At 39.4% G+C, this 144,179-nt stretch overlaps 2 protein-coding genes across 5 annotated transcripts; one reads left to right on the plus strand and one right to left on the minus strand.

Moving 5' to 3' along the window:
• Positions 1–7,794: 7,794 nt before the first annotated feature.
• LOC135477934 (histamine H3 receptor-like) lies at positions 7,795–109,555 on the minus strand. Of its 4 annotated transcripts, none has more exons than XM_064758159.1 (3): positions 52,030–52,069; positions 38,065–38,135; positions 7,795–9,625 (listed from the first exon to the last, which is right to left on the minus strand). In XM_064758159.1, exon 3 carries the CDS (start codon positions 9,541–9,543, stop codon positions 8,320–8,322), a length of 1,224 nt encoding a protein of 407 aa, XP_064614229.1. In that variant the 5' UTR covers positions 9,544–9,625; positions 38,065–38,135; positions 52,030–52,069; the 3' UTR covers positions 7,795–8,319. The 4 variants fall into 4 exon arrangements, with proteins under 4 accessions (XP_064614229.1, XP_064614228.1, XP_064614227.1 ...); XM_064758158.1 differs by lacking the exon at positions 52,030–52,069 and adding an exon at positions 39,320–39,371; XM_064758157.1 differs by lacking the exons at positions 38,065–38,135; positions 52,030–52,069 and adding an exon at positions 109,495–109,555.
• Positions 109,556–122,042: 12,487 nt separating this feature from the next.
• Positions 122,043–141,720, plus strand: LOC135477985 (uncharacterized GMC-type oxidoreductase Mb1310-like). The gene is made up of 12 exons (XM_064758220.1): positions 122,043–122,105; positions 126,305–126,361; positions 126,751–126,959; positions 127,185–127,374; positions 127,636–127,764; positions 129,136–129,257; positions 131,051–131,218; positions 132,326–132,479; positions 133,973–134,136; positions 135,386–135,563; positions 140,501–140,723; positions 140,956–141,720. The coding sequence occupies exons 2-12, from the start codon at positions 126,310–126,312 to the stop codon at positions 141,110–141,112; spliced, it is 1,746 nt and encodes a 581-aa protein (XP_064614290.1). The 5' UTR covers positions 122,043–122,105; positions 126,305–126,309; the 3' UTR covers positions 141,113–141,720.
• The last annotated feature ends 2,459 nt before the right edge of the window (positions 141,721–144,179 follow it).

Consider the following 144,179-nt stretch of genomic DNA (forward strand, 5'->3'; position numbering starts at 1 on the left):
TATGCCGTCTTCCTTGAAATCTGCAAAAATTACCCCCATCTTTAAATGTGGCAATGACATCACAAACTACCACCCTATCTCGGTATTACCTAGCCGGAGCAAAATAATGGAAAAAGTAGTTGTAAACATGATGAATGATTTTCTGACAGCCAATGATATCATTTCGCCCAACCAATTTGGTTTTAGAACTGGACACTCTACTACCCACACGGCGTGCACTCTATACAACTACATTATAGTTGCCAAAGACTCCAAACAACGTTCTGTCGTGTCATTCCTTGACCTGTCAAGAACTTTTGACACCGTCAACCACAAAATCCTTCTATAAAAGCTCGAATACTATGGTTTTCGAGCTCACAGCGCTCAATGGTTGGAGAGCTATCCATCAGGTCGATCTCAATCAGTTCACTTTGAGGGGAATATGTCAAAAGACCGTAAGGTAAATTGTAGTGTTCCCCAGGGCTCCATTCTCGGTCCTGTATTGTTTTCATTGTACATTAATGACATCACAGCATCATCAGATATTCTGGATTTTACATTATTTGCTGATAATACAAGTGTCTGCACTTATACGCCTACAAGCGCCGAGGCTGTATCCACTATGTCTGTAGAGTTGCATAAAATTTCCCATTGGCTGAGAGGTAACCGCTTGCCCCTTAATATTAGTAAAACAAAATGCATGCACATAAATGTATCCAAAATTAAGGCACTTCCGCCACCGTTATATTTGCATGGCGTTGAAATAGCCAGCCTTCAAGAACACAAGTTCTTGGGAGTATATTTTAATTCAAGGCTGTCTTAGGTATCTATCATTAACTTTATTAGTAAGAAGGTATCCAGAAATATTAGCACCATCAAACACATTGGAGCAAATATTAACAAAGAAACACTGCTTATTTTGTACTGCTCTCTGATATTCCCTTATCATTCCTATGCAAATGTTTTATGGGATAGCACATACATGAGTCATCTTCATCCCTTAGTAATTCTTCAGAAACGCATCATCCGCCTCATCACCTTCTCACAAAGACTGGATCATATATTTAAGAACCTCAAAATCCTCCCACTGCATAAATACACAGATACTCATTCTTTCTACTCGCACATAAATTCACTCACCAATCATCCTCTCTTCCTCACAAATTTCAACAGCTGTTCAAAAGACAATCTGACGTTCACAATTACCCAACCAGATCCTATTCTTTCAATCCCCATGTACCTTTTGTAACTTCAAATCTATCCACACATTTCATCAGATCATCAGCCCCAAGGGAGTGGAATAGGCTTCCTCCAAACCTCAAAGTAATCAATGTCAGGTCTTCATTCAAATCCGGGTTAAAAGATTTTTTAATTAACAATATTTGATCCACATTAGTCATGCAATCTACGAGACAGGTGTCACACAAAATATTATTCACACTATTGTATAGTTAACTTAGGTTTTTGTAGTGTTACATTTCTATGTGAGTTTTTTTCTAAAGTAAACTTGTTTTTTGTTATTACAATTGTTCAATAATTATTGCGTCTCACCCAGCATATATACTATCCAAAGAAAGAAAGGCATAGGTGTTTTGGTTTATTTTAAAATGAAATAAATACATTTTGTCTTCATTTCATGAGCAAAATGTGTTTTAATATTGTTAATAGTCACAGTTAGCACACATTTTATTCCTCAAAACATTTCTTGGTTGAAAATGTTGAGTTTGGAGGCCGTTTTTGGAAGAAGTAAAAATACAGCACCACACTGCATCACGTGCAGTCTTACACGCCGAACTTACGCATGGAAAGCATGCAGTGTGTGACTATAAAACCGCAACTTCGGGTCGGAAATCGGCGTCTTTCAAGTGGTGTTTTCAAGCTGATTCAACATGCCACGTCTTGACACTGTCACAAGAAATATTGCCATTGGAAGACTTCAAGCTGGAGAGTCCCAATCGTTCATTTCTAGGCGTCTACACGTCAGCCAGAGCACGATTTCATGGCTTGCTGCCCGCTACAACAATACTGGGACAACAAATGACCGTCGGCGTTCAGGTCGACCACGTGTCACTACAGCAGCCCAAGATCGCTACATAAGGGTCCTCCATTTGCGTGACCGTTGTGCTACAGCTGAAAGCACAGCAGCCAGCATACCGGGACTGAGGAGGATATCAGGTCAGATAGTGCGGAACAGGCTGAGGGAACATGGACTGAGAGCCAGGAGGCCCTATGTTGGGATCGTGCTGCGTCCTCACCATCGCGCCAATCGCCTCCGATGGTGTAACAACGTGACTGCATGGAATCTACGCAACTGGCGACGCATTTGGTTCAGTGATGAGTCCAGATTCCTATTGCAGAGACGTGATGGTAGAAACCGGGTTTACAGACGTGCTCACGAACGTTATGCCCCTAACTGCGTACGCCAAGTGGACAGATTTGGTGGAGAGAGTGTGATGATGTGGGCAGCAATATCGTATACTGGTCGTACAAATCTTGTCCACGTTCAGGGAAATCTTACGGCCGTACGCTACCGAGACACCATCCTGCAGGCACACCTCTTACCTGTCATTGACGTTCAGCGGGAGTTGTTCCAGCAGGACAACGCCAGACCGCACACGGCACGTGTCACAGGGGACTTCCTCGCCGAAAACAATGTAAAGGTGCTACCCTGGCCGTCCCGTTCCCCGGATCTTAACCCAATTGAGCATCTGTGAGATGAACTTGATCGACGTCTACGCCAACGTCAACCTCAAGCCCAAACGCTTCAAGAGCAAGTTGCATGTTTGCAGGAGGAGTGGCAGAACATTCCCCAGGCCTCTATCCAGCGTCTCATCCAGTCCATGACAAGGCGTGTCAGAACTGTTATTCGTGCCCGTGGTGGTCACAACAGATACTGACATTCCACTCAAGTGGGAGACTCATTGTGAGTGTCTTACCTCAAGTTGATGGCCTTGTTGTCTAGATATGGACCCTTCCTTAATCTGTGTAAAAATATTTGCAGAATAGCAATTCTTATTTAGTTATGCATAATTGAAAAGACTGCATCACCTCCGCAATAAACCGGGTTATGCGTTTCTTTTTTTTGGATAGTATATTATTATTATTTCATAATAATGAGTCAGGGATAGAACATGTCCCTCGGACTTTATTCCCGCCATTTACGAGATATGTAATTATACATATATTTACGTATGGTGAATAAACATTCAGTTCAATTCAATTCAATTCTTAAAACAAGCCAAAAATTTTACTGATAGCTACAATTAAAATGTTTTGCCCTGGAAAGTTTTAAATTTAAATACTGATCCATTTTGGACCAGGCTCTTGGAGTCACTGTCATCACCGATATTCAACCATCACAACTAAACAAATACTTCGGAATTTTAAGGTAAAGAATCTCCCTGGTGTATATTGCTGCAAAAGCGTGATGCGTAACCAATCATTCATATTCATTGGCCTTACAATTTAACGGGACGCAGTTTATGGCGTAGGTGTTGAGCTGTTTTTTTTAGACCAGTAACATATATTAAATTCAATTCAACATCATTGCAAATTTTCCTAAGTCTGTTTCCCATATAGTGTATGCTGCCATTATACAATGTCTGCCGTAAGAAGTAAGGCGAAGTCTTCATGGCAGGTACTGTAGAATACGTTCTTTTGAATAGCGCTGGAAAACTGGGTGAAGTCATTCTTTGAGAAAATACTCCCTTGTGCAGTTTAAGTCGGGAGATTCCTGTAATCCCGGATTGAAAGTCTAGCCATCCTTTCAGGTTTATTTGAAATGTTCCATTAATTTTATTTGTGTTTTCCAATTTTCTTAGTACTCGGGGCTATTGTGTGAATGTCCCCCGGGATTCTAGCTTAACAGACGTCAGCTGATACTTAACATGCAGCTTCAAAACGGAAGTGTTTTTCCCCGAGGTATCACTTATCATTCAAACTAAACTCATCTCCGAGAGAGGAATTCATCACTGCTAAGAAAAGAAAAAAATATTCCTCAACGTTGAATGCCAGGCCTCATAATATCACCGTCACAAGCAGTTGCTAGATTATTTTCTTTCATTAACGATATCGACCCAATGTTCCACTGGGCCTACTTTTTGTGCCACTTTTTGTCCAATTTGCTGATTTGTTCAACACAATATCCTACATGTGCTTGCACCTTGACACTTCTCAAATTGACAAAACTGTTTTCACACTGCATTCCTTGAACCACTATCGTGGACATTTCTAGCTTGTTATAAATTGTTCAGAAATCTTTCCGTATATTAGTTCACATGATCATTAACAGATTATTGCCATTCTTTACGACATGTGCTTATTGGTTAGAAATACTGAGAATGTTTCTGAAACACTTTAACGTATGTTAATTGTTAAAATTGTTTCAAGTGCTCCTGTAAATTTTACTTACAGATATTACGTATTTTCCCATCAGAGCACAGCTTGAGTGTAGGCCTACACTTGTCCCTTATTTGCTCATTTTCCGCTTTACAAATAGGAGTGAAATCTAGGCGTCAAAACGGACATTCGTACACCAATCGTTAACCAAAACGATCTTTTAAGGTCAATAATGGCAAGGCCATTTCCAAAACAACATTCAACATGTTGGTTTTCCACGGTAAAACACTCCGGATATGAGTGTTTACGTGGATATAACAAATGGTTTTATCTTTTCGGATAAATACCTTATTCTGCATAGACTAATACGTCAATTTGCTTGTTAAGGACAGATTTGATATTTATATTAAAAAGGTACTTAATATCCATACAATTTTATGATAGAGAAAGAGGTCGGTAACTCCCATCATTTAATTCCCAACTGAAGCTTTTAAAATCCCGCCAATTAAGATTAAACGTATTTGCCCAAAATAACATTGAAGATACGTCGGTTTGTTAACAGCAATATTTTTTTTTGTCGAACTCGGCATTATGGGTTAAATCAGCGTAGTAGCGGTAATCTGATAATGGACGATTGATCGGACAAGGCAGGCTAACCACGCCACTTGACCTTTTTAGATTATCCAGGATTTCCCCTTGGCTGCTCATGATATATTGAGGATGCTCTTTTGTAAAACTGCTGTAACGGTGCTCGGAAAAAATAAATTCTGGACTCATAAAAACGTGGACCGACCTTGAAATTTGTTTACATGCAGTCTGAATATCATCCAGGTAGTTGGCGTCATCGTCAGAAGTGATGGCGGTACATTGTATCAAAACATTTTTCAGTGCAAAATTCACAAGCGCTCATACGAAGCAAGAAATTGGCACTTTTGGAAATAATACTGCTGATGCACGTCAACCATGCAATTTACCGCTGATCAGTGTTGAACGTCGCATAAAGAATTTTTCACTTATATGACGTCGGTCTGGTTTATGTGTGGTGGAAAACTAACCGAGCACCTGGAGTAAACAACCAACCTTTCGCCAAGTACCTGAAAAAAAAAACGGCGACCAACAAAGCCGTATGGTCACAAGGAGCTACTGCCTTATCCATTGCAGCTACCAGTGAAACTTACCATAAGGTTATATATAATTTTGATCTATTTGTAATAATCCTTTGTCAGCTTGAGCGTGCAAGCAAGTGTTTTATTAGATAACGATGGCAGTCTGTTAATTCTGGTAGGAAGATTTTCGAAGAGGCAGAAAAGGAAGTAGCAATGTACACAACACTACTAAAGGTAGATTACGGCTGTTGTACTTCCGAATTCCTCTCGAAATCCCATATTTTGTGGCCAGATAGTGGGTTTAACTGCTTGCCTGTTATACATAACAGTTCTGTCAATGCATGTGACCCGACACTTCGTCTAAAAGGCTAGATGGCTCAACATTCCCCGTCGAAACAGGTCTGTTCCAAGCTGTGTAAAAACACATCGTTATCTCGTGTTACGCTACAGAACTATACGAGAACAGCTATACCAAAACAGTTACGCATTACACAAAGGAAGAGTTTACCGTTTACACCGACGTATTTAAGGCGGGCTATGTTTCGCATGATACCACGAAGGGAGCCTGTGGTATACGGCGATCCATTCCACCGTAATTCAACTCCAAGAACTATTCTGCTGTTTGGCATCGTTTAGGAGGATTTCGTCCTATCCACCCAACAGACAAACTGCCTTCCTTATTGACGTGGTCGATAAGAGAGTCCAGTCCTTCTCATGCAGTTCCTGAACAATATTGCCTTGCTATACCTCCAAGCATTTAGGACGGAAAACCACCACTAATGAATCCTGTAAAGAGCGCATATGGTCCTCCGAAACAGTCCAATCGATGAACAGAGAACCGAATTTGTAATGCGCAAATTTGGTTCTTTCGATATGCACGTCTTTAGTCTTGCCTTAGGATGAGATTGGAATATATATAATTAAAGACGTTCACCATAGAGATTAAAATCAGAACAGCAACGAAAGTGTGATAGCTGGCGAATGGTCACACGTAACCGGTGAAATACCGCCTCTTGTCAATTTACCTCAGTTAGGGTTTTATTCTAACTGTTCATGTAAATGTATAAATAGTAGCAATTTAAGAATTACGATTGACTTGACCTTTAGAGGATTTTATAAATATAAATTACCGTTTTCAGTCATATGGAGACAAGGAGTCATTAAGTGTGTGTACATAATTGTCTTCTTGTGGCACGGCAAACCCATGCCGCTAAAGTGTGGCAGCCACTAAAGTTTCATGCCAAAGACACCAGACACTGCACCTCATCCAGTCACATTTCACTGACACAGGGCCAACCAGTCATGTTTCTTTGCTCTAATCTCTGAGTGCCGAGCGCCACGCGAGGCAACAGCATGGTCTCTTCGCCATGATCTTCTAAATATGGATCAGTATAAATATGTCGGCATTCGAACATACGCCAGCTATGTCGTACTCATATGACCTGAGTTATGTTAAACCCCCCTTAATAAATTTATTATGACTGCGACACATTGACCAAAGGTTTGCGACGTGACACTGGAACTATCTTGGATTATTGAGGCAGGGCTGTTTTAGATACCCGTAGCTTATGGGCAACATTTCGCGTCAGATGTCTACGGGCAAGACGTTCAGGTGCGTGGCACGAAAGAGCAAAACACTTTTCTGGAACAGCCGACTTTTTGGTGACAACTGACAGTAATCGCTGACGATTGTGACGCTTGTTCGTAATTCCGTGTCAATTGTAAATACCTTCCTCGCACGGAGTCTTCCGGAAGAGAGCTTCCTTTCCACCTCAGTCTGTATTTGATTGAAAACGAGACTCGGTATACAAAATCAGATACGGAAATAACTGCATGAGAAAGGCCTGCTAGTTGCGATACTTAATCTCGAAAATATAGAATACTTTTTAAAGGTATTGCACCATTCTTGAAATGTCCACTTTGCACTTAGATTATTCTATAAAACAGTATTGACCTGCAATACATTGTGTATTTCAATCCAGAGATGGTCATCTTGTACAAAATACAACATAAACAGGCGATTTTTCTCCGATTAACATCAATGAAATACTGTAATGTAATACAGTTTTCTGTATACGCCTAAAATATGAACAATTTGTAAAACACCCGTTTAACATATTTGCTTATACTTAGATTTGGTAGCTCGGCTGCTAAAGAGCTCGCCTGTAAGAGGCACATACATGCAGAACTTTAGCTCAGTACGTGAAGTATTAAATTTTGGTAATTCTGGGTCATTAATATGCACATAGAGCATCAGCGATTGAACATCCCCTCATGTCACTGTGCTTTATATGCATATAAAACTCCAGGTCAACATATGCAGTATGTTTTGAGATACCACCCCCTTACATTTTGACCTTACAAGTCATGAATTTTGTAATTCACGGTATTTAATATTTAATAAATACGTGCAAAACCTGAGCTGGATACATACAACATTTGTTAAGGGACTACCCTCAACATTGCCTTCCCTGTTTTTCGATGCCAATGCTCGGGGTAGAACATAAACTACGCCTGTACTTTGTAAGCGGGCTGAACATTTGAACAACTCAAATCATTTTCCGAATAGTACATTCCGTCAGATCCACATGTATAATTGTTAAAGCAATTACCTTATTTATGTTTCATCTAACATCCACATAGACAAAACTGAAATGGCCGACGCTAAATCTTGTACAAAACAACAGTTTCATATCAGTGACAAACGTTTCAAAATGACAGACTGACGTACAAAGGTAATGACAAAAAATATGTATATTTAAAAAAAAAAAATTCACATTCATATGGCCCCAGGTGAATTGTGAAAAAAATATTCATTTTTGGTGAGTCGTTTTTGTAGTTCTGTAGCTGTCTCTGAGGGTAAGTAGATATGTTGTCATCTAGGCTATCACCCACGTTAACAGCTGCTGACAGACGTTCTCGCTGGTGGCGGCTCCTCCCGACGTTTTGACACACGACGGACTTGCAACCTCTTAAGATGGAGCAAACGAACGTAATTTTCGCGGAATCGAGGAGTCGTGAAGGCGTACAGGAATGGATTGACAACCGAGTTAGCCCACTGAAGCCAAATTAGTGCTTCGTAGAGATGATCGTCAACGCAGTTGCCACAGGCAGCAATCACGATTGTGGTGATGGTGTAAGGTGTCCAACAAATGACAAATACTCCAACTAAAACTGCCAGACGCTGTGCGGCTTTTTGGTTCCTTCGTAAAATCCGCTTCTCAAGATCACCGGTTTTCTTCTTCTTGCTTCCGCTCAGCCTTTCTTTCAAACTGGACAGCGCAGAGTTACTCTCGGATTCTTTTCCCTCAGGTTCTTTTATCTCCACCCTCTCCGGTTTTCCGTCCAGTTCTTTACAAATTGTGTGAAAAGAGGCTTGACTTCGCGCCGAACTGTTAGTCCAGATGCGAGTGTTCAAAGCTACCCGGCTCTTCCTAATGATCGTTACGTATAGGTAAATACTGAGGACAGTGATTGACACGAAAGGCAGAACAAATTCTAAAATGGCCGTGGAGAGCGTGAAAGGGAAATTAATTACAAACTCCACGTCACACACGCCATTGGGAACAATACTCTGACCTGTCCACACATCCCACAGGAACACAGCAGGCACATAGATCAAGAAGGACAAGCACCAAGACATAACAATGCGAAGCGTCGCAGACTTTTTAGTTTGACGTACGGCGTATGCAGCACCTTGCCACACCATGAGTGATCGGTCAACACTAATCAACACCACAGCGTACGCGCCAGCAAGGCACGCCAGAAAGTCCAGGGCGTTCCAGATTTTGCAGAAAAGCCTTCCAAATATCCACTGGTAATCCAATATGGTGGTCACGAAATAGAAAGGCATGCTCACACACCCTACGAGAAAGTCCGCAATCGCTAAGTTCAACAGGTACATATTTTGAACGGTCTGTAATTTGGGATCCCTGATATAGGCAATGATGGTTAAGGCGTTACCCACAACACAAACAATAATCATGGGACACAAAATTGTCGTGTAAAAAACTTTCCATCCAAATGCCAAGGTAGCCTGTGGTGGCCACGACTCTATCGTCGAGTTGGTGATAGAGTCGTTCGCGGAACCACTCATATCAAATAATTTAAATTTTCCCATGTTTGTGAGCCTGGTATTCTCATCAGCATAACGTCTACGGCAACCCGATATATTACCTCCGCCTCACTCCTGTCTACACAATCTGGAAAAAAAAAACAATGGAAAATTGTAAGATTAAAGGCGACATTGCTTGCGCTATGGTAGACGACAATGACTTCCAAGCATGCAAAACTTTCCATTGTGCTACATGTATACACTAATATAAAAGACTGTATAGGTTAGAAGATAAAACCAGTGCAGCGACAAGAGTGTGATAGTACAAATTAATCACAAGTAACCAGCGAAATCCGGCCGGTATTTCCACCTACACATTGATATCATCCCCTGCTACATGTGCTTATTTTAGACCCTTATCAAAACATCAGACATGATAACTTAGAAAATAGCATTACACTAATCATGAACTAAACACTACTTTCATAGCTTTTCCTAGGACGTTAAGCGTTATGTGTTAGTGTAATTAAGCCCACCCTATCCCGGAAGACGGTTTAATTAAATAACAAGTAAATGTAAGCTGATATGTTACGTGAGGGCTATTGCAATTGTATTGTATAAGATTATTTATTTTGGTAGCCCAGTGGCAGAATATCCCGAATAAAGGAGCTCTAACACCCTCCTGTTCGATGGATAATGAGCACTTATCTTATTACATATATGACAAGGATCGACAATACAGCAACCACAAGAACCTTCAAACGCAACGTGATAAATAATGTCAGTTACACAGGTGTGAGATGAGAAGGGAGCCAAATGAGTAAGTTGAATATGCATCATGGTACATCTTCCACGTTTCTTGTTGCACGTCGCCATTAGCAACGTTCTTAATGCACGTCAGCTTTATCAACGAGGTGTTACTGTGAGACGCCGTGTATTTTCTCTCTTCAAAAATTCAAATAAGTAATACTACGAATTTTAGTATGTCAAATTTTTGTGTTAAATTTTCATTTTCGGCGACTAAATTTTGTTCTCGAGTTAAAATGATTGATGTTTGTGTATAATAAATAGTTTAGTGAATGAATGCTAGATGATGTGGACGAGTTCTATCTGTGCGTGGCAGAAGCGTGAACTCACAAATTCGTTCACGCTGCCGCGCCACCCAAAAATAGAACGAGTCCACATCAGTCCGTTTTCATTCACAACAAACATGTGCATAAATATCCACTTTTTTAACCATGAATATAATCGCAGCAATATATGGCCTTCCGACGTTTCTGCACTCCGACATAAATCACTTCATCGTGCCTTTGAAGGAATATGGAGGATGCTTCCATTAATGCCTGTTAATCTCAGACTTTCACGATATACACCGGCGCAGAGCGGTCCTCAGTTTAGCACTCAGGTTCGCTCACAAATATTCGGCTTTGAACGGTGACTGTATTTCATCAATTGACGCCCGATTTAATGCGCACTGTCCATATTGTGTTTGAACCAGCCTGTAAATTGTTTCGTTCTGGACACGAATGTGTTGTGAACAAAATGATTTGACAATATTTGCCACCTGAAAGTTGCTATATGCGTGTGCTCAATTAGAAACATTACAGATGTGCCTTGTGGACATTATCCTAGAAAACAGTCTCTGAGGGATGGAACGATTCCTACTCGATGTGTCATTCCTATCTGCCTAATGGTGACCCCCGATTTGGATCAGATTTGTCATTAATGGTCAATTTCCCTTGACGCGCGTCCTCGCTGAATGTTTAGGCCACTCAGTCTGGACAACATCATGTCTGTAAAACTCGGCGACTAGGCCAGATGATGCCCTGATTTCCACCTCCAGAGTGGGGGAGATAGAGGTTTGATTCAGACGAGCCCTTGATAATTAGAGCAATCCATAATCCGCTGTGCCTACCCACATCAGGGTCTGCCAACCCAACGCATTAATAAATGGCTTTATTCGCCTTGACTAATTATGGCATTTAGTACTGCTGTGTTTCATCAAATGTAGGGCAGTTCTACGCTTGGAGAACCACAGCAGATTTCAACCACGCTGCCGAAACGATTATTAATGACAATATATTTCATCAAGATTTAGAAGAAAAATTCAAGGTCCTATAAATCTAATTTCAGTTTACATCACACAGAGAATTTATATAGACCCAATCACTCATGGATCTCCATAAAATGTATTTCATTGATGTCTGGTAAAACATTGTGTATGAACTCCGGCAAACTGGGACAAATAATGCCGAGTATATATTTGGTGAATATACAAAACGACTGATATAATAAGAGGCAAATGACGGTTGGGAAACTAGGGAGATATATCGCAAATAATTACAGTTTGAACATACTCCATTAAGAAAATAGAATCGATAGAAATTGTCTAAAAAAGCTAAACTCATGTTGGCTGCTTCTCGGGTCGTGCCTGGCAAGGCGTGTCAGCAACCTGCGGTCAGCCGTGGGTTTTCCCCTTGGTCTGCCCGGTTTCCTCCCACCAAAATGCTGTCTGCCTTCCTATAGGTGAGTAATGCGTTAAATTCCACACAAAGGAGTAAAAAGAAAAGCTAAAACATAAACCACTGTAGAGATGAAACTTATACAAATATACATGATCGAATACCAGTAATTCTCTTTAGATCTCTCTCTTATCGATACAACTAAACAGTAACCTGTTAATTGCGTTCCTGGTACTTCATGTATTTCGGTCACGGTGTATCCTATGATTTAATCAAGGCGTGCAGCATGGAGACAAATGCCAGAGTAGCAACGACAGTCTGATAGCTGGCTAATGGTCACATGTAAGTGGTGAAATACGGTGTCTTGTCAGTTTACCGCCGTTAAGTTTTTAGTGTGCATGCAAATGCTTAAGGAGTAGCAAATTACACGCTCTCTAGCAACATGGCTTAAGCAGAATTGAGGTAAAATAATACAGTGATGTTGATTGTAATTTATTAGACGTCACTGGTTTAGAATCCTTCAAAATCTTGTGTTGTCATCACATTTAACATACAGTACAATTAATACAACGCAAAGGGACCAGGCATCGGGGATGCTTAGTACAGCAGCAGAATCCTGGGTTGTGCATGAATACAATTTAAACAGTTTAAATGCAGATAACACCTTTAACGGGAATGACCCTAACGGGAGCTTTACATCCAACAAATGTTTCCATTAAACTTTTTTAATGGGTTTTACATTTCAGACTAAAAGCAAACTGAGGATGTTGAATTTAGTCTAGTTCCCGGTATAGCTTCTTATTTTATTGTTGGCTCAGCAGGAAATGAGGTGTCTTTCATAACGGGGACAAATGTCAGGGTAAACGCTCTCTACATGGTCATTCCGGTAACGAGCAGGTAAGCTGGTATTGGCTGATTGTGGGAATGGGACGTTTGCTGGTTTGCAGAAAGTTGTAATATCTGGTCACCTCAGGCATAGACTGCTGCCTTTCTCTTTCACCCATGGCAGATGATAATAAACTGTTAGATGCCAGCTAAGAGTGGACTAACGGCGAGTCTGTGACGTGTCACCTAGAACCTTCATATTAATCTGTTGAGCAAACGTGTCACGAGGTGGACCGTTTTATAGCGGCTATACGTGAGGTTTTTGGGCGAAAAATCCATATTCGCTAATCAAATCACATTTTCTGATTTTAGCATGAAAAGACAAAAAATTGAAAGACTCGTACCCGCCTTACTTGTAGTGTGGAAATAATTTTAAAGTTTATACTTTAATGTATTTTGAACGTAACACAGTCGAGGCTGATATTGTGTACAAGGTGATTGTTGGGGCTATTCTTCAATTCTCCTTTGTTGTGTGCCCTGATGGTTTTTTTTTTAAATTCTCCGGTACAGTCTCATTAATCTACTCAGCCGTTTCTATAAACATAGCTTGAAGGCTGTATACTCCTTTAGTCTGCTTAGTTATTAGCATTATTTTACGAACTTCTCAATTTATCAGCTTCATACAAAATGATATCTACCTATACGGACATCCGGGTAAATCTCTCACTGTATGTGATTCGGTTAATCTGTCGTTCAGTAAAATTTTTAACGTCCTTTTCTACCGTGAGTTAATTTGAACGATGAAAACGAAGCAATGGTATATGCCTTCATCTTATAAATGTAAATATCCGAAAGATTCACTAGCAGATCACGTGATCACGGCTGCAAGTTCGACATGTTAAAAAATGAGAAGATTAATGTCACGGAATTGCCATCAGCCATGTATCGCTTCTCTCAAGGGTACATTCACGCGATTTTTTCTTGGTATCCTTTAGACAAAAGATCATTAAAATTTAATACGCCAATACATACGCAGTGTTGTTTTTCTTCGTTACTTTGACATTATCTTAGTGAGTTATGTGATCGATAAAAGAGGCATCCATTAATGGGCGTTGAAGGTTAAGAAATATGATTTCATCTTATCTGTCACTCTTAATATTCACACGTCTTCTGCGTATCAGGTCGCATAAGTTATCCGAAGTCGTATCGGATAAGGAAAGAAGCGATCATCGGATCAGTGCTACAGATTGCGATGTACTGAAAAGGAGGAGGGTAGGCTGAAAGTCAGGCCTTCAGATTTTTGTTTGTGATGCTCTTATCCTCTTAAGGAATATGTGCTTGTTATCTCGGTATATGCACGTGTTCATTTCAGGGCAGTCCTTCCCGCCCAATGCGTCAGTGGAATGACTTGGAGCTAGTATGGCACGTTTTCACCGTTTGTCATTTACGTTTAAACAGTAGCGAATAGTTATGCTATTGATATCATTCAGGAAGGTCAACGGTGAAAAGGGGCTCTCAGTACGACCCCTTCCTTGAATTCGCTTGCATTGAGTTAGAAAGTTAGTCAAGAACTGGGGGAAGAGTGGTGTTTTTTCCACGGACCTTTGTCCGAATTCCTTCACTCATAATGCAAACCGCCGTCATGTACCTGAAATATTCCCAAGAACGTCCTTAAACCCAAATCAAATCAAACGAACGCTATACAACTGAAAATCTAGGATAAGTAAGCAATAGAGCGTACTCTGTTGAAAGTCATTACTACCTGTTCGTTCACTTCTTATTGTGTAGTGCACCAACAACGAGAAATCATGTTGAGAACCACGTGATTTTTTTTTATTTTCAAGTAGAGCATCTCCAAAGAGAAGGGTGACTGAAAAGGGAATCCTGCATGGAAAAGCATGGACTCCGTTTTTCTTTTCAGTGAATATGGTTTGAAGACATTTGCCCTTTATACAGACAATCGTGTAAGTCTCTCACTGTATGTCGTTCGGTCAAATTTTTAACGTCCTTTTTTTTAACGTGAATTACTTTTAACACTTAACGAGGACTAGTCTTGACACTTTACAAGAACTAGTTTTATCACTTAACGAATGGCCTGAGTACAAGACATCAACATGTTGCAGGACGCAATACCGTATAGATGCTTGTTAATTACATTACTGGAGAGCCGGTGAGTTTTGTTTATCCGTGTGTCAAGCAGAAATGTCAATTTTTGTCACGCTCAAGCGGATACAACAATAACAAAGTGGTTCTGTGAAACCATGAAGACCCTCTAACTGAGACATCAAAATCTTGATGTCGTTAGAGACTGCATTTCGAGGATCGATACTCTTAACAACTGATTGCAGATGAGAACTGAACTTTTTTTGTTACCATTTACATTCCGCCATGAGAAGAAACGGTGAAGAATTCTAGATGGTTTCTGCAAGCAGACTCCGCGAGACATTGACAAACGCTAAGCTCTGTGAGCGCAGCTGTCATTTTGTTAAGAAAGTCCCGATGACTGGAAGAAAAAGCTCCTCCCCAAGGACGTGTGGCCTGTTGTATGGGCGTCTTAGTTTTAAGGAAATCTATCATAAGGTTTCGCCAAGGCCATTCGCTTCATCAACTAGGCGATAGCCTAGTGCCTGTTACACAGCTGTAATGACAAGCCATAGTAAAGTTCATAACCCCTCCCCCCCTCCATCACACACACCGTTTACACCGTTTTCATAACACCAAATGAGCAGTAACTCACGGACTGTACCACAGGCATGACACTCGATGAACAGTAAATCGTGCATGGTAATGCATGGGCTAAAACGTACAGAACGGAAAGTAACCAAAGCAGGTTAATAAATGTAAAACAAAACAAACATGTTATTGCATATTAGATTAATTTAAGCTCCGTCCTAAATGGGAACCAACTCAAGCATGGTGTGAAATGAAGAGCAATGCAAGAACATTGGATGGAGTAATGCAGGCAAACACAGCACTGAATGCGCAGTGACACAATCGTGACTGTGAATGACCAGTGACCCAACTGTAACACGGAATGGACGGTGGACTCATGAATAACACCGAATTGACACTGACCCAAGCGTAACACCGAATGGACAGTGGACCCAAGCATACCGCCGAATGAGCATTGACCCAAGCGTAACACCGAATGAGCAGTGACTCACGGACTGTACCACAGGCATGACACTCGATGAACAGTAAATCGTACATGGTATTGAATGGGTTAAAACGAACAGAATGGAAAGTAAACAAAGCAGCTTAATAAATGGAAAGCAAAACGAACATATTATTGAACACTAGGGTAAGTTAAGCTCTGTCCTAAATGGAAAGCAACTCAGGTACGGTGATAAATGAAGAGCAATGCAAGAACGATATGGGATGGAGTAATACAGGCAAGCACAGCACTGAATACGGAGTGACACAATCGTGACTGTGAGTGGCCAGTGACCCAAGCGTAACACGGAATGGACAGTGGACCCATGCATACCACCGAATGGACACTGATTCAAGCGTAACACCGAATGGACACTCACCCGAGCATAACACCTAATGATCAGTGACCCGAGTACGCAGTGGAGTTAAATTCTGACAGGTGTTTGAACTGAATACCACAATGTAATACATTTCAAAAAGACAAATATTCAGGACATGTGTTACCGGGTATCGTGCGATTGGCCTAAGGTCAGGTCAAACGTAATATTCAAGTCCATCAGTACAAACGCTCCCAAATCCTGTTCTATGTCAATCAGTCGTTCAGAAACATATTGCGAGATCCTTCTAAATAAATCAGCTTCACGACTGAAAGCTCAAACGAATGTTGAAACATTTACATTCGCACAAGTGTAACAAAACATTGTCATGTTGTACATGGTAAAATAATCTAAAATTCGTCTGGCATATGCCGTATGTCTGTGTTATAACAGCGCCTTTCCCAGGTCGCCTTCTCAAATAATTTCACGCCTGGACACATGTGTAAGTGTCGCTCAGATGGTCGAGTTTCTCCGATGGCCTAACTAATAAACTGGTTGTTCAGTGCAGACGCGATTTTCTACCCTCTGCTGAAAGTGACTTTGGTCAACAAACCTTCTAAGCATGTCTTCATGTATTCCTATAGGAGAGAACAGAAACTCGCCAATGATAGTGTTTATGTCCTGTCAAGATCTGATTATGTTCTGCCAAATTTTATCGCATCCAGTCAGAAAGATTTTGGATATAACCGTGGAATGTAGTTTCTTGAGAGAATCCTGTGGTAAATAGAGGACTTGCCCACGTTTTTGGTTGACTTTTAGCTATATAGTGTGAACTAAAACGAAGAGTTAAGAGCTCTCCAAGAAGTGATTGTGTTAACGTTTACAGTTTCGTTAAATGGAACCATGATTCAGTTACATGTTGAGTGTTACTTTGTTGTCAGTACATGTTGGAGAGTATTTTAATTTCTGATATCTCCCATTTTACATTATTTAGATTATTAAAAGTATCACAAAGTTTTGATCGATGCAGGCCAATTGACACTCTGCTGGAAATTTCAACATATTTATTTAAGTTTATTTTATTTATTTAAGTGGTGTTTTACGCCCTACTCGAGATTATTTCACTTATACAACGGCGACCAGCATTATGGTAGGAGGAAACCGGGAACAGCCCGGGAAAAACACGACCATTCCCAATTGCTGGCAGACTTTTCCACGTACGTATTTATTTAAAGCAGCAGACAGAGACAAACAAAACATCGAATAGCCATTGGCTATGATGTTTTCATTTAATCAGATTATTTCCCCATCACAATCTATATAAACTGTTTTATTAGTTGTTTTAAATCTTAAGTTACATATACTAATACACGAATAGAATGCACAAAAATGGAATTTGGGTTGCAAGAAATGCCTTTTGGTTATTCTGAAATATATATCATGTGATCTGATTTTGGGCGCTACGAACGATAATAACTCACACTGGAAAAGCGTTTGGTCGTTCTGTTATTAAGTAATTTCTCAGTGTGTCTTTGTAATGACAAAGATACAACGGTAGTACCCTCCAGGATAACGCCAGAGCAGAGCTTTGGTAAGCTAACTTAAAGTGAATCATAGATTTGATGAATGGAGTAGATGGTCTAATGCCGCATATCTGATTTTAGGTTCATAACTAAGGTCTTGGTATTTTTATCTGGCCATCTTATCACTACTTATATACCGGTGGCTTGAGCATGGCGTGTAAATGTTATCAAAACGCCATTAATGAAATCGACGACATGGACTATAAATTACTTTAAAGCCAATATATCACATAAGCTTCATTGTTACAGCGCACACGAAAATATTCCTGCGATTTGTAATGGTAATCGAAAAGAGAAAAGATGGGATATCTGTATTATGTTAGAAAGACACAGACCCGCACACACATACATGTATAAATACTAGCCAGTGGATCTTATTAATGATATTGTCCCTATTAGATGTTAATTTAGTGTCTCATTTACTGTTTCTCTTGACATTGTCATTACCATTCACTGAGTCTATTATTAATCTTCCCAGTATCCTTTGAGCAAAATGCAGCTTCATTTGGGCATCGTAGTCATACTAGCAAGTAAGCAATGATTAATTATCATTCTGAACCATGATAAAAAAAGTGCTTTTTTTTGGACCACCGATGTATTTTACCTCTAATACAAAGAGATGCTTTCAATGTCTATCACATCTCATCTAATATCGATACCATGGTAGGATTAAATGAAGAACGCAGGTGTGTTTTCAACATCGATCGACACCATTCTGTCGTCTTACACTTGTTATAATTAGTATTGAACAAATTCTTATTAAAACAGGGATAAGTGGAAAAGAACATGCCCAGAAGATAATTATCTTTATCTTGATCCAGTATTTCCTTTACCAGTGCATGCTGGGTGTTAGTAGCCTCAGATTATTACCGGGCGTCTCAGGTGTTGTCAATTAAACGGCAAGAGTATGGAGCTCATTGGGATCCATGCTTCGCTCATAAGCATGCTTTACGTACAATTTAAAAAGCTGGGTATTACCAGAAATGAGAAAAAGAATGAGGCTTAAGCAAACCGATATCCAGTAAGCTTCATTCACGACGACAGTCCGCTCGTCGTTGGTCAAAATATGAAATTTTCTCACCTTTTTGCATTGTGGAAGAAAGGTGTTGATTGGCACTAATGCCTTTGCCCCTTTAACCAAAGATGGGTGACCGGGCGAGCTTCAGGCAATTTAATCCAGTGGTTGACTGCTTGATACGGTTTTAGATTGAAAGCAAGCGCGAGCGTGATCCATGGACGTACCGTACGTTTATACACTGCATTATTCTATCTAATTCTACATGAGCGTTGGTGCTAGGGAGAGCAAGTTAGTTACTATTTAATGCTTTATTTGAACAGAATAAAACTCCAATGGAGGTTAACTGAAAAGAGGCCTGATTTCAGCTGTTACTCAGTGTGACCATTTTCCAACTATCACTCTATAAAATTACCTTACAAACATTTTAACATACTAAAAGGGTCTCGGGTCTTCGCAGTTCAGCACAGCGACATCTGAAGGAACCGTCTATAGGTTAAGTAACTTCCACTGTCACACTACTGGATCACGTCGGAATTTATTAAAGTAAATCTTGCGCCTGAGTCTATCACCAAGCGGGGAAATCTCCAGACAAAATTTCCTACTTGGCCAACTAAACATGACATGGGTCAATGGCCTCTTCACGCCTCCGCGGACTACAGGGGGCTTGTCCTATCATGGACAGCTCTCGTTCTGCAAGGAACAGCTCTTGCTCTTGAGTTCACGGAAGGACTGGGTATACCGTCTGTAAACCCAGGAGATTATTGTTGTCTGAAGACTGAGAGTGCTCGTTTGGTAAACGAGCGAAAACCACGGACCACAGGCTAAAATGAGTATATGAAGAGGGCTAGAACTCGTGAATAAAGAAATAGTACCAAAATAATAAATTTTAAATGCTACATGAGCACTCTACATACAGGCAACCAGCCAGCGATGTTTTAAAAAAGTGTTTTCAGGACTGTCTTAGTTCTAATGTTTGCAATAGGTGCAACATATTAACTGATGATTATGTATGAATGCATATAGTGTTTGCCTTAAAGCGTCTTATAGGCGATGGTCATAATATGGCTGAAATATTGCCGACCTGTCGTTAAGCCCTAATCATTCATTCATTCTTATAGGCGAAGTGGCGTCAAATCAAGATCATTCACTTTGCACCCGGGGTTTTCTCGACTTACTTATTGTTATGAAACCTCACCTGACCGGCACCCACGAGCCAGCGTAACGATAATAAGAGAAAGTGTTAACTACCTGGAGGTAAATTGACAAGGTGCTATGTTTCACGAGTTATACGTGATCATTTGCCAACTACGAAAGAACAGCCTGTTGAAGTCCGTATTTTTTTATATATGATATGTATAGAGCACGTGCGCCTTAGTCCGTTTAACCCTACGCTCGAGACTGTATCCACGATGAATTAAATCGCCACGATGGATATATGAACAGTTGCAATCAAAGCGCAACTGAGATACAAATTTACCTTTCAAATCTCATTTAATAGCATGGTATACGACTTCGACACTAATTTCAATCGTTCATACTCTGGAACATTCCTTGCATCTTTCCAACATCATTGAAAACGTCTGACTGCTTTTCTCTGCAAGATTTCGTGAAATTTGTACGTATATAATTTCTTAGTTCTTTGGTGGTAAACATTGTTTTGGGGAATTGGTTTTGCGATTATTGACTCGGTTTGTTTATCTCGGCTGATAACGTCTGTTTCGACGCATAGATGTGTCATTCAGGACTCCGAGGTTTGGTCCCTTTCCATTGCTTTTCTATTATTGTTTGTTAAATGTGACAACACATTATTTCAGTAATTCCAAGCCAGTTATGTTTAGTACATGGCTATCAATTGCTGCTTTGTTTTATTTAATTCTGCTCAAGCCAATGTGCTAGCCAATTATAAGTTTTGTAATATTATATTATTTACAGGAGATGTTCAAATAAAGCCCTAAATGAGATAAAATTGCCAAGATGCCAAATTTCACCTGTCATGGTTACAGGAGAATGTATTTTACCGGTTAACATTTGCCAAGTACAAACTGTCGCTACTGCTCCGGTTTTACTCTCTGTGTAGTAATTCTTATAAAAAAAAAACAACGGATTGTGTACTCTAGTGTAATCCAAAAAAATCCTGACATTTGAATGTGATTTAAAACGAACTCAAAGTTCGAACACAGGCGTCGTAATGAAATATGAATGGAAGTTAAAAATATGCCACTTCTAAATTCGTGAACAACAATTTAAATGAGTTTTCGGATTTTCTAGCTATTGGAGGAGAAAATTGATTTTATGAATCTTTCCCAAATAATCACAAAGAACTGTTAACCATGATACATGCATTTAATGGTATAAACATCCTATTGATGTTTAGGGGTAAAAGCTGCACCATGATTAAATCTGACATATAGACGCCGGTTTTTCAAATTAGTTTGCAAACAACTGTGCAAGTGATAATTAGGCCACCAAAATCTAAAGCCAAGAGATGTCGAAATAACAAATGCAGAGCAATGGTATGAAAAAAGGTGGGGAATCTCACACCAGTAAATTAAAGTTATGAGTCTTACAGCCTAACTTTAATATGTTTATTTGATTTTCATCTTCTTATACTAAGCACGACTTTCCTTAGATGTTAGTTTTTCTCAGAAGAATTGCTGTAGAAAGAATTTAGAAAAGGTAATTCAATGTGGAATCAAAGGAAAAGTCGAGGAGATTACATGGAATTTACGTTCTAGTGTTGAGATCAAACGCTAATAAGATTCTGTGCGACATAGAGTCTGCTGACACCGGCTTCACAGGTGAAGGGAAAGAGGTGGGTTTGTCTGTTTGGGTTTACTGCCGACGTGTTTCAGATTTCGACATTCCTGAACACGTGATGTCCTACTGATACCACGTGATTATTAGATCATATAAACGGGTTCCCTATCATTATTCAAATCGTATAATCCTCTAGTCAATATTGCCATAAGTCCATGATATAATCATTCGTGACACTGCAACTATGAAATTCTTCTCAACAAGAACTCAACTTCAAGAGATGTTACAAGCGTCTTAATGGGCCAATAGGTTGTAATTCAGTTCTGAAGGCAATATTCATTTCATTTATGTTTAATGGCACACTCAATCATTTTCCACTTGTATGAAGATTTTATGGGCGGATGAAATTGGATTGCTCGGCGTGAACTAACAGCGTTCGGCAAGTTATTGTCGAACTTTCCTTCGTATGATGTACTGAAATGCACACCATATTGGTGGAAGACAAGTGGACTTCCCTCATCATCTTCACTTTTACGATGGTGGTCATTTTTGTCGATAACTGAAGGCTGGGAATGCCTTTGACTGCTTTGCTGGTCAGCTGGAGTGACTAATATCGCGTGTGGAACAAATGGTTTAACTCTCGTCTCCTTGCCAAGTCAAACCACTTCAAAGTTAGGAGGATGAAATTTGTGTGTCCATTTTAACCACTGACAAATGGTCATAGCGACAAGCGATAAAGGTCTGGCCCGTAGACTAAAGGTCCCAAGTAATGCGTCGCTTTCATTCTAATGCTACTATAAACATAAAAAAGATCCATCTGCCATCAAAAAACACATCACACGAACTATATTCGATAAATATACCCACTGCAAACTTTGCATTAAGATGGTAACCGACGGATATAAATTGTCACAGGTTACCGCGTTATTTCTTACACATTTTCCGTACGATAGCACAGATAAAGTAACCCAGTATGACCCATTTAACCCCTTGACAGCAACCGGGCATTGAGCTCAGAGAAAACGGATCTAGCAAGCCACACTAAAACTTTTACTGGGTAGTTTTAAACTCAACACTGTGAAATGTACAAAATGTGACCATTGTTCTCTGATAAGACACGTAAATATGTATCAGAATGAGCCCATTCCATATCTGTAAATATGCTAGAAATATAAGATACAGTGTTTCAAGTATGTTTGATTTATTTACTTATTTATTTGATTGGTGTTTTACGCCATACTCAATACTACGGCGGCCAGCGTTATGGTGGGAGGAAACCGGACAGGGCCCGGGGGAAACTCACGACCATCCGCAGGTTGCTGACAGACCGTCCCACGTGCGGCCGGAGAGGAAGACAGCATGAACTGTTGGGTATGTTTGGCATGTATGCTCACATCTACACTCATCAGGAGTCCAACCTAATGTGGAATATTGTGTGCCGTATGTTAGCACGCTGGCTTTATATCTCTGCGGTATCAAGTTGTGGACGATTAGTACAATAAGACTGATAAAATCATGTCTTACAGATATGTGTACTTTTTCATAACAAGTTGGAAATAGTCTCAAAGGCGCCCAGTTTATCCAGACGTTTAAGGATTGTCACTGATTGTGTGTTTTGTGGCTAGAGACTATAGCCAAGGAGTTAGCAAACAACTGGAGGTGTCGAATAGACATTCAGGACAACGCTTTTTCAAAATTGTTGAATGCTGTACAGTATTTAAACAGTGCTGGATATACCCTTTATGTTGTAACACTGAGGTTTACGTCATCAAAACGGCAGAAGTAATGCCATCATTCAGCTGCTTATGTACCTTAGGGATAGGTCTAGTGACATTCATTACAATTGTCTTTATCTGGTGAGTAATGTCCAATTAATGACAATTATTAAAGGTTCCCCGAATTGAATTTGTAGAGGAATTGTCTCTCGTTGACCGAAAGATATATCCCATAGCCCTACATTCACGGCTGAGGATAAATATGAATTACATGGTATTTATTTATTTGATTGGTGTTCAAAAATATTTCACTTTTACGAAGGCGGTCAGCATTATGGTGGAAGGGAACCGGGCAGAGCCCAGGGGAAACACACGACCATCCGCAGCTTTATGGCAGACCTTCCCACGTACCGCCGGAGAGGACGCCAGCATCAGCTGGACTTGAATCCACAGCGACCACATTGGTGAAAGGCTCCTGGGTCATTGCACCGTGCTGGCGTGTTAATCCCCTCGGTCACGGGGGGCCCAAATTGCTTGGTAGCATGTAGACAAATTACCATAGAATCAGTAGGATGAGATATATTCAGTAACATGGAATGCCTCGAAATATCGTCTTTGATATATCGTGTGATAAAACTTGATCGTGTAACCCTCAGTCATGTACATGGAATACAGACATGAGATTATGAGGGTCAATATGTTAGGCGTGGGGACGCATTTCAACCTCTTAGATAGGAGGATTTCGTGCATATCGTTTCCAGCAACGTAAAATTCAGTACTTTCCACAAATACTACTCGGCAGTTTCTAGAGCTATGGTTAATACTGGGGATGTATGTGGAATTGCGTAGAGTAAATTTGACATAAGGGCATAATATTCTTGACTTAGAAGAAAATCTTCTAGCAGCTGTGATGGACAGAGCATGTTATCATCGGCTATTCAGGCTGCCCAAGCCTTTTCTGCCCCGGGGCAAAATATATCATATATATCTTTTGATATGCACTGTTATCTTTTGATATGCACACTCTGATACACAGTCTGACGAGCTAGTCTTTATGTATGGCAGATATAGATAATGTTGGGTTAATATTAGAGGAGTGTGGACCTCAGGGAGAGCATGCAAACTTTAAGCTCTTGGAAAAGATTACTGCAAAAGCTATGCTTTTGTAAAGTAATCCGAGCACAGTATCTTCAGCACAGTTCTTTGTGTAGCGATAGTTCAAGGTAAGTGTTGCAGAGGTCTGCACATTGTGCTAGCAAATTAGACATGTCAGACGAGTAATCTCTGAGATATCAGTCGTCAAATCGCATTTATGCGAGGTAACTGAGTCGCTCCGCTCAACTACCGCGTAATACAGAGCGGTGGAAACTGCCTTCTTTATATGCGTATTCATTTGGCAGGTAGCTATATAGTGTAGTCGTATTGAATCAGAGTGCATGTGTGAAGCATGGAAAATAAATTATATCCCACTACACTAGTACCATAGATAGCACGGGCAAATATTATACATGACTTGTTAATCTATCAGACATCTCCAGTTGTTTTCTCATTGATGCCTATACTCTCTATCCATAAAACACAAAATCAAGAAGAATCTTTACACATTGGATACGATCAATCCAGCGCAACCCATTGCTAAACATTCCTTCGCGATTGCCCATTTCTTGTTGTGGGGCATCAAGTTAATAAACTGTGCTCCTCTGAGATTATTTCGAACTGTCACGTGTTGGAAAAACTACACATATCTGTCAGACGTATAACTTGTCGGTCATATTGTACCAACCGTCCTCAAATGTGTTATCCTACACACATGATACTGGTAGCATGTAGCAGACACTATTCCACTTCAGTATTGATTCCTGATGATGGTAGACCTGAGCATACATGCCAAATATATCAAAAACACTGAATTTTATATTACTAACATATTTACATATATTCGAATAGTATATTCTGATACATACATATACATGTATCATATACATATACAATGGCATTTCATGTATTGGACAGAGTCTATCACAGGTGAACTTTGGTTCCAGTGTTAACTTTCATTTGACATAGATGGATCTTGGCTCTTGTGGAAATACGCAATTTGTTCCAGTTCAGTTGTTAGCGAAACTTTAAAACACCTTATAATGGAAGTCAACCAGTGATGTTAGGGACGTTATATGTCTTATTCCGTTGGCATTTCGTTATCTCCCCGACGAACAGTGTAAGTGCAAGGATAAAGGGATACATAGTGACATAACTTAAAGATTTGATTGGTGCTTTATGTCGGACTCTGGTGGTGACAGGTATTTGGTGGGCTAAATGATGAGAATATGAACGTCAAGTGTAAACATCAGGGGAAATTGGTAAATTTGACGTGTAAGGCTATACAAATATAATGGGAGTGGTAAGGCTACGACAACGGAAATGTGATGGGGATGGTATGAATGCCGTGGAATAGAATATAAGGAATAATTGCATTACGGGATAAATATGAAGGATATGTGCTTGGATATTTTGAATAAATGAAATGGAATTGAAAGGAATATCGCGGGGAAAGAATGTGAGGCAGTGGAATGAACGTACCCTTGACCTGTTGGTGCCCAACTACCCCGTTCTTAGACACTGTGGATGCTTTTAGAGTGGTGGTAGTATATGGGTCACAATAAATCGATTAAATACGTACGTACTGCCTACACTATCAAGGGATATAATTATCTTGGTAGCAAACAATTTCCCTCTCTTCTTCCGGGATCCCAATACTCAAACAGTTCTACAGTAGCCTTCGGTAATAAACGTATACTATGACCCATAGCGTTTTGGGCTGTATTATTTGCTCCATCAAACACAATAACCGTGGGAGAATAAACTGTTAACCTCCATCGTTGGCAAGATGAATTATTTATCAATACCATCAAAAACTAATGTAGCGGCACCGTGGATTTCATGACAACAATGGCTTTTGCTGTGTGTGTGAGTGCTACTAGTACTTAAAAATTATGTTTTCCGTTGCATTTCTGTTCCAGTGTGCGTGTTTCAGTATGTTTGTTCCAGTATAACTGAATATAAGTCAGTACTGGGTCTGAAATAAACAGGACTTAAAATATACAGGATAACCGCATGTCAAGTAGAGGAGGGCGGTTTCCTTTAGACTTGCCTTCTCCAATAGAAAGACTTTTCGCATGATCTTTTTCGCATGCTCTATTGGACTATAACTTAATGTTCTGAAAGATATAAAACCAGTGTATTTTACTAACCAGTGGTTCTGCAAAAACCATCATCTTTATTTGTAGCCATTTACTTAACATGTTCAATTCCAGTCGCGTGTTGCACCGCACTTCAAAACCTAAGCATTTGTTCTGGACAAATCTCTACATCGCCTGTCTTACAAAGTCGTTCAATGCATTTGTATTGATTGCCTTATATCGGGTCGTGTTACACGCACACATCTTATAAGCTCACGTTATTTATTAAAAAGGTGTCAGATGATGGTGACTGCGGGTCGTGAACTAAATGCAATAGCAGAGAATGCCAAACGCTACATTGAGCGTTTCCAACATATATTCCAGCATGGTATATGTCCCCGCTTTTGATTTATTCACCAAGGATATTTCCTGCGTCTTCACGTAACCACTCCTTGCGTCTTCTCGTGACGGTTTTTCTTTGTAAATTGGTCTTGCGATTATTAACCTTTTGGTTGACGGCTTGTACACACGTCTACTTTGACGCCTAATCTAGCCACATAGCACAGAAGAAAAGTTTTTGTTTTACTGATACAAAAGAGACCCATGCCCGTGTTTATCAAGTGACTTAAGACTACAGTAATAAACTGTAAGCCCTTAAAAAGCCAAATTCATACCAGGAAAGAACTCAAATTGTGGGTAGCACATTCTTCTGATGTAAGGAATCCGTGTACACAGTCTAAACTTCCCAGAGTGAAACATTTTAGTTGTACCTATGTTTGGATTTTTGACTTAAGCCTTAAGACGTTTGATAAATGTGGGCCCTCACCAGTTTCAAATTGGCCAGCCGGATTTGGTCTGTTGTCTTCGTCTCTTATTTATTAAAGCTTCAGGAAATTTATAGGAAATTTTTTTAGAATGTTACTGTATTCTCCCTGCCCCGTGCATTGTTCGATGCTCATGCACACACTTAACTCTGACTTAGATATAATCTGTTATACGCCCGACCTGAATTGCTCTGTCCAAAAAGCCGCCATCGACTGAAATGGCTATCGTTATCCTCGTTATGATGGGATATGACGCATTGGTCACACATATTCACTCCTATAATGTGTTTTCAACCATCCTCTGCAAATCACCGTGTTTTTGGCATCTAAACTAGATATATTTCAGATATTAATATATTAAGATCTTGTCCACATTTGCGCTGTGGACCTTGGTTTTAATAACTGCTACATTTAATCAAAACCTTTGCATATTATAGTTATTTTACGGTTATATGTATAAGCTTCCATTGCCGGTAACAAACAAGGCGGCTGAATATTACACTGATATAATTATTTCCGCTGCTGTACTTTTAAATGCCAGAGGAAAATATCCATTATCCCTTACCGATGCCGGAGAGGATCGTAGTTTCACAGATCGTCTTGGCAGTCTCTCAGTGTGGCATTTGTAGAACTCAGGGAATTTTTTTTTCAAAACTGTTTATCTTATTGAATTTAAACTTGATACGTGGTCTCATCATGGCAAATTTGAAATCAAGTCGGACTTTCAAGCGACAAAATCATGGCCGTTTTTGTTCTGTTCTGGTCTTTGACAGTTTTCTTGACTTTCAAAACAGTAGATTATTCTGAATTGAATCTTGGCACATAAATTTACCTAGACAAGTTACGGCTCAAGTTTTGGTTATGCTGTGCACTTTAAAACCGTATTTATGCTGACGGCTCAATCGTGTAAGATGCATGTGTTGGCAATGTTTCCAAAAGACCTTTACACAACTGATGCATTCCTACCCGGCGGATTTTATAAAGTAAGTGTTAAGTTTAACGGATATATGCTGTAAATGCCTTTTAGACCTCAGTAGCTTCAGTGCAAACAAATATATAATGCTACACGGTAATGGTGAGATGGAGGACGTATATTGCTGCTGATTTAGATTGATACACTTCACAGTGAAAAAAAAATAAAAAAATATTTAATTCCAGTCGACTGATTTATCGCGTTAGTTGCTTTACTTCAGCGCCTGTCAGAATAACGATAAAGATATATTCTTTTGTCAAGAAACTCCCCTAAAACTGCATCGTGGCATGCCTAATAGGGAATATAGAGTAAAGTGTGTCTGGTGTGAAAAAGGATAGAATGACTTAAGGCTCTATCCAAACCATTTGATGTGGGATAAGACTCTCTCCACATAAAATGCATCTCACCGCTTTGTGAGGTAGGCGGAAAGCTTCCTAACCTAAGACGGTTTCTACGTCAAACATTTACATAAAACCTTACAGTTTAGCTCAAAAAGTAATACACTGACACTGTACAGTCAACAGTGTGTCTGTTTAAAGAAGTGGGATCACGCCTTATGTCACAGCTGAGGTATGTGACGAAAGAATTTGGCTTAGAAACACGCTTAATAATATCTTGGTGACTTATCCAACATGTCCTGTGACAGTACTGACCTGTTCATGTTCATGCCCGGGTGGATTGTCATAACTTCATTCACCATGGCAACCGAAAACGCATATCCACAAAGCTAAGTAACAAACCGTTGTTAACATGATGGCGGTGTCAAGGAAGGGATGAAGTCAGTGGTTACCTGTGGGGGTGGTGTCAGCGGAAATAAGCTTTTGGAGATGTCTGTCTATGATAACAATATTCTCAGCATTTCCTCAACGTATGAAAACCTTACTTTGAATTCTAATTTAAAGGTAAACCGTTTTTACACAATCCCGTAAATTATTTCAGTTACAGGAGAACAGGCGGAAATCCAAGCTCTTATTATTTGCTTAGGGTTAAGACTGGAACGCTGAAATAAAAGTGTTAAATGCAAGAAATAAGTTGTGTGCCAAAAACAAGTATGTAGTCAAGATAACCGTAGGTTGCCATTCTCCGATATTCACAAGAGAAGTAGGCCATGGCTTGTAAGCAAAGTACCAAATCACTGTCCGGGTAGACTGTCAGTAAAAGAATACCCGAAGTCAATTTCCCAAATAGCAGTTGCACTCATAAGAATAGCATTACAATTTCTAAAAATGTACATAATCTTAACGACCAACTATGATGGACCGGTTGGGACGAATGTCAGTTGGATTGTCAAGTATTTGCTGCAAAACAATAAGCTAAACCGTAGTCACACTTGTTGTGGTCACTCCGGTTTAAAGGAAACTGGAGTGCGCAATGTGAAAAGTCGACCTTGGCCTTGTACCGCAGCGATTCTCTTGATTTAAAGCCGCATCCACACCAGGATTCGATCCTGCAACTTTACTGGCAGGTCCGTTGTGGCCAAAACAACACGAAAAGAGCCAGAAAGGCTCTCTAAACGAACCGGGCCCGATGGCTCAGTTGGTAGAGCGTCCTCTTCGTGGGCGGTATACCCAGAGTCAATCCTGGGTCGGGACACACCTAAGACCTTAAAAGAGGAAGTCGTAGCTTCCACGCTTGTCGTTGAGCATTAAAGGGAAGGACAACGACTGGTTGACCCGTATCAGTATAATTGCTCGGGTGGGGCAGCTTAAGTGCCATGAGTAAGTCCTCTCAGTGAAGCAGCACTAGATAGAAGTGCCGTGGAAATCCGTCCTGCAACAAGGAGACACATTACATGCACTGTAAGGACTCTTTCCTTGTCATATGACTGAAAAATTGTGAAGTACCACGTTAACCCTCAAGCACTCACTCACTCAATCTCTAAATGTGCACGAAAGCATCGAATAAGTTTTAACAGGTTAAGTAAATAAATAGGTTTGACAAACTTCATAACCAAACACGCTTGCTTGAAATTTAAACGTCCGTCGTCCACAACGGCTACAATATAACGAAATTGCCTTGTCTAGTCAAATAAATGTATTATTCTATTTGTCATACTCTGTATATACAATGTCATCGGTCCTATGTTTTGTTCCATGGAAACGGAAAGTGAGCTTAAAAAGAATAAAGCTAAGCGGTTGCCGACAGGTCACGACAGCCCTTGCGACTTATACTGTATCTGGTTTGATTCACAATCCACTTTTAATTGGCAGCCACTCCACACGTTACTCTAGAGGCATCCCCCTAGGCGCCACTATCAATCACACCCAAAAATTGGGGTAGGTTTATTGGCCCGTGATCATAAATGAAGCAGAAACTCTCTGGTGACTGACGCATGCAACATGAGACTCAATGACCCACATACATATTAACTACATATAACACGAGATGTGGGGCAACTCCTGTCCCCACACACGGGATGTATAAATTGAGGCCTCTGCGTGTTATCCAGCGTAAATTGGCTAAAGCTAAGGGGAAGCACTCGCCCCAGTCAGAGTTACGTTTTCTCGCGCGTTGTTCACTGAACAACCCTTAAGCTTCATAAAATGCCAAAGTCTTTGACACCAAGGAATGTGCCTGCAATGACATCAAACGTATAGCGTTGGTTGCTTTGTCTAATATTGTCTTCATTATGATCTACATTACAGTCCCAAACGTTTGTTGTTCACATCACAGGCACATGTAAACGCGAGAGATTCATGTGGGCGTTCAATTTGAAGTTCATGCCGTATTTTAAATCAATCACAGCCATTCCCGAGCTATTTCCTGTTCTGAGTGAGTCGGATGAGTCGTGATCATCGCTGGCGATATACTCTTTGAATGATAACTTAACGCCACTTCGACTTTATTCCAGGTATATCGTGACGGGGCGCTTTTCGAAGAAGCTGATTTGGAACTGCAGACAAGGCACGGCCTGGCCTCAGTTTTAACTGCTATTTTCTGTCCATTTTGCTTTAAGAGGCCGCTTACATGTTAAGTAGAATGTCCAGCGCACTACGTCTTCTTTTAAACTATTTTCTTTGGCTTTGACATAAGCACTGGTACAACACAACGTATTGTGACACACTAACAATTTTTTTTTTCAGTTTACATTGTCTTCCTCATATTCAGAGGACAGAGTTCAAGCTGTCACTCGGCAAAACAATATACAAAAAGAGTGAAAAATATAGAAGAGTGAGGCAAATTCAAAAAGTAAACATGAAGAATTTCTGCACCTTTAATGGGAGACCATTTGTAGCAATACGGAAACATCAGCACTATCCTGGGTGTTTACATGATTTATTTGTGTGATTGGTGTTTTACGTCTTACTCAAGAATATTTTCTAAATGTTTACGATCCAGACACTCCTCAGTGGCGGATAATAGAGGCATGTATCAAATGGTACATGAATCAGTGGTTATTATCACTATGCCAATTTTCGTTCATAATTTAACACAGTCTTAAGGCTCTGGACATAAAAAAGACTTTAATGCTACACAGATTAAGTCATCCAATCTGTTAATTAATTGAGGGTGTGGCAATTGAAGAAAATCTACCCCGATTAATCAGGGCAGAAAATCGGCTGCCGCAAAGTGTCTCAAGTTTTCCTCCCTGTGTTCTAATTAAAAAAGGCCATCTTATTTTAAGAAATGAACTAGTTTCAGAAAGGTAAAACACAATTTTAGACCACTGTAATGAATCACTGGAAGAGGGAACCCTACTAAAGTAATTCAATAATACAGCATAGAGAGTGAAAACCAGAGCAACAACGGCACTGTGAAAACTAGCATTTGTCACATAAAATACGGATTGTACTCATTAAAAAGTAAATTCTGTGTTTCAGATGATCCTAAATATAGGATAGTTACGCCCCTTTGTGATGAGGCGTTACAAACGTGTCCATAACTCAACACAGGAGTCGGTGCAATTAAAAAAGACACTGAAATTTCATTACGTCCTCTCTCTCCCAAGCCAACAAGGGATATAATTCAAGACATAACCTGATCTTTTTTGGACAGATTCGCTTTTCATTTTTTCATTTTCGAGAGAAAATGTTAAGGGACCATATTGCGATAACATATTGCACTGAAACACAGTTAATGTCCCCATTGCCCACATTTAGCTGAACATTGCGGAAAACAAATATGAAATGTATATACCGCTGGCCAAAACCATACAACAGAACCAAGGCAACACTTTTTATTTGTCTATGGCGCCCATTACTGACGCTCCAGCAGATATATTCACTGTTTAATAGCTTTGCTTGGAGACAAATTACTCAACTGTATTGTCCACAATAGCCACATAGATGCTATCTGTGATAGCATACCTCAAGACCTGTCCTCAATGGTTGGAGCGACATTACATTCAGGAGGTCCAATATTTCTTCAAATGTTGCATTTTCAATTTACATGCTGTGTAAAAATTTACGTGTAAAAATGTGCATGGTAGTCAAAGTGGAATTTTAATATTTTTCAGTCATGATTGAAAACTGTTGGTTGCTTCTCTTTGCATGATTCCGTCTTCATTTCGTACTTTATATACGTTCTTATTCTTTCGTGGTTGTTAAATGTCGTTTTGGGAATTGGCCTTGCAATTATTGACATGGAACGTCCATTCTGTCACGGTGATCACCGGGGAGATTTTATAGTAAACTGAATGGACAAAGGGTTTTAAAGATTTAATTTGAACCATGATATGGCTAAAATCTGTTTATGATAAATTTTAAAAACATAACACTTCACCATACACCCGAACAGATTAACACAAATATGTCTTATGTGTCTAATAAATTGTAAAAAGTGATTCTGAATGGCAAAAGAGGGTTGGTGCTATTGCCTAGACACATACATTCAAATCTATGCAGATCACTGTTTTTGCAAAACACTGTACATTACATATGGCACTCCTTAGTATATTAGTTATGCAAAACAAGGGAGGACTACAAGTCGTACTGGTGATGTTAACAATGCATTACTTACCGAGACACATCGGAAGAACTACAGAGAGAGTTGCCTTCACTGTGAGCTAAACATGTGAACTACGGCGTACAGCACATTAGTATCAGTGCGTGGTTTCAAGCCCACGATTTCTTCACAATACTCAGTAAGACCCTTCCAGTTCTCAATACCTCCTGTACGTATGGAAATCGGCTTTCAGATATCAATACACTTGAAGAACGAGGGCAACTTTGACGCTGCACAAAGATGCTAGTGTAACACAAACGTCAGGCTCCAACGAAGCTGTTGAAGATCTTCAACAAGGAAGAACTAATGAACAGCTTGCCTTTGTCGCGTTCGCCCTTCATCCGGAATCAGCTTCACGATAGAAACATTAGCTAATCGTACAAGGAACACCGGCTGTTTCTAGAGGATCTGAGGCGGAAACACGGATCAGTTGCCCAGCACGAACACGGCACTTCCTGCCTGCAGCAAGGAAAACCAGCTCCAACTGAACAGCGCCCCTACCCAGTGCACTCGTCGAGGCGTTAAGCGTGTGTGGCGCTAGCATGGAGGGGTAGCCAGGTTATCGATGCGTTAGATCAGATGTTATAACGCAAAGCTCGACAACCGTTCAATAAAAACCTTCAGCCGGCGAACAACCACCTGTTCACCCAGATTTAAAGCTCAGCCATTGGTTGACTTGTTTTTATTGACTGTCTGTAGCATCGGTATCAAAGGGACGAAAACAATAGACGGACCAATCGTTTCTCTGTGTGTGTTTGATATATTGACAGGCGTTGGGACATTTGGGATAAAGATGTTGGTAAAGCAATGTATGTACGTAGTAGTACATGGATGTCAATAGTCGCCCAGAAATGATCATTACAGGCAACTGGGATCACGAGCTCACATTCCAGTGTAACAAATAGAGGTATGTAGTACTGTATCACACAAATAGCACTTCGGAAGCTTCCAGCGTAACATACAGCCCTCGCGTTCGTATACCCTTCGTAATTCATAAACTCTCGTTTCAAGCCATTAAGCTCGCATTTATCACCGCTAAACGATACACCAATTCGCATGTAACAGAGAAGCGGTAATTACTTTTGAATGATACCGGGAAGATGCATTCGCTATTTCCAGGGGCGAAAACGAATTTAGACATCATTCTCTAAGTTGATAACTGAAATGTAAGATTTATTTAGAAAATTGTCCGTACAAGCACCGAAGCACTCTAACAAACATATGGAGCGCTAGGGATCACTTAACTGCCCATTATATAATAGCCATAAATCTTAACCATTTTTGCCGCAGTGTACATAAATCTGGCGAATTATACTCTGACATCTGTCCCCAGTTATGAATCGTCTACACAAATACTCATATATACATGTATAAATGTCGAAATTATTAACTCCAGCTGTCTGAATCCATTACATGGCGAGCAATGCATTTTTAAAATGTGGTTATGCTCGAATTTCTGCAAATTTATGTCACTGACTGTTCATATATAGTTAAAGACAAGTTGTAAGATAATTTAAAAATGATCTATCTATAAATATAATATAATAGCTGTCGTAAGTTTCCGTGTAGCATGCTTATGGATCCTGCATAGATACATGTCTAAATTACACGCTAATGAGATTCCTGAAACCTTTTAATCAAAACTGGCAACACCTTCAGGCGATAGAAAACCCCAGCACGTAAGTAGGAAGACGTTTGGAAATAAAAATGTAGTTAAAGCTAGAATCAGGTGGGTTTATTTCGCGCGTTCAATGGCTTTCCGGAAAACGTTAAAAAAAACCCACCATCGTTGTATAAATGTAAACTTATTGGCGTAAGATCTTAATCAGACAATGAAATCACAGGAACGGTTTCAGGTACTGAGAGAAAAACAAATGGAATGTAGATGTCTGGTTTACATTTTGTTCCGGTAAATACCTGAGTGAGAGTGAGCATGTGCTGAACATTCAGTTTGTTACATCTGGTAGGTTCATTAATGTATGACCAGAGGTCCATTCCTAAAAGTGTGTAACTTCCCACGGCAATTTACACTTCTTTTCGATCTTTAACATATTATGTGACGTATCTGCGCAGCCATGTATTTTCCCTGCTCTCTATTGCACAGCAAACGTTTGAGAAACGGCTGATGCATGATGGGTTCCAAACGCGGTTCTGTTGAAATAGGCTTAAAAAAATCACGGAAAATTTCGTAAATGGACAACAGTGTCGTTGATAGAAGTTGTTTTACAGTTACTTGGAAATATAAAAGTAGTCAATCGGTTCTTAACTGTATAACAACAATGATCAGCGAAATCGTTGTTTTTAAATACAGAGTTTCGGTTTCAAGGTGTGGCCAGTTCTTATAGCGGCCGTTTGCAATTAGACTTCCCATGATTCAGTTCACAATTTCCACCCAAGATGTTGGCATATTTCTCCACCAAGTGGCTCAAGCTTCCACAGATGACTTAACATGGGTACTGTGCCGTGGAGAAAAGCTATAAAGAAGTTGCATACTTCTAGGTAATGGACTTCTGGTATGACGTTTTAGGTCATCCTACCTAGTATATATTGTAAAACGATTTTCATGTCACCTCTATCGTTTAAAATGGTTTACTAATATCTCTTAGACATGGTGAATACACAACACCACAAAGTTATTGAGTAAGGCGTGAAACAACAATGAAAGAGATAAAAAGCACAACGTCTTCAACGGAATAATAAAGGGTTTTATTAAAGTTTACTCTGACCGGAAACCGAAACTCAGTTATTTACCTCGACGTATTTGTTGCCTTCCATAAACTCGGTTTTTCGAAAGAAATTGTAAACTGCACACTAAAGTGGTGTGACAACAGAAAAAAGGCATAAAGATGTGAAAGCTCAAACCGCTTTGTCGTGAGCTAATACTTGCGCCACTCTGTATCTCATAACAGTGTTAGCGGTTGAAAATGTGTCATGTCGAATGCAATTTACAGTTTTATGTCCACAGATAATGGATGGTGACATTCCGGAAAAGAAGGAATGGGAGACCACGGAAACTTGACTAGCGTTGTTCCAGAACCAGTCCTTGAGGATTTGCTTACAGCATATGGATAATACCCATCATCACTTCTCGTGAAGAAAATCATTCTCCACTTTTTTGTTTTATAAATTTCTTTCAAGTTTGTAATATCCCATGAATATGGAAAGCAGATCCTCAAACCAACAAAGAAAAACCGATAAAGCTGTAATGGCATGTTGTGATAATCATGATAAGGGTTGCACAGACATCTGCCCAGTTATGCACGTATTATTACAAAAACCATTAGTGATCAGTAAAATTTTGAAAAAGTGCAAAGTTGCTAGTACAATCAGCATGACATTTCTTTGCCCTATATTGTCAGCTACAAGTCAACATGATTGTGATTACAGTGTAACATTTGCAGTACCCCAGCGGTGCAATGCTTGCACATTCAGAATGCATGTAATTCATGAATGTGGCTTGAATGTATTCTTAAATAAGAGCAGAACGTATTAATTACACTAAATCGAAAACATAGTTTACTCTCAAGCGATTTTGCATTGATTTACGTATAACAATAAATATGAGACCTCAACCTATTTAGATAATTAAAATTGAGTTTTTTTTCTTGTTTCGCGTTAAACTATATGGCAAAAACGGGGAAAAACATGCCTAAATAACATAAGAAATTGGGCAGTTTACTTTGTATTCCATGAGCAAATATTAATTTAAGTATACATGCGTGACTCCATTAGGCAGCAGAGATTTGACGCTGAGATGTTGGTGCTGCAAATGACACCAGAGTTAAGTCAGACCACAGTCCTTTTATTCACACTGTAAGCAACCCGAAGCTGTCAAGCAATAGCATCTGATGCCCGCTGCCCCGTAGGGAGGCGCTTCCGTCCCTTCGAACAACGACTTGTCCGGATGTTGGAATCTGGAAATTATTGGTTGGGACGGAAGATAGCGGACTACAAGAGCCATTGATATAAATAATTCAAGATTTTACTATGTCTTAAGTTTTCCGTATAACTCAGCGGATTACCGAAGTTTAATGTCTCCGTTGGATGTCCTTCAGAAGAAATACCGAAGGCAAATAGACCAAAACGTGAATGACGCGGTTGCGCCAACAAACAACTTATTATACATCATTAGCTTCTAGACCCAAGGCACATCCTGTTATTCTTGTGTGCGATATTAAACATCGTTTTTCAACGACATTATAAAAGAACTTAGAGGTAGGGAAGTGTCTTTTTTCCGGATGCTCCACGGGTACAAAATTATACACGATTGATATTACTTCAGCTTTAATCAAGACATCAGAAGACGGAAAACTTAAATTACCTTCTGGGTGAAGTTCTGCTCAATCCAAGAGACAGCATCTGAATATATACTCTTTTACTTAGGGTGGTAGCCAAGGGTTAGTGTTTTAATTGCTTTCTACGAATTCCTTCGTAAGCCAGGATTCTACTAGTGAACTAAGGATCACTGAGGTCTGTCTCTGTTGCACTGTTTTAATGTGATTGTGTGTTAAATGTGATGACAGCACAGCATTTTGCATAATGCTACATAAGCGACATCTGATAACTTGTAATAAGCATCACTGCCTTTTTGCTGCTTAAACCATTGTGCTACAGGACGAGTAATTCGGTACTTGTTAAGCATTTACGTGGACCGAACAGAAAACCCTTACTAAGGTAAGCTTAGGAGGCCGTATTTCACCAGCTACATGTGAAATCTGCCATCTATCGCACTGTCGTCACTGCTCTGGTTTTTCTCTCTATGATGTATTTTATTATATACCACCTGTTTCTGCTTCCCTTTAAGAAATGGCTTAACAAAGACGAGAACAAAGTAACTTACCGATTCTATGACAAATAGCACCGAGAAACCATCCTTGTGCAGACGTAAAAATGAATCAAAACACTGGAGTGCTGTAAAAGTTAAAACATTTAAGACCTTTAAATCACATGTATTCGTATATGTTAGTTATTATGTAAAATTGCTGTGAGTTCAGGTCTACCTCTTGCTGACTTCATCTACTCTCTCCTATGGGAAGGTCACACCCCCCCCCCCCTCCGCACACACACCCGCCCCACCCTGCCCCAGTCTGCGGATGGTCTTGGGTTCTACCCACCACACTGTTGTCTGAAGTCGTATAAACGGACTATCCTTGAGCACGGTGTAAACTAAATAAATACAAATCTTATTATATAAAAAGTCAATGGTCTTGAATGATTTGAAACCACACAATCACAGTGCTAATAAAAATAATTAGAAAAGAACTAAAATAGTACATGAAAAAAATATCTAATCATGGCCGTAAGCAATTGCACGACAGATATCCGGCTAATCGGATAGCGTTTCTCTTAAAAAGACTCTTGAGACGGCGTAAATGGCATTTCCTTCCTTCCTGGTTTTGTAAACCAATTGGGCATCGTGTTCCACGTTTTTGCGTATTCACTCAACACTCCCTTGCTGTCATTAAAACTCCATTCTTCATTTCTTGCTCGACGTTATTATAAGCTCAGTGGATACCGTCCAGACTGCCAAAGATAAACGTGGCCCGGAACGATCGGATCGTGGTGCCATGAATTACTAGTGTAACCAGCGGACACTGTTGTTACGCTTTCCCTGCAGGAGCATGAGGGTGGATTATGTAACTCAACAGTAACACCGAGCAGTTAGCCCGGTTTGCCGCCAACGGGTCGATCGTATAGCTAAACATTGACTTTGTTATAGTTATTCGGTTCCACGGTGATGCAAATCCAGTTAATTGTTCCTTACGGAATTGAAGTGAAATAATTAGTCTATTTGAATGCGTATATGGTGATTGTCTCCTAAACAACCGAAGTATAGGGACCCTGTGTTCTCAAGCCGCGCTGTTTCTGAATGAGTTTAACGAATATAAAGTCTTACGACAAATATTTCAGTGTGTAAAATATACAGATAATTTAGACTAGCCACGCTAAATACATTTGCTCTAGAATGTTTATTTGGCACAAATTGTCCAGAATTATTTCACGAACAGATTTCATATGGGATGAAACTCCAGTGTGTGAAGCGTGTTATTTTGAGCCTGCCTATTAAAAGCCCTCAGCTGTGTTGTAAATCTTACCTTTGTTTCACGAAACATAATGCAGTGCTTGTTAAGCTGGCTTGCGTCATTTTTGGACGCATTAAGGAAATGACCTTGGTGCCAATGAGTCCATTTTGCTGTTTCCTCTTCAAAAAACACCAGTATGTAAATAACATCTTGTAGCACTATACATCCACAAATGTGATTAGCTGAAATTGTAGCTAATTTAGTCTTTGAATCCATATGGACCATATAGACCTTTTATGAAGAGCAATAAGGTAATTCCACAAAAAAATTGCAATCAGGTTGATATTTTTGAAGCAAACACCATTATGAAGACATGATACTGGACTTATGTCTGCACAGTGAACTGTGTGAACAACAAGGGAAAAGGGCCGAAGCGAAAACAAGAATGGCAAGAAATATACGTACATGCACCACCTAGACAGACACTAAAGGAATGGGAAGAGGTACGCTGCTCAGAACTGATGCTGCCAATATATGGGGGAGAAATACTTGGCATAGTATGGCATATGGCTAAATATCAGCATACCTGCTGGAGTGAGGTGAATGCCGCGAAATTTGACGCGCTGAGTTTACCGTGTATAGGATTCTACCAACCTTCATGTTTCCTATTTACATGGCCGAGGTGGTTAGCTTTCCAGCGCCGTGTAATGACCCAGGGGCTTCTCATCAATACCGTCGCTGTGAGTCTAGCTTATTCTGGCATTTTCTCCGGCGGTACGTGGGAAGGTACGTGAAATGCCCTTGAGTACGACGTAAACACCCAATGAAATAAATATTTATATGCAGCTGGCAGTAAGGAAATATCACAAGTCGAAGTATACAAATACGGGTAGGAGTATGTATCAGCTTTTTTCGTACTCGGAGGAAAAAAAATGCTGTTTCGAGGTAGTAATTTGATGTGCTAACAGTGCAGCTTCCCAGACAAGCATTAACGGTGACTAAAACAGGAAGATCAGGACCCAGTTTCATGAAGCGGCGAGAGACATTTTTTATCATACATTTGTTGCACGATGTTTTGTTCGTCACTATCACCATACCTTTGTCCTATTTGTGCGATTATCGTACATATACGACATCTTTGTGAAACTGGGCCCTGGACTCTCAGAATAATCAACACGAAGATCCATTAACTAACAATAGCTTACTTTTGGGCTCATTCAGACTTTAGCTGTGTCCAGTGCTGCGGAAGGACTATAGAATATACACTGTTGAGTGTCACAAAGAGAGTCCCAAACAATGGTGCAGGAAGTTTTAAAGTAATTTTCACACAACCACTTGTATGTTGTACATATATCAACTGCCAATTTGCCGTGGAGTTTTATTCTAGCTGATTATAATATTTATATACTAGCAAGTAGCACGGCCGCAAACACCATCGTTTAAACAGAGTTCGGTAAAGATATGCAGTGATGTTTACGCCGATTTATTACGTCACTGGTCTAGTTTTACTTAAAATCCTGTATTGTCATCACATTTAATATACAAACACATCCAAACGATGCAAGGGCCAGACTTAATGTCTGCCTTGTCCACCAGTACAATCCCGGTTTATGCAGTAATACAATATCAAAGCGGAGTGCAATAAATTTACTTGGCGAATGGTGTAACGGCTGAAATACGGACTAGCTCAGGGCTTCGTTCTAAATATTCGTGTAAATGCTTAAATATTATCGCTTTGCATGCCCCGTAACACCATGGCTTAAGCAGAATTGGGTAAAATTTGGTGGTGGTAATTCCTACATATTAGACATCACTGGTCTAGAATTACTTAAAAAGGGTGTACTTTCAACACTTTTAACATACAAACACATCCATGTAGTGCAAAGGGACCAGACCTCGGAGATGCTTGGTCTGCTAGCTCCACGACTAAAAGCAACAGCAACTGCGGCACTGTAGTAATAATCATGTATTCTATTTGTGCGATTGCGTATAACAGGGGTAGTAACGGCACATTTATAACTCAGCCGTTACTCAGCTATGTCAATGCTGTTAAAGGTTCGGGCCAGTCAGTTCTAACTCGAGAGATGAGCTTGGACAAGGAACGTGTAGGTTCTCCCGCTGTCGCTGTTCGTGGAACCTTGGTAAGAATGACTGGTTGACGATGCCTGTGTTAATGCTGCAGTATAAAGATCAATTATTTCTACAAGAACGTCTGTACCGTGCACGTGGGAAAGTTTGTCAATAAGTTAACAAGTCAGTGGTTTACTCAAAATATGCGAGTAATCATATAAGCGTAAATTCTTGATTTTGGCGTTAAGCAATCAATTTCGCGGAAGCCTTGGGGTCAACAACTAATGTAACATTGCTCATACAGTACCACTGGACGACGTTAACTGTTTATTGTCACAAATTTACCCCGAGGAATGAGAGCAGAAGAAACTAACCTTGAATCTTACTTGGCTTGTTTCATAGTTATACATTGTGCACGATACTACTACGTCATGCCTCGCTCAGTCATTATAGTGTAGCCTACTGCAGTGGTTCCTAATGATGCGTAACGTAGCAGTCCTTCACCTTCATGTTTGAATTAAGCACAAAGCAAAATGTCAGACATTGGAAATCTTTGTGCGTTTTTCATGCTTTACTCGGATTAGAAAACCGAGATGGGAATTAATGAAAAAATGACACGGTTGTTTTGCACATTTGTGAATGTTTTGGGAATACCACAAGGAAAATATAACAAGAACTACTCAACCAAGCATCCGGCATATTATAAACAATGATTACTGATTTCAACCAAACATATAGCACTTTGTAAGAATGGGTATTGATTTCAACCGAAGCATATGTAAACAAACAAACTGTCACATAATCTATTACTTTTCTGGCTACCGATTCCCTTCGGTTCAGCCGTACTTGAGAATAGAATATTCTTTTAAAGTTTTCCAGAGGCACGTTTAAAACGGCTTCACCAGGATAGTAATTTAATTCGTTTTTTGCCAAGAACATTCCCTGCGCCTTTCCGTCATCAGTGGAAAATGTTTACGCCTTTTCTTTGCATAAGTCCACACTAATCTCTAACTTAATGTATTTTATTAGTTCTTCAGTGTGCTGTGTTGAACGTAATTTGAAACAATCTTGCAATTATTGACCCGGGACGTCCATATTGGTTGGTATACATATAGATTGAGGAAATATATACGCTTATGAGAGAATATGCAATCATTGCAAATGTGTGATAAGTCAATATTACACAAACGCCCAGAACAGCTTTGTAGATGAATCCACAAAACACTGGTTAATGCATTAGGTGAATTCATTGTACTGTAACAATGAAGCACTCAGTTCATGATTTGTGTGTGTCCAAAGCCGTAATAACATTCCAGTCGGCTTTAAATTGAATTGTAAATATTAAACTGATTTTTAACAGGTGTCATTATACACACAATTAAAGATCGTTTAGAGTGCGTGACGGGTGTACAAACTGTGGACAGTGATATCCGTGCGTGTGAGACTCCACAGTACGACTAACCATTGTGTTTCTAAATGATCTGTACGCTGGAACATGTGCTGCATACAAAACTATAACTGTGGAGCGTAAATAAATAACGGCGTTCATAGTTAGGAGCATTGCTGAATGAAACAGAGAGAACAGTTGATAAAAAGTGCATTTGCTTGACACAGTATCATAGATGTGTACAACAGCAGAACTTGGTGTCAGTAAACATTATTCTTTTGCTGGCAGCCAAAACAATGTGTATAGCACGCTGGGGGAATTTACAGCTGTAATGTGTAACTAGAAACGTTTCGTCAGGTGTATGCCACGAAACTCAGGTGTAGCACACTTGATTTGGTGTTTCATTTCACACCGGTGTTTAACCACTGGCACAGCGGATGCCTTGGGGGAAGGATATATTAATGGGGAACCTATCCCGCCGATTGCACTTTAAACCTAGGTTGTGTAGGCGGTTGTTCTTTGCTGTCTTTCCGAGCATGTTTTAAGGGGATAACTGTTAAGTATTACTAATGACGATTTATCAGCTTGGACCCGATTTGTCTTTGTGAGGGGAAACTGTACCCCCATTTATATATGACAGGTGGAAGCGTTGAATTTGTGCGTGTGTCTGCATCGTATTGTTTCTAACAGCATGAGTGACACCGCGGTGAGAGTGGTTGTTGCGTTTAGAGTTGGGGATACAGAGCACAGTCAGGGAGTAGAAACACTCGCTCCTCATTAAGTATTTGTCGAGCTATCTGCTGCTAAGTTCCAACAGGAACAGGACCGTGGTGCAATGACCACAGTGTGAAACACGAATCAAATAAATAAATAAAATCTTTAAATCGTCTCCATGTAAGACACCCGTTAGTTGTTTGACAGTGCCCAAATCACAGTTCAGGTCGTAAATCAATGGCATATTATCCCAAGACCCAAGATAATCTGTGAAAACTATATACATGATTTTTTATGAATAACAGTTACCTGGTATTAGAAGTAGTCAGCAGTTTTCAACATATAACATATGGTATTATTATACCTCACGTGAATATATCGTTCCCCCATTGGACAATATCACGTCACGTGGGGTTCAGCATTTTGTTATACGCTGTGACGTCATTAAAGAAACAAATGGCGCGCTAAACGTGCTACATCGCATTTATCTTTGGTCGCGCCTTAGGTAGTCTCCCTTTTGTGTTGTATTACATCACATCTGCCGTCGGCTTTGAGAGTCGCTGTTTTGACAGCCCTACTTCCCTACCCTAACCCGTTCAAGTTTGGAAAGGTTTATAAAATCTCGAGTGATAGGATATTCGGTAAAATAAAACAATTATTACATGTTTCATAGTGGAACATGCAAACACTCTATAATATCCAATGTGTAAAATCAAGTATGTAGTCCACAAAATTGTATGCACATCAGTGCTATTCTCTTCAGCTTGTTTTAGCTAAGTTAACAGCCTCAAATAAACTATTCCTATAGGCTATTCAAACTATTTGGATTACGTTTGGCGGTTGGTGATTTTTTACATTGTAAGTGATAAAACGTATTAGTTTTAAAGCAAACGTATCATTTCTTGCACATGTGTAAAGCCGTTAGGTAAGACTATCACTTCTACTTATAGAAAGATGTCACATTGACATCAAAGCCTTGAATGCTTCTCTGAAGAAACTGTCTGACGAAATGATGTTCATTTCACCTCCACGTCAACCAAATCTAATCTAATATCCAGCAGAGGAAGGTACAGTACATGAAAACAAATCTGGAGTGGTAATTTTAGCCAAGCGGGACTGCATGCTTACCACATACATGTGTTTACGTAATACGTGTAAAATCTGAAGGGAGGTACATATGGTTGAGCACTTGTTCAACACATTTGCTGGAAATGCCACTACGTGTATATGAGGCGAAGTTCCCTCAATAACATTAGCTAGTGTTGCAGATAATTTCTCTCAATCACACAAGATACCATCTTTCAGCAGAGCAAAATCATCCTTCAAGAATGAATAAGAGAACGAATGAATATGGTTTAACGTCAGTGTAGCAGGGCCATATCTAGACTACAATAAAGTAAATAGTTTTCGATGCGATAATGAATACATCCAAGTTCAAATCTGATAGATGGAAATATTTAAAAGCAGTTGAAAACATAAATCTCAGTTAATCTCGAAAACAAGTTTAACCTTTTTAAAACATATAATCGTGACAACAGTTTATGTAAGAAGTATATTTTACGGTATAAAACCAATACCCCTAAAAGGTAGGTAATTGTCGCACGTTCATGTTATTGAACAGTTTGCGTATTTTTGTTGATACGTAGTTTGCAGACCACGATATTCCTGGGAAATCATTATTCCAGCAATGATTGCTTCATTTCAATGACGATTAATCAGCCTACATCATCTAGATATTTCTGCCTGACATTGTCTGGAATTTAGATACATTTCGTAGCAATAAAGATCCACGTGATGCAGAGACAAAGAGTGGTCTGCACAAGATAAAATATCTTCGTAGAGAAGCCTGAAGTAATTGTGCAAGCAGAGAAACTCTTGAAAAAGTACGTGCTGTGTCTAGATAGCTTTACAATGAGTGGAGCTCATTTTATTGGAATTGTCATAGCAGTGCCACCTGGGTACAGATAAGGCGCGTTGTAGACATAGGGCGCTTCATTGCATTGTGTATTATAGACGGACTTAAAGTTGCCATGCCAGAAGTGTTCTTGTGAGGTTTAATAATATACTGGGGGCGTGGACAAATGACATTGGCATGGTTCCTAAATCCATCCAAATTATGTGAAGGTGTGCAAAAAATAAGTAGGTCAGGTCGTCTGGAACAGTACTACTGGCGCAGTATCAAAAAACAAAAATGTTTGAATTGGATTTGGTCTTTGACCCTGAAATATATCACCCCCATCTCCGTTTTTCTTGGCAGGAAGGGAAGAATAATTGAGTTGGATCTTTCTCTTTTCATCTGGTATATTGCTGGTGGATTGGATGCCTAAATTAAATGCATGGTTTAAGTAAAACATTACACTGGATCCGTAGACAGTCCTGCATGTAGTAATACTGCACTGTGCGGATCCCTTTGCTTCTTTACGTCCGATGGTTTGTCAGGTACTTTGAAGTGTGCAGTTCTTTCATGTACAACGCCTGCCCAGTTTCTTACTTCATTATGTTTACCGCCGACTTATAAATCAGGCCAAAACTTGGCAATTTTTGTATTTGTTGCCGTCAATATCGTCAGTAAACTGACTGGTGCAAGTTTTATATTTGAGTTAATGAACACTGTTTTTATAAGGAAATGTGACAAAACGCATCAAAGTGAAGCCTATTGTCTTTTGTTATTATTATTACTTTTTTTTGGATTAAATGAGTTTTCTGAAATGAAATAACTATCGTGTAGGACAAGCTATGGAAATTGCATTATATAACTCTATGCTCTTGGAGACAAAAAACCGTTGTGTCGCTGTGGTGTAGCATAACTAATTGAGATTATTAGAAGGGCGATATTGTGGCATATACTGCTTGGCGCGATTGGTTGCGTGTATTATGTCATCAGCGATTGGATTGGTTGCCAATAACCATCAGTACACAGGCTATGTACAATCGAATGATAAAGACAAGCTTAAATTCATTAGGTGAAATCAACCTGGAATGCATGTAGATAATAATTATCTTTGTTTATTTATTTGATTTATTTGATTAGTGTTTTACGTCGTACGCAAGAATATTTCACTTATACGACGGCGACCAGCATTATGGTGGAAGGAAACCTGGCACTGCCCAGGGTTAACCCACGACCATCCGCAGGTTGCTGGAGGACCTTTCCACGTACGGCCGGGGAGGAAGCCAGCATGAGCTGGACTTGAACCCTCAACGACCGCATTGGTGAGAGACTCCTTGGTCATTACGCTGCGCTAGAGTGCTAACCAACTGAGCCACGAAAATAATTACTTACATTTATCTGGATTGTTTCAATAGTTCTGATAATGGCTATAAATATTCTGAAATACGCGAGGTAGAAGTACATTGATATGTACGCTTGCTAAAGAAAAAATCATAAGTTTTTTATATTTTAAAATTAAAAAATCTATTTGGCAAACACATGTACCTATATGACGAGGAGTATGGGACGAAAGTCAAAGTTTTACCTTATATCGCGGATGGACCGCGCTATTGGGACAAGAATCGATCACATTTGACAGCTGTCAGGTGACAATATTCTTGCAGTGCGACATACATGTCGCATCTATCAGCATCTCACCCAGAGATTTCTGTCGCTGATTGTCTGTTTAAACACGGCAACGTATTTATGTTAACATCAGCGGTTCAGGACGCCACTAGCTCAAAATAAAGGAAATTACACTACCTTCATAAATTAGATGTAATAGGTTGAGACAACAGAATACTTTCCGTGCCCCAAAAGGAATTTTTCCATCGTATAAATAAGAATATATCACACATACAGGCTGTTATATACCCGCGTATCTGTGCCGCAAATTGAATAACGGGATACGAATTCCTAAATGATTGATGGTTTTAGTGAATAGTTCGGATGACGAGGAAAGCCAGATTTATACCATCAAACCATATAAGGATGCTCAAAGTGGAACCATTATAAATAAAGACGTCACTAAATTCGCGGACAGAAAAAGAGAAATCGTTTCACACCAGGCAACTCCATGGCAACAGCGTGCCTTAAATATGTTGAAGAAAAACTGCTTTAAGCGCAGAGGCAGTAAGCGAAGTAAAACGGATTAAAATTTAATCAGAATATTACGAACAAATCAGCCTTTGTTGTTGCATTCCGTGACAGTGGCTATTGATTGGATAACAATACCTGTTCTTCATCAGACAGAAGATAATTAACTCTCGTGGAATGGCCATGGAATTCTAGGTCATAGAATATGGAGAATGTTACATGTGTATGAATGACATTTGGTTGGTATTTTCTTTGATAAAAATGTTGATAAGTGAGGTAATGAATAAGCCTTCCACAATTCCGCTTTTGGATTTTTCTATTACACGGTGGCTGTAAGGAGAAGACCTCGAAAGAGCGTCTAAGATGGACGTTTTGACTCCATTGTTAATTACAAAATGGGTGCCGAGCTTAATGGATAAGCCAAGTACTTATGTCAGCCCGCGATAACAGGGTGATCCAGTATGGTTTCAACTGCATGGCAGTTCAGTGGGGCAGCAATATTCACATTGGGAACATATTACAAGTGATGTAAAACCATACCAAAACAAAGGAGGCAAAAAAACCCCTCAAAAACAACAGAACAAAAATCGATTACATCTTGGTAAATTATAACTATAGAGAGAGGTTTCCTGTTTGGAACTGGAATAGACAAGGGGCAAATAGACAGTGGCCAAACCTAATTTGTACTAAACATTTGTTTATACCGTCAGGAGAAGTAACTTAAAGTGAACGTAGTCTGCCACCATATATACACAGAAAAAATGATATAGGACACAGAAAACTATGTAAAAAAAACTCTATAAAGCTTGGAAAGCCTAGAAGATGAATTTCAGCATTGGGGATATGGCACAGACGGACAATTGACAGTCAAGATGATCTTAGGCTACAAAATGAATGAATGAGTTTGGCTTAGCGCCACCTCGGCAATATTTCAGCCTTATCTTGGCAAACTTCATGATCTTGGGCTAAGTAAGTTGTGTGTTGGTGTTAATGCTAAAGGATACACTAATGTTGTTCCTTGAGCTCAACAACCCAACAATGACCATCCATACTAAGGAAGCTAGATGTATTTCTGGCCTAATTTGGTACCCACTTTCTTTGGGTGGCTCTCAGCACATTCCTATAACATTTTTCACCCTTTTCTGTATAGAGAAACTATAAATGTGTAGACCTAATATTATAAATATTTATATACCCAGCTACAATGTAAGTGTGCCCCAAGACTGTATAAACACTTCTATTTAATCACCAAGTATCTTTGCTCAGCCCTACATTGAACGTTAGGTAAATATCGAGTTGGTAATACGAGGTGAGGTATTCTCGTTCTCAAACGTAAAAGTTGTATTTTGTTATTCAAAAAGAATGAATGCAGTTGCTTACGAGTTCAACGAGCTATATGCATACTACATGGATGATTCATTCCATAAAGGAAATATTGATTCAATTTGACGTTTGCGATCAGAACCTCAACTACATCAGATATAATTCCTGCCGTATATAACATTATTTCATCTTGCGATCAGCTTAGCGAATTAACGCAAAGCAAATGTTGTCTACCTAAAAGAGAACATTCACCACATCAGATAGAATTCAAGTAAATGTTGTCTTGTACATAAAAGAGTACAGTCACTACATCAGACGTAATTCTTGCAGTCTTAAGTAATATTTCAACTTGCAAGCAGCTTAGCAAATTGACGCAAAGTAAATGTTGTTTTGTACATAAAAGAGAACAGTCACTACATCAGACGTAATTTTTGCAACCTTAAGCAATATTTCAACTTGCAAGCAGCTTAGCGAATTGACGCAAAGTAAATGTTGTCTTGTACATAAAAGAGAACATTCACTACATCAGACATAATTCTCGGGGGAGTTTTAACAATATTTCAACTTGCTAGCAGGTTAGCCAATTGACGCAAAGTAAATGTAGTTGTGTACATGGACAATAAAACAAATCTTGGGGTACACAATATCACGCTGTAGATGCCGCCACAGACAAATCTTTAACACGGGCAAACTGATGTAAAAACACAGAAATTTTCCATCACGCAGGCGTAATGAATGAAGATTTTATGCTGACCATTGTCAGCCTGTTTGCTTAGCATTGCTATTATAACCGCGTGGCTGTGGATACTACATAAGACTTAGGCATTTTCTTTGATGCTCGCATTAAGTGTCACAGGAGTAGAAGATAGCCTATTCAATCGGTTACTATTGATATGTCTTCGTTAAGCACTATCAAGTGTATTCAGGAAGCAAGATTTCCTTTATTTCACTGAACAGGTTTGTGATTAAGGCAGTGATAGCTACGCAAATGGTTGACAACAAATGCCCTCGATGCATTTTGTTCATACAAATCAACGTCTTGGCTTCGTGGTTGATGAAATCAACAGCGTAAACCGAAACCCTATTGATCTGCTTTGGTTGTCTCTTGTTTGGATTCCGTTTGGCTGTTGTTCATTTATTTTTCATGCTACACTTGTCAGAAGCTGTCTCTTGTGGCAAAACCACGTTCGATAACAGCACTCATTGTGTAGCTTCTGTTCTTGGGTTGTCAACTATATTTTTGTGACAGATTTATCATTCATCTAAGCTTTCTTAGTTGTATTTATGCCTAGCTCTGCTAATTAATGCGTACACTGTTAGAAGTAACAGTTCCACAGGTGGCTTCATATTTGGTAGAACTGTGCAAACTACCAAACTACAAAGTGGCTGGAATGGTAACACTGTGTACCACTGAGAGTATCGCTGCATAATTATCAGTCTGAAAAAAGGATATTTGCGGGAAAATTTCGTCAACGGAGTAAAATGATGTGTTTTAGTCTTCCCAGTGACTAATACTAATGTGTGATGGACACCGTTACGTTCCCTTTTCATCAAGGCATACTCTCACTATGAATAAATTCATATGTGGTAGCTGAAAGGTAAACGATAACACATTTGAACATACTGCTATAAGACTCAATAACGAACTAGCATTATGCCAATAACACTCACCCTCATTCTGAGAATGTCAGTGAAAGGGATGAATCTTGTTTTATCTATATCCTATACATCGTTTCTATTATATCCAAATGACATTAATTAATATGGATTCTGCGACCCCCTAGTTGTTAATGTGATATAACCATAGTTAAGACGCCAGAGAGCACGGTGTTTGCATATACCGCTTTATTATCGGTAAGGTGGATGCTTAGGTATGTGTGCATAGTTGTAGTACCAAATAGAGCACACTTTATAATGTAAAGAGTACACAGTTCCGAAGAAAGGAACAAATAAATGCATATCGTAGGTGTCAGACATACGCTGTACAGTTAACCATCCTACAAGCTATAAAATACACGGGCTTTCGATATTCCGATTTCAAAGTTGATCGCCAGGTTAGAAAAGGTTACTCCTTGTAGCTCTGCCTGTTCAAGAGGTATGTTAATATCAAACCATAAATAGCTGCGTGCAACAGCTTTGAAGCAGAATCCAGTTTTCTATTAATTTTCTTACTGTGGTGGTAAATGTTTCCTATGTTTATGTGTCAAGTTCACAGCTGGTCTATTGATGGATGGGTAGTTTGGTAGACCGTGGACATTTAGTCGATTGTGGGGCCATAAAATCAAAATAGTATACACCTTGCATCTTTAAATCGATTTACATCTGGTCCGAATGTTCAACAAATAGGGATTAGAATCAATATCCAACCCGAGCCACAGGCGGTGATGAGTAAATACGATAATAACTTATTGATTCACATTGCATTGTAAACTATATGGCTCTTTTACTTTCAAGTACATCAGCAAAACATTAAATATGGAAGCAAGTGGTGAAAAAAGATGCTGCCATATAGTGCCTTTCAGGTTGTCTCGCGCGTTGTCTTGAAAAAGTAGCTTCCATAATTATCCCTTGGCTTTGAAGTTTTTCCCCAACGTTTTCGTGCCGCTTTCAAGCGTTTTAAATGTTATCTCTTACCGGTGACACACCTGCTGAAAAATTCAAGACAAAATGAGATGAATAACAAGATTCGCTTTCATTTGTCGTATTGGTTGTCTGGAGATTATAAAATGTGCACTATATATAGCAGGGTCATTCAGGGTCACAATGCAACCTCCAGCCATGCATAGCTTGAGTGGACTTTTATTGAGGAACAGTCAAGAATATCTCACTATCTCTGAAATTTTAACTATTATGTCATGGGCTCTTCTTAACAACGTGGAAAGAATTTCATACGACGGTCAATTTCTTTCTGTTCGAGCATGATGTAGGCTACTCGCTGATGTCATTCAGTATCAAAAAATTTGCGTGTTCCGTAAACCTAGCCATATGTTGCCTCAAGAGATACTGTGAATGATTCTTCAATGTTAAAGACCGATGATTGGAATCCACGATATTTATCAAGATGGCAGCCAGCATCCGGTGAAGTGTTTGAGATACATAAAATCTTCTATGAACTCTCCATGAAAGCTTAAGAGGTATGCGAGAAAACGCCACAGTTATATAGGAACCTGACTGAAATAAGAATTTATGATATATTTCACTTTAAGGAAATAAAATGTATTTCGTGTTAAAGAGTGATAGGAAATAATTACGTGCACTCACAAGATATAGATGTCTCCTGTCGAAATCGGCTTCACTGATGTTGCAGGAAAGTCCTTGAATTCCTGACAGGGCATAAGCTGAAACTTTTTGATGCCAGGCGCAAGTCCGCATTGTCTAAACCCCAGTAGAACTCCTTATTTGATATAGCTCAAAAAGACAGCATGTACTTTCAGCATTAACAAATTCACATTAAAGAACTAGGTGAACTGCAGCATATTCAGAAGTGAAAATGGTAAAAGGTGATTTCCAACGTATCCGGGCAAAAGGCAACTGCCGGCTTACCACAACACCAGTGCAAATAGATAAAGGCAACTGTTAAGATGTCAGGCTGAAGGGATCATTGCCAGTTGTTATTCTCCCAGTGCAAACGGTAAAATGTGATCTACAACGTTGCAGTTCTATGAACTTGACACCGCTACACGAGATGAGCAAATGTCACGCCTGTATACAGCTTCAAAACAAGCACAGATGTGCAAGACGATATGAACATTACAATTCCACCGAAATCATGTTTCCCGGAGTCTCGTAGGTAGACCACATGTGGATTATTATGCAAGCTGTTCCAGAAATGCGAACTGACGTCCTCTACCAATGTTTTGCCATTTGCAATTGAAAACGATAAAGTGCGCTGATGTGTTGTGAAAACGCATGTGGCGCATATTTCTACCTCCTATCAACTACATTCCGCTTAGCGTGTGTTTTCCACATGACGGGAAAAAGATATCGTATACGTGTAGCTACACGGACAACATACAACTGCCTATACCAGCTTGATTGTTTATACTACGTCTGCCTGCTGATACAATGTCTCTATGGATGAAATAACGGAGAACTCTGCATAAACAGCAAAAAGTGCCCCTTGTAGAAATGGGATTTCAAAAAGATCCACTGACAAATGCAATATTTATTTATTTGGTTGTTGCTTAATGAAATGCTTAATGAAGTAATTTTTGTCTTACCCGATCACGAGTAGTCTTCTTGATAGGGCAAACTGGAGTTCAGTTTAAACTTAATTTTTTTTTAGTCATATGACGACGGAGCCCTTGGAATGCATTCATTGTGCTTACTTGTTGCCTCAGTGCTGCTTCACTAAAACGACTTACCGAAGGCAAGTATGTCACAGAACCCTAGCCATTGTACTGATACGGGTCAACCAGTCGTTGCTCTTCCCGTATAAGCTGAACGCCAAGCGAGGAAGCTACAACCTCCTCTTTTAAAGAGCCGACCCAGGATTGACTCGGGATCTCCTACCCCCGAAGCGGACGCTCTATCAACTGAGCCGTCGGGAGGCAGGAAGGTGGACAGCATGATATCTATTGCGAAATCACGCATGAAATCTATTGCACTTAACCTCACTGGCCAAAGAGCGTTTGTCCTAACCACTGTTCGCAGTCGTTTTAAACAATCGATCATCGACATGATTAAGAAAAATCAATTATGCACCGAAGAAGTGTAGGCCCTCTATTCACTATGTATGTGATAACAAATGTGTATTGGAACAAAAGCTTGGAATAAAGTCATGTTGTGTTTGTATCGCCCCAGATGAATCACACTGCCAATCCCAGGCGTGGATAACATGTTAAGCGATATCGTCCGATCGGTCTAACACTAGTTCCCATCCCTAGAGGTGGATTCGGGTACAAGTATGAGTAGAATACGTCAGCCGATAAAGTATACTGACTCTACCTAGGTAATGTTAGATGACTTCTACTTCAATGGTTTCAATTTTGATATCTCACATCAGAGATACAAATGTATATATAAGTAGGGAGATTCTAAAGGAAATCAATGTGGTGGATAAAATTGGCCGCGCTTGTTGAAGGCCAACGTTTTCCCAGAAGAGGAGCCATCTCAAAATATGATTAGATAAGATCTTTACCATGGAATAAAACTGTTTGCATGTTCTAGTTGGGATATTTCTATGAAGGGTTATGTATCAAATCGCAACAAGAACACTTGATCAGTATGGTGTAATCCAAAGAACTCTAAGGCTAGAAATCTTGTCCGCTCACTCCATTTACTCAGCATATAGCCGGACATGACCAATGTGTCAGGTTTGTATAACTGGAAAAAAAGATTGAAAAATACCGCCAAATGGCTGTATTTCAACGACTACGACAAGGAGACGGGCTTGTGGCAAGAGTGACGTAAGACAAATGTAACGATGAAAGCAAATAAAAAAGGATTAAATATTTGGATTTGTTAAATTCATTTTCATATTGTATTCCTGAAACAGTGATAACTGAGTTCTGGTAATAACCTGTAATATTAAAAGCGCGAAAATAGAACACAAAACGCCTGAACAGAAAATTCAAATTTTGTTCTCAGGAGTTATTATGTGTTTTAAACAAACAGTCCAGTAAACATATATTCTGTATTAACTGATGGAGGAATATGAGAAAGCCCCGGATACAGCATAAAGTAACAGTTAAACCAACAGGAGCTAGATTCAAGGAAGGCAAATTCTTCAGCAGCAATTTATCGCGGCGCTTGGATCGTTGACTATGACCGCTTCTTAATAATGGGAAACCAATGGGAAATGAAAGATGGACCTTTTGAAAAGCCAAATTGCTTTTGAGACAATAATATGTACATTTTACATTTATTGCTAACTGCTTATTATTTCTATGGGAATGAGATTGAAATAGTGACTGTAGAGCAGGATGCTTCTTCTTTGGTTGATAAGCGGTATACAAATGTTGGAATATAACTGTTGTTGACAAATTTGCCAAGTTCAATTCACAGCACAGTATAAATGACAAAACCGCAAAAACAACCAGCAAGAGGCGGTCGTGTTTACGATGTGAGGTTGTCCCCCATGTAACTCCATTCAGAATATGAAATCTGGTAAGTGTCATGAACTGGAACCTCGACGTTATCTACTACTGGTTAAAATTGATTCGGCGGTACATTTGCATCCGTACAGCTAGATTTCCAAACCCTTCTGCCAAAAGACAGCTCTGGCGTCACTACTGAGGCACTAGGCGGTGGGGTGTATAGGGATGGGCTATTCCTTTTAGTGGACATAATGTCATTATTACGTTTCTCAGAAGCCCTTCCGATAACACGCGGTAATTTTGTAATCACTACCGGTGGCTAAATCTGGGGACTAATTCTTTCATTCAATTTTCTCGATCGAGAGCAGAGACTTTAAGACAGCTGCAAAGTTTGCACCATTTATCGTGAAGAGACATACTAGCGTTTATGCATGTGTATTCGTATATCCTGGGGCCTCTGTGGCTCAGTTACTTAGCGCGCTAGCGCAGCGTAATGACCCAGGAGTCTCTCACCAATGCGGTCGTTGTGAGTTCAAGTCCAGCTCATGCTGGCTTCCTCTCCGGCCGTACGTGGAAAGGTCTGCCAGCAGCCTGCGGATGGTTGTGGGATTCCCCCGGGCTCTGGCCGGTTTCCACCCACCATAATGCTTGCCACCGTCGTATAAGTGAAATATTCTTGAGTACGGCGTAAAACACCAATCAAATCAAATCAATAAATAAATCTTATATCCTGGAGAGTACATTCATCGCGTCGGAAAAGTCTAAGCAACTGCTACCAGATAAGGCAAATGTGAAACAAAATTTTACATTTATTTATATTTAGTTTTTTAATTATTTATTTGATTGGTGTTTTACTCAAAAATGTACTAAAAAAATTGCACTTATACGACAGGCGAGCTGTGGAAACCACAACCATCGGCAGGTTTCTGACAGACCGTCCTACGTGCAACGGAAGAGGAAGTCAACATTAGCTGAGCTTAACATATATGTAGGCGTCATATCCTTTATAGCTATATTCCGTTTCGTTGAAAGTAAATTATGGCCGAATTAAAGAGATGTGAACAGAAACAGTTGTACGTCTTTGCAATACCTTATCAGAAAGTGAGATACCTGGGTGAATCATAAGCTGATCGTGCGCCACCGGAAGTGGGTATTCGTATCCACGGCCTCATCGCTGATTTGAGATATCGGTATAGGCCTGAACGCGTGATGGCTTCGCCATTCTAGCGCAACCATATGTGAACACATTGATTTTTATTTTGTCTCACATCAGTGCCACCGTTTATTGCCCAATTGGCCCTCGTGTTATCTAAGCATGCATCGGCTACCTACACTGTTAAAATTCTGTGTAAAGGTTTAAATATTTCCGTACAACCTTTATGAATTTTTGTGTAATCGTGTATATAATTCACTAAACGTTTCACTGATTTCTAGAATGTAATCAATGGTGCCCAGATTTACTGAGATATGGGAAAATATTCACGTCGGTTCTTTAAACTCAGTAATAATCTTGGTTTTGAAACAATACTTCGGCGATTACATTAACTTTATAAGTCTAGCAGATTCCAACGGATATAATCTGTTCTGAACTGTTTTTGGAGATGACATATACGACGAATATTGGGCTATACTCGTTGGAGTATAGCAGTATATGCCAACATATACTTCAAACTCTGTAAAAGTGTGTCTTAAAATACCGATACCAATACCTTACCAATATCATGGAGGTAGAATTATGTAGTCTACCTCCAATGCTTACACAGTTAACATCAGCCTGGCTAAGCCCAGTTTACTTTATATTGAGTCTAGGTGTACTGAAATTATTACCTATACCAATACACGTATACTTAAACAAAATGTTACTGAAATCGACGCAGCCCAGCTGGAAATTTTCAGTACAAATTTACCACATTATTTTTACAGGGTAGCATCTAGAACCAAGTGTTTCTCGTCAGCCAATATATTATGAAGTGATATCGTGCAGTAAGTCTCACGCACGTCGTTATCTTCTGAGTGCTGTCTTCTTATCAGTAGGGCGGAACACTCACTAAAGCATATTGACGCTGCATATATAACGATATGGTATGCACGAAAAGCTCACATCGCGATAACGCAGATTTCTGACACACAAAACACATAGAATCTGCAAAGATCACCGGATTATAGCACACGCTTACAGTATTGGCAGGATGTAACACATGACAGATTATCGATCCAAACTAAACTAGGTCATTGTTTGACTTTCAGGGGGAAAAGTATTCTTTGTCACGCCATAAAACGTGTGTACATCTGTCTCATACAACAGGATAAAAACAAGCACATTTATATCCCGTTCTCCCAACTGGCACACGCAGGTTAGCTTTACTTCCAGGCGAAATCTGTGTGCTAATCTACCAATGTTCCTCAGAATCAAATTGTCTCCGGACAGTTTTTACACAGGAAGATATCTCTTGCATGAGGTAGAAAATTGCTCGTGTTTTTACAGATGAATTACTGAGTGTAACAGTCTCCATTGTCCGATGTGGGCGGAATGACCACTGTGATCTGAAAGCACCCCTAAGTACATGTATATTAGCTCTAATGGGCGTATATCTGTATTTTACTAGTATTTATGCACGGAACTGACTAGGAAAAAACAGATTCCGGAGAGAAATTTCCGACAAAACTTCACCAGGTACCTGACAAATATCCTGACTTACAGCGACAGTCAGACTAGCACAACTAGAATGGAATACATAACTTCATCAATAAACCATTTGTCACCGGCGGTTTTATATGTAGATTTGGAGGAGCTCCAAGTATCCTATTGCCTCTGTGGCGCTTAAACTGAAATTATTAGCATGGTAATTCTATTTATGTTACCCACATTGGTTATTTACACTATTATATTAATGTCACAGTCTACAGTTGATTTATTTTGCAATATTAATGTAACAGTTTATAGTTTATTTATATCTCTGAAATAAACTATATATGGGTAACAGTCACATGTGACCTTTACATGTGACCCGCTGTAAGATTCAGTAAGACACTTTGTCCCTTATGGTTAATTTACCTTTAGTCAAGATAATGCAATTAAGCTCAAATCATAAATCAGGACGAAACAACAGAAGAAGGTCTTAGCATTTATCAATTGGTGCACAGATTATTTAAAAACAGAACATCTGTGTCTATTGGTACACATCTGACAATTCTCCGTGTCCATTTGAATGTATCACTTGGCCTGGTTTTCTTGTAAGTATTTATTTATTTTGACACTAATATGGCAGCCGCCAGTGTAATGGGATGCAGGGTACGAGATAAGGCTTTGGCAAAATCTCTTAAGGCTTAACAAACTGCATAAGACAAAAGCAGAAAGCAATCTCTCAATTTATTATAAGGTAACATTTTCTTTTTTTCTTTTTTTTTTTTTTTGATTGGTGTTTTACGCCGTACTCAAGAATATTTCACTTATACGACGGTGGCCAGCATTATGGTGGGTGGAAACCGGGCACAGCCCAGGGGAAACCCACGACCATCCGCAGGTTGCTGAAAGACCTTCCCACTTACGGCCGGAGAGGAAGCCAGCATGAGCTGGACTTGAACTCACAGCGACCGCATTGGTGAGAGGCTCCTGGGTCATTACGCTGCGCTAGCGCGCTAACCGACTGAGCCACGGAGGCCCCTAAGGTAACATTAAACCTTATTTTATGCCAAGAAACGAACTCGTATAAGTAACATACAGGATACACAGTGACTTCAACACTGGAAAAACTTTCTGGATTTATGTGTTTGTGTCTTTCGTATTTTCCATCCACTTACATGTCTTCAAATAACGCCAGAAAAAATATACATACATAATTGTGAATGCTCCCTTATTAGTCGGTATACGTGTACGTAAACGTCACCACAGAAAATAAAAATGCTGCATAAATGAAATATCCAAAAAAATATGCACTATTTAATGATGGAGAATGAGCTGAATTTGTCCACATAGACTGATATACTTTTTTTACCCAACCAAGGAAATGCGTGTTAGAATTTTCTTATTATATATAGCTTTCCGTAGGCCTATGTATTTAAGCGGTTAGGACAAATTTATGTTACTTAGAAAATCTGTGGAAAATCTAAACGGATTCCTTATCAAGAATTTCTAATAATTTGGAGAGAAGATATGAAACTGAATATTTACAGGAATTGGTGACAGTTCTTGCAAAATGTTGTATCAAACCGCCATTTTTCTCGCCATTGTGGAATAGGTACTTCTCTGCCTAACTCGGCTTTCTCTCACATACAAACAACTTTTCTAAGCAATTCCTATTATAAGAAGTGCGGGAAAGATACACTATCTCACTGGAAACTCTGTGCCATACATGATGGAACCTGATGTTTAGAAACTATCGGAAATTGTGCAGATAAGTAGAGTAGTGGTTCACACTCTGTTAAGCGAGACATTAGTTTATCGTTACGGACATTTGCCCCTGTACCTAGATGCAATCTGCAGGCTGATTACATTTCACAAACATACATTCGAGTGCAATCGGAGAAACACGTTTCAGAGCGCTTAATGGTAAAATGTTTACCTTTATCTCATTGCAAATCTTACGGAAAGAAAGGTCTGCTCGTACATGTACGAGAGGTGTTTGCGTTAACATGTTTAACGGCTATGCGTTGCTGCCCTGCCGGATCATTTCTTTGTAGAGTCTCTGATAACATCAGTATGCGTACATGACACCAGGAGCTCATATAAATGATTTGCTGGAGTTTTCCTCTACCAGTAAACAGCTTAAAGCGACATTTTAGCAGGAATAGGTCGAATATGGGTCATGGGCTGTAAAACGTGAGCACAGGCGTTATGCTAAGAAAATTCAGTACCTATTATGACTGAAAAGTCACACTCGCTTTTGCGTCACATCTATTGGTATTTACCACAACTGCATATTTTTATTCATTAATGGCGTAGTTGTCATGGGAACAGGTTTTCACAGTCTTTTGCAAACTACAGCACACCTGGCATTTGATGTAAAGCAATCCAATACACATGGAACTCTCCAAATATCGGATGTTAAGATAATATCGCTTATACGTTCTCTTTGATTGCTTTATTTATTATATATCTAAGAATCCTCTTTTCACGTGATGACATAATTTACACATGGAAAACTGTCCAACACGCAAACAGATATAAGAATTTGTTCTGCAAGGAAACAGTGCCCATAAAAAGAATCCCTTCATCGAAACTATAGGTATTTGAGCCTATCCTACAGGAAAATAGTAACAATAACTAAAATAGGGAAACAATTCGCGTAAGAACCTCATGCATAGGGAGGCGGTACGAGTTCATAAGAACCTGCCTCTCACATAGGGAAACGGTTATCACAAAAACCTGCCTCTCACATAGGGAAACGGTTATCACAAAAACCTACCTCTCACATAGGGAAACGGTTATCACAAAAACCTGCCTCTCACATAGGGAAACGGTTATCACAAGAACCTGCCACCCACATAGGGAAACGGTTATCACAAGAACCTGCCTCTCATATAGGGAAACGGTTATCACAAGAACCTGTCTCTCACATAGGGAAACGGTTATCACAAGAACCTGCCTCTCATATAGGGAAACGGTTATCGCAAGAACCTGTCTCTCACATAGGGAAACGGTTATCACAAGAACCTGCCTCTCACTTTGGGAAACAGTACGCAAGGAAAATTTCCTTGGGGAGTAATGTCCTTCCATGGTCTAGGTACACATGGGTGCCCCAGAAGGCGACTAATTATTGACTAGTGTGGTGGCGGCGTCAAATATAGCTCGCCTGGTTAAGTCAACTTGGCAAGTCCGTTTTTTTTTTTGTTTGTTTTTTTTGCTTTGCACCACACACACGACTGATGGTCGTCAGTTGTGTGAAAAACCCTAAAGAAGCAAACAAGTAAATCAAAAATCTTTGATGTAATTAAAAAAAATCTTAGCCTGGTAAAAATTATGCTGGTAAACTTGTACAAGACGGCATGTACAAGAGATTTCCCTAGCGTGGTGTTACTGTTCCCGCCTCTGTGTACCAGAGCTACCTTTAAGAATTACAGCACGTGCCGACTAGACATGTGGCAGAGATTATAAGGGAGTATCATGTACACTTCAAGTCAGACACCAATTTGCGCAGAGGGATGCGAAGTTTGGGGTCGCGCGAGGATGTGAAGCTTAGGTGTAACAAAGCTAGTTAAATACAGAGTTAAATATACGTAGGGGTAGCAGACGTCTAGGGTGTGACGTCACAATATCGATTATGTGTCATGGTGTTTTGTAGGCAGTAGAACTCGCTTATATAAAGGATCTAGAACTGCACCATAGCTTAGCTGAAAAAAAAAATCTACTGCTAAGAGTTCCAGTCTCCATCCTTAGGTTACTTCTCTGACTCTGTCGCTCTGTTGAATATAGCGACGTGTTTTCTTTTATTAATTTAGTTCAAAATCACTACGGAACATATTTCTTACCGATGCCTACATCATTGTTCCGTGAAAAATTAAATAAAAAACATGATATTAGAGCTATTTGTAATTGAAGGGGCTGTTCGTGTACTTACATTTTTCACACAGTACTATGGCCACACATTTTTCACACAGTACTATGGCCACACATTTTTCACACAGTACTATGGCCACACATTTTTCACACAGTACTATGGCCACACATTTTTCACACAGTACTATGGCCACACATTTTTCAAATAGTACTATGGACACACCTAATGGTAGACATACTTCACGCAACTCTTATGCGCACACCCTCAGTACTGCACGAATCTATTTATTTATTTATTTGATTAGTGCTTTGCCCCGACCTCAAGAATAGTTCACTTATCTGACGACGGCCAGCATTACAGTGGGAGGAAAACCGGGCACTGCTGGAGGGAAACCCATGACTGACAGGTTGTTACAGTCCTTCCCACTTACTGCGGGAGAGGACGGTAGCACAGGCGGACGAACTCGCAGCGGCTGCGTTGGTGAGAGACTCCTGGGTCAATGTGTAGTGCTATCGTGCTAAACCACTCAGCCACGGATTTCTATCCTCTCCACTGTAAGAGACATTGTTTCGACATTGTTCGTCCATCATGAGTTTTGCTTTGATTCCCACGTGATTACTATCATATAAAGTAAGAATTGAGTGCAAATTTACAGCATAAGGCACTGTATATTGTCACAGTAAATCATGTTGTAAATATTTTACACCATTTTTCAAGCGCAATTCTGCACCTGTGTGGTGTAATTTTACTCTAGTCCATAGGTGTTTACAGCATTGTCTGTAGAATTGTAGAACTGTAGCGGTTTGACCATTTGCCGTAAATGTACACTGGTTTTCTTGGTAGATATGTAGATTTAGTGAATATACATGGAGTTAACTGATTATTTACAGTGGTCAATGTGGAAATATACTTCTATTTTGGGTGTGAATATTAAACAGCACATCTTCAGTGAATCTACAGTGAAAAGAACTGGTCACAAAATTGCCTGTACTTTTCACTGTAAAATTACACTGTACATTCCACGTTATATATACATTCATAACGTACAGTATATGGAACTACTCAGGCTATAATTAAGTATAACTTATCATTCCTTACAAATCTTTTATTCTGGTATTGCCAAGTTTATCGACAATGTGAAGCTAAAAGCTCGGGAAGTCATTTTTCTGTCCATTAGAGTCCTCACAATTACAGCATTAGCCAACAACGCTTCAAGGTGCCGATCTAAACAAACGTTTACTGCTAGTCAACACAACTGTGTCCTAAACCCCAAAGTCGTTGATAACACCTTTTCCAGGCACAGTGTGTAGTATAGACATTTATATTTTACAATGCTATTTATTAGCATTGGAACATACAATGCTATTTATTAGCGTCTACAAATGTAATTTTTGATTATTAGAGAAAAAGATAATCTATGTTGTGTCGTTAAGGTAAATGGTTTTTAAATTTCCTTCTAAATTAAACTTGACTAATACTTTTGAGTTTATTTGAAGAAATGCGCAAGAAGATGATCGTGTATAAATGAAAGTATTGATTGTCAGGGGAGAGAAAAGATAATTTTGTACAGATCAAATAATTCCATTTTAATTGTTTTTTTAATTTTTATTTATTACGTTTAATTATGTAAATTTTTATTTCATGTTGATAAGATGATCATGTACAAATAAAAATAATACTGATTGTTACAGAGAAAACAAATGCTATATTCTGTACCAGTATTTTGTAATTGCCTCCTAATTAGAGCTAGAAACAGAAGAAAAAAAGGGGAAAAAAACCTTGTGTTCGAAGTTACTTACGTTTCTTGTTCATTATAAGAACCAGGTCATACATTACTCAATTTGTTAAACACCCTCTCCCAACTCTTCATATTTTGTCACCAGTGCATGTACCTTATGACTGGTTTCCTCCATATCATATTCTGTAGGATGTTCCAGAAGTGGCGCACCATCCAGGTTGAGGTTGAATGCTTGAGCTAGAGAGCTGTGTGTTACCGCATCTCTTCCCAACATAAAAACCAATTCAACTCTTTCTTGTACTGTTAGTTTATTAGACATAATTAACTCTGAAAGAGAGAAAAAAAATTTAAAAGCTGTATTAAATCTGAAACAGAGAAAAAATGAAAATCAGGATGGTGCACGACATCTAGGACACCCTATATAATACAAACAGCGAAGTCGAAACAAGATTTAAGAAATCAACTCAATTCGAAGTAAACACTAAACATATTAAGCAATATCTTTGATGTTATTATTTCTCAACTTTTTAAATTGCTCACTATAAGCCCATAGTACGTGCAAATCGTACAACAATTTCGCAGTTCGGACGTTGCGATTCACTCGGAAGTCACTCTGGTCACAATGATTTCTCAGCAATCACCGTGTTATTGATACTGCACAAACAGCGGAAAATGAAATATGTTATACCATCGTCAATGTTTAAATTTCTTTCGAAACTTTGTAGCATTTACTACCAGTTCCTAAGATTAAAAGACAGGGACAAGAATCAAATAATACACAAAATCGCTTACACAAAACTTTTTATCGCACTTAACCGAATACTCCTGACAAAGAACGCATTCGCCGAAAGAGGAACACGCAATATACGCATGCCAAATACAAAATATCACATCACATTCATGTATTCTGCCAAAATGCTTTTATACTATCCTCGCTCCGGATTTATAGCATTCCGTGGAACACACACAGCGGTCTTGGAGTTTCCTGATCTGACAGTTCCTCAGTTAATTGACAGATTACTGTCAAGCCAGATATAATTGGCAAGGCTCAAAATGTGAGTAGAATGCAAACAGAAAGCAATTTGATGAACGCTGAGCTGATAGATTTGGATACATGTAGTTCTGTCCGGCACCGTTAGCATTTTAGAAGACAAAGTTAATGGACAGGTACATGTAGAATAGGGAGAAGTTAGATATTGGGACGGCACGATATCGACTTTGTGTCAGTGATTTTTGCAGACAAGAGAAGTCGCTTAAACTATTATCCGGACGTGACAATGAGCCAGTTAGAAACAAATATACTAAATGTTTTCATGTGTACACGAAGGGCAATTTCAATGATGTGAAATCCTGTTATAACGATGGAATGCAGTGAATGGAAGTGGATCCTAGGCTATGCGTGTCTGGTTCCAGACAAATATCTGTACATCAAAAAGTGCAGGGAACAATGTTAAACACGTGATGAGATTGTGTAACACACAACAAATAGTCAAGCACACTCATCTTCATCACAGTCATCTTCATCACAGTCGTCTTTTGTGAATGGTAAATGTTTTGTCCTCCAAAACTCTAAATTGTGTCACGGCTCTCGGATAAGTCTAATCAGAGAAAAGAGGTCAGAAGATACATGCTAATTAGCAATTATATAATTTATACTAAACATAGAAAAAGGTTTTAAGAGCAGGCGCATTTCCCTTAATAAGCCTTTTCATACGGAGGGCAAACTGAGTACATTCTGAAAGAAACTGTGAGTTTTGATTAGTGTTGTATATGGCCTACTTCATGCATCATGTCAACGCCCACAAGCTGCTTTCCTATTCCCGTCGCAGTTGTGGTCGTGTGTACTTCAGTGTGCCTTCTCAGCTTTTTACATTCTGTTATTGAGAGCGTAAGTTGAGAAGGCGTTTTATTATTTTTTTCCTTTGTAAATTCCCCTCACCAGGGGATCTTTCTCTATGTCGTTAGTTACCTTTATCCGTTTCTTTAATCGATAAGGTGGGTTTCGCTCTAGGTAAAAGAGGTTTTATTCGTACACGCAGCATGACACAAATGTGGGTTTACCTAAGAGACTGCACAAATTCTTACAGGCTCTTATCACACAAATCAAGCTTATGTACGTAACATGAAAAGCGACAAGTGGGGCGAAGGACATGTATATTGAACACGAAAAATGTTGTTGCTTATTCGATTTGTACTTGACCTGCTTGTCTCCAACGCGAACAGAAATAAAAATATAAATTTAACCTCAATCAATTTCTAATTGACCGAGATAGTTCAACTTTCGTACGCTTTCATATTTGCTTTTTTACAACTAGTTTAGTAGTCGCCGACAAGCAAAAACACCGATGACGACAGTATTTGGTACACGTGTGCACAAGAAATAATGACGTACACTGATCTGTGACGTCATGACAACGATCAATCTAACCTTGCAAACATCCCTTTGTACGAAATGCAACCATTCTCTGCGAGGGTGTATAACCATGGGATCTCACATGTCCGTTTCAACGAGCGTAATCATTAATTTAGCTCATCAATGTTAGATAACCTGTGTTATGTCGGTTGTTTAGGCAGAAATCGTCTCCTATGCCGATCGGTTTCCGATTTGCAGTGACAGCGTTATATCCATAGTTAAAGCGCTACCTCACTAGCCAAAGTTATATCCCTAGCTATAGTGCTGTATCTCTACGCAAAGTTAGATCCCTAGTTATAGCACTGTATCTAGCCAAACTAACATCTCTAACTATAGCGCTGGGTATCCAGGCAAATTTATTTCTCGAGACATTATCAGTTACATGGTTACTCAATGGCAGGATACGGAAATATATGGTGGCAGAAACCTTCATATCACGCCGAGACCTAATTGAAGGTTACTGACACCATATTTCCGTGTCCTATCACTGAGAAGCCATGTAACGAATTTATCCTGCAAAGACCTATCAATTCAGTGCACACTCTTCTTGTGTGGGATGTGAACCTGTTTTGAAATGACGTTCTTTCAGATTTGTCTATGTTTTTCAGGAATTATACACCTTAATTAGCCCTTTATTTGAATTTCCCACCCTTCCTTAAAAACCAAAGGTAATTTGATAAACACTGTAAGGTGAACGAATCTCAGATTTTAATTTGGGATCAGTACAAATATACACGTTTGTTCGTGCTTTTCTTGTACATTATTATTTAGTTCGCTGAAGTAAGCTATAAATAGTGTACAGAACTACTTGTGTCTGGCTGGTGATACTTGAGCTCTGCTTGGTAATACCGCTCTTCATTGATATAAATATCGCCCCCAGCGCCCTCCGCACCAACTTTTCTCCTCGTGGATATTTGGATTCACTATATAGTACTGTCATAGGTTTAGCTGCACAGCAGTCGCTGCATCAAGTCATATACTAGCCCGAAACTGTATCATTACTCTTCACAAGAATAAAAACAAATACAGGGGTTATACTCATTTGAACTGCAAAGGTGCCTGTCTATATAAAGATACGAGATCAGTCAGCTGCCAGATGCTCAACTGAAATGATAGCAAACATTTGTCAATGCTTCAGTTCATCTGTCAGGTAAATATATATCAACAGACATGACTGTTAAGTTCCGTTAGCTGGTCTTTAAGACAGACAACCTTGTTTTAATATGACAGATCTTGACTGAATCTGGCTGAAATGATGATGAGCTCTGGTTTATACCTTGAGAGACTTATGTTTAGGTCGGAGACTTAGGTCGGATATAGTTAGTAATCAAACCCATTCTAACCCTGTACGTGAGCGTCTTAAAAGGCCCCTTCTGTCCTATACGTGTAAACACTGCGTGGTATCGTAACCGCACGCTTCCACGCTGGACAGAATACTACGTTAGTGTTAAGTCGAGATTTCCATCCAGTTATACTGAGTTGTTCATCCGTCAATTAAAGCTGGCCTGTGTCCAACTGGAATGGAACACTGTCTACTTTGAAAACGTGTTTCATGAAATAAGCCCGCTATATTTTTGTTATATTTTTATTTATCCCGAAACTTTTCATGAACAAAATGTTCTCGACATCGGCCACATCGGTTGGCTGTCCCTAGGCGAAATGATGCCTCATTAGCAAGCTCTCCATGACAACTAGAGTCACATCGTGAGCGGATTCTTGAACAGCTTCACTGCCTTTAGCAGATTTTGTTCTTGATTTACGACGTCATCTTTAGTAATACATTTGTCAACTGAGGAGTGTATTGACATCAGGTCTAAATTATGCACATGCACAGAGTAACTGTGGGCACTGACTGATGTTAGAGATTCAGGGAGATTCTGCTGAACAAGCTAGAATAACAAACTTGAAGTATATATATCACTGGACAGCATGGCGAAAGCGCTGAAGATGTCTCCTAACCAGAATGATGAGTTCTGCTCGAGAGAATATTAAACCGTAAATAACACAAAGTCTGGCTGCAAGACAGGAGCGCAGCAATTACAACGACGCTGCCGTAAAATGAACATCGTTGTGTGGCCCCGAGCCCCAGAAGCTATGTTGTGACTTCATCATGATCACAAGGAAGAGGCCAGTGCTTCAGGGTTTGATTTATTTATTTGATTGTAGTTTTACGCCACACTCAACGATATCTCATGTATAAAACGGCGGCCAGCATTTTGGTGAAAGGAAACAGGACAGAGATTAACGGTTTGAGCACAGCGTTAACTGCTTACAGGCGAATACAAAAAGATGTGAATCTTCTAGGCCTCTTTATCAGCACGGTTTCGTCCCACTATAATGCTGACCGCCGTCATGAAAGTGAAATATTCTTGATTACGGCGTAAAATACCAACCAAATAAATAAATCTGGGGATCTTGTAAATAGTACGTGTAAATACTTGAGTGCAGTCATGTTGTTGACTTCATTGTAAGTCTTAAACTTAAAGGTCATTGGGATAAAGCAAACTTAGACTGTCGAAATCACAAATAGTTAAGAAAAGTAAAGATAAATAAACGCCGAAACCTCTGTATACTCTCAGACACAACGCACAGCGAATTGAGCCAAGCGAAAGTACATGTAGTCACCTTGTGAACAGATGAACCTAGAAAATTTACAATAGACGTACCTGTCATAAAACAACATTAAATACCGAAGGGTCATTCTAATATCTTACTACGTCTTAGCGTAGTATTATTTAAGTTGGCGTCAGTTGCTTTGGTACTCATTCGCCTTAATACATATATGAAACAATTACCACTTTACTTTCTAAACGAATGAGACCGGCAATAGATTTTTCTGTCCTTATATAATGTTAAATATTGAAGGAGTCTTGCAGATTGACTATAAAAAGATCTCCGATAAGCTTACTGTAGGTGAAAACACGCTGGTTTTAATCGGTGAACTTACACATTGACTGGCATATTCAAGAGCATAAACCTTGACTTCACATTGCCACATAGGCCTATATCTTCGTGTGTAATTATCACTATAAGAAGGCAACATTATCCACTAACTCATAGGCACTCATAAAAATTGTGGCCTCCTGTTTTATCTGAAACTGATGTTCACGATCAAAAAGTTCTAAAAAACTTTTAGACAATATTTTCTGTTTGCGTTTTCGCCCAGTCAATAAGGCGACATTTTGGTCACCACTGTAAAAGTCATAACATGTTTCTAAAGGCCACAAGGATGGGTGCGTGATAATGAATTCGTTTGTACAAATCGTGTCTAGTAGACAATCTTTTTAAAGATTTAATGCAGACATTTAAGTGTTTGTTTCTCTGACTTTCAACAATTTTCAGTTTTCAAGGGTTAAAAAGGGATAGTCGTTTTCAACTTGGAATGTTACAGAATTGGTTCAGTAAATATCATGATATGCTTTTGAACAGTCGTTTTTAATCAGAAAATATAACTGTTCTGTTAATAAAGAAGGGATAAACGTCGTCCGTCATTGATGCATAGATACAGACATTACACAAAAAACGGATATGAGTTACACTGCATTAAGGTACGTTGTAATTTTCTACTAAGATGTGGTTAATTTAGTCCACTTAAGTGTGGCCATCGCTAGACCCCATCACCAATCATGTAATATCTACACTTTCAAGCTATACCCCATAACCAATCATGTAATATCTACACTGTCTAACTAGGCCCCATAGCCAATCATGTAATATCTACACTTTTAAGCTAGACCCCATAGCCAAACATGTAATATCTACAATTTCGGCCCCTCGGTACTGTATATCGCTTTAAACAGTGATGAAACGAACAGATATATCAATTTTTAAGGCTAAATATTCATCTCCACTTGACATATGTCATTTTTGTGGTGAGGTGGATAGTGACGTGTGATTTCTTTAGGAATTAGGCATACCAATGATGCAGATTCTCCACACCTGTTGGAATGTTGGTAAGAATCCTGTTGGAATGTTGGTAAAGATCCTGTTGGAATGTTGGTAAGGATCCTGTTGCAATGTTGGTAAGGATCCTGTTGGAATGTTGGTAAGGATCCTGTTGGAATGTTGGTAAGAATCCTGTTGGAATGTTGGTAAGAATCCTGTTGGAATGTTGGTAAGAATCCTGTTGGAATGTTGGTAAGGATCCTGTTGGAATGTTGGTAAGGATCCTGTTGCAATGTTGGTAAGGATCCTGTTGGAATGTTGGTGAGGATACCGGTTCCCCACACCTGTTTGGATGATCGGGGTGGTGCTATAAGGCATAGGTTATCGTAAATGCTGGGTGGTAAGGCATGAAATGTATCTTGATTTTTCGACCTTTAAAGCTATCCGGCCGCCACTGATAATCTAGGTCACGTGTAATTATATGTGAAAGCTGACTAGTCGATGTCGGGAGATACGAGAGCCTCTTGCACGTAAGGTGCCTTTTGTTATGGCGACAGCGTATTTTACTGTTTATCCCTAAGTCGTCTTGAAACAGGAGGTAAGAAAATCTAGCCTATATATTTTGCGACATTAACTGTGCGTTAATGTACGATTTTTTTTGTTGAAAATGGGTTTGTTTTACAGGCATTGGCTAAAATATTTTAGCTGTATTAAGTTTCCCGCAAGCTCTGCCCTGTTTTCCTCCAACCCTGATGATGGCCGTAGTCGTATAAGTGAAATATTCTTGAGTACAGCGTAAAATACCAATGAAATAAATATAAAATATTATTTGAGTACATGAAATTTACATATTTTGGTCTAGATTTGTATAAGCAAATCTAACGTTTTGTGAATGTACTGCCATGTCTGTTGTAAATGTACATGTAAACATTTTCGAAAAAGGACTTTCGGCCAAGAGCTGAATGCTCAAAGAAAAGTGCTGCACATTATGTATAATACACGTATAACATATAACACAAACACCCCCAACATTGACCCTACTCTCCCCATTCACCCCATTTTCCCAATTTATTGAGCTCCTATTATACCACGACCCACCCACCAGTCGTTTCGTGGGTGTTGTAAAAGACATGCTGTTTCAAGACGAATGTGAATGCACTGAACCACCAGACGCGTTATCGATACTCGCGTTCGCCTGGAGAAAAATCCTCGACTTCACGTGAAACGGCTCAGCGTGAGCTATCTATCTAAAGCTACACTATATGAGTGCCGCCAGATGTTTGAAGGAAAAGATAACATACCTGTGGTAATGTTTACTACAATTCTGGGGCAAACAAATATCAACAGATATAAGCAGTACCAAGAATCGATGGCCGTTTTCTGTGGCAAACAAACAAGTCAAAGAGGAAGGCACTAATACATGCGTACAGAAATCTCAATTTGCCAGCTGCTCTTCATGCAAAAATCCCAAACCACGGCAAGACATCCTTCATTAGCGCATAACGTAGAAAATAATACCGTCTATCGGTCTTCATTTAATCAATCTGGCCATGTCCATTATCATCTACTTATACTGAGGCAAATTAATTCTTCAATGTCCTGAACTTTTCGTCCTAAATACGCATGTTTCACGGTCCAATTAGGTTTCACTTTTCAAAGGTCGACAGGCCTCATTTGGGAGTGTTAGCGCCGAAAAATAGCTCCCTACATTTCAACTTGTTTAAGGTTATCAGGGGGAGGGGTATTTTGAGGCAAATAAGGCCGGTCATTTTGGGGCAAATTAGGGTTGATTGAAACAAATGATGAAACAACAACATAGGCTACATAAACTGTTTGGCCTATTTCGCTATGGTGGGTATTGTCTGATAGCACACACAGGGACTGTCCGCTCCTTTCAGCGAGACGGACATCAACACCGTTCACAGCACTGCCTATTGCTATTTTCTCGTATTGTTGAAGGACTAAACTTGATCCGAACACATGCATTTGATCCAAAAACAAGGAAATCTGTGTTTCTAGACAGACATTCATATACCAGTCTACCAATAAGGACGTTTCAGGTCAATAATCTCAAGGTCAATTCTCAAAACGACGTTTTACACAATCCACCAACGAAACAATAGGGTATAAAAAGCAATTCTGACGGAATCATGGAGAGAGAAGCAGTCAACAGTTTTCAATGCTGTTGGAAAGACGCAAGCTATGTCCTCAGCGAGTGAGTAAAGTCAGTATTCAAACCATGTATCAAGCTAATTTATAAGTTGTCGATAATAAAAAAGTATCTCACTTACGCTTTGATTCCAGCTGGTCATATATGCAACTCCAACGTGGCGATCTAATTCAACACGATGAATAGACGGCCCTTGGCATATGGCAAAACGGAGTTAGACACTATCACGAAGCGGAGCGCACGAGATTCTGAATGTTCTGTCCATATTTACTTACAGGAGAATTACACTCATCGCAAGGCATTTTATAAAACGGCCTTGACGAAATAGTTTTTGTAGTAGTAGCTTGATTGAAATCGTCAAATACCACACAGGATCTAACAAATGCTGCAAGCCGAAATATGTACACGTTGTATGCATGATTCGTCGGTTTATCAATGTCCAGTTAAGGATAATGCCAAAATTGAAACTATACCTCTTGTTATACACACTTATAGGGGACGATCAATGATTAGCTGAAAATCATCTGACGGAAGTACGCCGACCGTAATACCTTTGGCTGTCAAAAGAGTAGGTTTCTGAATACTTTCATGTGCACAGTCAGGCAAGAGATATTATGATGTCTACAGCGAAGCATCAATCTTGTTAGCTGGCAGATGCGTCTATATGGAATTCTAAATAAACTACTTAAATGTTATTATAGGAAGGCTTCACTTCTTCAGCCATGGTCAGTCAGTGGACAACTGCATCAGTTTTTGCCATTTTTGAATATTCGTTGGTATCTTGATGTCATGTGATAAGGGTCGGTAAGTTTCACAATTTGATTTATATTTATCAGAAATTTTCCATTCATATCATGTCCTTCATGATATGCCTAAGGTTTATTGATTAAGATAAATGAGTGTCTAATAAGATATTGAATATCTCCCACTTTTTAAAATATAGAATTGACGAGTTGTTGTAGTTTAAAACGGACTACCTGCATGAACATCAGTTATAAAAAGCAATGCGATTACGCAAATATGTAACCGTAAATGGTAGTTTGGAGAAAAGCACGTAACAGACTACATGCGTTTCACATTTGATTGTCTGGCGTAATGGAATATTGTAAACAGAGGTCGATGCCGCGTAGTTTTTATGCATATTTCAGGATTTAATGGCATCAAATGGTTTTTGATATTGACATACAGAATGCATTTTCAATAAATCGAAATTTTATAAAAGGTTGGCCTTTTGTCTCTCTACAGTGGAGTATTTGTGGAATACTCCAATCCGCTTACTGGATGCCTATGGACAGGGGCGAGGGAGTGTAACACCATATACAATGGAGAGTTGCACGCTACGGACGAGATTGCTCGTAAAGCAAGCATTTCCATTTATATAATCTTCATCACGTTTGGAAATATATACTTTTAGTGATCGGCGACGTTCTGTCTAAAATGTGCTATGAATATTTTATACATGGTAGGAAAGGGAGGGTTTTTTTCTTTTGGAAGAAATGGATGGACAGTAAACTAATGTAAACAGAAGTCATATAGAGAATTTGGTCGTAAATGTCTCATTGAAAATTTCGCAGGATATCGTCCGTTTCACTTTACCTCATATGGCGTCTACAGGAACGGCTGGTTGTGAAAGACATACACAGTTCGTAATATAGCAGCATAAGCATGGCCTCAGTGAACTAATTTGTTAACATGCGCAAGAAAAACTAATCTTCTGTTATCCCAGTTTTATCTACCTGCAATTGTCTCGATACGAAACAGAAACACATCTGAGCGCAAGTCAAGCGCCGAAGACTCCATACTCCTTACAGCGCTTGCGTCGCTCTCTACATTTGCTTTACATTACTGCCACCACTAGCAAATTTTGTACAGAAATCTTGAACAACGCCAAGGTTAATGGATTCACGGTGATGAGGCGGGAAGTCATATCATGGAACACAAACACTTTCTCAATCTTTGTTTACAATAATACTTTATACACATACATTCTGTTTATCGGAAGTATGCACAGCAGGATTCTAACCAAAACCTGAAACAATTACACTGATTAATGCTGCTTAAACAGTTCCGTGCGAGAACACCCGTGGTGAGGTCAAGTCAAACAAGCCGTTGTGCGTGGCACAGATTCCAATGGTCAAGCTTGTTTAGTGATGGCAATGATATAATGCGAGCGTAGAGATCGATACCTGCGTTGTACAAGATCCAATCGTAGATGAGTGAGGTAATGCGTATTTTGTTTCAGGAGGCTTTGTCAGTTTGCTGGAGTTTGGGCTGGAAGTAACGCAAGATGCCATGAGGTTTCGAGGAACTACACGGAAAACGGAGAGTAAGGAAAACCTTTAATCTGGTTGATCGAGGTATTGATTGTTAATGGCCTGCTCGATGCATTGTTTAACGAAAATGTACAAAAAATCAGTCTATTTTTTTATATGTCTAGACACTCAGACAAGGCCTATTTAATACAGCTGTAATGAACTGTGAACATGTACTTTGAGGCACAACTATCATAAAAAGCCGGACACTAATCTAAGGTTGCCTGGAATTCAAGGTTTGAATTAATCAGAAACAAATAAACAAAAGTTTCCTGCTGCTAAATGTGTCACAGAAACGCAATACAATTTCCTAATCTGCAGCAAAACAAGATCGGGAGGAAAGTCTCAGTGGTTTTGTGTCCCCCGGTTACCGTTATCAGCTTATCAACGAGGAATCTAGCGATGCCCAGCAAATCCATTTCCTACTCTGAGAATTAATGACCGACAGGCCGATGAGGACACTGGAAATATACACAGGGTTGTGACTTCAGGCGGAGGATTTACACCCATTTCCCAGCCTCCAAATTGTTGACAGAGCGTTCAGTCCGAAATAAACGAGGGAGTTGGTAACCGTTGATTGTTCATTGAGCCGACTGGTAGAGCTAGAAACGATTCCGTGGCGAATTCAAGGAGAAGTGTGGTTAAACGACCCAGGACGAACATTGACATCTGTATGTGTAAAATGGTCTTGGCACACACTGTTTTTTTTTCAAAGCGTATGCGTAATTACCAGCAGTAATTATGTCGTCAAAGTATTGATAAAATCTTGCACATATATTATCCCAATGCCCAAATCCTTGGCGCCTTTTGTTTGGGATGTATCTAAGTGGATATCAATATTAAAAGTACGCGTTTAGGAAAATAGGGGATGACAGATTCGATCCATTGATACCAGCCAAGTTTCCGCTGACCAATATCAGGGGTGACTGATTTAGTTTTATGAGTTTTTTTTACACTTTTATTTCTGTGTTATTTTAATCCATATATAAATATTTATAAGGATTTTTGGCGTCATGTGAATTGTTAACTGGTGAGAAGACGAGTCTATGCGTCGAAAGAGACATTCGTATACCAATAAGAACGTTCCATGCCAATAATCGCAAGGTCAATTTTAAAACAAACCATCTAAAGAACTAAGAAATTCTGTAAAATATGGAACTGACAGGACTCATGCAAAGACAAACGGTCAACAGTTTTCAGTGACGTTTGAAAGGCGCAAGGTATGTTCTAGGCGAATGAACGAAATCAGTCTTGAAATGCTACCATGCTAGTATATAAGTTGTCGATAATAAATCGATGAATTGTTTTTTTTTTCTTATTCTCAGTTATATAGGGGTAAGTTGAGCATAGGGTAAATATTTACAGGGAGCCATCTGGACAAAGTTTATTTACAGACGCAATGTACAAAACTGCAAATCTTGGAGGAAGACCCTGTGAAAGACAATTTTTACTCGGTAATTCATTTACTTGATTGGCACTTTACGTCGAATACTGACTAAGAGTTCAGTCACGCTGCCTTCATTGGTCAGTCAAAATGGACATAGCCTTTGGGACTAACGCCTCGATCTCACTGAGGGTTAAACCATCCACCTTTCCCGATCAATTACAAAGAAGCGACATGGTGGTTGTTTTGTAACATACTGCCAAGGCCAATTCACTGAACAGTACACACACCGAAGTGAAATATAGCGCGGCCTGTTGAGAGTAAATCATATAACCGTGAACTAGGTTGCCAAGTCATCCGTTTTGTTCGCTGTGTATACAAAGGTGGCCTGCCAAGCATGTTCACGATTCATTGGTAGAAGACAAGCAATTACTGCTACACTGGCTGCTGGGATGGAGACAGGTCATAGATCAACAGCTACATCCGTCTGCCACCATGAAGTGTTTTCAATTATGGAGTCTTACTCCATAAGGGTGAGTGCTCATTCAGAAATAAGAGCACGCTGTTAAATATGGCGTCTAGTATCATTCCATCGCCATTTCGAAGGGATGTATTGTGCAAGCGTGTCGAACAACTCAGTAGTCGCAATGTCCCATTCCTTCGGTTGCATCCAATAACACATAATGCTATCTTGCGTCCCCTAACATGCTGGTTTGCTCTCCGGTCGGACCTCGGGATGTCTGCCAGCAACGTGCGAATCGTCGTTTGTTTCCCCTGGGCTCTGCCCAGTACCCCCACCATAATGCTGGCAGTCAGTGTATAAGTGAAATATTCTTGAGTATGGTGTAAATCCCCAATCAAATAAATAAGTAAAGAAAACGAATCCACTAACGCTACATAGCCTCCTAATGTTGCAGTTGTGACATTAAGGGCAATTGCGACTTTTGCAACATTAGGGACAATTTATGTTGGGCAATTAGGGTCAAGATATATCCAGAGGTTTTCTCTAATACAACATATCTTTGGTGCCCAGTCGTTCTCTTTAATGTCAAAGTATCACACATTATGGGAGACGGGCGTTCGGAAATCTTCAGTGTGACATTAAATGGAAGAGAATAAACAAGTTCTGGGTAATATCGTAAATTGAAAACAATCCATGTTTACTTCCTGTCAGCAAGTGGGAGACATTAGAAGAGCGTACAACTTTAACTGTGTTATTGCTATCTCTTTATTCACGGGCCCTTACTGAAGAGGCCTCTCCGTGCCTTGCTATCAACAGTTCGCTTCAAACCAAACCACAAAACTTGTGCCAACAACACATCTGACCTTATCGTGTAGAGCATTTTTGTACATGTTTATGTTTCCCTCTTATGTTAACATACAACAAGATGGACAAAGTGTGGATAAGTAATTACTGAACTTCGTTGATGGGTTGCTGTCTGTGACAATAGCACGGATTGTTCATTGTTCACTTTTCATACATAACATACTATTTTAAAGGGAGCAGCTAATTTATTAATGAATTGGAGATCGCGTGTTCGATCCCACTTGTCGCAGCTCTCGCTGCTTTTACGGCTGCTGTAATCCAGGGCCCATGTTCATAAATGCTTTCTAAGCCTGGTTGTGTGTAAAAATGGCCTTTAGTTGATAGCTTAACCTCACTGGAAGCTAACTGATATTCATAATACTTTGCTAAGCTGATTTGGTTGTTAAGTTGGCTACTAAAGAGTTTATCTCGGGTGACTCTAACTCACTGCTTGACAATCAAACTAACTGAGAGAAACACAGGAAAAATGGCAAAACGCATATTTGAGTTGGAACCGCTTAATGCGTAGAGAACGTGTTTTCAGACACGGACAAAATTGATATCTTTGGTGACGTAGAATTATTATAAAAGGTACAGATTTACACGTACAGGGATTCTCTTGATGGCTCTGACAACGGAGATTGGAGGCCGAACAATGTAAAACCTGTTCTGCCGTATCGACATGTCTGCCAATTCATAGCGTTTCTAAGGCATTATCAACGAAGATATATAAATGATTTAGTCCGACTTCCGAATGAAAGAGATACTCCCAGATTAAGAGGCAGATTTGAAAGAATCTGCCATTTCTCCGGAGGATTTGGGTGTCTGGGCGGAACACATGTGTGGATAGCTTCTCCACATGAGAATGAGGCTGACTGTGTAAACAGAAAAAGATATCATTCTATTAATGTCCAAGTCATATGTGAGTTTGGAGGAAAAAGGATAAACCCTGTTGCAATGTGGTCCCGTTCAGCCCATGATAGCCGAGTCCTCATGTAGCGGTTGGGATATGATGGAAAATGGTGGTGTCCGTGGGTATACCCTTAAGAGAAAGCGACTATTTATGACGTAGGTAGCCATGACGTTACGGCTGCACCCTAGTATTGATGCAGAACGTCGGCACAACAGGGTCCAGAAAAGTTTGGAACACAGTATGCCTACCTAGTTGCTTGCTAAGATGCTTAGCTGCCAACTATCTAGTAAGGTGCTTAGCATGGCTTTATGAATACAAAATTAACTGCTTACTACGGAACAGACAACTCGGGATTTAGTAGCTTGCTAAGGTAACAGTATTTTACGAATATGCACCCAGGTGATTATAAGATACCTTGAACAGGGTGGAGGTGAACTCAGGACACTTCATTGTCTTCCCACATAAACTTGACAGCCGCCAAGTAAGTGAAAAATTCTAGAGAAATGCATTGAACAAGAATCAAATAAACAAATTTAACAAACTGTCGGCAGTAGTTACAATCTCCTGACAATCTGGATAAATCACAATGGCTTTGATGAATGAACAACGACTCACGAGACAATTTGTTCCCAAAAGATGCGAAATTTAGACATCCAGGGAAAATTGATCACCGCATATTGATCCACTTCAAAGACGTAAGACCTTCATCAATACGCATTATTATAAACCGGTTTTTATAATTCACGGCTGTGATGGAATTTTCCTGTCGATGTCCACGGGTCGGCTCATAAATCTACCCTGCCCTTGTCTGCAGCTTTTACTAAAGGCGGGCATTTAAGCATAGCATATGCATCATATGACGAACATATTGTTTCCATGCAAATATTAGATCAGAAAAAAAATTTCCCCAGGAATCTATGGAAGAACGGTAGACTGTTAAGAAGGTTGGCATACATGTATCAAAATCAACGGAATGTTTCATTTATACATGTTAAGAACAATTTAACCCATAGAAATGAAATGACTTAATTGGTGATGTAAACTAATGGTAAAAAATGAATGCTAATATTACCCGGATCACGATTTCTGCGAAATAGATGGCTATGTGAGGATTACTGGAAATTAAATAGCTATACAGACCATGCTATAACATCCGAAAATCAAAAGGCTGAAATAGCTGTGCCACGGGCGTTTTAATGCTTAAATTGAATGACATTATTACCCAGATCACCACTTCTGCGAAACAGATGGCTGTGTGAGGACTACGGGAGATTAAATAGCTATACATACCATGCTATAACATCTGAAAATCAAAAAGCTGAAATAGCTGTGCCACTGGCGTTTAATGTGAAACGGCAACATAAAGGCTTATTCTTCACAGTGGAACGAGTGTCTTTGAGCCGTGTCATTGAGCGAAGGCATTGACGGATCAGTACAAAGAATTTTTAGTTCTGGTTATACTCGGATCTGTTGTGTCGGTCCCATGTGGAATGCCGCAAAGGTTTTTTTTAGCGGTACTACCTGGGGAAGGTAAGAAACAGAACATGGGAAGGATTTGACTGGGAACTTTTATACGCAATGGGTGTAACACATGTCAAACCGTCTGAGGGGCAATGAAAAATTGTGTGTAATCTAACGGAAGTTACGAAATGCAGGGGGCAAGTTTACACATGGCAGACTATTTTAAGATGTACGACTTACCTTCTTGCATTGTGGGAATGTGTTTCCACTCTTTGTTACATGAACGGGACGAATTATTCCTGCTTAAATCGGGGATGTCGCAATCTGTCCACAAACTTATCACCTTCAAGGACGACCTCATACACCGAATAATTTCTCGTTTTGTAAATATCAAAACAGACAATTCACAATTACGTCAGATGTTTCCGTAACCCCCAAACGAGTGGTAACCTAGTCCAACCTGCCAGACAGAGTCCCCTTACGGTAGCATGGGAGTGCCAGAAATCGCTTTACCGCACGAACGATTAGCCAGCCAGGGATGCCTTCACGCACCTTAGGCGAACCCACCGTTTGAGACCCTCGCGATTGTGGGTCGATGCGTCTGGCTGGTAAAGCCATGATATTGTTCTGTGTTAGCCTTGTGTCAGACCTTTTATTTCCCCACTGGTATAAGATATACGTACAGTATAAAAGCTTTCTTTCGATCTGACGTGTTCATTCGATTACGGCTGCCGGCCCTGATAGCACAGTTGGTAGAGCGTCCGCTTCGGGAGGCGGTATATCCGTGGTCAATCCTGGCTCGATTTATACCTAAGACCTTAAAAGAGAAAGCTGTGACTTCCTCGTTTGGCGTTCAGCATGAAGGGGATAGTGCAACGACTGCTTGACCTGTATCAGTATAATGACTCGGGCGGGACGGCTTACTTCCTTTCGGTAAGGCGTCTCAGTGAAGCAGCACTAGATAAAAGAGCGGTAGAAATCCGCCCTGCAACAAGGAGGCACATTACATGCACTGTAAGGATTTCCTCGTCGTCATATGACTGAAAAATTGTTCAGTACAACGTTAAACCTCAAGGACTCACTCACTCGCTCACTCGATTACGTCTTCTTAATGTGCGACATAATCTGTTGCAAGAAAATACTACGCCTTTACAGATTAGGTGAAAGTTCGATACCCAAAATCGGATATTTTTTATTGACGTGTGGGGAAAAGTGGGGAAAGAATTCTTTTAGCATTTGTGTTTGTTCCACAGTTTACACCATGACTGCGGTATATGTTTTATCGGAACAACATTTATACTTAAGCAATAAGCTACACGCCAGTAGGAATATAATAGACTTTCAGCATAGAGCATTACACGATATCGTCATAAATGGCAAATGGTGTCGTAAATGCTTAAATAGCAGCAAATTACACACACCATGGTGTAAGCAGATCTGGGTTAAACAACAATGCAATTAAGAGTTACTGGTTTAGAATTACTCAAAATGATGTGTTGTCATCACATTTATTAAACATCAACATGCCGGGTTTCCTCTCACCATTATGCTAGCCGCCGTATAAGTGAAATATTCTTGAGTTTGGCGTAACACACCAATCAAATAAATAAATAAATATTCACCAGGAAGGTCCATATTCGATGCCGGCTGGTACACGAATGTGTGTTTTGACATTATCCTTTTCAATTGATCCTTCCTTAAAAATTTATTCTCATGCATCATTATACAAAGCGGTTTATTGTGTCTCGTGTCCTTGATACCTTAGCAGGGAAACAATCCCGAACAAAAGTGTCATACAGGTGTAAGATCAATGCATGGCGTATGTGAATAAACTCTGACTGGATATGTTTTCGTCAGGTTTTTGGCAATTGCCAGGCGTTTGCCACCTCTTTCTGCTTGTATTACGACCCGAATATCCTTCGAACTGTGGTATAGGAGAAACAATTACTAAATACCGCATTGTGCGGCCATCAAATGGACCGAAATTAGGCTGGCATGCAGCCGAAACCTCGGACAGTGGAACAACGCCATGCCAAACACAAGCCGGCATTGCTGTACTGACTGGATTTGCCTTTGAAAATAGGGATTGCAGCATATCTTTCCTTATGTACATCGTAATTATCGTTTTGCTCACAAAGGTTGGCTGAAATAAGTAAATCAAATATAATGGGAGTTTTAAATGTATGTTCATTACCTTTGGATTGAATCTGATCATCTCATCCGGAAAGCCTTGATTTTATGTCAAATGCCAAACCGTTCTCCCCTGGGGAAAGTCGACATAAATTTAATCTGACTACGAGTTTATATTTTTATTTTATAAATGACGTATAAAATCATATACGATTCATAGGGAGATGATACATGATTCAAAGTATTACTTCACACAAGCTAGTGATAGTGCAGATCACTGCTAAGGTTTTCTTTTACGACCAAAAAAAAAAAAGACTTTTAATTTTGAAACTGTAAGTTATTCTTATTTAGTTACTAATATACATATAAAGACGTACAACATAGAGAGCAAAAGCAGAGCAGACTCGACAGTATGATATCTGGCAAATGTGACATACTTGACCGGTGCAATACGACCTCTTCTAAATTTACCTCAATCGGGTTTTTGTTTTACCATTTCTTCAGCAGAACTAGGTTAAAAAAATAAAAACTGGTCACTGGTCTAGAATTACTCAAAATGCGGTGTTGTCATCACACTTAGCATATGATCAAATAACTAGAGCCTAAGGGCTGTGAAATGAGTCTGTTGCTCTTCTTCCGTTTTTATTTTTCTTGTAGCTAACGACCAATTTACTTCTAGTACAATTCATTGGTCTTCCCCACCCACAAAGCGCCTATCAGTTGTTCTGTCTGGGGCCCCAGCCCCACTTCATTGTGACATGACGTTAAAGAGAATGCACTGCACCAGAACGTAATATTATGATGTTAGAAATCTTTTTGCAACTAAGTCGTTACCATTTCTGTTTTGTTCAGTTAGTGTGAGCATGAAAGTCTTCATTATTTGTATGTATGTGGCAACAGATGAAGGCAACATATCGCATTACAAGATACATGTTTTGGTACTTACATTGTATAGTTGTATTTCGACAGCACAAATATCGCAAGGACACATAAAATGCATGTAATTATGGCCGCCATCGCATAAGTGAAATATTCTTGAGTACGGCGTAAAACACCAATCAAATAAATAAATAAATCAAATACATGTACAGTCTGTCAACCTTTTTAAAAATCTTTTCAGGATTATATCCAAATGTTCATCACATATAGCAAACGTAATTTACAACTCATTTTACAATTTAACAGAAAACTTCTTTAACGGACCATGAAGAACTTCGTATAATAAGTTTGCTGGCTTTCACACAATTAGGAAGATCAACTATAGGCCAGGAACCCAAGGGGTCAAGCAGCGCTACAGATAATTTTCAGAGGTAATGCGGTACTCCCTACTTTTCCAAGAGAGGGAGTAGTGGGTAAGACGACTGCAGTGCACAGTTTTTGAAAATACTCAACAGTTGACTATTTTGGGCTCTAAGCAATACACCTGGAAAGTGTGAAGTTGACTGAAGTAAGAGGGTTGACAAAATGGAAGACATACATGTGCAAACATGTGCGTACATGAATAGACCTACATAGGCCTACTGGTACAGAGATTCTTTTAGTTACGTATAGGACTACAAGTATATGTATGTACATGTCGATTGCCCAGAATTACGACTTGCCATAACATGGAATAAATTAATTATTTCAGGAATAAATCTGAATGATGCTCATATACCTACATTTACCTACACCTAAACCTGTAGGCCTACCGGGTTTATTCCAGTAATTCTCTCACTGACAAGTTTACCTTTTCATTTCGTTTTGAACACATTTATTATTTGCGCTTTATTTATTGGCAGTGCCAATAAACCAAAAGTGTTTCTCAGCTGTTCTCGTGATTATTGTATTTCAGTGCATTAGCTTCCCTCCTCAGAAAGCAACGATCCATGTACACGTTGGGAACTGGAACCTCGATGACACTTAGACATAGCACAAATAACATGCAAATCGAGCACGCCCTGGGGAGGCTAAGTCTCCTTGAAACTCAAATGTTATGTATAACTTAAGTAATAATAAATCATACATTTTGGCATTAGTGGAGGTGTATTGTCAGCTTAACACTTTCTAGAGTATCAGAAATTCAAAAGGCTGAAATAATGTTGTAATTTGACATCGCCTCTTGCCAAATTGAGACTTTTACGTGGTTTTGATATTTGTCAAAAACTATTGAAAAAAAAAACAAACCAAAAAACAAAACACACAAGTAGGATACTTCATCAAATGCCTTTACTGTAAGATTTTTAATTTCTGCAGTGAGTATAAAGTGGATAAACTTGGCCAGATGGCTTTGGACCGCTCCGGCGTCAAGACCTGGTGCTGTGTCTGTGTTGTTTACATCTTCTGTTAAAGGTTGATTTTTGTTCATTGATTTTAATCTTGCTGGATCAAAATGTTGCTGGCTTGTGTTACGCTGCAGAGATCCATTGTGGCAACAAATGGTGACACTTTGTCATATATAGCCCATGATATTCTCAGAAAGCCACGATTGAGCCGGTGAGGGCTGGATTCGAACACGCGACCTTTTTGCTAAGAAAACGTTTGGTCAGAAGGTTAACACTCACCTTGATAGAATTTGTCCGTTCATGCCATGAAGAAATCGCTCCAGACGATAGGTGAGACAAGCAGTTTCGTAAAACGTACCTGGAGGAGAAGGGACTATTAATCTAGTCGTGGATAATTAGTCTGTACGAGCTTCTCAGTGGATTGCGTTTTTATTAAACTGTCTGCTCGGAATGCTAGCAACTAATATTTAACCTTTGTAATTAGTTTACGTAGACAATAAGCTTACTGAGACTAGATTTGCAGATTGCTTTTAAAGAACAAGCGGGTTTATCGCTGGCCAAAGGGTTCTATCGCTTTCAAAGGAAATCTAATTTGCCTTGATGTTTGGCAAAACAGGCTTAAATGCTGCTTTTGTTGCTTTATTGTGGGTTAAAGTTGTTTGGCTTTATATTTAGTATCTGGTGAAGTTAGATAAACGCCTTACATCATTTTACATCCAACACATAATAGCCGTACATCTTGTTTTCATGTTTTTTTAAAATGTACATCACGAGACGTTTAGATGGTTTACATATAACTCTTAAACTTTTCACAAGACTTTTTAAAGTAAGAAAAAATTGTGTTATTTACCAATGTGTCATACCACACACAGTTACAAACAAAGAATTATTTAAAATTGATACTTTGACACCAGAAAATATAACGTTGAAACATAAGACTGATCTTAAAATACAAGGATGAGCCACACAATATGCTGACGTATACTGTGCAAAAAAATATGATGCAAGTCTTTGGAAGATGAAAAGGCGTAGTCCTGATGTATTTTAAAGGTTAATATCTCTCGATGGAGTAACATCGAGATCGGCATCTTCTCAATGCTGTCGCCCACTAATGTTTTGAGGTAATATATCGCTTTTTTAGGACTCTGGTCAGCTTGACCCCATAAATCATAGCTATAAAATGGAAAGTTCACTTGTCGCATGAATCCCAAGGGAAAACATAATACATAACATCCCGCGAAAAAAGTGTTTCTTGCTCAATGCGTCTTCTGAATAAGGTGAATATGGTTGGGATTACGGGGTTTTGTGTTACGAAAATGCCTAATAGAACGTTATTTTCCCCCTTCCGATAATTATCTAACGTCAAAACTAACATAAAAACATAAAAACATTCACAAGAAGTAAAAAAGCAGTTTAAAGTCAGAGAGATGACATTTACTTCTGTTATCGATATCTTATAGTTGTTTGGTACGCGTACCTGGATTCGCAGCAACTTTTCACTTCAAGTCTGTTTGAATAGAACTGGAAAAATATGAAATCCAAAAGCTCATAGCAGTCTATCCAGCAGATATGAGCAGATGAGTATTCGACTAAAAATTCACTCACTCAGGCCCGAAGTCAAATTCACGGCAGAGAACATTTTTCATGCAATTTGTCTGGTCTCATTTACTTTCAAGGCCAACTGCGGTTGTCCCTGCTGCCTGATCGCAGCAATCAAAGCCATGGGTTATTTTAGGTCAGCTTTTGCCCAGTTTCGAATGTGCGTGAAAATTGTGTTTGCTTATGCCATAGCCTACGGGAACCTTTACCGTGCAATACGGTTCTGTACAAAACTGTTACAAGAAAAATCAAGGGACGAACAAGGTTCTCAAGTTTATGTAATGCTGAGGTGACCTCGATAAATCATGTGATAGAATATTTCGCGGTAACAGTGGTGTGTGTTGTCTAGAGCGGTAGTCTACTCTTGTGTATTGTATTCTGCGGTAACTCTATTGTTGAATGCCGTGTTTTGTGGTAATTCCACTGTTGTGTGTTGGATTATGTGCTAAATCTATTGTTGTGTGCTATATCATGTCAGGATCCCACTATTGTGTGTTGTATTGTGCGTTAACTCTACTATTTTATAATGTGGTTTGTGCTAACTCTACTGTTGTGTGCTGTATCATACGGTAACTCTACTGTTGCGTGCTTTATCATACGGTAACTCTACTGCTGTGTGCTTTATCATACGGTAACTCTACTGTTATGTGCTGTATCATGCGGTAATTCTACTGTTGTGTGCTGTGTCATGCGGTAAGTTTACTATTGTGTGATGTATCATGCGGTAATTTTACTGTTGTGCGATGTATCATGCGGTAAGTTTACTGTTGTGTGTCGTATCACGCGGTAACTGTACTGTTGCCTGCTGTATCATGCGGTAACTCTACTGTTGTCTGCTATGTCATGTGGTAAGTTTACTCTTGCCTGCTGTATCATGCAGTAACTCTCCTAATGTGTGCTGTATCATGTGGTAAATTAACTGTTGTGTGCTGTACCATGCGGGAACTCTACTGTTGTGTGCGATTTCATGCAGTAAAATCACTGTTGTGTGCTGTTTTATGTAGTAAAATCACTGTTGTGTGCTGTATCATGCGTTAACTCTACTGCTGTGTGCTGTTTCATGCAGTAAAATCACTGTTGTGTGCTGTTTTATGCAGTAAAATCGCCTTGTGTGCTGTACCATTCCGTAGCTCTGCTGTCGTGTGCTGTATTACGTGGTAACTCTACTGCTGTGTACTGTATCATGTGGTAGCTCTACTGTTGTTTGCTGTATCATGTGGTAACTCTACTGTTGTGTGCTGTATTATGCGGTAGATCTACTGTTGTGTGCTGTACCATGTCGTCATTCTATTGTTGTGTGCTGTATGATGCGGTAGCTCTACTGTTGTGTGCTGTACCATGTCGTCATTCTATTGTTGTGTGCTGTATAATGCGCTAACTCTACTGTTGTGTGCTGTATCATGCGGTAGCTCTACTGTTGTGTGCTGTATCATGCGGTAGCTCTACTGTCTAACTCACTACTGAGTGAGTGAGTGAGTGCTTGGAGTTAAACATCGTACTTAACAATTTTTCAATCATATAACGACGAAGGAATCCTTAGAGTGCATGTTTTGTGCCTCACTGTTGCAGGACGGATATCCACCGCTCTTTTAACAAGTGCTGCTTCACTGAGAAGCTTTTCTCACGGCAAGTAAGCCGCCCCGCCCGAGCCATTATACTGATACGGGGCAACTAGTCGTGGCACTATCCCTTTTATGCTGAACGCCAAGCGAAGCTGGGTTTTGTGGTAAATGTGCTGTTGTGTATTGTATCATGTGGTATTTGTACTGTTGTGTGCTGTGTTTTGTGATAAGTGTATTGTTGTGTGCTGTGTATTGTGGTAACTGTACTGTTGTGTGCTGTGTTTTGTGGTAACTCTACTGTTGTGTGCTGTGCTTTGCGCAAACTCTTTTGGTGTACAGTACTGTGTGGTAAATGTACTGTTGAGTTCTCTACCATGCGGTAATTTTATTGTTATAGGCTGTATCATGCGGTTACGCTACTATTGTGTACCGTATCTTGCAATAACTATAGTATGGTGTGCAGAACTGTGCGGTACACGGTGTGTAACTTTGTTGTAACAGAACTTCATGGGAACAATGAGATAACATTATGTTAGTTTTTAGATGTTCATTTGGAACTGTATAGCAGCTTTACAGTACTGTGTTATATTGTGCGGCATTCGGTATAATTAAGATGTACAGCATAGAGAAAAAAACCAGAGCAGCCACGACAGTGTAATAGCTGACAGATTGTTACACATAGCCGGTGAAATATGGCCTATTGTCAACTACCTCAGTCAGGGTTTTATTCAAACTGTTTATGTAAATGCGTAAATGGTAGCAAATTACATGCCCCTCTAGCACCATGGCTTAAGCAGAAAAAAAATACTGTGACGTTAGCTGCAATTTATTAGATGTCAGTGGTCTAGAATTACTCAAAATGCTGCGTTCTTCTGACATTTAACATACAATCACAAGAACGATGTCAACATTTGTAGTGTTTTGCAGTAACTGTTCGTCATGATGGACTTTCGTGTTGTTGATCACCACTTTATTGTTCACATGTGATGTGTGGGAACATGTGTGAAAAAAATCTCCAAACCTCGCACTTTACAAGAGAATGTGTACTATACCTCCCTTGGGATATTTGATAAAGGTCACAATCGACATCGTGATCATTGCGTTTTGATCTGTTATACTTTTGTCTCGTTTTGTGACAATGGTAGGATTAGCTTTCAGCGAAATGTTATCCAACCCACGCTGTCCACACCAACCACGTGGAGGAAAGGAGCTGTGCATTAGGCTGTAGTCACCCCATACCCACGAAAAGGGTAGGCTATCACCATAACCAAAATAGTAAAAACACCCTTTTAACTGCAATACAAAACCACAACCAATACTATCAATCCCGATGAAATATATATATCTAACGATCGGCCTAATCAAAAGTTTTACGCTCAGCTCTATTGCATTTTCATTCAAAATAAAGGTTTTCTCGCGGTTTCGTGTTTTCACCCAACCGTCTGCGTTCTTGCCATGTCAAGATCATTGCTTGAGGGAAATGTTTGCAACATAAACGAACAGTAGCGCTCAAACGAAAACCTGATTAAAAAAATTTGCAACATACTCTATTGTGGCTATGCGACTCTATTCTGCTGACAGCAGTAAAATAAATGCGTTTGAAACAATTTTCGAATGGCAGTCTAAACAATGCTACCAATATTTAAAATACAGCAACAGCTCCAAGGCTACTCCACTCGGACATAAAATATACAAACTGCTACATGAAAACGCCATTTTCGAAAGATTACATTTTGGATTTGAGCTCATAAATTCTCTAGGTTTTAATTTACAGTAGATCACATGACTACGCTTAACAGAGGCGTAATAACGTTACATAGCAGCAGACAATTTGTTAACAAATCTAGCTAAGAATTCAGTTCTATTCAGTTCAAAGGTACTCATTCAGATTCCAGCTGTAATATTTGAGGTACATGCGTACAGATGGTGGCACGTACATGCATATGTCATCTTGAATGCCGAGCGTAAATAATAATAATAAAAAAATTCAATTTGCACACAGACACATCAAAGTGATTAATAACAATAATAACACTTCCGATTTATATGCCAAATTTAATCAGTACATTTCTGGCGCGAGACTCCATCCATAATAATCAGCATTGGATTATATAAATGCACAAGCCTTGGTTTATATTATTTATTTATTTCATTGGTGTTTTACGCCGCACTCAAGAATATTTCTCTTAAACAACGACGCGTTATGGTGGGAAGAAACTTGGCAGAGCAAGGGGGAAATTCAGAACCATGCGCAGGCTGCTGGCAGACCTTCCCAAGTACGACCGGAGAAGAAGCCAGCATGAGCTGGAGCTTCGGTTTATATTGGCATGCAGAATTTCAATGGTATAAGTGATATCTACATGTAGGCAACGATCGTTGCCTTGTCTGGCAAAATGACGGACAAAACAGGATAAAAAGTAATTTTTTCCATGTACATATATTTGCTTATCATAATAAGATCTATTTTCTCAGGAAACTGAGAAGAAGGTATTAAATATTTCTACCTTCCGAATCTACAGTTTCTTAGACAGAAATACTGAGCTAACGTGGCAAGTAAGTACTACGTTTTATGTTAAGCTCCACGCATATTCGACAACTATAAATGTAACTCCCACATCGTACCATTCTTAATCGAATATGAGTAGAACAATTTACTGAGCAATACAAATACAAATTGCCTTTATATGAGATAAGTTTTAATGTGAAGGAAATGTGTTTAAATTTTTCAATTAACTACGACAGCACTTAGATTGAACCAAGACGAGTAATATGGCATATACAAAAAAATATTCCAGAAAAATCCTTCAACTGTCTAATGTAGGACTCTCTTAATGTTAGAGTAACTCACCCACCTACATATGTTGTAAACTGTCAACCCATAACAGCAGTGAACGCTTTATGTTTGGTAAATTGCGTGATATAATTACGCACGCCATGTACACTTCTGATAGATAGCAAAATTTAACTTCAAAGATTTAATGGCACTATTGGTCCCCTGTGTACGATTTTACGAGTCAAACACCAGACTGAGCTTTTCCTTTTGACACATTTCGAGGTAAAAAAAGACAATTTAATGCAATCCGGTAAGCTTAATGTGAACTGTACATCAATATTTTAACATTAATAACTGAAACATCATCCCTCATGATTGCAATTTGGAATTTTTTCCAGTCACATCACAGGTAAATCATTTATGTTATCCCTGTATAATGCGAAATGTTTTCCCATTAGAAGTCTCATGACATTTTTGTTCTACAGACTGAATGTACCGTCCCCTGACATACGCGTCAGAACAATTAACTGGCGTTCAGCACACCTTCATAAGTTCCCAGTCATCATGAACAGTCTTATGATGCCCCATCCTATGGTTAAGTGTTATAAATTTATCCAATCTAATATTCTCTCCCAAAAAGAAACGCAAAAGTACAGATAGCTTGTAGAAGGTATGACCGTTCCCTTGTGGCTTGGTGTCATCGCCGAATGAACATCTGTTAATTAGTTTATGATAACCAGTACTGATATTCTGACTTTCTCAGTGAACCAGGTTCAAATCAGATTGTTCAAATAACGCATCGCGGAACTGACAGAAGTGATTTGAATGCTGGAATCAAATTCAATGTGCATTCAAATTTGCCCTGGACAGCGAGGCCTTTCGGAACCTATACAAAAGTGTTTGAAGCGTTTTAAGAACAGAGTTGCCAGCAGGCTTTTTCTAATATACAAATAACCCATGTAAAGTCTGCCTAATCATAGCCAAAAGGATTTCCTATTTACCACGCCCGAAGCGTTCTTTTTTATTTCAAAAGGGAAAAATAAGACTCTCTATTAGCAAATCCCCACATCTATCATACACAAGCTCGGATTCATTAAACAAAAGATAAAAGAAATTCAATTCTTCTGACATTGAGAGAAACCCAAGAATTGCTTCATGCTAGACCTGTTTTTCCCGAGCTTACCATCAGACAAGATGTAATACTTTTAAACGAGAGGAAATTTAAACGTTTGAAGTCATGGTGAAACGTAATGGACACGTGCATGTATGTGTAATGCTGATAATGGAAATAACCAAATTGAATTAAATCCAATCAGCGGCGACATTGAAGTAAGTAACATCATACAGATATAATATGTACATAACCGTTCAACTGTCCCAGCTGACCTGTCAGGAATGATAGGCAACTATTTTAGATACACTTTTTATAACACACTCGCAAAAAGGTATTCAGAGTAGACAAAAAGATGGACAAAGCTGAGAAGCTGAGCATTTGTGAACTTCAGAAGCTATGAACGAAAAGGGTGGCATTTGTGCAACCGCAAAACGCTGAGATTTACGTGACTTATTCATTTGATTGATGTTTTACGCCGTACTCAAGAATATTTCGCTTATACGACTGTGACAAGCATTATGATGAGAGGAAACCCATCACGCTGAGACAGGTCATTGTTAAATTCATGTTAAGAAAAGCTGTCGAAGTGAAATTGATGGAATCGTTTCACCTACGTCGACAAAAGTGCCATTTCAAAACTCTCCTAATTTAAACCTTTGTAAAAGATGTTGTTGGGCTTATATAAATACACTGAGTAAACTGAATCGTCCGGTGGTGTTGTTGTAATTTTGTTTCACACCTGAAAAATTGATTCGCTCGTATAATTAGCCGACACTTAGCCCTTACTGGAGAACTGTTTCTATTTCTGCTCAGTTGATCATAACGTATAGTTCGGACGTATCGAACTGTTTAAGAAACAGTCATAATGGGAGGGATGAGCGAAACAGTAAACTGTATGTCACGTCAAAGTCGTTTCTCACCACGCAAAAATGAGCAATATGTAGATCACAAGCTGCTACGAATGCCCATTTCCAAAAATGCACCCAGCGAATAAGAACAAGAAGTACACCATCTCCAACAACAACGTCAACATCATTGTCCTCCATCCCTCACATGAAAATGCTGTTTGTCTCACATGAAAATGTTAATCATTTTGAATCTAGAAAAAGACCGTTGTTGAATGCCCACAAGTGAAAAAAAATATTTTTAGAAAATCGTATAGTAGTTGCCTTAAACATATACATTTCGTACTGCTAATGATAATACTGGAACCTGTCATTCTAAGCGATGTACATGTATTCCTATCTAGCAAGCCTGCCCGAGGGAGACCGCCGGTATCCGTTCTCTTCCATTCCCAGAATCATGAGTGTTATTACTGTATACCCTCGGTTTTCGGTGAACACCGCCTTGGGCCTCTATTACCGGCGTAATAACATCGTAAACATTTCGGAGATGAAATCGCTCAGCATGGAAGGTGATTCAGGCAAAATTCCACCGCGCATTACACGCCAGACAAAATGTGGAATTATTAAAAGTCTTTTTTCGTTATTAAATTGCGCACAATTCATACACGAATCCTTTCACACACGTAAACATGGGTTGTACGACATTCTTATTTGTTTAGCGCTATAGCTATATGGCTAATAGTTTTTTTTTCACAACACGATAGCTTTGTATCTTTGCCATTGCCCGCAGATATGATGTAAGGTTTGGGTACATACCCGGCAAATTTAACATTTGTCACTGACAGATTACAGTAAAAGCGCATTTCCATTTACCATCGCCTGCAGCCTTGGTTTTCAGCAGAAGTTATGGAGTTTGAGCCGCTCATGCCTCGCTGTGACAGGTTGTTCATCACCTCAGACAGCCGAGACTTAAGTTTTGTCTACAGGGCCATCCAATAGGTATGTGATTTCGCATATGTAAAGTGATGTCCAAAAGTAGATTGATTTTGTCATTCCCTACTGGTTTGTTTTTACCAAACATAACTTTGATCGTCATAGCATGAGAGAAACATTCTTGAATTCTGCTCTAAGCAGCAGTAAACAAACAAACAAATCAAAGAAGACAAACAGAAATGCACGGTGAACGTAAGCGACTATATATTTGAGCACAACATCAAGCTATCAATCCCAAATATGTAAACTGTGCCTGTAACAACAAAGGTACTTTTTGAAAATGAGTAATTACTTTTTAATTATATAAGTGGTCTACTCCGGTACTCCGGTCTCTTCCGAGCATAAACCTGACCTCGGCCATATAATGGTTTACTCTGGGCATTCCGATCTCTACCCACCCTTACCTTGAGCGCCGACATATAATTGAAACACTTATGAATTATTGATAATTCTGACGTCAGTCATGTTAGTGGTTTACTCCGACACTCCGATCTCTTCCAACCATAATTCTGACACCAGTCATGTAAGTGGGTTACTTCGGCACTCCTCTCTCTTCCCACAATAAACCCAACCTCAGTTATATAAGTGGTTTACTCCGATCCTCCCGTACTCCGGTCTCTTCCCACAATAAACCCAACCTTAGTTGTATAAGAGGTTTTCTCCGGCAATCCCATCTCTTCCGACAATAAACCCAACCTGATTTCTTCGCACAATAAACTCACCCTTAGTTGTATAAGTGGTTTACTCCGGTACTCCGGTCTTTTCCCACAGTAAACCCAACCTTAGTTATGTAAGTGGTTTACTCCGGTACTCTGGTCTCTTCCCGCAATAAACCCAACCTTAGCTATTTAAGTGGTTTACTCCATCACTCCGGTCTCTTCCCACAATAAACCCAACCTTAGTTGTATAAGTGGTTTATTCCGGCACTCCGGTCTCTTCCCACAATAAACCCACAATAAACCCAATCTTAGTTGTATAAGTGGTTTACTCCGGTACTCCGGTCTCTTCCCACAATAAACCCAGCCTTACCCTGATCGCCGACATATAAGTGAAACACTGTTGAATGCAGTGTTCAAGACGAATGTTAATCAACAAATAGGGGGTCTCCGTGGCTCAGTCGGTTAGCGCGCTAGCGCAGCGTAATGACTCAGGAGCCTCTCACCAATGTGGTTGCTCTGAGTTCAAGTCTAGCTCATGCTGCCTTCCTCTCCGGACGTAAGTGGGTAGGTCTGCCAGCAACCTGCGGATGGTCGTGAGTTTCACCGGGGCTCTGCCCGGTTTCCACCCACCATAATGCTGGCCGCCGTCGTATAAGTGAAATATTCTTGAGTACGGCGTAAAACACCAATCAAATAAATAGGCCTAAATAAATAATCAACAAATAAAAACAATAGAAATGCTCAATGAACTTTGACAAAGCCGGTAATCATTGCAGTGTATAGAATATATAGGTCCGTGTGTATCAACCAATCGGAATAAGGCCGTGGAGCAGGCATTTCGTAGCTATTCTTCAAAGGGAGGCGCAGAACTAGCCGTTAAAATGTCATCCGGCCGTAATTCGTTTCGCTAGAAGGTGTAGCATTCTAAACCAATGTGTGAAGGCATTCGAAAGCGAGGAAACACAGTAATCTTAGCTACATTATCTGATATGAAAGCATGTATCTGTATCTTGAAGGGTGTACATTATCCCTCATTTCTTGTAGCAGTTTGTTTTTTTTATCACAAAAAAACAGTTGCATAACAGGAAACTATTATACAGTGTTTTAGAATTATAGCCCGACAAGGACATCCTTTAGGGACTATGCAGCATAACTTTCATGCACGTGCAATGTATGTAGCTGTTCTTCCCTTGCCTTAGCAATTTAAATCCATCAAATAAGACCGAGAACAATAAATCAAACTAAAAAAAAAAGCACCGAATTACCTTAAAAATTACACGCTTTCATCTGGGAAAAATATCTTCATGTTTTTTTTAATTATCTGGTAGTAAATGAAACAAAACTCCATAAAATCATATTATAAAACAATATACGCCGTATCTGAGCAATGTTCCCCAAGCTCATTAGTTTTAGAAAGCTATCAACTGTACGATTCCCTGACGGTTAAGGTAATTCACCAATCTTATATCTTATGTATACAATAAACCCATTACGCTTGCGTTTTTATGCTTAAACCACTTTCAGAATGCGCGATGTACACTTTCAAAAAGACAGCCATTTTTAGCTCTAATGGTTTATTGGCAATACTGGAACAATATGCACGGTTTTATAAGTGCATAGCCGGATTAAACTTTACCCTTTCTCATATTTCAGTTCAAAAATCGAACATTTCTGGCAATTGTTATCTGATAAGGTTGATGTGAATTAAACATTAACAAACTGAAACATTTATACCCTTTTGTACAATTAGGAACTTTCCCCTGTTATCACATGGTCAACATTTATGTTGTACAAGTGTTAGGGGTAAAATCGTCCTAATAGAGGGATCATGGCGATGACGGAATAGACGGAGAATAAACTGGCGTTCATTTATTTAATTATTTGATTCATGTTTTTTACTCAAGGATATTTCGCGACGACAGCCAGCATTATGGTGGGAAGAAAACGGACAGAGCCCGTGGGAACTGGCGTTCAACATTCCTTATATAACCATCAGGAATAATGTTGCCACGTAAACAACCTATAATTTAACTGAAATGTCATGTTTTAATCCAGCCGATTATACACTTCCAACAGGTTCAAATCAAACTACCTCCGTGGCTCAGTTGGTTAGCGCACTAGCGCAGCGTAATGACCCAGGAGTCTCTCACCAATTCGGTCGCTGTGAGTTCAAGTCCAGCTCATGCTGGCTTCCTCTCCGGCCGCACGTGGTAAGGTCTCCCAGCATAATTGAGCTGACAAAAGGCGTTTAAATGCCGGAATCTAATGCCGGTTTAAATTTGTGCTTTCGAATTATGCTCGACAACGAGACCCTTCAGGGCCTATGTAACAGAGTCTGAAAGGTTTTAAGAACAGACTTGCCAGCAGGTTTTTATTCCAACACATACACCTCATCTTGTGTAAAACCTTTGTAATTTCTAATTTTCATGCCTGAAGCGATGGTTTTCCTGTTTCAGTTCTGAGCGAAAACAAAGACTATTACCAAATCCCTACATTTTTCTTAAAAACAAAACTTGGATTCATTAAAGAAATGATAACAAGAATGTATTTTTCGAGCTATTGAAATGGAAAATAAGCATTGGCTCAAAATAACATCTTGCATTTTGATCCCTAGGTCGTCATCAAAGAAGATATGATACAATTGAACGAAAAGTGAAACATTTGAAGTAATGATCAACTGGAATACACATAAATTTGTACATGTAATACAGATAAAACCGAAATAACTAAACTAACCATATACATTTACATATAGTGAGTCCATACAGAAACAACAACTGGACAAAACTCAAATGTCATAACCCTCAGCTACTGGTAAATCTTAATGAAGGCACATTTGAATAGGAAAATTTCCGACATAGAACTCTTTTATTAACGAAAGGTACAAAATAATCTTACTGTATATCATGTGACCTGTTAGAAATTTTATGCATCTATTCTCGATTCCATTTACTATAACACGGGCGTCTTAAAGAAAAAATCCGCAAAAAGTTATTTAAGTGGACAAAAAGATGGAAAAAATTGAGGAGTGGAACTAAGCGACTGTGAAATTCAGAAGTATCTTTAGGAAACATGCTGAGACAGGTGATCATGTAAGTTTATGTTAACCAAAGTTGCCTAACAGTTTGGACAAGTCAGGTGATACTTTTGCAATTTTTTACCTCTGTCGACAAAATAACCGTTCAAAACCCTCCATTTTTAAACCCATGTAATTGATATTGTTTGGAGCACATCAGTACATTGATAACATTGAATCATCTCTATGCTTTTTTGTAATTTTGTTTGACGTATTGTCAAAGCCACTGGACAGATCGATTCGCTCGAACAGTCGCTGACGCTTAGCGTATTGGAGAGCTGTTTCCCTTTCTTGACATGTAATTGTAAGGTAATTGTCGAAGGTACCGAACTGTTTATGGAAACTTTTTTTCTATCACGATTGCAGGGTTGAATGAAATAATGCGCTATACAGTGACTTTGCAGCCACAGAAATCTTCATCTACTGCACGTCAAAGGTCTCTAATGCAATTCCAAGCCCTTATTAGGCACACCATACCGCGTCAGTGTTGTTGTTAACAAGAAAATGTAACCAATGCATGTGTCGGTCACAGGCTGCTACGCATGCGCATTTCCAAAAATGTACACCACAAAGCAGAAGAAGTACACCATCCCAAACAACAAGAACAACAACGCCGTCCTCAGTCCCATACAGCTGTGGGAAATGTCAGTGAATGTCATTTGAATCAAGCAAAAGACGATAGTTATCATTAAGTAACCAAATATGCACTGATCAAATCGTATAGTAGTTGGTTTCAGCGTAGGCATTTTTATTGATAATGATGGAACATACTAGAAACTGGCACTTTACACCACGTACACGTATCCTTATCCAAACACTCCAACCCGAGGTTTACCGCCGATGTTAGTTCTACTAAACTAGTGCTCAAAAGAAAGTATACAGCTGTTTGATCAGACATCAAATAAAAACGGAAAGAAATATATTTGAAATTATTTTTAATTCCATAAGAATATTCCATTTCACCTGAAATGTCCATACATACAGTTCATTAAATGGTGAAGGTTTGGTTTGATGGTCAGTCAAAGAGATGTGGTGTCAACAGAACATTTACACATTTGCAAAATTCAAATGAAGCATTTTCCCCTCTGGAAATGTCATTCAAATCATGCTCAGTAGCGAGTGTGGCCTCCATTGGCATTGATGCAGGCCACAACACGTCGCCGCATTGATGACGTCAGGCGTCGAATGACGTTAGGTGTGATTCGTTGCCATTCTTGTTGGAGACACTCTTTCAGCTGTTGAGCGGTCACAGGTGGCACTGGCAGTCTTCCGACTTGTCTGCCTAGGTGGTCCCACAAGTGCTCAATTGGATTGAGGTCGGGTGAACATGCCGGCCATGGTAAGAGATCGATGTTGGCGTCCTGTAGAAAGTTGTTCGTCAATCTTGCAGTATGAGGTCTTGCATTATCATGCTGGTACAAAATTCCTCTTTGCTGTTGGTGGATGAATGGCACTACAACCGGTCGTAAAACTTCATCCGTGTATCTGCGAGCATTGAGGTTCCCATGAATCACCACCAGCCTCGTCTTCAGATCGCCGCAGATGCCTCCCCACACCATCACACTACCACCTCCAAACGCTCGAACTTGCTGAACGCAATTTGGCACCAAACGTTCTCCTACACGCCTGTATACCCTAGCCCGACCGTCATTTTTGTACACGCAAAATCTGCTCTCGTCGGAGAACATTACCCGTGCCCATTCACGCCTCTGCCAGCGTAGAACGCGCCTGGCCCATATCAGCCGACGACGTTGATTTTGAGACGTCATATAAACTCCACAATACGGTCGACGTGCCCTAATACCGTGTTGACGTAGTCGACGGTAGACTGTGTGTCGACTAATCGGGTGCCCTAGTGCCGTCGCCGCCGTTGACGTTGCCGTTACCTTCCGATTGCGGAGGTGAATGGTCCGGATGTGTCGATCTTCAGCGGGGGTGGTGACGCGTGGTCGACCGCTCCTAGGCCTGTCGGATGTAACGCCTGTCTGCCGGAGTCGCTGCATAAGTCTGACGATAGTTGCTCTTGTGCAACCAAAGGTTCTGGCAATGGCGGCGTTGGTCGCTCCTTGCTGGGCCATGCCGACAGCTCTCTCTCGCTCAACTTGGCTCAAACGTGGTATACCTCAGGTGTTTTGACTCATTTATACCGCCAAAAATGCACGTTCATGTCGTGTTACACGTGGAAGGGCCATTTTTCGATTTTATGCTAAGTTTAGGCAAATCTTGCTTTGTTGGGTCAGTTTGTTCCCTGGATGGATCGGCGTTTAAACGGGTAATAGGGCTCATCATGGATAATTTCTCAATTTTTTACTTTCCGCGATTTTTATGTATTTGTTTTGGTGTATACTTTCTTTTGAGCACTAGTTTATATTCCCATAATTGTCAGAATTATCACTCTAAACTCTCGAAGTTCGGTAAGCATCGCCTTAGGCCACTCTTATTGGTGTGATGTTTGTTAAAGTTTGTGACATTTGCCTTGTATTTCACCTATATAAGATATAGATATTTCTATAAATCTATGCGTCGAAACAGACATTCGTATACTGGTCGACAGCAAGGATGGAAATTCTGGGTCAATAATCGCAAGGTCAATTCCCAAAACGATGTTTAACACAAGCTACCAAAGAACTAAGAAAGTATATTAAATACAAAAATAGGACAAATTACTCTCTATGCTGTACTTCTTAAATTATATTATACAAAAAGAAGCTGTCAACAGTTTTCAGCGATGTAGGAAGGGCAAAGTATGTTCTAGGCGACTGAGTGAAATCAGTTTTTTTAACCGTGCACCATGCTTGAATGTAAATTGTCGATATTAAAATATGTATCTCACTTGGGGTTTGATTGCAACCGTTCATATATCCAAAGTGGCGATCTAATTCAACACGATGAATCTAAAAACCCCAGCCCCGAGTTAAGCGGAATCAGACTCAATCATGAAACAGAGTGCCAGAGATTCAGAATGATCTGTCCATATTTACTTACAAGAGAATTCTACTCATTGTAAAACTTAAAAAACTTGGAATGATGGAATAACCTTGACAAAAAAATTTTTTTCAGTAATAACTTCTGACGTTGATTGAAATCGTCATGCAACACGCAGGTATCCAACAAATGCTACAAGTCCAGATATGTACACACAGTATACAGGACCCTTCTAACTGTTGCTGTCCAAGTGTCCAAGATAATTCACAGTTTCAAAATTTAAACTATCCCTCTTGTCCTACAGTCTGCGAGAGAGGAAACCGTCTTGGTAATTTGTACAAATATAGGTCCAGATAAGATGTGCCATCTGGAGAGTATGTGGTTTCCATTAAACCCAGCGAAGATGGTTATATATCACAGCCTTCTCTATGTATGGATCGTTTAAAGCTCGCAGATCATCAACATACCGTTTAGGGAATGAGAAAGATCGGTTATGAAATACTCTTGAGATTTGCCAGAAGGCTTTTAAGACAACACAGATAACCTCTCTTGTATAAAAACTTTCTAATTATTGGATAAAGGGTTTCTTGTTTTCCATGCCCGAAGCCTATGTTTGTTTTGTAGTGTAGACGATGAATCAATTCTGCTCCATCTCCCAAATTATCCATATTATCACTCTATACTCTCGGATTTCGGTAAACATCGCCTCAGGTCACTATCGCTGACGTGATAACATGAAAGCCAATTCGGAGATGAAAACTCTGAGCTAGGTATGTGACGCAGGACAAACCTGCCTGAACATCGTACGCCAGACAAAAACTGGAATTGTTGGAAGTCGTTTTTCCTACAATTCGTACAAGAATCCTTTCACACACTTAAACATGGGTTGGGCGGCTTCCTTATTTGTTTACAGCGCTAGCTATGGTGCACAGTTTTTGTGCACCTGCTTTACTAAGTCGTCTGCCATCACCTGTAGAAGTACATTGTGAACATAGCTGGCACTTTTTATATTTGTGGATGACAGATTACAATAAAACCGCGTCTCTATTTACCATTGCCTCCAGCCTTGGTTTCCAGTGTATTTTTATTGCAAAAGTTTTGGAGTCTCAGCAGTTTAGTGATCGCAGTTGCCCGTTGCCGTACACATCCTTCAGGTCTATCTATATGCCATCAAATTTTCGTGAGGTTTCTCTTTTCACTCAAGTACAGGGTATTAAATTTCTATGCATATGTATCCAATAAACTGAGAGTATTTTTTATCCTCTATAGGCTATCCATTCAATATTGTCTATCGATATTATCCAGCATGTAAAAAATGGCGGGCAGAGTTGTTGACTGGTGAAAAAGGTTTGGCTTCTCTGAGGCCGTGGGCAGGGATTTTACGCACTTAATAGGTCCTAAAAGTAGGTGAGAGATGCCCCCAAAAGACAAACCAACAAGCAGAAAAACTCAGGCGAGTACCAGAAGCATGGGTAAATCAAATAATGAAGCTGGAGACGAAGGAGAATCGAGGACATTATTTGCTTCAACAACAACGTCACCCAAGCCTGAGGATACAACAACAACTGCCAGTGAGAATCCAAGCTCTGTCCAAGTAACACTTGCTGATTTGCATGCAACTATCCTGACTATGAACACAGCCTTAAATCAGAAACTTGTTTCAATTCAGTCAGATGTGAAAAACATTAAACAGGATGTGAAACAGATAAACGAGAGGGTAACCAAATTGGAAGGAAAATTCTCGAATGTGGAGGACAGTGTTAGTATGTTAAGTGACAAAGTAGACGAAATAGAAAAGTCCATCCCAACCACAGAACAAAAACTAATGAATTACGTCGCAGAATTGGAGAAAAAATTACTTCGCCTGGAGATACATAATAGAAAAAACAACCTTCTCTTCTATGGCGTTCCTAAAACGAGTGAAACCGAAAATACCCATCAGTTTATCAGGACATTTTTATCAACCGAAATGGGGCTAGATGCAGAATGGGCACAAAAACTGCAAATCGGCAATGTTCATCGATTACCAAAATCAAGTCATCCAAGTAATACCAACCCACATCAGCCCATCATAATGCGATTGGTGCACACAAGTGACAGGGACAAGATTTTACAGGCGACGTCCGTTTTGCGAGGAAAGAAAATGTCAGTTAGAACTGATCTTCCACCAGAACTGAAAAGAGAACGAGGAAGATTGGCTAACGTTGCCTACAAAATTAGGTCCACTGAAAATAAACAGACACGAATTAGAGTGGTTGATACTGATGTTATCCTGGAAACTAGGTCTATGAACGGCATTGGTCCATGGAAAATAATGAGAGACTGCACCATCTGAAAACTGCACCCCTCAATCTGCTGCTGTGCATTGTTAGGTCATCTGTCAGGTGCCAGGGACAAAGTGAGTTCAGTTGACAAACAAATCAGATCATTTTGCTCCTTATACATGTGGTAATTTCCTTGTTGCACTACATTTATCTCCCTTTGACCACCTGTGAGTGACAACGATTACAATTAATTAGATAAATATCATATATTAAATGCCACTGCCTTTATGTATTTGCACGTACACCCTGCTTGACCATGACGTACAGATCTTGCATTTCAATATCTTGGTACTTGACCAACAATGAGAAAACCTGTTCTGATAGTATTCACCTGAATTACTCTTATTAATACCATGTGATACATTAATCTCCCTTTGATCAGAGTGTCAGTTTGTGTGTAACACAAGTACTGTAAATTGGATCTCAAACTTCTAAATATGTTAGACTTGAATGTCTCATCTGCCATACTGTAGTAATTCTGTCTTTTATGTCTTAGAAAATCTAAACTCCAGTAATCAATTATTATATTTTTGTTTTGTTTACTTATTCCTGTTTCATTCCTTTTTTATTCCTTTTAAAATCTTATCCCTGCACATGGCCTATATGAGTCATCGATCAGCGAGGATGTACAGTAAGCGCTTTGATCACTGTGTATATGTTTGCACCTTTTTATTTCACTATTGTTGTTATATTATTGTGTATATTCAAATTGGGACCTTAAAGTATGTATGCCTCTCATCAGCCGTATCATTGAAATCTGTCTTGCAATATTATGGCTGATAATAACAACGATGAGGGCACATCGACTCTTGAACAGTTACCTTTTTATGATTGCATAGATTTTACTGACTGAGATTTTTACTGCATAACAATCCTGTAAACCCAGTGATAAAATCGACCTCTGCAGTTTTAGACCTTGACAATCTTTGTTTTAACCCAATACAAACAAATGTAATCGATGGCACCCAGTATATAACTGACGATTCCTCCGAGGAACAAGATTACTGGAGAGAGATCCACGATCACCAGGCTAATTATTTTCTTGAAGAGTCTTTTAAGACTTTGTCAAGACCTTTCTTAGATAGCAAAAACACTTCTGTGTTACACTTAAATGCAAGAAGTTTAAAAAAACACTACTCTGAGATTTTGCCCAACATCATAAGTCTAGATTATCCTTTTTCAATCATAGGAATGTCTGAGAGCTGGCTCAACCCAGGAACAGAACACCTTTATGATATCCCTAATTATAAATCGTTCTTCTCATCTCGCTCTAAAAGAAAAGGGGGAGGCCTAGTTCTTTTTGTCCATACCAGACTGGGTGAATGTTTTATTAGAGAACATCTCAGTCTTGTTGATGATGATGGCGAATATGAGAGTTTGTTCATAGAAACTACTCAAAAACAAAATAAACAAATCATAGGTATCTTTTATAGGCCACCGGGTAAAAGGGTTGATTGTTTCAACGATCAACTGTCCTCAATTTTGGAGACCATCAAGCCTGAAAACAAACTCTGTACAATATTTGGTGATTTCAACATTGATTTATTCAAAGCAGACACACACCTGCCGTCAAAGTATTTCTTAGAAAACCTTAAATCGTTCCATTTTTTCCCCAAAATTACAAAGCCCACAAGAATAACCGATAGGACTGCAACTTTGATCGACAACATATTTACGAATCATCACCAAAGTGCATTGAATTCCGGCATTCTCTTGACTGATATAACCGATCATTATATCAAAATTTTGAAACTTTTCTCAAAACACCATCAGTACCAAATTTCAGTCTCGATCCCTGTACCTCAGCAGAAGTTGTAGATGTTATCATGGGACTGAAGAATAGCTCTCCTGGCCTAGATGAGATTCGTGTTTCAGTTGTAAAGTATTGTGCCACAGCAATAGCGAAACCGCTGACCCATATAATAAACTTATCGTTTCAAACTGGAATATTCCCTGATAAAATGAAAAGTGCTAAACTCACACCAGTGTATAAATCGGGTGAAATGAAGGAGTTTAAAAATTACCGACCAATATCTGTCTTACCGTGTTTCAGCAAAATCATCGAAAAACTGGTGGTTAACTGTCTGACGACGTTCCTCGAAATGAACGATATTATATACTGTCAACAGTTCGGTTTCAGATCGCATCACTCTACTACACATGCAATAATTGCTCTATATGATAAACTAGTAACTGCTAAAGAAACAAATAAGTACAGCATCACTCTTTTTCTAGACCTTGCAAAGGCTTTTGATACTGTAGACCACAATATATTGTTGAAAAAACTCGACCATTATGGTGTCAAAGGTCTTAGTAATATATGGTTTAATGATTATCTGAAAAACAGATCACATTGCCTTTTATACAACGATTGCCGATCAACTACTAAATACATGAATATTGGTGTTCCTCAGGGCTCAATCCTAGGACCCCTTCTCTTTTTAATATACATTAATGACATTAAAGATGTTTCATCTCTACTTGATATCATATTGTTTGCTGATGATACTAGTGCTGTCCTTTGCAATGATGATCCAGCACACCTCCAGGAAACTTTTAATCGTGAAATTGAAAAAATTTACGAGTGGTTATGTTGCAATAAACTGTCTCTTAATATTAAGAAAACCAAATTTATGTACATCGCTCCCAATCGCAGAATAAATAATCATGCTACTCCTTTCCTGGCTATAGCAGGCGTAAATATCGAAAAAACCAAGACCTTCAATTTCTAAGGTATAACTTTCAATGAAAGATTAACGTGGACAAACCACATAAATAATATCTGCAAAAAATATCCCGTAATTTAGGGGTGATAAATCATATTAAATATGCCCTAAAGAAAAATACTCTGTTCATTCTGTACTATGCACTTATTAACCAATATATTACGTACTGCAATGCAGTGTGGGGAAATACTTATGAAACACATCTTCTTCCCCTGATCCGTCTTCAAAAACGAGCATTACGCATTATTACCTCCTCTCATAAATACGAACACACCGCGCCTATTTTTACTGAGTATAATATCTTACCTGTTACCGCGGTTAACACCTTTCAGACACTCCAGTTAGTTCACAAATACTTCTCAATCCTAGCAATACTCCATTATACACCCGTACTTACTTTACAAAACAGTCTGATATTCACTGCTATCCAACTAGAACATCATATTTTAACTTACACCGACCATTTCATAGAAGCAATCTATCCCTACACACTTGTAAAATAAAAGGACCGATCGAATGGAATAAACTGCCCTCCAATTTAAAAGAAATCACCTCTTTATCATTATTTAAATCGTCTTTGATAACTTTACTCCTGAGAAAAATATACAGCTGATGAAGCATATAGCTATAATCATTACTACACCAAGTCATCCACAATTGTACATACGTTTTGAATTAACTCAGTTGCGACACGTAGTTGCTTGCTTAACGTTTTCTCTTGATAGTATATTGTTGTCGCCTTGATTGATATGAATATTAATACATAAGTGCACATGTGTGCGTGTGCATATTTGTACACATATTTACGAATGTAAATTCTCTTTACTGTCTGTATATCCTTACATTTAGGAGTGGGTGCTACAGTAGTAACTACTATGTGTATGCATAATTAGGTACACGTGTACGTATGTGCAAGTGCTTCATTCCAACATATGAGTATTAACCAGTTAGCATCTCTTGTCAATTAAATTTAAACATGTTATGGGATACAATAAGCCCTTTGGGGTTTCTGCTCCCGCTAGAGTGCTATAAGTTGTATTATGTTGACAAACTGATGTATCCGTACATATGTAATTATGTGTGTGTGTATACACCTGTTTGTATTAACCTTGATTAAGAAAAACCATTATTATATAGGCCTACTTATACTGTGCACATTACGATAATATTTAAGATGTATTTGTATGAATATACGTACATTTACATACATATGCGTGTGCCTGTGTGTTTGCGGGTGTGTATGTATATTTATGTATATGTATGTGTGTATATGTGTGTATATATATTTATATATAACCATGCGGATACAAGAGGTTTAGGTACAGAGAGGTATTGAGATGTTCTTCCTTTTCTACTTTCTTTCTGGTGAATAAATCAAATCAAATCAAATCAAATCAAATGGGAGTTATGATTTTGTCGCCGTTTATCTGTCTGTCTGCCTGATGTCAGCAACCTTATACGGGAAAAAAATTTCTGATGTATTTGGATAAAATGTTGTGCATAAGTTGGGTATAATTGTTGATTTCTAAATTACATTCTACTTTGGCGGAGGTTTGCACTCTCGGCATGAATTCTAGTAGATAATGTTTTAATATAACAACATTATCGCCCATCTAATATATACTGAATTGATAAAGTGTTCTTTTTATTATTTTGCCGCAAAACGCCCGTAATCTACTGTGGCTTCAAGTACAAAATGTTTTAATATAACACCTTTTTCACTTATGTCATCTTTACTAAATTGATATAGTATTCTTTATATTGTTTTACTGCAAAACGCCTGGCTAGCCGATGTACCAGCTCTTTGAATAGCTGATGTAAAGGCTCTTTATCTATCTGAAGCGCAAGGTCTTAGTCTATCTGAAGCACAAGCTCTTTCTCTATCTGAAGCACAAGCTCTTTGTCTATCTGATGCAAAAGCTCTTTGACCAGCTAATGCTCAAGCTCTCTGATTAGCTTATGTTCAAACATTCCCGAGGAACAAGCTCTTGACTGACTGATGTACAAGCTTCTCGATTAGCTGATATACAAGCTCTTTCGCTGGCTAAAGTAAAAAGTTTCTGATTAGCTGATGTGGTGGCTCATTTCTAGCTAATCTACAAGCATTTTCATTAGCTGGTCTGCATAGCTCTTTAACTAGCTATGAACAAGATCTCTGACTAGCTGGTGTATATGCTTTTTGACTAATTGATGTCCAAGCTATTTGACTGGGTGATGTACACACTCTCACTAGCTGAGGTACAAGCTCTTTGATTGGCTGATGTACAAACACTCTCACTAGCTGAGGTAAAAGCTCTTTGATTGGCTGATGTACAAATACTATCACTAGCTGAGGTACAAGCTCTTTGCCCAGCTAATGTACAAGCTCTTTTTCCATCTGATGTAAAAGCTCTTTGCCCAGATGATGTACAAATACTATCATTAGCTGAGGTACAATGTCTCTTTGCCTGGCTGATGTAAACTCTCTCTTTGTCTGGCTGATGTAAACTCTCTCTTTGCCTGGCTGATGTAAACTCTCTCTTTGTCTGGCTGATGTAAACTCTCTCTTTGCCTGGCTGATGTACAAACTTTGCCTGGCTAATGTACAATGTTTTTGACAGTCTGGTGTACAAGAACTCTCAATAGCTGAGGTACAAGCTCTTTGCCGGGCTGATGTACAATCTCTTTTTTGCCTGGCTGATGTAAACTCTCTCTTTGTCTGGCTGATGTACAATGTCTCTTTGTCTGGCTGATGTAAACTCTCTCTTTGTCTGGCTGATGTAAACTCTCTCTTTGTCTGGCTGATGTACAAACTTTGCCTGGCTAATGTACAATGTTTTTGACAGTCTGGTGTACAAGAACTCTCAATAGCTGAGGTACAGGCTCTTTGCCGGGCTGATGTACAATCTCTCTTTGCCTGGCTGATGTAAACTCTCTCTTTGCCTGGCTGATGTACAATGTCTCTTTGCCTGGCTGATGTAAACTCTCTCTTTGTCTGGCTGATGTAAACTCTCTCTTTGCCTGGCTGATGTACAAACTTTGCCTGGCTAATGTACAATGTTTTTGACAGTCTGGTGTACAAGCACTCTCAATAGCTGAGGTGCAAGCTCTTTGCCCAGCTTATGTAAAAGCTCATTGCCCAACATTTGTACAAGCTCTTTGCCCAGCTGAGGTACAAGCTCTCCTTGCCCAGCTTATGTACAAGCTCTCTTTGCCTGGCTGATGTACAAGTGCACAGACCTCTGACCAGAGAGACTGAAACAATGTTCTATTTGGAGCTTCTAGGAATTTCACCCACTACATTATATTTACACAGAAAAAATCTGTGTTATGGTTGATAGTTCCAGTAACAACATGATCGCTTAGGTGAAAAGTTCATTTCACCTACATATTACTTTTTTTGCTCGTGAAGAGTGTAATCACAGCATGTGTTCTGGACAACAACGCCGTTTTAGTAAAAGCTAAAGTACTTTACAAACATACCGCTTAAATATTGGCAGCAGCTGAATGGGGAAGTCTCCTTCACTGAGTTGACAGAAAAAGGGTGTTATCAAAAACAGGGTAAAACATCGCAAGCTGACCGCAAACATGCTGACTGCAAACAATAATTGTTAGTGCAACAGAAGGAAAGCACTCCGACAGAACGTACAATATTGTAATTTAAAACTCAGTTACCTCCCTTCCTGTAGTCAGTTAAAACACATTTGTGTTTTAACATGTATCAAAAATCACATTTCTTTCTTTGTCCAACCAATGGATTCCAAATTTTTTTACAGAACCCAGTAAATGTCATCTTTGTTATTTATCATTGCAGCACAGTCACCACCCGCTATTTTTCTTGGTATAGAGATTGTAATCTAGAAACCGATGCTATTTTGGAGGTGGTGTAGATACGGAATGAGTGAGTGAGTGCTTGGGGTTTAACGTCGCGCTCAACAATATTTCAGTCATATGACGACTAAGAAATTCTAAGGGTGTATTTAATGTACCTCCTTGTTGCAGGACGGATTTCCACCGCTCTTTTATCTAGTGCTGCTTCAATGAGACGAATTACCGAAGGCAAGTAAGCGGTTCGGCCCTAGCCAGTATACTAATACGGGTCAACCAGTGGTGCACTATCCCCTTCATGCTGTGTAGATACGGACGTTAGTCCAGAGGTGTTCTAACCAAACGTGGAATTTCAGAGGTGGTGTAGACATGGGTAGTATTTCAGAGGTGTAGAGATGGGTAGTATTCCAGATGTGGTGTAGACATGGGTGGTATTTCAAAGATGATGTAGACATTGGTGGTATTTCAGAGGTGATGTAGACATGGGTGGTATTTCAGAGGTGGTGTAGTCACGGGTGGAATTTCAGATGTGGTGTAGACATGGGTGGAATTTCAGAGGTGGTGTAGACATGGGTGGAATTTCAGAGGTGTCGTAGACATGGGTGGTATTTCAGAGGTGGTGTAGAGATGGGTGGTATTCCAGAGGTGGTGTAGACATGGGTGGTATTTCAGAGATGATGTAGACATCGGTGGTATTTCAGAGGTCGTGTAAACATGGCTGGTATTTCAGATATGATGTGCACATGGGTGGTATTTCAGAGGTGGTGTAGACATGGGTGGTATTCCAGAGGTGGTGTAGACATGGGTGGTATTTCAGAGATGATGTAGACATCGGTGGTATTTCAGAGGTGCTGTAAACATGGGTGGTATTTCAGATATGATGTGCACATGGGTGATCTACGACGTTAAACCCTAAGCACTCACTCACTCTAATTCACTGGTGATTTGCATTACTAACCATTTCCAATCAGACAGTTCCGCAGTTGCGAAGAATCGTACAGTGAAATGGCGTATTTACTTTGTTGAACAGATAAAGCTTTGTGGGTACATAAAGCCGAGAAAAGTAAGTTAAATAATGTGTTATTCTTCGTTCTGCCATTTATATTGGACCGCCTTTTCTTGCCCCTTTGGAAGTAAGCGTCATGTGTTTAATCGACAACGATTTTACGCCGTTTGTCAAGAAGATGCGACAAATAACGATAGTACTATTAAGTAGTGAGCTATATATGGTATTTTGTCACAGCTGATTATATCAATAGACCACAGGTATAGAAGAGAAAACAGATTTTGATCTGGGTGTTCAAAACTTTTTTAACGATATATACGTACTCCACTACCGTATACGTAAATACACAACGAACAACGTCTGGTCTTTGTTATTTTTGAGTATGGATTATACAATCGGGTCCAAAGAACGCAATACACTGTATACATTTTTAGGAAACTAAATTGAAAGAGTATTGTGTTTTATTATTGATAGCGGAATGCATCATGTTAGCGCATGTTAAAAATATTATGTTATATATGACTGGCGTTTGTTGGTGAAAAGAGCTATTTGGTTGTCCTTATAGCATTCTATTATGCTGCAGTAACAATCAGTTCTAGCATCAGTCAAAAAAACATAATAGTATATTATATTTAACAAATAATATTTAACAGATAACAGATGAGTATTTTGTCATATCATCCTTATGGAAACTAGAAACGACAAAATAGTAATAATGTAGAACATTAGTGTAGAACAAGACTTATCGCGTGACAACACGTCCTGATATGTCACAAAAGTCTGACTGATAACTAGTTCTGACTTACCATATGGCCATTCGAAATGTTATCTTCTCACTTAAAAGTTACGCCATTAGAATAATGGGGTTTATGTATCACTCAGTATCCCGTTCCAAACGTAAATCCCCCCTAACAATGTGGCGTAATCATGTATGTCAACCAGTACATCACAGCTGAACAGATGACCAATCCAGGAGAGTCTGTAGAGATGTTATCATTAAAAAAATATACTAAAACTACCATATGCTTCTAGTGAGGCTGAGGTCTGCACGGTAACTAGTACCACGAAACTAACAGTGACCTGCGTTGGCGAGGATTGTACGTTATACTAACGCAAACCAGTAATGTCATGACGGGAAAAAATTGTGACGTAAAATGCCACGATTTAATTGGTCACGGACTATATAATTACCATATAGGTCCCGTGTACGTAGATATACGAGCAGAAAGTTCACTTGAAATGTTAAGCTTATCACTGTCATCTATATGCAATAAATGGCAACGGCTGTTTCCAGAAGTGTTTTTTGCTGTTTTTGTTTTTCATCTTTCAATGTTGTAGCGCTTCAGCAGCGAGCATAATATTATCAAAGATAAGGGATATTTTGGTAAGATAACCTGAAATATCACACGACTGCCGACGAAGATAACATCTGGCCGACAAAACCTTTTTACTGACCCGTACAAATGCACAAAACCTCCTTTACCGGAATTAATTAAGGACAAAAGAAACAGAAGAAAACAAAAATGAACAGTTTTTGAGTGAATGCACCATGTATGTCAGCCCAACTGATAAATATTCCCCAGTATTTTTAAGTGTTCTGTTTGAATATGTGTATTCGATTTATATGCTGTACTAACATTACGGCATCGAAATGAAGCCATTTTTGTGAGTGAAGGTAACACAGCTTCCTGTTTTCCCATTACCTCAGCCAGGGTTTTACTTTAACTGCTTGTGTGATGAAATAAGTAGCTTTATTAAAGGACCCATCCGGTTTAAGATTAGTACGGTAGGTACAAATTAAAACTCGCAAATGTTGCTTTTGAAAATCAAAAATGAGTTAAGTGGTATATTGATGGATAAATAAAGCAGAGACCTCAAGTGGTTTTACGTGGGAATATATAATAACTGTTAAATTCGACCATCAAAAATAGGCAAAGAGTTATTTTGTATACAAGACACACTGAGCTGACTTGAATACGATAAAGTTTACCTCGTAAATCAACAGCAGCCATGAACATTCTGTTTGAAAATTGGCAAAAGTATGGTTTGTAGAGCATTAAAATCAAAACGCCCTTTATTTTTCCAGTCAAGAAGAGATTTCATATCAGATTAATCACTTTCTATGGTCAGAATATTATCAGATATAAACTGCTGACATGAGTCATCTGCAAATAAACTTGCTTAGCTTGCAATGTTCGCACCATTATCGTTTATATCAGAAAAAGGAGGGGGGTGGGGGTGGGGGGCATGGCCGATGTGTTTACCACGCCAGCGCAGCGCAACGATCCCGTATCCCGTAGCCTCTCACTGCAAACTGCGGTTGCAGATAGTTAAGGTCCAGGTCATGCTGGCTTCACACCCGGCCGTACAAGGAAGGTCTGCCGATGACCGTGGGTTTTCCCCCGGTAATTTCCGGTTTCCCCCTAGCACAATGCTGGCCGCTGTAATATAAGTGTAATTTTCTTGAGTACCGTGTAAAACAGCAAATAAAATAAATAAATAAATATATCAGAAAAAAAAACGGGGCCCAACACAGAACCTTGAGGCACTCCAGCGTTAGTTGACCTGATATCAGATGAACTGTCCTTAATAACTGCACATTGCGTTCTACGATATAAATAGCTTTTAAGCCAATTTAGAGCGTGTTCCTCAATTCCAAAGTATTCAAGCCGGTGAACAAGGCTTTAGCTATATAATAAACAATGAGGCAGCAAATATCGCCATTATCAAGGGGTATTAACAAGGGAATGAAAATATTTCGATAAACTAATAGACGGTAGAGTGACCAGGCAGAAAACTTGACAGAAACCTATAAATTAAGATATTGCTAATTAAGATAAAGCAATTATGTGTGTTTTTTTTAAAAAATATAATTCTTTCCATGATTTTTTCAATGAGATGGGGCGATAATTTCGGAATATGTTTACTCGCATTCTGATACACTGGAATTACATTTGTGGTTTTCCACCTTTGGGACGGTCTACAATATTAGAAAGGCACATACACCGTGCCAGCTACGCTTTTCAACATTTTGTAACTAAGATGATCAGAGGTTACAGTCTTATTTACGTCAATGATTGAAATAATATCGTGAGTTTCTAAATAGCAAACTGAGATCGAGACAATGAGCGCGTTATACCGAATCAAATCTAGCAAATCAAAATAGCCATCGTCAATAGTAGAGATGGAAGAGAACTAATTGCTCATGGTGTTTTCCGTTTTGACCGCAAGGAAACAAGTTTCAAACTGTCCCTTGATCGTTTGCAATGTTTGTGATATTTCAATAAACTGTTATAAATATTTCCAATCGTACATGAGATATTTTGCCTTGCTTAGCCTGAAGAATGTTATGAAAAAATGTCTCCCTGGCATGCTTAACCATATTAGCAATATTGTGTGTATTTAGTCTGGTTCGAATGTCTCATTGTTGTGTTTGCTTTCTTTCTCAATCTTCCTTTTATTCTCGTCAGGCTTATTAGCTTTGATCCCAACCATGGTTTGTCACTTTGTCGAATAGTGACTTCGTTTTGCTTATTTTGGTGTAGCAAAATCGATATCTGGGGAAGCGTCAAAGAAAATTTTGAAATTTGTCTCTGCCAAATGGAGAGGCAAAGTAAAAAAAAATTACGTATAGAATATATAATAAAGAACATGTAGACTAGGGTTTGCAATGAATTTCAGACTGGCACACATTGTAGTCGAAAATAGTCAGCTAGATGTATCAAAAGCTTAGCAAACACACAAGGGAAAAAGAGATGTAAAACTCAACAATTATTTTAGGGGCACAGTTTTCAGCAAACTCTGATATTGTAACCATGTATATTTGAACATGGCACAGGACATTGCTCAGTATACCATATGGTATAGTTTACTCTGACCTACGCATACACACTTAACAAACATAGTCAATGTGCGACTTACTTAACAGTGCTTACATTCAACCTCAGAAGTGTTGTGAATTGTACAAGACAACTATTACTTTACAACTAGAAACCTGTGTCGGTGTCATTCTACATGAAGGGCTCCTATCAACATTTGTTAAGGTTTTGCATGTTGTACTGTTTTGACCTTAAAGTATCCCTAAAAAGTCCGGGTAAATTTCTTCTTTGATTAGAGGTTATCTTGGTATATCCGGGGTTCTGTTGTTTTTCTAAGGTAAAATAATTTACAATGTACTGTTTATCCACGTGTATATATAAACTTGCCGACCATAATGCTGGCCTCCGCCAATTAGGTGAAATATTCTTGATTAAGGCGTAAAACTCAAATCAAATAAATATATGATATTAACTGGTGGACGTCAGTGATTGTTATAGCATAAGACTTTCTTACATTATATACCAGTATGGTACAACACGTAAGGCTTTATTCCTGTAGAGAAACACCAAATCCATTAGTACATAACTTAAATAAACTCGAAAAGGAAACGTAACCCCCGTATTGTAGAGATTTTAATATTTAGTTTTAGGACGGCACAACTTTTTTCTTGAAGACAGAAGTCAGAAATTTGGCAGAATAATAATCAAGATGGTCAGGTTTAAAACTGTCTTTTCAAAAGTCATCTCACAGACACCAGTTGCTCACCAGGGGGCGTCTTCCTCAGTATCTTGTATGACCACCACGAGCTGCAATCACTGCACGGCATCTCCTTGGACAAGAACGGATAAGACGCCGGGTTCTCTCCTGGGGAATGGCTCTCCACTCCTCCTGTAACGCAACGGCGAGCTGTTGAAGCGTCTGTGGCGGTGGCTGACGTTGACGCACGTGTCGATCCAGAGTATCCCACAGGTGTTCAATAGGGTTGAGGTCTGGTGATTTAGAGGGCCACGGCAAGACATTGACGTTGGAATCCTGCAGAAAGTTCATTGTTGCACGTGCAGTATGAGGCCTGGCGTTGTCCTGTTGAAAAAGCTGTGTCTGTCGGTCAATAATCGGGAGAGGGTGAGGCTGTAACACGTGGTTGATGTAACGTTGGGCTGTCAGGTTCCCTGGAACGATCACCAAGTCTGATTTCTGGTTGTACGAGATGGCTCCACAAACCATAACACTGCCTCCGCAAATCTGTCCACCTGTCGGACGCAGATGGGCGCAAAGCGTTCATGACGTCTCCTATACACACGTTGTCTTCCGTCGTGACGTGTCAAAAGAAAACGGGATTCATCAGAAAACCAGATGCGCCTCCAGTTTTGTAAAGTCCATATCCTTTCGTTGTTGCACCACCTGAGTCGTAGGCGTCGATGTAAGGGGCGTAGTACAGGTCCAACAACTGGTCTACAGGCACGTAAACTCGCTTCTTTCAGACGGTTCCTAATCGTTTGAGCCGACACTCTCCTCAAACCTGGTATTTGTGTGGCAGTCACGGTTGGTAGGGCATGCCGATTACGCAGGTGAAGGACCCGGATGTACCGATCTTGAAGTGGGGTCGTGATTCTTGGCCTTCCACTTCTCGGGCGACCGTTGGTCGAATTAAAGTTGTTGTAACGGCTCCAAAGTCGGGATATCGTTGCTTTGTGAACATTTAGTGTCGTGCAATAGTACTAAAACTTTCTCCGGCTTGAAGACGACCAATGGCGATATGTCGGTCGGCAGCACTCAGTCGCGGCATTTTACCGACTGCCTTTCGTCGACGAATGAATGAATAAAATACGAAAGCACATGGGCCTTTTATACACCCCCACACTATAACTGCCATTGACATGATTTGCATGTGAAATGGTTCTGTATGCGACGTCAACAGGGTCAGTCCATGCGTTGTGACGTCATAAGCAATAAAATACACTTAGGAGAGAAAAGGCAGTTCTTTGGATGGTAATCTTCATTAAAAACGTGTATAATTTCATTACATTTGGCTAAAATTTAGTTTGGAAGCAATAACTTTATTCGAACGAATTTTTGATATCCGAGAACAGGGGTTGCGTTTCTTTTTTGGCAGAGTTTATATAGATAACATCACTCTGTTATTCCACTGACGCTTTGTCACACATCAAAACAGCCTCCATGACGAAGGGCGCTGGCTGACTTTGGGCATTAAATTGTCACCTTACCGTAGAAATATAATAAACAAATAGGACAACGATTTTTTATGAGTATTCGCCACAAGTGCTTTCTATTTAGCTTAGCCACATTTTCTGTGACTTTAGAATTTGAGTTATTTAGGTTGATTTAATTTCACTCAATTTTTGTAGGTATTTGACAAGGATACTTTCCACAAGAACCACAACATGTTCTTTTAAATCTCTGTAGTTTTGAGCTGTTGCTAAGAAGCGATAAGTCTCTCGCATTCTGCGCATTTATTGACGTTTTGTAAGAGAAACCCATACAGTTTTGAACACCATGACATATTGTCAAGATGAGGAAAGGCGACTGATGCTGGTAATCTTGGCGTTTTCTGTGTGGGCTAATTTGCCCATTATCTCTACACGCTATGTCAGATTGTGCAGAATCAGGAAAAAGCGTTTTTCTTGATGCATTTTGCTCTCTTCCAACCTCCTGAAATGTAGAGGGTACAGTTGGGGACAATAATGCACATACGTATTGATATACTTATTTCAGCCATATATCTTCTGTATATCCTGCAGCCATATTAATTACTACCTTATTAACTGCTTTCTTTTACTCCATGAAGTCGGTAAGTCATTAGGATTTGAAGACGCTAATTGGGCTGATTAGCTTAATGTTACCAAACGACTTAGAGAATACATTTGTTTCTTTTATTGGGGTTTAACTTCGCTTTCAGCATTATTTCTATCATATAACGACGGTATCTCCTTGTAGCAGGTCTTGCCCAGAGCCGATACATTTATGATGCTACCTCACTGGAAAGCCAACCTAGTCACAATCTACTGATGACCTGCTGACAAGTACTTTACCCATGGCTCTTTATATCAAGCACCAAACGGGAAGATACCATGATTACTTATGTTAAAGACATGACTCTATTCCGGATTGAATCTTTAGATAAACCGTTCACAAGGCAACCGTTACTTCCACTGAGCAACCGCGAGCGGTTGTTACAGCATACTTGTTGTATGTAGTACAACACATGTAAAAACCCTCTGTATTTTATTATTACCTCATCACACAGCTTTCCAAGAAAAGATGTCGCAGTCAAAGCCTTTACTGAGCTTGTCGACGTGACAATGTGCTGCACAAACTCAGCACTAACTCCTTGGGATATAACCATTTTCAGTAAGTGACAAGGAACGTCTTATGGCTACAACCTTGAAGTCAGAGCTGTATCCCGGCAAGAAATAGAACCTTCTTGCTTTCAACGTATACAACGCTATGCCCAAAGATTAGAGTCAAATGGGTGTTGATGGTTCTTCTGGTTTCTTCTTTAGATAGCCTAGAGTAAAGTAAATGTGACCATAAATTTCCAAATGATTCATTAGTTGGCTTAACAATCTACTTTACGAACCGGAATAGGATGTTCTATTCGGCATTTTACCGTATTGATAAAGAAGTAAACTGTTGCGTCAATGTAATTCTGATTTAGCTTTCACATCGTATTTGAATAAAAGCGATTTAATATTGAGAAATCACATTCAAGGTTCTCGGTTCAGTGTCACATAAACCAATATAATTCTTTCTCCAAACGCGGTATACATTTTGGTATGGTTCTCTATATTTTAGCGTGATTTATGCCATCATGTAATGAGGAAAGTGTATACACCAAGTTGATAGGTACGAGGTATGCATGCAATGGGGGTGGATCTTACAATTTCTTTTTCCCCAGGGCCATGGTGTTTTAAAACGTGTTGCCTCTCGCTCGGAAGGAGAAATTCCAAACGGGATGTCAACACTGGGCAAGACAGATTCACAGGAAAACTTGGTGATGCGTTCCTCCTACACAGGCGGCTAAAAATACATTGACCGATATCAGTGCAACTATCTGTAGCTTTTAGGAATAGATTACACTAAACATTACAATCCGCGCAAATCATGCGATTATTAGTGCGAAGTTTGAAGTTACTCAGCAGCACCTCAATTGCAGCCACGGTTAATTGGTGTGATAAATGAAATAATTATACACGTGATAGATTAGGTTTTCTGTGCTCGTCTTGGACAACCAGAGTTATCTCCTCTTCTTTCGAATGGCTTGTACGGTGGTAACAACGTTTAGATAAGTTTAGTGATAAATATGGTATTACTTAACTACCAAAAACAAGTTGAAGATTAGTTTTATATTGTTTCGATTTTGCAAATTATTGTAGGCGTGTTGAACTTGGACTGGTAAAACAAAACCCGTATATCTGGTATGGACTACGTCAGGTTAAATCCTGGCGAGTTTCAAGTTCACTGTTGACGACGGTTAGAGAGCGCTTCCCTAAGATAACGTGGCTATCTACAACTTAAGGTTGATATCAAGGTTTATGTCGAGCTTTGTTTCTTTATGTGTGTGGTGTCATGGTCAATCGGTGATATCAAGACCCAGTGACTGGCCGCTCCTGCGGTAGATCCATTCTTTCTGTCGTTGCTCTGATTTATCTTCCCTGGAGTTCATCTCATTTTGATTGATATGTTAATGTTAAATGTTTGTTTATTACGTTATCCACTACATCATATATGGTTAAATTCATTATTTAATGTTTAGAAAACTGATTCTGTGTTTGCGTTAGTCACTGCCATGGCGACTCCTATGATGAGTGAAATTAAGGCTAAATATGGGATTATAAATTTATATTCACTGACAGGTCAAGGACAGGGCTGCTTCTGTGGCTATCTTTGAACACCAGGTGTCTTCTTTTTGTCTTCCATCATCTTCCCCGATCTTTTTCTGTCGAGGCCAGGGCTATTCCTCTGGCCTTATCATATGTTTCTTCTGGGCGTGCCCAGAAGGCAGAGATATGCAATGACTTCGCCCTGGCATTTTGTAATACAGAATAATAAATTTAAAAATCCACTAATTCTTGATATTTTAACCTTACATAGAAAACTAATTAAAAGAGGTAAAGATATTATATTCTGTTGGATACCAAGTCATATTGGTATCCTTGGAAACACAGACGTAGACAGTGAAGGAAAAGCTGCCATTAATTCTACCCTGTCATTGGCTATAATTCCTACATAAACGTTATAGTATTCCTGGCGATGCCGTCATTTAATAAACAGTTCAACAAAAGTAAGTTCCCCCCAAAACGTTGTTTGATATCTCCCTTGATATGTACCAGATCGCAATGAAATTTTTCACACACCATCCCAGTAATCCGGCGGACGTGGTCTATCAAGGATTAAAGTGCAGGTGCAGTTATGCGCGAATGGGCATGCGCAAACTGAAAATCGGTCGATTTTGAAAATTTCACAAAAGGAGTCAACCAGATTTTTCACCGCCAAATTTTGATTTATCAGAGAATTTGTGTTACTAGCCCTGAAATATTCGTGCGGCTGGGCATTAAGGACATGACACCTGCATCAGGTCTGAGATGGTCAATAAAAGGTTCTCGGACCTGAATCACCCACATTGGACAATCAATGTTGCACGTTTTGTGACTGTGGTATAGCATGCCTCGATTATGCAATACGGACAGAGCGATTGCAATTGGACTTTTGGAGGCTAACACAGGCTGCACGTCGAATGGGGGTGACACCAAACGCCATTCAGAAATTGCAAGCGAGGTTTCTCGCATCAGGAGATGTCAAGGACCTGCCAAGAAGTGCAAGGCCCAGGGCAACCACACAAAGACACAAGGTCGGCGAATCGTAAACGTCGCACTAAGGAACAGAACGACATTAGGTATAAGGGTCTGAGTGTGCCACACAAAAAAGCCAACGCCATTTTCGACTCTAGCGCGGATATAACTTGCTCGTTATGTCACTTAACATCCATTTTGAGTTTCAGCACCAGAGGTTCGACATCATGCTGGTGTGGGGGCGAGACGGTTGAGTGCCCAAACAATTAGGAGACGTCTCAAAGCCGCCGGAGTACGTCCCAGACGGCTGGTGAAGAAAGCCTTGTTGCTCCGCCGTCATAAGATAGCGTGTCTGAAGTGAGCGAAAAATCATGTTCTATGGAATAGACGACAATGGGACAACGTTCTTTTCATCGACGAAACGCATGTGTGTCTCCGTCACGTTGACTATAGGAGACGTGTGTGGCGTCGGCAGGGTGAACAGCATGCAGAGTGCTTCGTGCAGCCAGTAACGGCCTTTGGTGGTGGCAGCATAATGGTCTGGGCAGGCATCAGTTTGACAGGAAAGACCGACATGGTTCCTATTGAGGGAAACTTGAACTTGGATCTGTCTTAATAACCAACAATGCGCGTCCACATCGTGCAAGGATTGTGAATGACTTCCAAACTGAAGGCATTGACCGGATCCAGTGGCCCGCGTGTTCTTCGGATCTTAACCCCATCGAACATCTTTGGGATCAGTTGAAACAATCAGTCTATCGTCCAGTTGAGATGGAGTCCACTCTTGACGATTTGAGACGCCAGTTTCAGAAAGAGTGGCTAGCCATCCCGCAACGTTGGATCGCACGCCTCATCAACACAATGCGAGCGCGTTGTCGAAATGTGATACAATCTCGTGCGGCTACACACGATATTGATAATTACTGGTCATTGAGTGCAAATGACCGAATTCTGTGATAAAATAAAGAATCGCCGTTGAAAAATCTGGTTGACTCCTTTTATGAAATTTTCAAAATCAACCGATTTTCATATTACGTATGCCCATAAGCGCACAACTGTACCTGCACGTTAATCCTTTATTTACCACGCCCGCTCGATTACTGTTGTGGTGTGTGTAAAATTTCATTGCGAACTGGTATATACTACGGGAGATATCAAACGACGTTTTGGGGAAAACTTACTTTTGTTGCACTGTATATTTAAAGGCCATTGGCCTGTGTAATAAAATATATTTTTACATATACAGATAAATACATACAATTTTCTGGATTATGTATCCTAAAAACGTTATAGTTTTCGAGTTTTAACCAAGGTTTTTTTACTGTTCTCTTTCAATCGAAAACCATTGACTCCAGTTTATAACTTGTTCTCGCCAGGATATGGTTGGAAAATTGACGATGTGGCGTTAAGCCATAGTCTTTCATTCATTCATTTCTTCAGGGCTCGCTGGTTTATTATTTTTTTTTAATTATTTATTTGAGTGGTGTTTTACGCCATTCTCAAGAATATTTCACTTATACGACGGCGCCAGCACTATCGTGGGATGAAACCGGGCAGAGCCCGGGGGAAATCCACGATCATCCACAGGTTACTAGCGGACTTGAGCACACAACTCCCAGGTGCTGAAACATTGACTACATGTTAAAGAATCTGGTACGGTAAGGCGGAGAATCTGCCCCAGAGAGGTACGATAAGAAAGTGCAAATTTCAAAATTGCAGCACAGTTCCATAAATGTCCAAATCAGAAGTATAAAACTTGATCGAATCACCCATAAAAGTTATATGGCTATGAAAGAGAGTGAGTGAGTGCTTGGAGTTTAACGTCGTACTTAACGTCACATGACGACGAAGGAGTCCTTAGGGTGCATGTAATGTGCCTTCTTGTTGCAGGACAGATTTACACCGCTCTTTTATTTAGCGCTGCTTTACTGAGACGCCTACAGAAGGCAAGTAAGACAGCCATTATTCTGATACGGGTCAACCAGTCGTTGCACTATCCCCTTCATGCTGAACGCCAAGCGAGGAAGTTACAACTTATTCTTTTAAGGTGCATTAAATAAATGTTATTAAGAATTAGTTTGGATAATTGTTAAGATATGGTATTGCGTAACGTGTGGCAACTACAGCGAAATCATACGTGAATCCTGGCTGAGAGTACATGTGGCCCTGTAGCTATCATTAACATGTTAATGTGCATAGCGGAAGTATAAAGCTGAACGTTTGCTGTAGATGTATTTAATCGATTGGTGCATAGCTGCGTGCTCAAGAATTTTCCAGAAAGCTACATTTGCGGTGCAAAAACTGGAGCAGTCTACCATGTTTTGAATTTATGACCTATACGAAGTGTAGTAGTAGCTTCAGTGTATGTTTGGAGCTTTATAAAGCGCATGCTTGCCATAGAACAGGAAAAGAGGAGTAAAACAGAACTGAAAAAGACGTGGCCTTACAAGTGTGTTTGCAGCTGTCACTCACAGCTATAGTAAGTTTCGCCCTTTGAGGTGCAGAGTTTCTTGCACTGAGGCCGATTCCCCGGGGACTGATTACGGCGGGAAATGGCAGTTTTTTCCTTTGTCCTCAGTGCCCAGTACTGTTCACTACATTTCGTTCATTACTGGCGCACATACAGTTTTTATCGCATATATAATCATTATTTTAATGTTACTGTATGTTAAATGTGATGACATCACAGCATTTTGAGTAATTCTAGACCAGTGATTGCAATTAACATCTCTGCATCTTTTTTTTACTTAATTTCGCTTTGTGTTGGGGAGCGTGTATTTAGCTACTACTTATGCACTTACATGAACAGTTAAAATGAAACCCTAACAGATATATTTTGGTAAGAGACCGTATTTCACCGGTTATGTTTGACCAGTACAACTTAGAACAGTACAAGATCAACAATTATCCAGTTCAGACCTTTTTAGCACCCAGATCAATAGTGTGAAAGGGCAGATTTATCTCTCAATTCATCTTTCTATCGTGGAAATCTTTAACTAACAAAATACAAAATATACGGTGCAAGTACGGATAAAAAGGATGTTTTTAGTAAATTTACACCTTTTCAGCACCAAAAAAATCCCTGATATGTGGCCGGTTTATCCATTGAGAACTTTTTTTGAATAATACATTTGTCCAGTCGTTAGTCTGTCACAATGGATCTCTTGAGCATACATTGTGTTCTCGCTAGTCTCTGTATATACATGCCTATCTAGTCAGGGTATAGTTGACGCTTTCTCGTGGGCTATCATCGACATCTATCACTTTGCGATAAAACTGTGTGTATGCGGCGGCACGTATATATCACACGGTGTCCGTGTAATACACATTGTTCATGTCACATAGCTTAATAAGCTGATCGCGCTGGAGGTGATCGTGTTACGACCTATGATCCGTCAACGAGTAGCTGACCCACATAAGCACTTTAAACTCTATTTTTTCATTGTATGTATTCATAGGTAATCTGCATATCTATAAAGACAAACGTGTCATGTTATCGGATTCATATTTTATATAACACAAGCGCAAAAAACCTGTGATTTTCATGGAAATCATTTTTAGCACCATAACCGACAGGCCCAGATAGGCTGGTAAATTCGTGGCATCTACCGGTTTTGGTACAGAAAATGGCGTCTGTCATAACAAAGCTTGTTTTTACGAAGTGCTGTCTCCCAAGATATGTTTTAAAGAATATCTATGTGGGTCATGTCCAAACACAGGCAATTGGTACTTGTAGGCCTTTATCCGCTAAACTGCAATATACAGGAGAGTCTTTCACGGCCGAGCAGGTAAGAAGTTGTAAATCAAGCAAGAGTTATATGTGGGTACACCCATAAACAGTGCGTTTGTGTGTACAATGTGAAAGACATCCAGTCAAATCCGGCTTCTGGTCAATTAACCTCATTTTAACTGTTCATGCAATCGCTTCAGTGCTCAGCTTGTACTGTGCATAGCACAATGACCTAACACGATGTTGAGTGCAGTTCGTTTGATGTCACGGGTCTAAAGTTACTCAAAACGTTTTGTTACCAACATATTTAATAAATAACTACGAGTAAAGGATTGATGGGGATCGGGTTAATATACTCTTTTCTTTAGAACCTCAGCAGAGTTAATAAGAGTGTACATGTAGTCCTTATTTTAGACCTTAATCACTGCGCTATGACTTGGCGATAACCGTAGGTGCTGGTGGCTGTCGTTGATCAGTGACGCCTGTACAGCATTTACCTCGCTATCAGTTGCGGGCCGTGTGCATACATTGAATGCAGACGTTTCACACACCGAATGTGTCACTCAACATACCGGCTGGTACGTTTACCACCCCCGAATAATCCACAGCATTGCCTTTTATTTCTACAAATAAATTGATTTGAACTTAATATTTTTTGTTTTCCTGATGTATGCATTGGTGAAATATCGATATTTCCTTCATTGAGAGAGACGCTATGTGGCATAATTTACAGAAACAACCCCTGTGAGAACAAAACGTCACATTTCTACATGTACATTATGCAATAATCAGGCACGATTTCATTCATACGCAGCTTTGAAATATCTAGGTCAGATCAATTGCTCAGCCTGACGTTTATCAGTCTAAAATTCGTGACCTTTCCGGATGGACAGAACGACAGCATAAAACAGCATAAAAAGCATGTCATTGCCCCAACTGTCTTCATCTTTTTTGGATAGAATATATTTTCACGCCTTCGTCTTGGTGCTTGTTGCGTAAATAACCCGATATCTCTGAGCTCAGCGATATCGGGTTCCACAACAAACAGCAAGATGAAACTATTAAATCCTTACACATATTGCAATTAAAAGAACTGCATTTTCTTTACCTAATTCTCCAACCCTGGTGCCACGGTCGGAGGAAGTCACTATTTTTTATACATATACGTGAACAGTTAGAATAAAACGTAAACGTAGGCAAAGCTGGTGACTGTGAAAGATCCGAGATGATCATTTGATATAAAAAAGATACTTTCTCAACACTGTGACACAGATCTGGCATGTAACATTGCGTGCACTAGTATTCCCATTTGACCTGATGAGTTAACAATTTGTTGCTGGGTAAGGAAACATAACTCTGGGGCTAATGTCCTGGTTCAGTATCTGTCATTGGTTATCTCCCATGTCCTGGGACATCGTTTATCTCCCAAACCTCAAGCTTCTGTTATTATTCAACGTTTAACGACTTTTCGTTGCTTAAAAACAGCCAACTGTAAGGTGAAGATTTGTTGTTATGTCTTCGTAGGCCTATATGTCGACTTTGTCGGATGTAGGAGCCTGCTAGAAAGTACCAGTAACTTTTGTATGTAGTTTTTGCCTCATAACAAAACGAATAGGGACAGAAAGGCGAAGAAGAACATTAGCTAAGGTTACATAGTGCATGGCTTATAAATAAATGTAAACGTTTTCCATGTCTTTTTACGTTTAAGGGCAATTTAACGGGTAGGGCTTTGTGGACAATTTTCAATGACTTACAGCTTTTATTTCGCATCTGTATTTTTTGTTGTTTAGCTCACTTTGGGCTCCAATATGGTTACTCCAATTGACGCCTTACTTATCTCATGGGCTCTAATTAATCTATTGTAAGTAGATGCATTTAAAAAATGTGAAATAAATTGAAACAAGTTCCATTCGTTTTATCTTCGCATTCGAGACCATAGTCATTTTGTGGGAACTAACATTGGGGATAGAGCCCCGCCCAACGTAAAGTAATAATTTGTGTACCAAATCATGAAGGTCAGATGCACACCCACTTAACGATGGAGTCTCTCACGGCCGAGCAGTAACGATATTTCTGAAACTGACTCTCCCTGTTCGCATTTTATTAATTCTTTATATATGTATGGGTCCAAAGATTCAAAAAATGTTGCCTTAGAGATTCTCTTTGCGACCTAGATCAGAGCTATGCAGTGTTCATATCACGTGTTACATCTAAGGGTAAATAACTAGGTCAGAGCTATGCAGTGTTCATATTACGTGTTACATCTAAGGGTAAATAACTAGGTCAGAGCTATGCAGTGTTCATATCACGTGTTACATTTAAGGGTAAATAACTAGGTCAGAGCTATGCAGTGTTCATATCACGTGTTACATCTAAGGGTAAATAACTAGGTCAGAGCTATGCAGTGTTCATATCACGTGTTACATTTAAGGGTAAATTAGATTTGTAGAGCCTCGCTCTCCAGTATCCAGTAAGAATAGTATCCGTTATTTCTTTAAGTTTTAGGCATTCATAGAAAAATAACTAAAAGACGTAACGGTATTTTATTCTGTTGGATACCAATTTTTTTTTTTGAATTTGCATCCACAAGATTACACAGTCAGAGACAGAGTGGTTTAATCGTCAAAAGAAAGCCTGCATTAAAAGTTAAATCTGGTTTGCTAATATAAATAGAAGGTTGAATATTTCTGGCCTTTGGCAAAGTAAAAAGACCTAGAGGTCCATAATAAACTGTCCATAAACAGTTCAATTTATTTTTGAAAACCTTTTCAAAGGTATAAAATGCATTTGAAAGTTTCAATTCTACGACGGCCTTTTATGACAATATTTAGACCAGAGTGGTGACATAAACTTTTTGCCACTCATATGGACTACATTTCATCATTAAAAATACATATATATCGATTTCCAAAAAATATTCACCAAATGGCCTAGAAGTCAAAAAGTCAAAAATGTGGATGTGACACCACTGACACCCTCTGATTCACTGACTATCGTAGAATCGTGTGTTTTAAAAGAATTTCACCTAGTTGAAAAATTCTTTTAAAAAATGCAAATTATTTTTAATGGTCATATATTTCTTTAGTGTTTCCTTTGCCTTTCTCTGAGGAATAGTAGTGAGTATAGAAAGTTGCGAAATCCGAATTTATTTGATTGGTGTTTTACGCTGTACTCACGAATATTTCATTTATACGACACCGGCCAACATTATGGTGGGATGAAACCGGGTAGGGCCCGGGTGAAACCAACGACTATCCGCAGGCTGCTGACGGACCTTCCCACTTACGGCCGGAGAGGAAGCCAGCATGAGCTGGACTTGAACTCACAGCGACCGCATTGGTGAGAGGCTCCTGGGTCATTACGCTGCGCTAGCGCGCAAACCAACTGAGCCACGGAGGCCCCTGAAATCCCAATGAAGATGTGTAGACACCATATATATTTAAACGTCTGTCTCCATTTGCCAGCTACCACACTGTTGTTGTTGCTCTGGTTTTTTGTACATATTTTCTACCTACATAAACCAGGATTCTGAGGGTAGACTAAGCATACCTGAGGCCTAACCCCTTTGTTAATGTAATGATAATGTATGTTAAATGTGATGACAACACAGTATTTTGGGAAAATCTAGACCAGTGACGTCTAATAAATTGCAATTAACTCCACTGCAGTTCTTTTTACCTAATTCTACTTAAGTGTTGCGGTTAAGGGGCGTGTAATTTGCTACTATTTATGTATTGACATGTTAGAAACAAAACCCAGACTGAGGTAAATTGACAAGAGGCCGTGTTTCACCGGTTGAGTGTGACCATTTGGCAGCTATTACACGTTCTATACTGTTCGTCTTAGACTATACCCAGTAAAACGTGTAATTTGGGGTTCTTCGGAATCTACATACAGTTTGCTCATAATGTTCTTATTGGTATTTTGTTCCCTATTGCAGCACACTCTTGCCTACCTGGTGTTATTAAAAGAAGATAACTAGGCCTATGGTCAGTATATGGCTAATTATTTTGGCTTAACATTTATGGTTAACACTTGCGTGTAATCTTTCTTTCTAAACCACAAGTGTTTCAGTCCTCTGCACGCAATACAGACCTGAACTACGCACCAAGTGTTTCTTTTTGAAACACAAAGAGGTGTAGGTCATGGGGCACTTAAACTCCCTATAGTATTGCATGGCAAGCTTAGACTTTTGATGGTTTCTCCTATTTATCAGTTGAAACCTAATACTTACTTTCTATTCAGTTATCTTTGCAGACAAAATGTCCACAAGAATACGGCATCATTTGGACAAAGAGTATGACTATATTGTGGGTAAGTTATTTTGATATATGAATAAAGACTTAATACATGCTTTCGATAAAAATGTTTCCAAGACTTGTATAAATCAGAGGGAAATCGGAGAATTTGCTTTGGCCTGAACGTTCAGATAACAGATTGCTGGCAGTTTCATTTTTTCAATACGGAGACGACTTTGTAACGTTGTTCTATGCTCATGGTGTTATTTTCAAGTAGTTTTTCTCTAGTACATTTGCTTTCTATCTCAAATGTGAAATGTATATGAAAAATAAATCCATTTAAAAAAGTAATTTTTTTGCAACTCAATCATAAGGTATACAGTGTGAACCCAATCAATGATATCTTTCACAAATGTCCATTTAGCGTTAAATATTCTGAAGTTCGGGCTCATATTTTACACGCAGTTGGTGCCGGATCTTCCGGCTGTGTGGTTGCAAACCGCCTGTCTGCGGATCCTTCCGCCACGGTTCTCCTTCTGGAAGCCGGCGGTGATGACCTCAACTATCCAGATATAGCCGCCCCATCGAGAACTCCATATCTGCAGAAGACCGAATTTGACTGGGACTACAAGACCGTGCCACAGACTTGCTCGAGTCTGGGTCTAGTGAATAGGGTGAGGCAATTATGAACGTCTGTCTTAATCCCAGACAATCTGTACATTGTCATAAATAAAAGGATAGATACATGAATAAAGTTTACGCCAGAGTAAAATACTCAAATGTTTTGCATTATTGTGTAATTGTAATGTTAATTACGTAATCTATTTACATTGATTAGCATTATTTACCCATCTTAACGTGTTAAGTGCTGTAAAATGCCCTGTTTGTTTGCATTCCAGCAAAGTACTTGGCCTCGCGGTAAGGTGCTAGGGGGCTCTAGCTGCTTAAACTACATGGTATACATGAGAGGAAGCCCAGAGGACTATAACTATTGGGCAGACCTGGGGTGTAACGGCTGGAGTTACCCGGAAGTGCTGCCCTACTTCATGAGGTCGGAAAATAACCTGAATGATAACATGGTCAGAAATGGTACGAGTTGATAAAGTTTGTTTGATGTTTTAATTGAAAAACAATATATTGTCCCGATGTACGATTGTGCGTACGGAATCTCTCTTAAAAAGCATCACTCTCAGAAAGTTCAGCATTAGTCGCCTTTTTCTCCTATATATCTCAATGACTTCGATATAAAGGTTTTGTTTAGTACCTTAAAATATTAGTACCTTAAACCTTATACACTAAATATCGACAAGCTCTACGATGGCAAATGCAGATGTTTGATTGGACCTACAGGTTGTCATGCTCGAGGAGGACCTATGACGATCACAGATAACCAGTCCTCTTCGTTGTCTGAAGCTTTTGTCGCTGCAGGGGTAGAGTTAGGCTACCGAGCCACGGACTGCAATAGCGGAGACTGTCTTGGTAATATATTGATATTCATATTGTAATACATAGTCATATTAGATGTATCCCTGGATATATTGAATTTAGGCCTACACAGTTCTCTTACCACAATGGACATTCTAGGAAAATAATTGCTAGACCAATTTCCAGCACGATGTTTAACACAAACCACCAAAGAACTAAGAAAGTATATAAAGTAGGCCTGTTCCATATTAGCCAGCTTACCGAATTACATAAAAAGGTCATCCAGCAACCTGCGGATGGTCGTGGGTTTCCCCGGACTCTGTCCGGTTTCCTCTCACCATGATGCTGACCACAGTCGTATCAAAGAAATATTCTTGAGTACGGTGTAAAACACCAATCAAATAAAAAAATAATATAAGTACATAAAATGCCATTAGCAAAACTGGCAGACGAATCATTAATAACAATTTAAATTTACCTGTTTGTATGACTGGGGTCAAACGCTGTACCGAAAATATTTCACTTATTATTCGACGATTAAATCACGGACCTTTGACAAGTAAAGCAACTTTTCCGTATTTGACACAAAAACGTATGCCATGCAGGGGAAGGACAACTGATATCCGGCAAACAGTCATGAACTGTCGACTGCTTATTGCAAACAAGTGAACAGTGAGTAGAGTGAATGTACTGCCGTTGGGTTAGAGCCTAAATGACAGAAGCACTGGCCTCTTCAATCACGTGATCAACAATTACGGTGTCACATAGATATATATGGGGTATATTCGAGTTACTTTGAGCATTCCTAGGGGCCTCCGAGGCTCAGTCGGTTAGCGCGCTAGCGCAGCGTAGTGCCCCAGAAGCCTGTCACCAAAGCGGTCGCTTTGAGCTCAAGACCAGCTCATGCTGGCTTCCTCTCCGGCCGTACGTGGGAAGGTCTGACAGCAACCTGCGGATGGTCGTCAGTTTCCCCCGGGTTGTGCCCGGTTTCCACCCACCATAATGCTGGCCGCCGTCGTATAAGTGAAATATTCTTGAGTACGGCGTAAAACACCAATCAAATAAATAAATAAATAAATTGAGCATTCCTGTGTAACATTTGTTTGAAGTTGTGGACTGAGGCATCAATGTTATTCTTCCAAACGAGACAATTTGCCAGAACTATAGTGCGTATACTGAAACAATAAAATAGAATATTACGTTTATTCCGGCAGTGGCATTTTTTTGTCAGACGGGAATGTACTAATGTCAGCGACATTTCGCAATGGCACACTAATATAAATGCACATAATGAAGACAAACTGTGACAAGGAAAGTTATGTGTTTATGCTGAACGCATACCAGACAGTTTTTGTAAGACTGCTTTAATGGGTTATCTTCGATTACTTGTTTATCTTAAACTTAACACTGTTTACATTCGAACAGGGTTTATGAGGAGTCAAGCTAATGTAGGCAACGGAGTGCGCATGAGCTCGGCAGAAGCCTTTCTTAGGCCCATCATGCATCAGGAAAATTTACACATAGCAACTTTTGCGCACGTAACCAAGGTGAGTACGTACAAGTATTAAATCAGTTTATGCGTACCTACGTTCAAATATTAGAACGGCTGATCTTGGTACTTCGCTTGATACTCATCTCAGTGGGGCTCATGTACAGACTGGTCCGGTGTCACTATTAGGTGGTGTCATACAGTGGCGTCTTTTTCAGTGAGACAGCACTATGCATATGTCCGCAATAGGACAAGCTATCCTGTGGCGATATGGCAGGGACTTTGAATTCCACACAAATACAATATTTATAGGTTATTGGATTGTATGGTCCTGTATGGATCAGTCCTGGTCGCCCAGAAAAGAGACGAGCTTGTAAGTCTCTTTCCGGCGCTCAGGACGAGTCCATACAGGACCTTACAATCCAATAACCTATTTATTATACACCCACTTGTCAAAAACGTAAGTAAATAAACTCGAACGCTAAACAAATTGGGTAAAACCGTGCTAATTATTTCATATCGCGTAACATTAGCCGATAGCCGGTTGCGGATGAATATGAAATACTGAATGGAGCACTTTCATTGGCTGACGGAAAACTGGGTCAGGCGCACCTGGCCGAAGCGGTATTTTACAAACAGAAGTGTAAAGAAAAGGAATGCAGACCTTTCAGTGAAAATTAAAAGTGCAGTTATTGAAAACTGCGCCACTGAACAGACTAGTGTAATCTTTACAGGATGAGGACGAAAGGGAAGTAGAGTTTGCATACAAAGTTAGCTGATTATCCTTGGGATTCTGTGCGGAAGTTGATGGCATTGCAGTCGTAAAAACTTCGTTTGTGTGCACTTGAACTGACCGGCCAGGGAGTGGAAGCGCGGGAGATGGTTGACTGAAGGCGCGATTGCCCTGAAGTAAACTCGACATTTGCTTCTGCTCTACGTGATCTAATTTAGAATCATACTCCTGGATGCCAGCAAGGGATTTGTGTCCGGTGACCTGCATAATTTTATGTGGCGCGACGCCAGTTTTTACAAGGGTTTGGACGGTTGTTTTTCGGACCGAGTGAATAGTTTTCCGGCATTTCAGTCCAGCAGCCTCGGCTGCCCTCTTCATTAGCTCTCCTAAACGATGCTCTCCCATTGGAGTGGAGTGATACCACACAGCTGCATCAAGTTTGAGGCGACATGCGGGAATTGGTGTGAGGTAGAACGGATTGTTCGGGGACAGATTTTTCTGGACGAGCACGGACGAACATCGTGTTGTGTCGTCTGCTTGTTGAATAACAAAAAGTAGTCCGTACGTGTGACGTCACAGTTACAACTGTCATATATTTAAAAATATTGGACAGTTGTTTTAACTACATAATATAGAAGGCGCTGGAGAATTAAGTGTATGATAATAAATCTTATACGGGCCCAGTTTCGGTTTTGCAATTTATTTGTCCGCAAAACTTCATTTGGTAAATTCTTTTTATGGTGTGTTGTACCTATAGATCCTTTCTTCCCTTCTTAGTGTTGTGAGATTTCTCTTTTAGACCACAAATGTGTTAAGATCTCGCAGCTACGCGGATAGGCGTGATTTTCCCCGGTTCTGCACGGTTTCCCACCACATGAAAACATCAATACAATTATTTCAATAAAAAAAAGTCTTTTTGCGTATAACTATTGATGCAATTTGCATTACTGCTTGGATTCCTTGCCAAAATCAATTGTACAGCCTATATATAAATTTAGTTCACTGACTGAAAAATTTATGCGGGGGATTGTTGGCGCCAGTTATCCAACTTGCCAGCAGATTTTATTCACAATTCTTGTTTTATTCACATCGATAATCTTCATTGTTTATTATGTTAGATACAAGTAGAAGGAGGTCGAGCAACAGCCGTCCAGTTCCTGCGGGACGGCAGATTTCAGACAGTTAAAGCCAGGAAGGAAATTGTCCTTTGTGCGGGATCAATTGGATCAGCACAGATTTTGTTGCTCTCTGGGATAGGACCTAAACGTCACCTAGAAAATCTAGAGGTATGCGATATGCATTAAAAGATAGAGAAAAAATATGTTTGTATCCTATGATATTCGTATGATCATGTGGATGCTCACAATGTCGTAAGCCAGAAAATCATATTCCAGTTCCGTTTATGGAAAGTTACAGGATTAGCCACGGGAGAGTGAATTATCACTAATGAGTCTGGCCCCGGGATCACGAAACAATCTTAATCTTAAGTGAAAATTTCAGTTATAAAACTTGGTATGTTCCTTTTCTTTATTTTAGCTGAAATTTGCTTCACCATGACTTACGCAGAATTTACGTTGTCAACAAATATCTTGTTCTTATTAGGTAAGAAATACAATTTTAAAGTGATTTGAAATTTTCAGCCAAGTCTAAGTTTACTTCGTGATCCCGGGGCCTGGACCACTCGTGGAGGTATATAAGCGAAATTCTTTAGTTGCCATTCTCTACAAAAAGTATCATACCCTTATGTAAGACCTATGCAATCTAAATGGCTATATCGCATATTACATATATTTTGTCACAAAAAAATAAGTTGTGATGTGTTTTAAATGTTTACCTACCTTTTAGTACAGAACTCGATTCTTCTGGGGCATTACTTGGTTACGTCTAATTGAAATATACGAATTCCAAACACGTTCGTATTGTCTATTTACACACGCTGTGCATATTCCTGAAACTCAGATTACAGAAATACAGTACTATTGTTCAGTCTATTGACTCCAAAGAGCTTTCAAGTGGTCGATTTAATAATCGATGTACACCGTATGGAGTTCGTGTTACACACAGAAACAGAAGTCAAATTTCAAAGCTGTACCTACATGTATATGCAGATGAATAGGAGCTGCTAAAATGATGTAAATATCCACAGGGGAAAGTTGTGCGTTATTGAGTTTATAGTTTTAACTCTTCCACTATTTCTCACCACTGACATACATACATGGCCTACAGATCGTCATGTGCCATTTCCCCAGAAAAACTTGATTAGTACAGTATTAAGCGCAGCTTGAAACCCGTCGTTCATTTATCGTTTACAGATTTTAATTATGATGGCAGTTTCTGTCCTTTGACTATGAGGTGGTATACAATAATCAGTAAACGTTCATTTTTTTTAAAAGGTGCCCATTGTGGCAGATCTTCCCGTTGGCGACTTTCTGCAGGATCACTTGGAGGTTTGGGGCGTACAATTTACCATTAACCAGCCAATTTCCATGACAGAGAGGAGACTGAATGCAGAAGATGTAGTAAAACAATACCAACAGCATCGAACAGGTGAGATGGCTGGAAGATTGTCGATAAGACGTTAAGCCATAATCATTCATTCATTCGAAGAGGTAAGAACTAGTAATTATCATGTCAAATATCATTATCATTCTTTTAAATACTCATATACATTTTGCTTACAAATAAGTCAAAAACGTATCTCATCTGATGGAGTGAGTGAGTGCTTGGGGCTTAACGTCGTACTCAACAATTTTTCAGTCATATGACGACGAAGGAATCCTTAGGGTGCATGTACGTGCAATGTGCCTCCTTGTTGCAGGACGGATTTCCACCGCTCTTTTATCTAGTGCTGCTTCACTGAGACGACTTACCTGAAGGCAAGTAAGCCGCCCTGCCCGAGTCATTATACTGATACGGGTCAACCAGTCGTTGCATTACCCCCTTCATGCTAAACGCCAAGCGAGGAAGTTACAACTTCCTCTTTTAAAGTCTTAGGTGTGATCCTGGATCTACCGGTCCCAAAGCGGACGCTCTACCAACTGTGCTATCCGGGCCCGTCATCTCATAGAGATTCGGTTCATAGAAGTAGACCGCATTTATGATATTTCGGTCAAGTAATTAACTAATATGCAGATCAGACCACACCCCGAAGGCACATCTGATGCAGTATACTTCCTTTTCACCGTGTCATGCCTTAAGACGTGGATTATCGGTCATTAAATCCAGGCGTCGAAACGGGCAATTGCATACCAGCCGTCAAACATAAACGACGCCCTAGATAGCTAATCACAAAACCAATTTCCAAAACAGCGTTAAACACAATTCAGGACTTAATGATCAAATGGAATGTATTTATGTAGCACTTATTTACTTGACTGTTGTACACGGATAGTCACCAAAGACGTCACATCTGATGTTCAGATATGAATATTAAACCACTTGTGGGCTTCTCTTATGTACAAATCTGCCGGGAAAAATCGAATCTAACACTCCTTTGTTAGGGCTGGCCTTAAACTCCGAACATTTGAGGTTATTTAATTAAAACGAAAAATTAATTAATAAATGAAAGTACAGGAATTTTCTGATAAAGTTTGTAACGGTCTTTCCTTTGGTACTGCGGGATTTTTTTTTCGACTGCGATTTTTTCTGCCCCGTATATCCATGCCATACACTTGGGCAGTTCGACAGTCGCTTGTTTAAGGAAATAGTTACGTGTGACAGATTCGAGCCCTGCTTTACTTAAAAAAGTCATATGTTCTAGATTAAAAGTTGATTTATAGAGTTATCAAGCACATGAGTAAAAATGGCTATGGCCGATTTGACCTCTTTCCATGCCTCTTCCTAAATGACTACGCTTACCTTACTTGTTATCTTTTGTTTTAGGGGAGAGTAAGCTTCTGTTATAATTTGCTGAAAGCACCTTCAAAAATTACACGCGCCTACCATCAGGGCTTATTAAGCAGAACAAGGTTAGAATTAGAAGTATAAGATTAGACTTGCCTATTATCTGTGTACGTATTCGTATGGTTTGTTTTGTTAAGGTCTGCGAGCTTTCGCCACGGGTATAGAGGGCACTTCGCTGATTCGATCCCGTCTCCAGGAACCGACCAATCCTATGCCGGATATAGAGATCTCATTCATGTCCGGCCTTTTCGGAGCAGGAAGGGATCCACCAATCAGATATGGTCGTGGAATCAGACGTGATGTAATTGGTTTGTCACTGTACACTTTCAAAAATTTATTTGCCCACAGTCACGCAAACATTATAAATTTTGGGTCACCTTCCCAATATAGTTTATGGTTTAAAATGTTCAAATTTGTTTCGGCTCTACCTGATCATTCATTTGGTAACGCGATTAACCGTATGAGCGACCCAGCGTCACATCATAAAACTACGGTAGCTCTCCAGTACTAGAGGGACCTCGCACTTTTCTAGTGATCAGGCAAGAACATTTGATAAAGAAAAATACTAACGCCAATTTCCTAACTGAAGAAAGATAATACAGCTTTGCATGTTGTGTATCAAACGACAGAAGATTCTTTGAGTTTGGCGGTTTGATTTTTTTTTTTTTTTGATTGGTGTTTTACGCCGTACTCAAGAATATTTCACTTATACGACGGCGGCCAGCATTATGGTGGGTGGAAACCGGGCAGAGCCCGGGGGAAACCCACGACCATCCGCAGGTTGCTGGGAGACCTTCTCACGTACGGCCGGAGAGGAAGCCAGCATGAGCTGGACTTGAACTCACATCGACCGCATTGGTGAGAGACTCCTGGGTCAGTACGCTGCGCTAGCGCTTTAACCGACTGAGCCACGGAGGCCCCCTTGGCGGTTTGAGGGTGAACCTCGTGGGTGTGCGTCTTTGGACGGCACCTTTCACCATAGTCTCCTGGTGTCAACATGAGGTCGCTGTAATCACGTCAGGGAATATTATATTCGTTAAAAAATATTATGCACGAAATTCTCTCATTCCCAGGCATTGGCAATTATGTTTCCAGCTCACCCTGACAAATTACCACAGCCTTCTGCCCAACACACAGACAGTGTGACAAGGGTAGCTCTTTTCAGTTCCTGACGAATGCATAGTGTGTCCACGTTGACAAAATGCTTCAGTTTAACACTCAAAATCAGATTTATTGAGCTAACGTGTATCTATCCACTAACAATCAAGATCTGATTGTGCAAAGTGTTTCTGCTGCCAGAGCCCAAATTTCACTCAAAGTTTCTAATGCTGTAATGACTGATAAAGACCACATAGTCGTCTATATATATATATATATATATATATATATATATATATATATATATATATATATATATATATATATATATATATATATATATATATATATATATATATATATATATAAATATATACATATATATATATATACTATTTTCACATTAATAACAAGGTAAACATTTTTCTACACTATAACCTGTTATTTTACAGGTGTGGGAGGCGATGTTTGGTGGGATGACAGACACGCATGGATTTACATTCATTCCCATCCTCTCTCATCCCAAAAGCAGTGGCACATTGCGTCTTCGCAGCCGCAACCCCATGGAATTTCCCATCTTGGACCCACGTTATTTGTCCCATCCAGATGACGTCAGCACATTGGTTGAAGGTTTGTTTATATGTACATACGTACTCCGTGGAAAACATTTTGTTGTGTGTAAAATTACAGTTCGAAAGACAAAGCTTACGAAACAGCGACCCGTAAATTATTTACATTTATTATACCCCATAGAGTGATTCTTGGTTTCCATTGGTCAGTAAAACATTCACTTCATATACCGCAAAACGTGTTGTACAAAGATATACATCAATACAGTGTTAGAGAAATTAATAACTAAAATATTATTTACATTTACAGAAAAAGTAGTAAACACAGACTTTGTCAAATATGTATTTGTCTTGTTGCATGAGGTGCATTTCTCCATTCCTGGGATTAATATAACAATTATATTAGCCCTAGTGCATTCTTTAATTAGTATGTTCTTTAAACGCTGACTGCCAAACTATTATCAGGACAGACGCAGATATAATTGGCTGCCCTATCAGCCTCATCCCGCCCTACAGCATGGATAATTAAAATGGGACCGACAAGGGAAAAATAATGATTTATTTATTTATTTGACTCTACGCCATACTCAAGAATATTTCCCTTTTTATGACGGCGACCAGCATTATGGCGGGAGGAAACCAGGCAGGGCCCGGGGAAGCCCACGACCATCCGCAGGTTGCCGAGAGACCTTCCCACATTCGGTCGGAGAGGAGAAGTCACTGAAATGTGATGCTGGGTTTCTAATAAATATATGGCATATGTGATATACACATAGTGACAACTTAGATGCTTTGCTTTAAAATAAGAATTTGTTGCAGGCTGTGAACTGAACTCATACCGGTAACACCTGTTAAACTACCAACTCTAATATAAATCCATCTGAATGGTTTAATGTCTTAAATTTTATTTGGCTGATACTCCCATAGCCTTATACATCAACCGTGATTACTGTCCATGTTTTGTAGTTCTAACATAAAACTGTGATGTCCTTAATTTGCACGTAAATATTCATTATAGATACAGAGAGATTACGTGAACTATGAATGAAATTGAACAATCTGCTGCAAAACTTGTAAAAGACTTTCTAATACACTGGATTGGTAGGTCCCAGCTTTAAAGATGTAATTCACAATATAAAATGACAGGTAGGCTGTCTGGGAAGCATGGTGAATTGTTTTTTCCAGGTTCTACATCTGGTTTCATGTACCCAAAAAATTTACCGAGGCCATGTAAATGAGGAGTTTTTAATGTACGAGATGAAAAACAATTGCATAATTAGTTAAAAATGAATTTAACGAGAGGTACCACATAAATTCGCTGCATGTGCAAAAAAAATACATTTAACAAGAGTTTATAATGGGAACACTGAAACCTCTGACGGTGATGACCATGTGGCATAAACTAGAGATACATGTATACACTTCAAAATGGCTTTATTACAAATTATAACTACTTGTAATGTATAATTATTTATTATTTGATTTCAAAATGAGTAATGTATATGCTCATAAAATTAAACAAACAAACAAAAAAGGAACAGGATGTAGGAGATGACAAGTTTGTAATGAAATTAAATACATGTACAGTGTACTGATTATATAATGGGTGTATTTGATGTATTTATTTATTTGATTGGAGTTTTACGTTGTACCGAAGGGTGTTTGACTACGACAATCACCAGCATTATGACAGGAGAAAACTGCGACACAGTTGTATTGAAATTCAGTTAGTATTTTATTATAAAAACCACCTGTAATCTAAGTATTCAATATAGAAACCAGACAAACTTAAAACATATTATGATTGGGCTATAAGCCAATAAGGAAATCTTTCATGAACCGCATTTCACCTCCTGAAACACATTTTCATTAAATAAGATGTCATTTACACTTCACCTGCTGCACCATGCATTATTCGATGTGTGCCTTAAGGCGTGTGTACTGTCTTCACCTAAAAAATAAAAATAAAAAGAGCAGTTTCTGACTAATATATACTGAGTAAAATATCTTATAAAACTTTCCATTCCAAAATCATCAATTTACTTTCAGTTGAGTCAAGTGTTTACTGTATCCGTTGCAGTTAGTTTACAGACTGAGCCCATCGCTGATTTGCACGTGATTGCTAGGACACCGTGACCCTGAGCTTTCAGACTCTTACGCCAGCTTCGACTAAAAGTGGCCAGGAAGAAAACGCTCTTTTAAAGTATAGTGGTGAAAATCACAAGTGTGCAGTGCTGATAACTTTTAGATTCTGGTGTGGACGACACTTTCCTGCTATTTTTCCCACAATTATCGGTGTACGTGTACTCATAAAACATATAAGAAGTACGCACGCGTTGCAAAGTCGCAGAATGAAATGACGCCTTCTAGTATCAGATGGACCACCTGTGTAGCGCGTCCTCGAGTCTCCCATGTACCAATCATAAGCAGTATTGTTGCAAATTGGTCAAGCGGATGTCCCACACATTGGTTACAAATGTTCAATCTTAATGTGACGTCATGGCGTCACAATTACTTTCACTGGGAATGGAATAAAAGGTAACGTTTTCATGAGGTGTGGGGGGGACATCGGATGTTTGGATCCATCCAATGAACGACCGACAGCGGAGAGTTTACCGCGCCACAGGCTAATTAGTGTAACCGTCTATATGTAGATTTAAACAATGTCTATATGTACTACTTGTAAGGATTGGTCTTTACTCACCAGTCAACCTAATCCAATTACACTAATACCTTCCCATATACATGACTGGGTACAAATCGCAAACTTTACTGACAAGATTCAGCGTATGCAGTTGTCCACACTCCTGTCCGGTACAAATACTACTCTACAGACTATTTAATTATTTATTTGACCGGAGGGTTGGGGGGATCCGCACGTATGGAGCGGCATCGGGAATTCAAATAGAAGAAAAAATAATTAAATTTTTCATGTGTACACATTAAAAAAACACAGGTGTATTTCATTGTAAATTGTATAGTGTATCAATGTGATATTGTGTGTATTTAATTTTAGATATAAAGCAAACCGGATTGAAGGCAAACAATAAAACTGACATGACTGACAATAGAACATGCAAACATAACCTTGATTTTTGCAGAAAAAACCTATATTTTTGCGCTAATTTCCACATTTTGCAGAAGTTTTAGTAAATGTTGCCGCTTTTATTCTGCGTAATCCATCCCCCTTCGGGCTACCAAATGAGAGTTGTCAAACGCATGTCTTGATGCCTTGTAGACACAAAAGTCTCTCACCAATGCGGACGCTGTGAGTTCAAATCCAGCCCATGCTGGCTTCCTGTCCGACATTACGTGGAAAGGTTTGGAAGCAGCCTGCGGATGGTCCTGGGTTTCCCCGGCTATTATATAGTTTGATAATAGTCAGTCAACATTTACATATCCTGATACAGTATTTGGCGGACCCAGAAAACTTATATCCCATCTGGCGACACAACAGCTATACCAGCCTTAAATAAATCTTAACATTGTTAATATAGCCAATACTATTACTTTAATTGGAACGTAAAACTAAAAGTTGGCAACGGTCTGTATTTAAATTAAAGCTGTTATCCAACAGTATTGCCGGTGTCTTTTACTACTTCTGGTAGCCTGGTGTTTATAAAGTTCACGATAATGGGAAAACAACGTGAAAAAATGGAATGTACTGGATTTGAACACTAGACTGTCGGGCATCATTTACAATAGACCATGTACTGAAGACTAGCATAGAGATTAGGTAGCTTTGATCATCTGCTGAAATACTAAAATAATTCTTGCAGATTTGTAATTGTGACGTCAAGGGGCACCAGAGAGTGTGTTTGTTTAATGATTGTAATGAGTTGACCTACTTTTGAGCCAAGTTCATTGGTCAGTTTTGGCCTTATTTGTTTGCACACACACCTTTTAGCGTCCACTGTCTAAAACCTGCCACTATCTCCATCAAACAAACACCGTTCAAATCTATTCGTTCTATGCTCGTCTGAAAAGACCTCAGCTTTGTCTAATACGAGCAAAAAATAGGGGTAATCCATATTAGACAATAAACTCTCCGAACGAGTGAATTGCATGTACCTTGTGGAAACCACATCTTGTATTTTCAACGTAGAGATAATTATTTCAGCAATACACGGCATCACGATCTCCCACAAATCGAACAGGGGTCCATACTTAAATCCAAAATGAATTTGGTGAGAATGGTAAGGAGTAGACTGGATTTAAACCCCAGCCTGCCAAGACTGGAGGTCTGGTGCTTAGTAATTTCATGGTAATTGAAGAAAGCAAGAGAACAAAGATGGGCAGGAGTCAACTGGCTTTGAACCGGTGACTGCTACGGGCGATGTTTGTTGGGGCTATGTTTGTTTGAAAGGAAAAAAAATCATTGCTCCCATATAGCAGTGCTGTGCCACATGTATAGAGAGATTGTTCCTTTGATCTATTGGTCCTGTCGCCAGACAAAATTAGAATTAGGGCTACAAGCCCTGTAGCCATCACTCTACAGCACGAAGCTCCCCTCGTGGTAATTGAAGAGGAGGTCTTGTCAATGTTTGTATGTATGAACGCTGGGGGATTTTGGGTCATGTCTCATATTCTGATGGTTTTTTGGTCATAATCTGAAAACTAAACCTAGTATAAAAATAATTCTTACGGATTTGTAATCCGGACGTCAAGCAGTACTAGACAGTGTGTTTATTTAATAATCTTAAGCAGTTTTTAGAATTGGCCTACTTTTAAGCTAATTTCATTTACAGCACAATTTGCATACCAAACAAAAAGCTTTTGTACAAAACAGGTACAGTGATCTACCTAAAACTTGCAAGTGAAATTTCATCCAAAGATCATTTCGAAATGCAGTGCATAATTATATGCACCATTATAAACATTATAAGTATATTTATACAGCTTATATCTGTCGGCGCTACGCTACAACAATTGTTCCTGTATTGATTTTCTCTCTGAAAAAGTTCCATTAACCCTCTGTGAATGTTGTCTATTTTACAGCAATTAAAATCTCTCTTCGCCTTGGGCAAACCAAGTCTCTGAAAAAGTATGGAAGCCAGTTTGTCGAGCGTTGGTTGCCGGATTATGCGGGCGGGGAACCGTTTACGGACGACTATTGGGAATTCCATGTGAGATCGTTGGCCAATACAGTCTACCATCATTCCGGGACATGTAAAATGGGAACAATGAGTGACCCGACGGCTGTCGTTGACCCTCAGCTCAGGTAATATTTGCAGACTAATGTGAGTCATAGGGAAATTTAAAATGCAACCTTTACATCATCACACAGGCAACCTGAAAACTTTACCATGTAATGTCTTAAGCGGTTTATATTCTGTTCAGTGTGGCACACATGTTTATTAACATGTGCGAAAAGCTTGAAGGTTGAGTTACCGTGACAGAAAAAATACATGCATAACACTGTACGTATTTACCGTTATAATTTTACTTTTTAGGGTTAAAGGCATCACAGGTCTTCGCGTCGCGGATGCTTCCATTATGCCAGAAATAACAGCGGCCAACACCAACGCCACCTGCGTTATGATTGGCGAAAAAGCTGCTGATCTGGTGAAAAACGTTCGTCTTCCTCCAATCGTGACGTCCAAGATTTAGACGCATTTGGACTGGGCAAATGTTGTGTGTTTCTCACTCAGACGCACCTATTCAGTACAGATTGAAGACATTTGCTGGATGTTTTAAATTTCAGCTGGGTGTAAACCTTCAGTTGTAATCATGTTATAATTCAAGCGCTTTACAAATAAAAGGCTGCGAACAATCCAGGTGACATGAAGTAAATAATAGCATTAACATGGCTCTTTTTGCCATTATCCCTAAAACTACGTATGAAACCAGGATTCCGAAAACATAAACTCTCTGTGTTACACTACTGTAACATATATTCATTTACGGAGGAAAATTTGACCTTACGCTGTATACTGTGGCCTGAATAATCAATAAACGGATTGTCGACAGACTGCGCCCTAAAGGAAAATCAGTATAGTTTCATAGGGCAATTCAGAGCTTCTTAAATCTAATTTTTAGCTTCTTAAACCTAATTTTAATATGTAATCAGAGTACAATTTATTTTACACAATACTGGTGTTGCAAGAGTCTCATTGCTATAAATTTCTACCCTCTTATATCATAATATTCTATCTACTTAGAAAAGTAAACTCTGATCATTACTGTCAGTTTGTATTATCTTATACTATAGTATTCTATCTGCCTAGAAAAATAAACTGTGATCATTACTGTCAGTTTCTATTGTCTTATATTATAGTGTTCTATCTACTTAGCTTCCTCTCCGTCCGTACGGGGGAAGGTCTTCAGCAACCTGCGGAAGGTCGTGGGCTTCCCCGGGCTCTGCCCGGTTTCCTCCCACTATAATGTATAAGGGAAATATTCTTGAGTACGGCGTAAACACCAATCAAATAAATAAATAAATCGTGCATAACAAGAGACACTCTTAATGTAAACAAAATATAAAATATCTGGAAAATGTCTATGACACTTGGCACATATATGTTTTATTTCTTTCTTCTCTCTCGATGCGTATGGTCTCGCCCAAAAGTTTACACCGACGCCAAAGTAATGACATATAGACCATATTAAACATGTGCGAACCCGGTTTCCTCAAACTGTGTCATTGCGTCGTGTGAATGTGTGCGAATTTTTGATGCTTTAAATAAAAGTAATCAGTTTCTTGCAGCGACATGTTCTTGTCTTTGTTGCACTACAGTGGACCATTATTTGTGAACGTGGTAGCATTTGATATTTGTTTGATTTTTTAATTTACCTTCTTCTGTCCGTAAGAGGAGATATTTTACAATATGAAAGACTACGGCTTAGAGTAAAACCATGACTGTCATGACAGTGTGATAGTTGGCAAGTTCTCACACGAGAATTCGTGCACCTTGTCAGTTTACCTTGCTCATGCAGTAAGCGTTTTAGTCTGACTGTTCCCGTATAGATCTAAACAGTCCCAGCAACGTAGACGTCCCCTAGCACCAAGGTTTGAAAATAACTGGATAAAAAATGCAGTAAAGTCAGTTGCAATTTATTTGACGTCACTATTTAAGTATGGAGAGGGGATGTCACACACCATTCACATACTAAACACTAATATGTTACAGTTGACAGGTTCTGTTTTTTGTGCGTAATTTTATACTACAGTTCGTCACCGCACACAAATATTACGCTATGGAAAGCACAATTTCAAAATACAGGAACAAAACACATCCTACATAACCTAACCATTTCGACGTCCCCCCACCAATCGTTTGGCGAAGAAATAATTAGATAAATATATAAAAAATAACGTTTGTACTGTATATGCATTTTCATTTATCTTCACATTCTTGAAATGAGAGAAAATCTTGAATTTACTAATTGATGTATCTTTTCTATTGTTTATCGTTAAGAGGATGCGATTTAAATACATGTACTTCTCCAATAATATGAAAGCGACTTAATACATACTTCTTGAATGTACCATGGCAACTTTCATTTACTTTTGGTCATGTAATAATTCTTCCCATACTGGCTGTTATTAGATACCGGTGTCAACAAAACTTATGTCTCAGTAGTTTAAAATATTTGAGCGTATTTGGGAAGGTCTTGCAGCAACCTGCGGATGGTCGTGGGTTTCCTCGTGGCTCTGCCCGGTTTCCTCCCACCATAATGCTGGCGGCCATGGTATAAATGAAATATTCTTGAGTACGGCGTAAAACACCAATCAAATAAATAAATAAATAAAAATAAATATTTACTGTCTGCGCCTAAGACTTAAAATAACTACAAATCACACTCTTCCATAACATAATAAGCAAAATGGACAAACTCTGTACAAAAAGATTCTACATGACGACCATGGATCCAAAACCTAATAATACAAAACCAGTTAACAGCAGATAAAGTCGGTGTACAACCAGTTTGCGATTTATTTTTCTTAATCTACTAGCTGAGTCCATTCGCTGTGTGCGAGAACAAATGGCAGTGCATGCTATGAACAGTTTGTAAATTTCACAAGTCTGTGAAGTTTTATGCGACACGGTGTTAAATTTAGTTGCACCATCCTTCTTGAACGTTTATAGTACTCTACTGCATTCATTGTGTTGGTTTTGTTGCTTTTTAGCTGGGTTGAAGAGCTGCACCAGTGTCAAAACATCTTTGCTTTAAAAGCAATGAAAAATGAGGAATGAATTCTTTTCCTAAATTGCAAACAATTGCAGTGTGCCGGTATTCGGAGGACGATATGGAAACAAAAGTTTTCTGTCACTTTCACTTTTTCTTTGCCCGCAAGAGTTCATAATGTCACACATCGTTGACATGTCGTCATGCAAGAGGCTTTATTTCCAAAAAGCTCCTCCAAATGTCATTCCAGCAAAATTGTCTTCCTCCTCGTCATATCGCCGGATTTAATGTCATATTAGGATCAGGTAAATATTATGGCCTCCCATGGAAAATTTTACGGACAGTATGGAACATTTCATTGAAATTTTTTTAAAAAGATTCTTCAGTTTTAGGGGTTAAACAGTATTATTCATGGTTCTTTTGAACCATGATAATATTTCTGCTTAAAAGGGGTTCATTCATATAGTTTGTTTTTCAACATTTCCATTTAGTTTCTCTTGGAACTGAAGTAGCACATACGGCACAATGAAATCTTTAGCACTAACAA

Source organism: Liolophura sinensis, chromosome 11 (assembly GCF_032854445.1).
Source record: "Liolophura sinensis isolate JHLJ2023 chromosome 11, CUHK_Ljap_v2, whole genome shotgun sequence".
Lineage (NCBI taxonomy): Eukaryota > Metazoa > Mollusca > Polyplacophora > Chitonida > Chitonidae > Liolophura > Liolophura sinensis.

Excerpts from the sequence above, each read along its gene's own strand:
- LOC135477934 (XM_064758157.1), bottom strand. The coding sequence starts at position 9,543 with ATGGGAAAATTTAAATTATTTGATATGAGTGGTTCCGCGAACGACTCT.
- LOC135477985 (XM_064758220.1), top strand. The coding sequence starts at position 126,310 with ATGTCCACAAGAATACGGCATCATTTGGACAAAGAGTATGACTATATT. Across the intron at positions 131,219-132,325 it reads GTCACCTAGAAAATCTAGAG|GTGCCCATTGTGGCAGATCT; the intron begins GTATGCGATATG and ends TTTTTTTAAAAG. Across the intron at positions 135,564-140,500 it reads CGTCAGCACATTGGTTGAAG|CAATTAAAATCTCTCTTCGC; the intron begins GTTTGTTTATAT and ends TCTATTTTACAG.